Genomic DNA, 144,179 nt, shown 5'->3' on the forward strand with positions numbered 1-144,179 from the left:
TGCATGTTGTTTTTATCTTCTGATTATTAAAAAATATTGCTAGGAACATTTTTGTACATCTGGAGTTTTTAAAAACCTGGTAGTAAATGACCCCTTGGGGTAGAGTCCTGGTAGAGAAATCTCTGCGTCAAAACATCCACATAATTTCTTTAAGTCTTAGTGATTACTAGGGTATACCCTCTCTGACAATATTCTTATTGGACTTTGCCATTACTTTGAATTTGCTCTTATTTGCCATCGTTTCCAACATACATACATATATAGTCTTTTAAAATTCTAGTCACATTAATTTCTTTTGTTACCTCCCTTCTTTCATCTCCATTGGGATCTTTTGTAATTTAATTTTTAGAATTTCATTCTTGATTACTTCACAGACATCTCATCAGGTCAAAGATAGCATCCCACTACCTTTTTCTCTGAATTCCTTTCTTAAAGTCTAGTATATGTGTCAGATTATGCCAGGCATTTCTCTCCTTTATTCCAGTGTTCCTATTGTCTCTCTCTCTCTCTCCAATCTACGCAACACACAATTGACAAATTGATAATCCTAAAATATAGATCTTACCATGTCTTTCCTTCCCTCCCCCCAAAATTCTTTAGTGGCTTTTTATTGCCTCTAGGAGATTAACATATGAATTCCTCAGCTCAGCATTTACAGCTCTTTGAAGCCTGGCTCCCAACTACCTTTCCAGTCTTCTTTCAAATTATTCACCTTTAGATATTCTCCATTCCAGTCAAGCTGAGCACCTAGCTATTCCCAATGCATGCTATTCTATTCCCAGATTTCTATGATCCAGTATTTTCCCCATATCTGGAATGCTTTCTTTAAAGCAAGGGTTTTTAACTAGGGATCTGTGAACTTAAAAGAAAATATTTTGGTAACCATAGTTTAATAAAATTGGTTTCCTTCGTAATCTTATCTATTTTATTTTATGTATACTAAAGCTATCACTTATGTGGTACTTTAAATTTTACAAAGCACTTTACGGATATAATATTTGATACTTACAAAAAAGTTTGAGAGAATTAAAGGGATTGAAGCAGCAAGCAGTGGTGGACATTGAGTTAACCATACTGACTCCATCTTGCGACTCAATTCTGGAGCTAGCTCAGTTCCCCTTCTATTCAATTATGGGTCTAGTTCAATTTCTGTCCTGTGAAAAAATTTATTCAATTGTGGAAATTATGAAAGGACTTTGTTGCTTAGAGACCTTTAACTAGATGATGCTTACCAGAAACTCAATCAGATTTGAAGATTGATGCAAGGAGTTTCCTCACAGTAATACGTCTTAAGCAACCCATATATCTTATTTGAAAACTGACCCTGTTTTTGTTTCTATGTTCCTTTGTATTACAGACATTTGTGGGGAGTGAGATACCTCTTTTTTTTGATTTCAGGGAACTGTATCAGTTTGCTTTCCCACTCCCAACTTGGAAAGTCCCTAATCTTTCCTTCAAGTAGAAATCAGATTATCTAATTATCCTGATTGATTCCTTTTAATTAATTGATATTATTTGATTGTTTTTAATGTATAAAAATCTGTCTCCTCCTGCATTCAGGGTCCAGTGACAAAGTTGAGGAAGGCTACTGTTCTTGATTTTGGGGGCAACTGGCATATAAGGCTCAATAAATTGATATACTTGGAAGCCTGAATCTTTGTTTCCTCAGTCATTTTGTCTTTCACCTGGCACAGGTACAATTATTCCCATTTTTCAGATGAGGAAATGGAGGCTGAGAAAGGTTAAGTGACTTGTCCGTGGGCAAATAGAAAGTATCTGAGGTTGCATTTGAATTCAGATCTGACACCAAATCCTGTGCTCTATCCAGGATGCCACTGAGCTGTCTCATTTAAAAACATTATTCTGAGAAAGATCTATCCATTTCAGCAGACTGCCAAAAAGGAGTCTATCTCACACACACACACACACACACACACACACACACACACACACACACACACACACACACACAGGTTAAGAATCACCCAGATGCAAACTTCTGCTAGAGGCCTTTCCCAGTTCCCCTCCCTATTTCCCCCTGCTTCTAGAAATGACTTTGTATTATGCTATAATAATTTATCTATATGTATATCTAATCTTCCCTGCAAAATGTAAACTCCTGGAGGAGAAACATCATTTCATTTTGTCTTAGCCTCCCCTGTAGCCAGCCGGTTTCTGGATACAGCTATGTTTGGTGAACTCAGTTGACTTTTCCAACCATTTCTTCGTTATTGGTCAGAATCAGACCCAGAACAGTAGTTCAGCCCATTTCTTCCTATCTATGTTGGTGCTACTGGGCTTGAAGTCAGGAAGACCCCTGTTCAAATCCCACCTCAGTTACTAGCTGTGTTACCGTAGTGAAGAGGTCACTTTACCTCAGCTTCCTAACTGTAAAATGGGGATTATAATAGCACTTGCCTCTCAAGGTTGTTGTGAGGATCAAATGAGATGAAGAATTCAAAATGCTTTGGTTTTAATAGAGAATGACCCCCAAAAAATTTGGCTAAAGAGAGAGAATGTGGTAGAAAGGAGAGTCCTGGATCTGGAGTCAGAGTCTGGATCTGAATCTCACCTAAATGTAACTGGGCAAGTCATTTCATCTTTCTGAACCTCAGTTTCCTTATCTGTAAAATGAGGTAATTTACCTTTAAAATGTCTAAGGTTTCATTTAGCTGTAGGTATGTGAAGTCCTTCAGAATACCTTCAGTGTATGGATATTTCATTATGAGGAAATAATATTTAAAATATTTTAAATTTAGTAATGATAAATTATACTTTTAATGTATAGACAATATATGTAGTGATAAAAGAACTGGATAATTATGGGAGAGTCCCAAGTTCTTTTTGCCAAATATATATTTTTTTCAAAGTATAGTAAACTGCTATACTACTTTCATTTTGTTTCTTGTAAAGAAAATTACACACACACACACACACACACACACACACACACACACACACATATACCTATTGCTTCCTGTGTTAGCCATGAACACATCAGGTCAACTTCACTGCCATACTTAACTCTTTTCTCTCCCTTATTCCTCCTGTCCATTCATAAATCATAAGGTCATAAATTTAGAACTTACAGGTATCTGAGGTCATACTGCCCAATTCCCTTAGAGATTAGGAGGAAGCAATTTTCCCAAGGTCACATACAGTCATTAAATCTTATTTTGTTTCCACAAAATCTTCCAAATCTATCCCTTCTTGGCAACCACATAGTCACAATCTCTCACTTGGATTATTACAAAAACCTCCCAATTGGTCTCATGCTTCCAGTCCATCCTCCACATTCCTGCAAAATGATTATTTCAAAAGCATAGGCATGACCAGACTATCTTTTGTTCAGTCGAAAAAGTATTTATTAGGTTCCTACTATTTACCTTTCACTCAAAAAAATTTTCTTGGTTCCCTATTGCCTCTAATGTAAAAACCAAACTCTTCAACCTGATTTCATATTACTTCCTGATACACACTTAATGCTCTAGACAAACTGGTCTTCATTCCATTCCATTTCCTGCCTCCAGTGCTTTTGCCCAAGCTGTCCTGCTTGGTTGGCCTGGACTTTCTACTTACCTCCTCATCTTAGAATCTTTAACTTCATTCAGGACTCTGCTCAGATGCTACCACCTAGCTTAGACCTTTGGTGGTTCCCACCTTACCCCCCACCAGTTATCAGAGTTCTTTCCTTCCTCAAGTTACTTTTTATTTACTTTTTCAGGAATATGTTGTATACTCCAGTGGAATATAAGAGCTTTAAAGGTAGAGATGTTTGTCTTTTGTCTTTTTTTTTTTTTTTAGTGAGGAAATTGGGGTTAAGTGACTTGCCCAGGGTCACATAGCTAGTAAGTGTTGTCTTTTGTCTTTATGTCCTGTTACACCTCTCTAGGAAGAGACACCTGAATTGAGCTTTGATGACAGATGCCAGCACCTAACAGAGGGATGTATATAAAACAGATGTTTAATACTGGAAACATTTGTAGAACTCAAATCAGGTTTCTAACATAATTAGGTGCTGTTTTATGCATAATAGACCCTTGAAGAATAACTGTTGAATTAAAATAAATTTGAACTAAATATCAGGGGACAATTTAATCCCCTCATTATACAGCTGAGGAAACTGAGACCCAGAAAAGTTCAATGACTTACCTAAGGTCACACAGCTGATAAGCATCAGAGGTATATTTTGCAACTAGTTCCTCTGATTCCAGTCAAAACTCTTTCCCCTGTAGCAAGCTACCTTCGATTTACCATGATGTATTTAGATTCTGTAATAACTCAACTTTTTACTCAATATAATTTGTTTTCAATGATTATTCCTTAGATCCTTTATTTGATTATGTGGATCAATTCTTGGGGGATCAATTCTAAACTAAGCTAGATTTATTACTGTAGTATTATTGCCTTTAAGAAGGCTCCCTTCTATCTCTTGGCCATGTGTTATTTTTACTCAAGGTCCCCCAAATTCTTAGTCTGCCTGAATCTGCCTCCTTTGAGAATTAATTGAGGTACAGAATTCCTGCTGACTTCAAAGCAGGTTCCACACTCCAATCAACTCTGTGGGGTATACAGCAAGAGGAGTGCAGCCTTCTTTTCCAAAAGCCAGTTTCCATTCATTCGAATGTCTTTAGTTCTCACATATGATGCTCAGTGATCATATTGCAAGTGACTTCTTTCATTTTCCTTAATGTATTGATAAGCAGAGAAAGGATTTCTGTCCTTATTGAGGATATTTCAGTTCTAAAAAGTTTTTTTTAAATTTTCAGAAAGTCAATTACTATTAAATAAAATTTAACTAATCTGTCATATCATTGAAATTCATACAAAGGAATAGTTATAAAGCATTTATTTTTGCAAAATGTTTCTATATACATTCATGTCTGTTTTATGAGGATTTTGGAATTTTGCTGCTGTGATCATGCATCATTTCACAAAAAAACCAAAATATTTGGACTCCCAGATACACATAAGATTCATTCAATATGATAGTACTATTAGCTGGTGAAAAGAAAAAGGTGGTGAAAGAAAAGTTCTTTGCACAGTCTTCTTTATAACTACATCTAAGAAATATAAATTCAAGTTTCTGTCTTTTCTATATTTTTTAGTCATGTGATTTCATGTATGTAAGGAGAACTTGTGAGGTAACTGACTCTATCAGTGCAGATCATCACTTGCTCTTTAACTTATGGTCTAGACAGTAACCTGGAGCATCTGGAGGTTAAGTGACCTGCCTAAGTCATATAAAAAATGTGTCAGATACAGGCCTTGAATTTAGTGCTTCCTGACTCCAAGGATGTCTATTTATCCACCCTTTTATTCTGTTTCTCATGATTATTACTACTACTACCACCATCACCACATAGTAGTAGTAGTAGTAGTAGTAGTAGTAGTAGTAGTAGTAGTAGTAGTAGTAGTAGTAGTAGTAGTAGTAGTAGTAGTAGTAGTTGCCGTCGTCGTCCATAGTTATAAAGCATTTATAAAAGGCAAAGATAATTAATAGAAAACTCCATTGGTATCCTCATGATATTTTCTCTTTTTATCCTTAGAACAACCCTGAGAGGAAACAAATGCTATTGTTATGGCTATTTTACAATTGAAAAAAATTAAGTTTTAAAAAGTAGGTTTTGGGGGCAGCTAGGTGGCTCAGTGGATAAAGAAAGCACAGCCCTGGATTCAGGAGGACCTGAGTTCAAGTGTGACCTCAGACACTTGATACTTACTAGCTGTGTGACCCTGGACAAGTCACTTAACCCCCATTCACCCGCAAAAAAAACCCCCAAAACAAACAAAAAAGTAGGTATTGATTTGCATTCAGATAACATCATTTCTTTCTCCATAGGTGGATAGTATTTTTCATTGTATTTCAGAATTGTCTTGGATCATAAGCTTGGATCAATAGCTAAGTCATTCATAGTAAATCATTGTGCAATACTGATGTTACTGTCTCTACTGTTCTGGTTCTGCTCACTTCACTTTTGTATCAGTTCATGTAAGTCCAGGTTTTTCTGAAAGTATCATACTTATTTTTTTTTTCCAGAGCAATGAGGGTTAAGTGACTTGTCCAGCTAGTGTCAAGTATTATCATTTCTTATAACACAATCATTTTCTACAACTTGTTTACCCATTCCCAGTTGATGGATATCCCCCCAAATTCTAATTCTTTGCCACCACAAAAAGAGCTTCTACAAATGTTTTTGTATATATTTTAGGTTTTTTAAATCTCTTTGGGATACAGACCTGGTAGTTGTATTACTGAGTCAAAGGGTATACACAATTTTATAGCCTTTTAGGCATAGTTCTAAATTATTCTCCAGAATGGCTGGATCAGTTTACAACCCCACCAACAATGCATTAGTATCCCAATTTTTCTACAGCTTTCCCAACATTTATTATCTTCCTTTTTTGTCACATTAGCCAATTTGATAGGTGTGAGTTGGTACCTCGGAGTTGTTTTAATTTGAATTTTTTAAATCAATAGTGATTTAGAGCATTTTTTTTCATATGGCAATAGCTTCAATTTCTTTGACTCATTAGTTTTTGTTAGCCTAATTCTCTCTTTTTTTTTTTTAGTGAGGCAGTTGGGGTTAAGTGACTTGCCCAGGGTCACACAGCTAGTAAGTGTTAAGTATCTGAGGCCGGATTTGAACTCAGGTACTCCTGACTCCAGGGCCAGTGCTCTATCCACTGTGCCACCTAGCTACCCCCTAATTCTTAAGAAATTATTTTCTTCGGTGAGCTTTTGTACCTCTTTTTCTGTTGACCAATCCAGCTTTCTAAGGAGTTCTTTTGTTCAGTGGATTTTTTGTGCCTCTTTTACCATTTGGCCTATTGTGTTTTTTAAGGTTATTTTCTTCAGTAGTTTTTGTGCCTTCTTTACCAAGCTGATGACTCATTTTTCATGATTTCTTTGCATCCCTGTCATTCCTTTTTCCATTTTTTTCCTCTACCTCTCTGATTTTGAAACTCCTTTTTGAGATCTTCTAGAAATCTTTTTTGGGTCTCAGATCAATTCACATTTTTCTTTGAGGCTTTGGATGTAGCTGTTATTTTGTTATCTTCTGAGTTTGTGTTTTGAATTTTAACCATAGTAACATTTTACAGTCAGGTTCTTTTGTTGTTGTTGTTTGCTCATTTTCCCAGTGTATTTCTTAACTTTTAATTTTACCTCAAAGTTGGACTCTGCTCCCAGGGTAGAGAGGCCACTGTCCCAAGCTTCAGATTTTTTTGCGTTGCTGTTTTCAGAGATAGTTCTGGGGGAGGAGGGTGTCCTTGAGATTTCAGTTCTTCCAAAGTGGGATGATCTAATAAAAAGGTGTGTTCACCATTCTCCTGGCCTGAGCTCTGGTCTGAGAGTGAACACTGCAGTCTTTTAGCTGTGTAACTGTGCAACCCCTGTGCCCACATGTTCTAGTGATCCTCTTCACCCTGAGATTGTGACCTGGAAACACATATGGGCAATGCAATAGAGTCCTGTACCCAGTAATGGGAAAGGGTTTGTTGTAATCTCCTTCTAACCAGTTTTCTGATGTCCCCACCTTGCATCTTTGCGTTGATTTAGTCACCCTCTAGGCCTACTTCTGACTTTCCAGGACATGATCTGTGCTGGACTGCACTCAATTCTCATTCCAGTGAGACATACCTTTCCTGCCAACCTCCTAACCTTGTCTTGGGCTAGAAAATTGTTTCACTGTCCTTTTGTTGGTTCTGTTGCTCCAGAACTTGTTTTGAGGCATTTATTGTAAAACTATTTGGAGGGAAATTTGGGAGAGATGGAGTTAGTCCCTGACTTTACTCAGTCATGTGACAAGGTCTTTTGAAGCCTAGCTCTATTATCCAGGATCTTCTCTATCCCCTTATAGCACAATATCTTCTTCAAATTTGATGAACATGTCATCTATGCTTTTATCAAAGTCAATAAATATATAAACATACATATATGTGGTGATATATATATGATTTATATATGATATATAAATATATGTATATATAAAAGTCTACACACACACACACACACACACACAAATATATAGCAAAGAACCAAGCAGAGATCTCTGTGGGTATTCTACTGGAGATATCCTACTATGCTAACACTGAACTAATAACATGTACTGAGTCCAGGTATTCAACCAGTTCTAAATCCATCTAATTGTATTTAGCCTATGTCTTTCCATTTTCTTCACAAGAATAGTAACTGGTACTTTATCAAAAGCTTTGTTAAAATCTGGGTAAACTATATCCATAGCATTCCCTTCTCCTACAAGTTTATTAATTCTATCAAAAAAGGGAATGAGATTAATTTACCATGACTTATTCTTGAGGAAGTCATGCTGGCTCTTTGTAATCATTGCCTCCCCTTTTAAAGGCTCACCAATCATCTCTTTAATGATACATTTGTGAATTTTCCCAGAAAATGAAGTTCATTGACCTACAGTTTAAAAACTGTTCTCCCCCCTGCCTTTTTTTTTTTTTTGAAAAGCAGAACCACATTAGCCCTTTCCTAATCTTGTGGTATCTCTCTTGTTAAGCAATCACATTTCTTCCAGTTCTTTCAGTATCTGAATATGTAATCTACCTGGACCAGGTGATTGCTTTAATCAAGAACAACCAAATGCTCTTTTAGCATCATATTACTTGGGTATAAACCCATTGTCAGTTATATTTGTTCTGTCATTCCAGTGCAAAGATCATTCTCCTCAGTAAACAGAAGCAAAATAAGATATGAGAAATTTTGTCTTCTCTGTTGTCAGTTATCATTACCCCATCCATTACAAGCAAAAGTCCTGTCTTTTTTTTTAAAGCTCCTTTTCTCCCAATATAGCTTTAAAAACACTTTTTGTTATCCTTAATTTTCCTTATCACATACAGCTGATTTTAAACTTTAGCACTATTTTTGCAAAAGGGATCATATTTTTAAATTCAACATGTTATCTGGCCTTAATTCCATATTTTAGTCCACATGATTCTACCGATCTTTAAATTTTTTAAATTAATTTTAAACTTAAATACAAAACAAGAAAAGAAAAAAATTCCATGTAAGCATAAGAGCATAAGAATCAATATAAAACAATAAATTTCCATTTCAAGAAAACCTATGTGATCAACACTATGCATTGTTTTCAAAGCTACCCAGCTTTTCTGTGCTTCCTTTTAGGTTTTCTTTTGTTTTCTGCAGTGCACTTTTAATTTTTTTCTCCCCCCAGGCTACACTTAAACATAAATATATATATATGCACACATACATACATATCTATAAACATACACATATATGTACAGACATACACAATATACATATATCTAAGATCATACTATGCTTATTTGTCATTTCTTTCTCTGGAGGTGGATCCTTTTGGTTAGAATGTAGAGAGACTTTACATGTTCCTCTCAAGTTCTTTGGGCTTAGTGCTGATGAGATCCAGCATCAGAGGGTTCTTCCTCCTTCATATCTCTAAGTCTATGCTTTTCTAAACCAGCCAGTTTATCATTTCTTATATCATAGTAGTATTCCACCACAATCACATACCATAGCCTGTTTAGCCATTCCCCAGTTAAAGGGCATCTATCATTTCAGCCAATGTGATAGGTGTAAGATGATATCTCCAAGTTGTTTTAATTTGCATTTTTCTAATTAACAATGATTTAGAGCATTTTTCATATTATTATACTTTTGATTTCATTGAAAAGCTGTCTCATATTCCTTGACCCTTTGTCAATTGGGGTATGACTCATATTCTTATAAATTTGACAAAGTTCTTTATATATTTGAGAAATTCGACTTTTATCTGAGGACCCAGCTATCTTTTATCTGAACTTGTAAAAACCTTTCTCCCAATCTAGCTTGTATTTCAGACTATGCCCAGAGTTCTTCTCCATCTCTGTCACAAACTCTAGAAAGGAATGGTCCTCAATAAAAAGTTGATTTGATGTGACTGTTGTATATTCTCTTCTCTAGGGATTTAGGTACTTCCTAAATGGAAATGGCAGATTGTGATTGGCTAGGGCTTCAGAGAGCCCTTGGAGGGCCACCACCCGAAAGCCTCCTTACATTTCCCTAGGGCAGATTTTGCAGTACCACATCATGCATTGGACATTGGGAATAATTTAGGGTAATCAAAACAAGTGAAAACAAAACTTCCGGCAAAGATCCATAGCGTACTAAGATTTTTATGATATAATACTAGCCAAGTTGGTCAAATACTGCCTGATGAACGAGCTGAGGAGGAAGAGGAAGGGAAGGAGGGAGCGGGGAAAGGACGGGGAAGGGGAGGATAAGAGATTACTTTTCTTTTCTTTTCTTTTCTTTTTTAAATAAAAGAGATTACTTTTCAAAGAACGAAGGCAGTGTAGTCGTAGAGGGCAGTGTAGTAGAATGGTGCCAGAAGATCCCTGTTCTAATACCAACTCTAATTTACTCCCTGCTTGAAACTGAACAAGACCCTTCCCCTCTCTGGGCCTCAGTTTCCTCCTGTAAAAAACGAGAGGATGGGATCTGAACTCTGAGGCACCTTCCATCATAAATGCAATGAACCAATGATGATTGTACACTGACCTGTACAGTTGACAGGAGACCCGAACCCCTCCCCGCCCCCGCATTAGGATTGAGCTCCGCCCCTCTAGGCCAACCTAATTTGCTCTTGGAGGTTATTTTATCCCCGCCTCCTTATTTACATACAAGACCCTCCCAGTTTTCACCACGCCCCTTTCTTTTCTCGGTCCCATTTGTCTCAGAGGATGATGGAGCTGGGTGCTCTCCACATCCCTTTGCCCTCCTAGTCTTCCCTCCTCTGAGGGTGGGTTAAATGCCCGTTGGAAGGGAGAGGAATAGTCCCTAAAGGAGCCCCACCCTGTGGCCACATAGTGAATGTGAAGGCGATGATGACCTGGGGAAGGGGCGGAAAGCCAGCGGAGCTGAGGCACACTGGGTGGGGTTTAGAAACATGGGTAATACTTTTGCTGGGATTATTTTCCCTACGCGGCAGGTTACTGTATGTTTAGATAGATCCTGTCCTTCCCTCCTTCCTACCCCCCTCCCCCAGTGAATCTCCCGTAAAAGCGGGCGAGAAGAATCAACCGAAACCGCTGCCTTTCTGACCCCTCCCCCACACCACCTCACGTTCTACGGGGGAGGCGGGACCCATCGGGGAGCGACGTTTCCCGTCCGATTCAGGGAACCCGACGCGCCGCGCACACCCCGACCTCGACAATCTCTGATTCGTGGAGGTAGCTGTCGATCGGGTCGGGTGGGTTAGGAAGGAGTGGCGAAGAGGAAAAAGCGAAGAAGGTGTTAGTCCGCAACTCTCTCTTCCTTGCGCACTTGGGCTCCCTTCCCCCGCTCCCCGCCCCCCCCCCCCCCCCACCGTATCTCCTGAGCGCGCGGAGCGCTCCTCACGGCCGGCGCGTTCCTCACGCCCTAACGGGCGGGCGGGGGCGCCAATCAGCAGGCGGCAGGGTGCCAGCCCCGAAGCTGTACCGACGAATCGCCGGGGCCCGGGGCCCGGGGTAGGAGGCGGGTTTTACCCGCACAGCCGCGGCGGCGGAGGAGCAGCGGCAGCCCCGGCAGCTAGGTAGCAAAGCCAGCGAGAGCCGAGCGAGCGAGCGAGCGAGCAGCCGGGAGGTTGGTTCGCTGCGCGGCAGCGGTAGGTGGCATGGAGGTGGTGGGGGCAGGGAGACCTCGCGGGCCGGTGTGTGTGTGTGCATATATGTGTGTATGCGTGTGCGTGTGTGTGCGTGTGCGTGTGTGTGTGTGTGTGTGTGTGTGTGTGTGTCTGCGGGCTCGCGCGTGAGGGAGGGGAGGAGGGGCGAGCGGCGGGACACGCAAGTCCCCACGCCCTCCCCTATTTTCCCCTCCCCTCCGGTGTGGGCGGACCGGGCGGCGGCTCTTCTTCCCCCTCTCTCCGCGACCCCTCCCCAACCTGCGTTTCCCACAGCCCCCTGCTGCCCGCCTGTCCGGCTCCTCCTTGCCTCGGGACTCTCCCTCCTTTGGGGGAGGGGCGGAGGGGGAGAGTGTTTTCAGTTCCGCCTTAAATCGACCATTTCCACTCCCCCCTCCCCCTCCCCTCCCTCCCTCCCTTCTTCCTCAGACCCCTTCATCCCATTCCGAAGAGGAAGGAACAAAAGGTCCGAGACCCCCCTCCCCCCCACGATCCTGCCTAGGAGGGGCCGCCGCCTCTGATGAGGTAACCCCCCCCCCATTTCCCCAACCCCCACCTCCGATAATTTTTTCGGGGGGAGCTCAGAGATGTGTTTGTGTTTTGCTTTAGTCTGTTCTCGGGTCCTGTACCGGGGGTGAATGGGGGGTGGGGGGTTCTTGTGTGGAGTGTGATTGATACCGGGAAGCGGCCAGGGCAGGCAGAAACTAGTGATTAAAGCGCGATGGGAAGGGAAGGGGCCAAATGCATCTTCTGCAGCTTGGGACGATTGCACCGGCGGGGCTGGGGCCCATTTCTGCCCCTTGTGCCGCTTTATCCGTAACACAGCTAGACCATTTTAAAGCTGGGGAAGGGGTGGGGGGGGGAGGGGGTGTTCTAGTTGTAGTAGTAGTTGTCGTTGTAGTAGCTGTAGTAATAGTGTGGTGGTGGTGGTGGTGGCAAGGACTGCGTTTTAGTTTCCTTTATTTCATTATCTGTTGTAAAACTGGTTGTGTGATGTTTTACTTGGAATTTTTTTGTTCCCTTTCTAGCTAATCTTTGTTAGCCCTACGCATATATTTACCGTAGAAATGATATCTTAGGGTGCACTTTTTAAAGTTACTATTTTTGAAAGTTACTGTACAAAAAGCATGCTGATTTGGGAAGCTTACAGTATGATTCTCTAATTTGCCACTTTAATCGTAATCTCTTCTGGTGAACAGGGTAGTTTATTAAGCCCTGTATGTACCTTTAAATCTTTGATTTAGTAGTTATTCTATTGGTCCCAAACAAAGGGAACCAATTAACTGGTTTTGTTGCTGCTCATGTCTCCCCTTTCTCCTCACTATCTTAAAAAGATCAGTGTCTGGGTTTTGTCTAGAAGAAAATGAAATTGTTTTACGAATTATGGCACGCATAGATTTAGGACGACCCGAAAAGAACCTAAGAGGCCCGTGCAATTCAACCCCCTCATTTTATAAACAAGGAAACTGAGTCCCAGAGAGCTTAAGTGACTTATCCAAGGTCGAAGAGGTGGTAGTAGGCACCAGAAATGGGATTTGAACCTCAGACCGTCTGACTTCAAAAGTCAATCTCGGGGCAGCTAGGTGGTGCAGTGGATAGAGCACCGGCCCTGGATTCAGGAGTACCGGAGTTCAAATCCGGCCTTAGACACTTTACACTTACTAGCTTTGTGACCCTGGGCAAGTCACTTAACCCCAATTGCCTCACTAAAAAAAAAAGTCAGTCTGTTTTCCCTCCCTTGTCTCAAGTTCTGTATCCAGTGTATGTGTGTGTGTGGTATATGTGTGTGTATACGTATACATACATACACATGCAACATGTATGTAGGTGCCAAATACTGCATATGTTAAAATCTTTTATGTATTTTAAAAAGCAGATCTTTTAAAAATTAGTCGAAAAGATAATTGCTACTCAGATTTACCCCTGAACCTTGACTTTAAAAAAAAGTGCAGTGCCAATTTTATTTTAATTTCAAGAATCTCAATTTAACAACAAACTTGGCCTGGAAGTAATTCAGTGTCTCTCCCCTCCCTCTGATTTCAGATAGAAAAGAGGAGAGGAGGGTTTTAGTTACTTAAGCCTATTAAGAGTAAATAGGTTTACCAACTTCATTTTTTGTTCTTTCCCCCACAGTCTGTCTAAAAAAAAAAAGTGTAAAAGGCAGTCCTCAGTTTAGGCCAGGAAGAGACCAGTCTTAGTTAGAGGTAATTGGGTCCAACACTTTCATTGATGAGGAAACTGAGGCCTGGAAACTTGTTATTTGATTGCAGGAGTACTAAGTGGCACTTAGGTTTTTGGGGTTTTTTTTGTTTTGTTTTGTTTTGCGGGGCAGTGGGGGTTAAGTGACTTGCCCAGGGTCACACAGCTAGTAAGTGTCAGGTGTCTGAGGCCGGATTTGAACTCAGGTATTCCTGAATCCAGGGCTGGTGCTTTATCCACTGTGCCACCTAGCTGCCCATGGCACTTAGTATTCTAACTCAGATCCCTTTTCATTGCACCAAGTAGTCGTTCTCTCCTTTACTCTGGAAGTTTTGTGGAACTTTCTGCGGTGGGGTTGGGAAATTAAAAAATCTGGGTTTATGAAATTTTCTTAGTTTTTTCATCTGAATAAGGTGATTGATAACTACAAGTCAAGAGAGAAGGAAGAGTAAGGGAAACATTCTGAATATGAATCATACTTCTTGTGTATTTTAAAAATGAGGATATTTAAGGAGCCCTTTTTTAGTTTATCATATTTTAGCATAGATTTCCATTTTTTTTTATAAAGTGATGTAGGAAACCCCATTTTCCCCCTGCCTGCTAATATCCTGCCAGCTCCTCAAGCCTAACATTTCCATAATTGAACTTCCTCCTGCTTCTCAACTTCTGTATTTCTGTAGATGGCACCAACCATCTTCTTAATAATGTAGGCTTTTAATTTCAGTCACCCATTTTTCTCAGTATAATCACATCCCATTGGTTGCTAAGTCTGTTGATTCTATCTTGGCATGGTGTCTCTTACATCTATCCTCTATAAACTGTTTCCTTTGTACTGCAAGCAGCACCTCTACTTCGAGGTCCCATTAACTAGAGACTTTTCTTACAATCTCTTCACTAGTCTTCCTGCCTTCAGTCTGTTTGTAATCTATCTTTCCCAGTAATTTTCCCAGTGTCCTACTCTGATTTTGGTGTTTTCTGCTCAAAAACCTTCAGTGGATTTTCATTGTCTACTCAATAAAGTATAAAATTCGTGATCCTGACATTGGAAGACCTCTATAAACTGGCTCCAAACTACTTTACCAGTTTTCTCATTCACCTTTTTCCTGTATTCTTTTGCGGACGCTGGAGTGTTCTACATTCCTCTTTTCATTCTACTCCCTTTTTCAAGTTCACCTCCCTCCTTCCTTTAGAGTGAGTGTGTTCACTTGTTCTTAAAGCACATTGTATTCAATTTGAGTGATTTAAAGATTCATAAGATTTAGGACTGGAATCCTTTCATTTTATTAATAAAGAAACTGAGACCGAGAGATGTTTAAATGGCAAAGCTGGGATTTAAACCCATGTCCTTTAACTCCAGAACCCAGCTTCCCCCAAATTTATCAGCCAATAAGCTCCCACTATGCTCCAGACACTATGCTAGATGATGATGGGGAAACAGATACAAAAAAATGAAATTAATCCCTTTCTCAAGAAGCTGACTTCTATCAGGGGTGACATGTAACCACTCTACCCCCCCTTTCCAGAATGAATAAATATATACATACACATATAAAATAAACATATATTTACTAATTGTTAAGTGGCCTGTTTACCTAAACATGATATTTATAAATATTACTTATTAGATGAAATTCAATCTTTTTTATACATTATCTTCAGTATCTGTCATAGTGCCTTGCATATAGTAGGTGTAGGTTGTTGATTGGATTTAATAACCTTGTTTTTAGTTGTTACCCAGACTAATGGAGGAATATGGGGGATTTAGACTTATGTGCAATTGCTGACTTTCATGAAACAAGCTCTTTTTTAAAGAAAAAACTACATTGAATATCTTTGTTTTATTAATAATTTGACAGAAGCCCTGCTTATGCTTTAAACTATAAGTGGAGCGATAGGAGTGGCTTCCTGCTTTCCAAACAGTCCAGCACAAATCTTTAACATGACCAAAGAGTAAAGATGAGATTTTTTTTCATTTTTGTGATGTAAATATGTAAGTTTCAAGGATTTTAAATGCTGAAACTGAATGTAAAAATCATCTTGTTAAAGTCGTTTTTCCTTGAGAGGGGCAAAATAGCTGAAAAGGGATTCAGTTTAGCTTTGAATAATCTACTGAGCTATTAGTACATTTTAAAATCGTATAAATACTTTCAATTTTGCCATTTACTTCCAAAAGGTTTCTTTGTTCTTTTTCAGTGGGAGTGAGTTGAATTTTGATTTTGGCTGTATAACAATCTGGCAGATGGGATTGATCCATACTACTAGAGCATTTTGGTTAGAATGTAGAGAGACTTTGCTTGTTCCTCTCAAGTTCTTTGGGTTTAGTGCTGATGAGAACCAGAGTCAGAGGGTTCTCTTAATTTTTTTGTGAGAAAAAGGTTAAGACTGAGATGTAACAATTTATTTAAACCCTTGAAAGCTGCCTTAAGAAAAACACACTTAATACCATTTATATTTTTGCCACAATGGAATTAGAAAAGCAGAAAATTAATTATATTTGCTGAAGATTACATTAAAGGAATTCTGCCCACCTGCAAATGTCTAACAAAAATATAACAAAAATCTATACCAAATTCATTGCCCTGGTATTTGTCTGTTACTGAGTTCATCACCAAACAGGAGATGTTTGTATCAGGTGTGCATATTTTCTCACAGTATTAGTTAGAATCATTATTGTGTTTTCTGGGGGAATACTTCTCCAGTTTTATAAGGGAAGTTACTTGGAAAACAATATGATAGGCCTAAATTTTTTACAGCCCACCTTTCAGAAATCCACTTGTTTCAAAACAGAGAAATGTTCTTACAGCCAAATTTGATAATTCCTGCCCACAAGTCCTTTCATAGAAGGTTGTCTAAGGAGGGGAAAGGTAATAAAATTTGAGATAGTTTGTACAAGAGTTCTGGTGAAAGGTTCGGAAACTAAATTAAAAAAAAAAAACAACGCACAAACCTTTTGTATAAAATTAGATTTTTGGATTAATTATACATTTCAGTTGTGTGTCCCTTTCAAATCAAATACAATTACACTTCACTTGGTTTCAACACAGCTACTATCACTCTATCCCCACCTAGAACATCTCTATAAGTAAGCAGAAGGACTTTAAACCAATAAAAAGGAGGTGACAAAGTCCATGCATTAACCTTAATGTACTTAAGAGACATCCCTCAAGCCATGACCTAGAGTTAGTTTTCTTTCTTTATACACAGTTCTAAAAAGCTTTGTTGCCTGGTTTCCAAATTAGAAGCTGGCAGATTGTGGTGAGACACGAGAGGGCTGGGTTTGGGGATGGGACCAGGGTTCATATCCTGGCTGGGCCAACCACTTAACTTCTCTGGGCTTCATTTTCATCATCTGTAGAACAAGGGGTTGGAATAGATGACCTTCTTGCTCTGAACATATGAAGCATTGAAATTGAGGATTGCTAAACATAGGGATTAATAAAAAATGACAGTTCATATTCTGTGTGAAAAGGAGGAGACCAAAAAATGGACTTGGCAGACAAAACTGAAGCATTCATTTAATATAGTTCAGGCTCTCAGAGTATCATTGTAGTATAGTTTGGCTTAATTAATGTTTATGATGATGGCAAGGTCATCAAAAAAAGGGCTAATATAGGGTACTTATTTTAAAGAATATAAGGTCTGGGAACAATATAATATACTTGAATAATATTTCCATTCCAAACAGATAAGTTAAGCCTTGGGTCTTAAACCCCAGCCTTCTAGAAAATGCTGTTCTCTACAATAGCTTATTATCTAAGAGTTCTGGACAGCTAAAGTTTTGCTGTATTTATTATTTGTAATCACTAGTAGGTACTTTCTACTCTTGTGCTAGGCACTTCTGCATGCCCATTGTTGCCATAAATAATAAAGTTTGTTATCCTGCCTTGCAATTTGCCATGATAACACCAAGAACTTAGTCTAGTCCCACAGAGAAAAATGCAGTTGACCTATATCATACAGCCTTTATGAGTTAGAATCCTTTCATATTTAAAAAAAAATTCTTGTGTATGTATGATGAAATTGGCTTATACAGTCAGACCTTGGGAGAAGTAGAAGTATATACCTAACAAGTCCAGACCTGAACTTGCATGGACAGGGAATCATTCCTTTCCTTTGAATTCTTCCTACATCTTTTTATCCACTAGATAATTTTTTAAAAAGTTCATTAAGCATTTACTTCAGAGAAGTCACTGTGCTGATTATACAACAGGAAAATCCTTTTATTATAAGATGGTAACTTGTTCTAAAGGAACTTAGATTTTAGTTGTAAAGACAACTACAAAACTTTAATACAAATTAGAAAAGAGAATCTGCATAGATGAGGTACAAAGTGCTTTTAGCTAGAATGCAGAAAGTGAAAGATCTGGGAGGATCTCAGTGGGTGAAGACAGTAATCCAGATAATGTCAGCCGAGGTATACTAGTGGGAAAGGATTGGAGAAATTCTGGAAATGGTGGGTAATCTAGTTTCACCGGAGCCTAGAGTATAGAAGGGGAGATAGTATTTGATAATGTTGGAAAAATAGATTGAAACTTTGTTGTGGAGAGTCAAGCTAAGGAGTTAAGATTCAGTCGACAGCTGAGGAGCCATTAAAGATTTTTGAACAAGGGGTGACATATATAATGTGGTGAATGTTCTGTTTATCCAATGCTGTCTAGCCCGCATCTCCATCTCATCCTTTCTCTTATCACAGTTTCTTCTAAACCAGATGCTCCCAGTATATGGAAACAGAGTTTTTGCAAGTGGTCTTTGAGTACATAAATACGCACCCATACCTTATGAAGACTGGATATCTTCCACATGCATATTACTATTTTTTAGATATTTGTAAATGATCTTTTATGGGAGTAATAAATTACAAATTGGTTTAAAAGTTTTAATGAATTCATTTGTTTTCTTGTTGGCATACTTTGTTTTTTTTTTCATTCAAGGTATCCTAATAGTACATCTAATATAATTTTGGGATCTGTCAAATTATTTGATGTTTTAAAAGGGGTCCTTGTACTCCGAAGGATTCCTTTAAATTACTTGTTCAATTGTTTTTTAGTTTTGTCTGACTCATGATGACCCCATTTAGGCCCATCTTAGCAAAGATACTGGACTGGTTTGCCATTTCTCATTTTACAGATGAGGAAACCTAGGCAAACAAGGTTATGTGACTTTCCTAGGGTCACACAGGTAGTTTAGTGTCTGAGGTCATATTATGAATCTTCCTTACTCCAAGCTTGGCACCTAAGTTGCCTTTTTTTTTGGCGAGGCAATGAGGGTTAAGTGACTTGCCCAAGGTCACATAGCTAGTATGTGTCAAGTGTCTGAGACTATTTGAACTGAGGTCCTCCTGAATCCAGGGCCAGTGCTTTATCCACTTCGCCACCTAGCTGCCCTCCTAAGTTGCCTTTTAAACTACTTAGTCAAATATGAAAGAAAGTTCTGTGTTCCTGAGGCCCTTAACCTGGGCGTACTTGAAGAGAATTTGAAGAGGGCTTTCTATACCCAGTTGCTAGAGAGATTTGGGAGAAGAAATGGTTGAGATGTGGGAGTTTAGTAGTTAAAAACAGAAACTTATATGCCATATGGAGTATTGATTGCTTTATTAATAACACCACATTTTCTAGTGCTTTACAATTTACAAAGTGCTTTCAGTAGTGTTGAGTAGGTCATGCAAGTAGTAGTGTGTCCATTGTACAGAAAAGGAAAAAGGAGACTTGGAAGTGGTGACTTGCTCCTTGTCATAGAACTAGTAAACTCTTGGGTCCTTTCCTTGTCTAAAATCTTATGATTCTAAAGTGTTAAAGCCGAGATTATTTATGCAGATTGGTGCTGGGTTTATATGGACTATTGATAGAATTCCTTTTATCATCCTCGTAATTTTGGGGCAATAGTAGATGTTAATAATAATTCTCATTTAAGCTTTGCAAAGTGCATTTTCACAAGAACCTTGTAAGATTTAGGCTTTGCCAGTGTTCTTTCCATTTTACAGGTGAGGAAATAGTCTCTGAAACATTAAGGCATTTGTCCAGGGTCAATAGAGACAGTAGTTAGTAGAGCCTCAGTTTAAATCCAGTTTTCCTGACTTTAAATTCATATTCTTGCCCATATGTCCTGTTGTCTCTGAAGCATTTGACACTGCAAATATCAGTGATAGAAAGACAACTCTGACTAGGGAAAAAAATGTATCACTGAATTAATACTTTAAAATTAGTCTAAAAAGAAACTAAGATAAGATTCTAACAAGTCATGACTTTTTTTTTGACCAAAGCTTTTGTATTTATTTTTGTTTTACTAAAAAAATTGCCTGTGGTTTTGCATGAGTCCAACTTTGGTTTCCAGTTGATATTCTCCACCCTTCCCCTCCCACTCTTACCTCCCCACCCCTTAGTGAAAAGCCTAGAGTAAGAATTGATAAATCTGCTTATCTAATGCTTTCTACTGACTTAGAGATTATCAACTACAAATACAGCTAATATTTTTTGCAACAGCAAGCTAGAAGCTTTGTATTTCCCCCTGAAAGTAGCACAGTGTTCTACTCACAGTTGGCTCCTACTAAATGTTTATGAATTTGCTGATTGATTGGAAAGGCCTAGTGGGGCCTGGAACAGTGTTGAAGTAAGTACCAGCCCAGTTCTTTTACTCCTCTATTATATCTATTCTTAGTTTTCAGTAGTATTAAACCATTTAATTTTGGTCTGTAAATTTTGAAATTGTCTTCTTAAAACCTGGAGGATACGCTCATAGAAATTATTAGAGTTTTTATTTCTGCATGTGTTTGGACTTCTAGGATAATCTGCTTATTGTTGGCATGAATGTATTTTTAATATGTTTAATATGTACTGAAAATGTGGATATTACTTTTAAATTTGGGAATTTTGAGCTAGAAGAGATAAAGATCCTCCAGTTCACTCCATCCAATCCCGTAATAATACTAGCTAACATTTATATAGTGTTTATTATGTGTTAGAACTGTACTAATTGCTTTTACAATTATTATCTCATTTGATTCTTACCGAAACCCTGGGTCCTGTTAATGGTCTCCATTTTACAGATGAGGTAATTGAGGCAAAAAGAGGGTAACACTGCCGAGGTTACACTGCTAGGAAGACTGTCCACTGCACCTCCTAGTTGCCTCTAAAGCATTTAAGTGCCATTATACTAGAAGCTGAGGTTACAGAGACAAAATGAAAAATAGTCCCTTCTTTCCAGGAGCTTCCTTTCTATTGGAGGGAGTCTAAACAGATAGTTGTATACTGTATATAACAGCATTTACAATCAGAGTAATCAGGAAGAACTTCTTGTTGAGCAAGGTAATTGAGTTGAGCCTTCAGAGAAGTTGGGGATTCCAAGAGGCAAAGGTAAGGAAGAAAGACATTTCTTGGCCTTGGAATAGCCTGGACAAAAGAACAGAAGTGAGTTCAGGTGTGGTGCTGAGTTCAGGAAACAGCAAGTCAGCCAGTTTGGTTGGCACATAGACAACAAATCAACATAAAGGATGTAAAAGAGAATAATTTGAAATAAGCCTGAAAAAAGGTAGGTTGGAATGATAGAATGGAAGAGCATTTAGTAAACTCTCGTTATAAGCACTGAATACAAACACATAGCAGAGTTAATATTTGTGGCAGATGGAAAAACAAGGTAGTACTTATGCAAGGAATATTATTGAATAATATGATTTTTGTTGGGGATATGTAGGGAATGTATGGAAGACCTGGGGTGGTAGTGGCAGGGCAGTTGGTTCTCTACCAAGAAGATAGTTAAGGGTAAGAATGGAGTAGGACTCTTGAGATATTTCCAGCATAGAAACAGACCTGGGAGTCAGCATCTAGGTGACACTGGGCATCCTTTGGTGGAATTGGGCATTGAGGCAGTGCTTTTCTGCTACCTATTGGTGGACTAGGGCTGGGAGAGAACTCTGTACCTGTAGCAGCTAGTTCTAGTGAAGGGCTTTAAATACCATAGTGAAGAGTTTCTATATTTATCTGTTTTGAACCCTATCCAAGTTTTATACATCATTCTAAAAATTGTGGAACCTATTTCTAGAAAGAATCATGTAGTAAATAGTCGCCTTTAGTAGAAAGAAAAAAGTGTTGCATTTTCTATATAATCTCCTATAATGTGGATATTTGTATATTGTTTTTATTTCTTTGCCCTACATATTAAATCCCATTTTTTTTTGTAAACTAGACTTAATGATTCCTCTCTGGTTAAAGGAAACTTTGGAGCATTACAGACACTTCCCATTTTCCCTCTGTTATGATAAAGTTTGGGGCTTTGGGGATGGAAGGAGGAGGGTGGTGAGATAGTGGAGGCTGGTTGCTGTACTTCTAGCCCAATTCACAGTTGTTAGGAGATAAAGCCTACAGTGAAGGAGTACTTTGCCTTTTCCTTCAATAACTAAATCCTGGTCAGAAAAGTTACAAGATTATCTAACTTTACCACCTCTCTTGTTATTGCATTTCTTTTTTCTTGGGGGGGCGGGGGTGTTGGGGAAGAGGCTGGGTCTTATCCAGGCTGAAACTACAGTGATCACTCACTTTACTGGGCCATTTTGCCCCCTTTTAAGCAACTTGGTGGCCTTCCGCTGACTGAAGCAATCTATCTGCCTTAGCCTCCCTTAACAACAGAGGTTGCAGTCTTGGTGACATCACATCTAGCTACTACTGTTTCCTATGGGTACTTGAACCTTTTCATTCTCCCTGAACCTTCCTGTTAAAATGTGAGTTCCTTGAGAATAGGGACTGTCTGAATTACCTATTTGTATCCCTTGTGCTTAGTGCACAATTTATTCATTTGTTATCCCTGAAGAAATAAGGGATCAATGAAGGTTCTTGAGCAGGAGACTGAATGGTTAGACTTGTGTTTCAGGAAGAATAGTTTGGAAATTTTATGAAGATGAATTGGAGAGGAGAAATACTATAAGGAGGCCAATGGAAAAGCAATTAAAATTATCCAGGTAGAAGGTAATGAGGGCTTATAACTGCTGTGTGGGGGAAAAGAAGGGAAGGAATGTGGGAGAGATATTGTAGCATTAGAGTTGACAAGACTTTGTAACTGACTGGCTGTGAGATGGAGAGGGAAAAAGTTAAGGATGGCACTGAGATTGCCTACTTATGGAAGGGGGAAGATAGTGGTACCCTCAATAGAAATAGAGAATTTTGAGGGTAAGATGGGTTTCACAGAAGAAAATGATTTTTGTTGGGGATATGTTTTCAGGGACAGGAATATTCAAGAGGCAGTTAGTGACGCAGGCCTGGAGCGCAGAGGAGAGACTAGGGAACTAGTAGTGCAAAGGAGTCTGAGAGAGAGAGCCATGGTCAGAAAGGAGAAAAATCGGAAGAAGCATTTGCCCTGGAAACCCAAGAGGAGAGAATATTCAGGAAATCAATGATGTTAAAATATTCAGAGAGGTAAAGAAAAATGAGGCTTGAGGAAAAGCTATTGGATTTAGGTAGACAAAAAAGATTTTTGGATTGGTACAAACATTCCTGAAAGCCATTTGGAGTTATGTGATAACTAAAACATCTCTATTATTTGATCCAGAGATTCAAGTGATAGCTATAGAGCTAAGTCCAGGAATGGTCAAATGTATTCATATTTGTACTATTCAAAACTACATGTTAAATATGGTAAGGATAGCACAATGGAAAAAAGCAATATGAATTTAACTGTGACTACTTCACACTAAATACTGACAAGTCATTGACAAAAAAGCTGCATATACACTAAAAGCAAAATAGGGTAACAGATTAGGGAATGGCTAAATAATTTATTACATGAATGTGCTGGAATATTTTTATGTCATAAGAAATGGCAAGCATGATTATAGAGAAGCATGAAAAGACAAACTGATGCAAAGTGGGAAAAAAGACAGTAAAAGAACAGATACTTTACTTTTATTTAGATGTTTAAAATGTACAAACTTAGAGGTAGTATTGTTATATAATAATTCATTTCAGAATTTCCTGTTACATATCTGATAATAGTAAAGCAAGGTAAAATGAGCTATAAAATGAATATATATGGATACATATATACATATCATTCTATACCATTTAAAAACAAACACTTTTGTAGAACAGTTTTCTATAAAGCAAAACTAGTAATTGCTTCTCAATATAACAAAATTACCTTTACCTCGCTAAACTAACTTCAAGGAAACACTTTTCCTCTCACATTTTGTATGTTGCTTCACCTTGGTGAAGTGTCTAACATACACACCCTACTCCATTTAACAGTATCACACCATAAATTTCCTAATGAGATTTGCATAACTGGGACCGTTTTTCAGTTTGGATAATACTGAATCAGCCAATTCTCAGCCTTCCAGAGCCCTGACCATTACTGTTACTATACATCCTATACCCTCTCTGAGCCAGATGTTGACAAATTATTTGCTATTTTTCAATTTTTGTCCACTGTGGTTGATTTGAAGGCAGAATGTGTTTTCAAAAGATATAGTAACACCAATATTAGTGACAGTACAATTCACAGTTACTTTTTTTTTTTTTTTTGGTGGGGCAGTGAGGGTTAAATGACTTGCCCAGGATCACACATCTAGTCAAGTGTCGGAGGCCAGATTTGAACTCAGGTCCTCCTGAATCCAGGGCTGGTGCTTTATCCACTGTGCCACCTAGCTGCCCCCAATACAATTCTTAGACTTGATTTTACTCACTAATTACAACAATGTAAATGGAAAGAACAACCACCACAAACAGTTGCAACTGAATTTTGCAAAATTTAAAGTACAAACTTGGCCCCAAAGAAGAGTTAGGAGAAAATTCCCCCCCCCCCCACTCCTTTGCAGAGATTGGTTTTCACTGATTTGAAACATTGTATATGACATTTTTTTTTCCAATGTGATAAAAGGTTTTGCTGAATTTTTTTCTCCCCTCCCCTTTAAAACAAATTTTAGTTATAAGGAATGGATCTCTGAGAGGGAGGGAGAAGAGTTCAGGGGGAAAACTTAGGTGATGTGAAAACAAAAGATAGCAGAAAACAGTTTTTAAAATTATTGATCATTTTTAGAGATTTGGAAGCCAGATTGTAATGGTTGAGGAGTCAGAGGAGAGGAAATGGATGCAATGATTGCAAATTTCTATTCTAAGAGTTTGGCTGGGAAAGGGGGAGAGATGTAGAATTGTAACTTTGGGGGGTTGTTGAAATGATTGAAGGTTTTTAAGGATTTTGTCAAAACCTAGTATATTTGTGTACAGCAGGAAGGAAGGCATTAAATAGGGAGATGTTAAAGAGAAGGGATCCTTGAATTTGGGATTAGAGGCACAAGTAGAGTGATTGGCCTCGTGCAAAGAGAATGGCCACCTCTTTGTCAGCTACTAGACCAAAGGAGAAGAGAATAGCAGGTGATATCAAGGAGTTTTGAGGTACAGAATAAGAGAAGGAGCTAATTATGAATAGCCTCTTGGTAAAAATAGGAAACAAAGTTGTTCATTGAAAGGGATTCTTCCAAAGTGCTCCCGTTATTGACTGTTTTTGTTTTTTATTATTTTTGCCAAGTTCTGTGTGAGGTGAACTCTTAGGGTTGTTTTGATTTATGTTTCTTTTACTAGCTTTTGGGCTAGTATCCATGTTCACAGTATGCAGGTTTCTTTCTGTGTTTTTTTTTTTGAGAATGATTTCTTTCTATTCTCTGCCCACTTGATCCTTAGATTTATATATTTTTGTTAACCATCTGCCTTATTTATACATATTTATTTATCTATATCTGTATAAGCTTTAAAGCTGAAAACTGCACAAGACTTTTGAGATACTGTCTATTTTGGATAAAAAGACCCTTATTAAAGGTACTGGATGCAAAGTCCTCACCCCCAATCTCCCCCAGTTCACTTTCTCTGCATCACTTTTCTTTGTGCAAAAACGTTACTATTTCATGTTCCTGAGATAATTAGGTAATATTTAAAAAGAAAGAGTAATGGCTTTTATAGGTTAAACAAATTGTCATCAACATCTGAGTTGGGTTTTGAATCCAGCTCTCCTGACTAAGAGGAATGGGCTTCAGAAATCTACCAAGTCAGCCTAGACTCTGCATGGCTGGGACTTTTTATTCCTTTAGATAATCAGGAAGTGGCAGCTAGGTAGGTTAGTGTATAGAGCATTGGGCCTGGAGTCAGGAAGACCCAGGTTCAGATCTGAACAATTCACTTTTGTTTGCTTTAATACATTGGAGAAGGAAATGGCAAACTAGAGTGTCCTTGCCAAGAAAACTCCACGGACAGCATTGATATACTATAGTCCACAGGATTGTGAAAAGTTGGACATAACTGCACAACAACAAAAGATGGTGAGAACGTTGCTTTAGAGAGTCAAAGCCAATCAGGCCCCAGGAGCATCTTTGCTTAGCTCTTCCCCAAGTTGGCTGGTTGGTGGTAGCAAGAGGATGGGGAAGAAAGTTTCATTGGGGGCAGCAGCTCAGTCTTCTTCTTGTTGTTGTTCTTGTTGTTCTCCTTTTTTTGCGGGGGTGGGGTGGGGGGTGGGGCCAAGGCAGTGACTTCCCCAGGGTCATACAGCTTGTAAGTGTCAAGTGTCAAAGGCTGGATTTGAACTTAGGTCCTCCTCAATCCAGGGCCAGTGTTTTACCCACTGTGCCACCTAGTTGCCCCCTCAGTCATCTTTTAGGATAGGCCTGCCTATGTTGTGGGTGGGAGGAAATAGGTTACATCAGAGAAATGCTGGTCTTATCATCCACATGTCTGGGTGCTTGATAATTATGGAGGGCGGAGGTATTGATTTCCAAGTGGTTCTGTGAAACTGGTGGTGTAGGGACTCCGTCTCTAGGTATGCTAACAAGAATTTTCAGATCCTTACAGCACTTGTTAAGAACAGCTACAGTATTTTTGTTTGTTTGTTTTGTTTTGTTTTTGGTGAGGCAATTGGGGTTAAGTGACTTGCCCAGGGTCAGGTCGGATTTGAACTCAGGTCCTCCTGAATCCAGGGCCGGTGCTCTATCCACTGCGCCACGTAGCTACCCCTACAGTATTGTTAATGATGACACAGCAGAGTAAACAGTAGCTTCCTCATGCTTCTGAAACCATAAGACTTCTAAAATTTTCTTGGAGGGGCTGAGTTTAAAACCTTAATCTCCTAAGACCTGTGCTGGAAAAGGTTCTGGGGCAAGAACTTTTTTGTTTTGTGAGACCCCTGATTTTTTCTGTCAAAACAGGGATGGCTTCCAAAATAGGTAGTGTGTTCTGGGGCAGTGGATTCTAGGGAGGCCTCTAAACCTGGACCTTCAGTGAAGTGAAGATAGGATTCCCACCCTACTTTTTGTTGATGGAGAATTGAGAAGAGCAGCAGCAGGTACTAGGGCAAGAGTTTTGATCTTAGTGGAAGCCCTGTACCTGCTCAGGCTTTAAATGAGAATGGAGGGGTTCAGTGTTATTACACTGAGGGCAGAGTGGGTACGGGTACTACCCAAAGCTGTAAAAACCTGAAATTCTTCAACATGGTCACAGTGAGGGAATTCACTTTTACCAGTTGTTAATAATGGTGGCATTACCTCTATTTTCTTCTCTTACTGTTCTCTTCCTGCATATTTCATCTTCTCCAGCCTCTTTTCTTAGATTATTATCCATCTCACATCCTTTAAGCATGGCAGTCCCTCTCTCAGCTTATTCTTTGGCCATCTTCCTTTGCTGAATACACACCTAACTTATCTTGATCTTATCAACTCTGGAATCCATTATCATCAGTAGACAGTTATCTTCCAAATCTGTATATCCTAGTCTAATAATTCCTGCAATTTCAACTTCCTGCTAGGAAGCTTTGAAAATATTAGTTAAATTGAGTTGAAGTGGAAGAGTAATCTAAGGACAAAAATATAATAAGACAAAGAATTCCAGGTATAGAACCTTAGGGAACACTTGTTTAGAAGGTGCGAGAAAATTTTTTAAAAAGTTTGCTCAGAGATAGGAGAGAAGAGAACTAGGATCATAGATTTGGAACTAGAAGAGCCTTTGAGGCTATTTAGTCTACCACCCTCCCTCCTCCAGTCAAATTATTTATTTTGTTTTGTTTTATTCATTCATTCATTTTTACAGGTAAAGAAGTGAGGTCTGAGGAAGTTAGATGACTTCCCCAAGGTTCAAACCCAGGTACTCAGGTACTGTTTAGTGTGGTCACATTGCATAGAAATCAGTGAGAATGAGAACCAAAAAGGCCACATAATTTGGACATTAAGAGGACTTTGGGGAGGTGGGCTTTAAGAACAGTTTCAGTGTGGAGGGTGGCATGTTTAGACACCTGAAAAAGATTTGTGACTTCTAGTGGACTACAAGCTCTACGTGATAAATAAGTCAACAGTGTGATGTTAGTAAAAACTAAAGTAACCTTGGCTACATCAAGAGGCATAAAGGTGAAAGTCCTCTTGCACTATGCACTGGTCAGACCACCTTTGGAATAATATATATTCAGGACATTAAGTGGAGAATGTTCAAGAGGTGACAACCAGAATAGTTGAAGGGCCTTGTGAGGATGGGTTGAAGGGAATTTAGTGTTTAACCTGGAAAAGAGATGAGTTGGAGTAAAGAGATGGTTGCCTTTAAATTATCTGAAGAGCTGTCATGGGAAGAGATTAGACTTGGTGTGTTTGGCTTTAGAATGTTGAAATAGGACCAAAGGGGTGGAAATGCAGAGGCCAATTTAAGTTTGATGTTAGGAAAAACTTCCTAACATTGAGAGCTGTCTCACTTCTTACTCTGGAAGGCAGAGGATTCCATTCCTAATGGGAGGTCTTCAAACAGCTTGTTGAGGATATTGTAGTGGAGATTCTTTTCTGGGTATGGGTTGGATTAGATGGCTGTTCCTCTCCTTTGCAACTCTGAAATTCTGAGATTCTGTGAATAGTGGGGGAGGAAGCCAGATTTCTAGGGGTTGAAGAATGAGTGGGTGGTGAGGAAGTAAAGACAGTGAGTGTAGACTGTTCTTTTGAGAAGTCTGGCAGTAGAAACAATATGGGGGAGAGAGGTGAAGGGAAGGATTTTCTTTTTTTCTTTTTGGTAGCAGGGGTTAAGCATGTTTATAGGCAGAAGATGAAATCAGGGATTCAAGGCTCTGATGATGGAGTTGCTTTTGCTATTCGGGATATCTTATTGATAAGTATTCCCAGTAAACTTGAGTGTTTATCATTTTCTTTAAGTCCTTCGTGAATATTGAACATTGTAGGGAAAATTCCATTATAACTACTCAAGATATGGGGCATATATTGATTTATTGAAGTGAATTAAGGAGTCGTTATTTGAGTTTCTGAATCCTGGCTCTGAAATCTCTCTTTGACATTGGGCAAGTTAGTTTTCTTTGAGTCTCTGCATCATGTAAAATAAGTACATAATTAAAATCCTCATTCCTAGTATTCAGGAATGTGAAAATTTGCAAGTGTGAAAACCTTTACTTATGATGGCAAGAAAGGGCTGTCTTGCACATGCCTCAGTTTCATTTTTTCAAACTTTTGGATATTTAAATATTGCAAGGTTTTTTTCTCAGACAAGGAAGCTTATAATGTTTTAAGTAATGAGAATTGTGAATACATGTCAGAAAACTTAGCATAGTAATATTTCACTTATCCAAAGTTCAAGTTATTTGGTAATATCTCCTATTTTGGATACACCAAAGTATTAGGGAATAAGCAATAAAAGACTCAGAGCAGCTAAAAGAGAACTCTAAAGCTTTTTGTGTACTTACTCAGAGGAGATGGCCTGACTCATAGACTATTTACTTTGCTCTTAGACAGTTCTAACTGACTTGGTTATCCAACAAAGATTAGGAGACAGGGCAGACTGTTAAAGGCAGGGATATACAGATAGCATAACAGCATGACTCCATTAGTATAAAGACAAACACCTATATACCTGAGTACTTCATGAAGCTGTTACAGCATAATAACTGGTTTTTATAATCATCCATAAGTCATTAGATTACAAACTCCTTAGGGAAAAGGTATATATCCTATTTAATACCTCAGAATGGGCCAAACATGGTGCTGGAAACATAGTAGCTTTTTTTTTTCTTGAGTCAGTGACTTGTCCAAGGTCACACAGCTAGTAAATGTCAAGCGTCTGAGGCTGGATTTGAACTCAGGTCTTCCTGAATCCAGGACTGATTCTTTATCCACTGTGCCACCTAGCTGTCCCCTGAACATAGTAGATCTTAAAAGTGGAAGGAACCTTAGAGATTGTTTAGTCCTGTCACCTTATTTTGCAGATGAGAAAACAGGCGCAGAAAGTTTAAATGATTTGCCCCAAGGTCACATGTGAAAGATAAAGAATTTGAACAGAGGGTCCTCTGACTCCAGAGCGGGTGTTCTTTCAGCTGTATGGTACAGGCTATCCTTACCAAACAACAACAAAACATTTATTAAAAAATATTTTGGGGAGTTGTCGGTTGCGCTGTCAATCAATAGGTTAACTGCTATCCCTTTCCTTTTCTACTATCACCTTTCTACCTCATCTGAATTATTACAACAGCTTTCTAACTGATCCACTTGCCTCCAGGTGCTCTTATTTCCACCTTCCTAGTCACCGAATATTTTGAAACAGTTCAAATTTCCTGTGTAGCAAACATTTCCTTATGACAGAATTGCAAAGTGAGATTAAATGTATCTTATTTTGCTATCCTGTATCCTTTGTAGTTTGAATAGTATATTGGTAGAGTTCAGAAGGGAAAGAGGCTGAGGACTAGAATATAGTACCGAGATAAGATGCTGTGGCATTGAGACCTAAGAAGGGGAATAAATTATTAGGGATTGAATATGGACATTCTTTAACCCCAAGAGCTAAGCCAGTCTCTTTAAGAATAAAGAAATTTAGGAGGCTTTGTGTCTGGGGTATAGAGTTAGAAATAAACAAAATTTAGAATTTAGTGAAAGGAAAACCCTTGGGCTAAGAACAGTTTTCTTGTTGGGTTCAGAGGAGGAGCTTGATGCCCAAGAAAGATAAAAGTTGTTGTCCAGGCCTAGGGCCCAAGGCAGAAACTCACCTCTATTTTATGAAATTCTTTCCATCAAAACTCAAGTGCTAAGTGTTCCATAATATCCTTCCCACATTTCCCTTACCAGAATCAGGTCACTATTTGATATCTCATGTACTTCATCATTTTTCTAACTTCGTTTAGGTACTATTCTAACAACATAGCTGTAGTTGAGCTTTCTTAATTAGCAAAAAACCCCAAAAAACCCTTTTAGCTTCCCTTTACCCTTTGATACCTAAACTCTAACACCACCACCAAAACAAACTCATTTTCAGAGTTTTAAGAATTTCCTATAATAGGTCACACCTGGACATTTTTTCTTTTTTTTTTTTTTTTTTTGACCTGATACTTCTACCTCTAAGCAGAATTAAACTGACAGCTGTCTGTTCGTTTGTTTAGTATACTCAGAGAACCAAAACAATGCAGATTGAATTCTGGTTACCTATAGTTAGGCAGAAGAGAAACTCCCACTGATTGGAGTGGTAATAAGTGGCTAGAGATCCTAATGTCTGAATTCTAGATAACCATTCTTTCATCTGTCACTATGCAGTCAAAGACTAGGTTGTCAATATAACTACTATCCCTTCCATTCCTGCTATCACCTTTCTATCTCATCTGGATTATTGCAACTGTTTTCTAATTGGTGCACTTACATTTGGGTGTTCTTCCTTACTGCCACTTAAAATATTTTCTGTGCCTTCCTTCTTTCCTCCCTTCCTCTGTTTCTTCCTCCTTCCTCCTACATTTGTTTATGGCTTTATGCTTGGAATATTTTTCCTAACCACGCCCAGACTTTTTATTTTTATTTTTTAATTTTCTTTTAATTTTTAAATTTTTGGCAGGGCAATGAGGATTAAGTGACTTGCTCAGGGTCACACAGCTAGTAAGTGTCAAGTGTCTGAGGTCAGATTTGAACTTAGGTCCTCCTGAATCCAGGGCCAGTGCTTTATCCACTGTGCCACCTAGCTGCTCCCCACCTCCTGACTTTTGTAACTTACGCTATCCTATAAGATGGATTGCTAAAATATTTTAATATGTCAGCCAGAAATTCCATCTTGATCTCCATTTGGAATTGATATTTGCACCATTGTGATGATTTTATCATACTATATTCTGTATTTTTTCTTCTGTGGTATTGCATATTGTGCCCTATCTTCCTTTATTTAGCAGAAACTTCATGAGGATACAGTATTCCACATTCATGTTCATGAAGATTGAAATTACTTTTTAACTGATCATCATCTGTTGTCATTCCACATTTTACTCTACCTTTCATCCTTTAGCTCTGTTCTTTGTCGTACCCTGACCTTCAATCTTTCAGGCCCTCAGTTCTCTTCCCAGGCTATCACCCCTGTACTGACTACACTATCCACTCTCCATCTTGACACCTTGTTGAATCAGTTCAATTATACATCATCCTCTTTGGTCAAATCATTTGCCCCCTTATCTTATCAAAGATCTCGGGCCTGGCAAGCCTCAGCCCCTATTAGCCCCGATTCCTACTCTTTTTTTTGCTCATGTGCTGCTGAATGAAGCTGAAGAAAATAATAAAACAGTGCCTACTGGGGGGTTGGGAGGGCGGAGGAAAGACAATGACTTACCTGAGCTCTCCCCCAAACACCTTTAAATAATGCCATAATACAATTCCTGGAGTAGCAAAAGGACAAGGTAAAGTAATTTTCCAACTAAAGACAACTTAGGTCAGCAGGAAAGATCTGTTGTATCGACATGAGAGTGGAGCAGCCTAGCACAGACAGCATCAACACAGAGCAAGCCCCAGAAAACAAGGAGCAAACCTTGGGAGCTACTGAATTAGCAATGGCAGTCACTGCTTCAGGTTCTCTCGAGATCACAGATGTTAAGGGGGGTTGAACAACTGGTCAGAAGATTACAGGGGTCTCTTTGCTGGCACTGATGCACTGTTCTGTGTTCTTTGCTCATATTCAGATCCAGGTTGCAGTGTTGGCTGGGGGAGAGTTCCGGGCGGAGGGGTGGGGTGGGGAGTCTCAGGGTTGGGGAAGAACACCAGCACACCAGACCTTACAGCTACAGTGAGGTAGGGACCCTCATCACAGTTTCAGGGCAGAAAAGAGGGCTTGTGGTCACTCATAGGCCAGGAGAGTAGTAAAGACACCTCTTCTTAGATCATACCACCTTGGAAGACTTGCAGGTCCCTAGAAGCATCTCTGAAAACAGCTTTATAAAACCCCAAAAGCCTGGGACAGTGTGCCCTCCATCCTAGAAGCAGAGCTCTAGTTTAACATAGAGTTTAAAAAGTTAAGAAGTTGGCAGGGAAAATGAGCAAACAGAAAAAACTTCTGACCATAGAAAGTTACTATGGTGACGGGGAAGATTAAAACACAGGCTCAGATAAAGATAACAAAGTCCAAGCCTCCAAGAAAAATATGAATTGGTCTCAGGCCATGGAAGGGTCTTTGAAAAATAAAGTAAGAGAGGTAGAGGAAAAAATGGGAAGAGAAACGACAGTGATGGAAGAAAATCATGAAAAACATGTCAACATCTTGGTAAAGGAGATACAAAAAAATACTGAAGAAAATAACATCTTAAAAAACAGACTAGGTCAAATAGTAAAAGAGATACAAAAAGCTAATGAGGCGAAGGATACCTCGAAAAGCAGGATTTGTGAAATGGAAAAAGAACAAAAATTCATTGAAGGAAAAAAAAAAAGCTCTTTAAAGAGTAGAATTGGCCAAACGGAAAAGGAGATACAAAAACTCATTGAAGAAAATAGTTCTTAAAAATTAGAATTGAGCAAATGGAAGCTAATGACATTATGAGAAATCACAAAACAATAAAAACTAAAAGAATGAAAAAAATAGAAGACTGTAAAATATTTCATTGGAAAAACAACTGACATGGAAAATAGATCAAGGAGAGTATAAAAAAAAATTAACTATGGCTAATCTGTAAAATGATAACTGGCCCGTAAGTCCTGCTGTGGTTGACATTCAATGTAAAAATTATTTTAACTGGGCCCTAATCTGTGAATTCCTGGCTGGCTATCTGACTGCTTTTAGCTGGTAAAGCTATAACTGGCTATTAGCTGCCTACCTGCCTGCAGGTTTAAAAGTTCCCCCAGGTTCCTTAAGCCCTGTACGGGGACCCAGCCTGCAAGGGCCTGTCCCTTCCCCCACTGCCTCTAAGACTGATAAGCAAAAGCCTTTTTTTAAATAAACAAAGCAGGGTTTATTTATATGAAAGAAACTTAGAATTAAATACAAAGAGAAATGTGACCTGACTGCGTTTTACTTTCTTTCCTGCTGTTGCCACCACCACTTGTGCTTACAACCCCCAAGCCGCATCTCCTTCCCTGGTCTGGCCCTTTCACTGTCAGCCTCTTAGTCGAAAGCCTCCCTACATGTCCTTTCTCTCTCTAGCTGTCCCGTGCTTCTTCTCCTGACCGACCGACCTTTTCCTCTTTGCTAGCTCTCCTCCCTCTGTCTCTATAGCATCCCTTTCGAGTCCTCCTGACCATCTAACTTCTCCAGTATTTAAAAGGCCTCTCTCATTGGGAGATTTGGGGGGGGGGAGGCAGTGAGGGTTAAGTGACTTGCCCAGGGTCACACAGCTAGTAAGTATCAAGTGTCTGAGCCCAGATTTGAACTCATGTCTTTCTGAATCCAGGGTCACTGCTTTATCCATTGCACCACCTAGCTACCCCACTCTCAGGCATTCTCTCTCTCTCGCTCTTTTTTTTTTTTTGGTGAGGCAATTGGGGTTAAGTGACTTGCCCAGGGTCACACAGCTCGTAAGTGTTAAGTGTCTGAGGTCGGATTTGAACTCAGGTCCTCCTGACTCCCGGCCGGTGCTCTATCCACTGCGCCACCTAGCTGCCCCTCACTCTCAGGCATTCTTGATGAAAATTTGACTTTCAAATACAAGACACGCATAAAAAGGTAAATGGGAAAAGGAAATCACAAGGAATTTTAAAAAGTTAAACAGTTTATATTCCTACATGGGAAGATGATACTTATAACTCATAGGGACTTTCTCATTATTAGGGCAATTGAAAGGAGTATATATAGGCAGAAGACACAGGTGTGAGTTGAATATGAAGGGATAATAACTTAAAAAATTAAGGGGTAGGGGCAGCTAGGTGACGCAGTGGATAAAGCACCGCCCCTGGATTCAAGAGTACCTGAGTTCAAAATCCAGCCTCAGATACTTGACACTTACTAGCTGTGTGACCCTGGGTTAGGGTTAGTCACTGGGCAAGTCACTTAACCCTCATTGCCCTCCCCCCCCCACACACACAAAAGAATTAAGAGGTGAGAGGAATGCACTGGGAGAAGGGGAAAGAGAAGTGGAATGGGGGTAAATTATCTCATATAAAAGAAGCAAGAAAAATGTTATACACTGGAGGGGAAGATGGGGGAGTTGAGGGGGTATGAGTGAATCTTACTCTTATCAGAATTGGCTCAAAGAGGGAATAATATAAACACTCAATTGGGTATAGAAATCTATCTTACCCTGAAGGGAAGTTGGAGGGGAAGGGGTAAAAGGGGGTGGTGTGGGTGATAGAAGGAAAGGCACATTGGGGGAGGAGGCAGTCAGAAGCAAAACACTTTTGAGGAGGGACAGGGTGAAAGGAGAGAGAAAATAGAATAAATGGGGAGGGGGGAATAGGATGAAGGGAAACAGTTACCATGAAAAAAATTTTGAAGCGTTTGTCTGATAAAGGCCTCATTTCTCAAACATAAAGATAACTGAATCAAATTTATAAAAATAAGAATGATTTCCCAATTGATAAGTGATTAAAAGATAGGAAGTTTTCAGTTGAAGTAATCAAAGTTATATATAGCCATATGGAAAAAAAAATGCTTTCACTATAATTGGAGAGATGCAAATCAAAACAATTCTGGAGTACTACCTCATACCTGTTAGATTGGCTAATAGGCCAGATGAGAAAAATGACAAATATTGTAGGGGATGTGGGAAAAATGAGACATTAATGCACTGGTGGAGTTGTAAACTGATTTAACCATTCTATAGAGCAGTTTGGAACTATGCCCAAAGGGCTGTAAAACCGTGCATGAATACCACTATTAGGTCTGTATCCAAAAAGAGATAGGTACAAAAATATTTATAGCAGCTCTTTCCTGGTGGCAAAGAATTGGAAATTGAAGGGATGCCCATCAATTGGGGAATGGTTGAACAAATTGTGGTATGTGATTATGATGGAATGATACTATTGTAGTGTAAGAAATAAGCAGGATGCTCTAAATGACTTAACTATTCTCAGCAATACAGTGATCCAAGACAGCTTTGAAGGACTTATAATGAAAATGCTATCCATCTGTAGTGAAAAAACTGATGATATCTGAATACAGATTGAAGCATACTTTAAAAAAAAAAAACCTTTCTTTTTCTTGAGTTTTTTTGGTCTGTTTTCTTTAATAACATGATTAATAAGGAAATGTTTTACATGACTATACATATATAACCTATATCAAATTGCTTGCCTTCTCAAAGGGGGTGGGGGGAGGAAGGGAGAGAATTTGAAATTTTTTAAATGGATGTTAAAAATTGTTTTTACATATAATTGAGGAAAAATAAAATACTAAGTAAATGCTTTGTTTTTTTTTTAAATCAGTGTCAACTGGAACCACTACAAACTTTTGTTACATAATCTCAACTTGGCCCTCACTGCAACAAGGCAAATCTTTTGCATTGTCCTAATCAGTTCACTCTCCCACTCACCAAAGTAGCTATTCCAGATCTTTTTACCTCCCTTCAAACCTTCCATCACATCCCTCCCCCTGCCTCCACCCTCTCAGCTGAAGACCTTGCCTCATTTTTAAAAAAATTAATTTCTTTTTTTGGTCTCATTTCACTGGAACAAAAAAAGCAATCATACTCTGAGAGCTCCCTCTTTTTCATCTTTTTCTTACCTTTCATCATTCAGATGCCTTCCTCTACTATCTTCTTTACTCTTGTTTCACAGGAAGAGGGGGGACCTTCTTGCCAAGGCAAATCCTTCTACAGGCACAAGGGATCCTATTCCATCCTGACTTATGATCCACACCATGTCACTTCACTTAAATATCTCCATCTGTTGCCTATATCCATGTCTCCTCCATACTCAAAAAACCCTCACTTGATGTATCATTCCCTACTAGTTATCATCCTTTATCTTCCCTTTTGTGGCTAAACATGAAGGCCAGCTACAATCTCTGACTCCCAACTCAGAACTGCAATCTGACTTCTGACCTTACCATTTAACTGAAACTACTTTCTCCAAAATTATCTCTTTAATTGCCAAATCTCAAGGTCTTTTCTCAGTCTTCATCTTTTCTGACCCTGCTGCAGCCTTTGTCACTGTTAATCATCCTCTTCTCCTTGCTACTCTCTTCTCTAGGTTTATGTGACACTACTCTCTTTCCTGGTTCCCCTACCTATCCAGTTATTTCTTCTGTCTCTTGATAAGGGTGATAAGTAGAATTGTTATGGTGTGCAAGAGATAATTGAAATAAGTTTGATTGGATATGGCAGGATTGGGTGAGAGTGAAGAGTCTCGGGTGAGTGAGAACAGTGGTGCCCTCCAGAAATAAAGAAGTTAGGAGGAAGAGTGAATTTAGGGGGAAAGATATCTTACTTTTCGATGTGTTTTAGTTCTAGATGCCTATGGGACATTCAGGTGGTTCAGTAAAGATAGTTGGTGATGTGAAAGACTAGAGCTCAGGAAAGAAAAAGGTGATGTAAATTTGGGAGTTGGCTGCATAGAAATTATAGCCGAATCTACAAGAGTTAAAGAAATCACTTAGAACAAGGCTTCTTGTTTCTTAGCCTTTGTTTTCTCAGGGACTCCTCGTAGTTCAAAGCTTTTAGACTCTTCAGAATCATATTTTTAAATGAATAAAATAACATAGAATTACAAGACATACCAAAGATTCTTAAAAATAAAGATGTAATTGTTTTCTTCATCCACGTTCATGAACCCTTGATTTGGAACTTCTTACCTAGAGCAAAGCTTCTTAAACTGTGGGTCGTAACTTCAGTTAGAATGTGGCAGGCGTGAAAATTTTGGCAACAGTTAAAGGTTATGGATACCTATTTTATATACCTATATGCCCTAACCTAGAAGGAAATAAAAGGAAGGGCCTATACAGAAGCTGGATCTTAATGTTGATCCTATAAAGGTGATGAAGAAAAGGATCATTATAAAACTTTAAGAATTAAAGTCTATAAAACTTAATTGTTTACCAAAATAGACATTTTAATCTAGTTTTTTTTTAATGTCCCATAACAGGTCTTCTGTGTTTTTCATGGGAAAAAAAACCCTATATATTCTACCTTGAAAGAAATTTTCTTAAAAACTGCTCATAAAAGGCAAACGATAATTAATGGATCCTTCCCTGTAGGTCAGTTCCCCATATAGCACATTCATTCTTTCTTTTGCTTTTCTTAGTCTCATCCCTAGGGTACTTACTTTCTGTTAATCCATTTAAAAATTATTTGATGTATTTTGTTTTTATATCACCTTGTGAGAATTGGAATGACACCCCCTGCTGGGAAAGAGATTGCAGGGAAGCTCTGCCATGAGGAGAAAGCATGTGATTTAGAAACCATGTGACTTTAGCATATGGAAGTTACATCTATAGAACCACCTGTGGGACTTGTCAATCAGAGCTACCAGCCAATTAGCTTGGAGGGGTGTGTGTGTGTGTGTGTGTGTGTGTGTACAGTCCCGTTTCCTGTGGGAGAGGAGGCTTCTGGGAGGAGGAAGGAATGATCGAGGTCTTTCGGCTCCGGGACCTTGGCTTGGCTGGAGAGATTCTGGCTCTTTTAGATAGGGGAAGGTGTCTTGGCCTCTTTCTCTCTGATCACTAGCTACTAATGCACTCTAATAAATGGTTGAAAGTCTAAACTCTTGCTAAAGCTTCTAATTTAAAGCAACCACTCATTAGATTTTAGACATCGTAGCTAGAATTTTAGCTTCTTACAACCTTCATATTGGAAAATATCTCTCCCTCCTTCCTATTCCAGGGAGCCAGTCTTTATAACATGGAATAATCACAAAAAATACTGAGTTTGGAGTCAGGAATTCCTCAGTTCATCTCTAGCCTAAGACATTTGTGTGATCCTGGCCAAGTTACTTAACCTCTCATCACAGCACCTACCTTACAAGGTTATTGTGAGAATCCAATGAGAACATATAGTTAGTCTTCAACTTTCACAGGGGTAGTACGAATATCAAAAATGTGAATGTTGATACAGTAAACCTAGGAAAATAAGGGATTGGTTTTCCGTGAAGACCAAATACTAATCTTTTGCTAGAAATTGCTGGAAATATACTTTTCTTCATATGGTTCTTTATAACAACATAAATTCTGATAATATGCAATCATCCTAACAGTAATCATAAAATAACCTATAAAACTCAGTACACAAAATAAAATTGGTTAACATGCAAAATATTTTTCTCACTAGTAATTCCCTAGAATTTTGTGACCTTTTGTGTTAACATCCTAATAAAAACAAAACAAAAACTATTGATTTCAAACATTATGCTGCTGTAAACTTCTACCTTGGCCATCCTCTGAAGAGGTTCCTGGGATTTCCCATGCCTTGTATTCTTCATATTTTTAATTTTTAATTCTCTTATATTCAGTTACCACATTTTGTTTAGCCATTTGACAATCAATGAGAATCTACTTTACTTCCTCTTCAATGCTACTATAAATTTTTGATATAAATTGGACCCTTAACTCTATCTTTGATCTTCCTTAGAGTATATGTCTACCAGTGGGATCTTTGGGTCAGTGGTGATGAACATTTTAGTTACTTTCTTTTCTTTTTTCTTTTTCTTTTTCTTTCTTTTCTTTTCTTTTCCTTTTTTTTTTTTTTTTTGGTGGGGCAATGAGGGTTAAGTGACTTGCCCAGGGTCACACAGCTAGTATGTGTCAAGTGTCTGAGGCTGGATTTGAACTCAGCTTCTCCCGAATCCAGGGCCAGTGTTTTATCCACTGTGCCACCTAGCTGCCCCAGTTACTTTCTTTTCTGCTAATTTATTTTAAAACAGTTTGAATTCATTGGATTGTGTTTTTTAAAAAAAATCTTGTGGAAGATGAAGCTGGCAGAATTCTGATGGCTGGTAAGGAGGCTAGGTTATTTGCAAATTTGTTGCAATTAGCTCTAATCAGTTTTTTGTGTATGTGCCCTTATTTCTGGCGATAGTTGTTATATTTAAACTGTGAAAGTTGTTCAGAAGAGTAGCATTGCTTTCATATTCTAAGAGTTAGGGGACAGATATATGATTTGAAATTTCAAGTCTTCTAAAAGGTTGTTCATTCATAATTAATTACATTATATTCTCCATCCAAATACTCTTATAAATCCATATCTGAAGTGTTTTTTTGAAGATTAGAAATTTTAAAATTCAGTTATGTATTAGAAATAATTTTGTATTAAAGTTAAAAGTCAAGCACTTTTGTCACAATCTTTCCTAAATTCTACCTCTTTTTACATAACCCAACTAAAATTATTATTTGATTTTGGAGTCCTTTCCTAACTTATGCTTTGATTTCTTTTCTAGGTTGGATAAAGAAAGCCACTTTGTTTCTGTGAATTGCTGCTATCTGTGGTAAGAACATGTCATCTATCTTACCATTCACTCCACCAGTTGTGAAGAGGCTGTTGGGATGGAAGAAATCTGCCAGTGGTTCAGGAGGAGCAGGTGGTGGAGAACAGAATGGACAGGAAGAAAAATGGTGTGAGAAAGCGGTTAAAAGTTTGGTGAAGAAGTTAAAGAAAACTGGAAGATTAGATGAACTTGAGAAAGCTATCACCACTCAAAACTGTAATACGAAATGTGTAACGATACCAAGGTAGGTGTTGTGTGGTCTTCAGGTTGATCATCCCAAAGGAATAGCAGACTCAAAATTAATCTACAGACAAAAGTTAGGGAAATTTCTGTGACAGACTTTGAAGTCACTAGCAAACAACATGTTTCAGTCTTATTGTATTAGAGATGTTTTGTATTTTGCAATTAAGAATTGTTTCATTCATTTTATAAAGCCACTTCCTTGAACATTGAGGACGTTAAGTTAAGTAGTAAATAGATCGTTTTAAGTTCTGTCACCTTTAGGATGTCAGTGCAGCAGGGTAACAATTTCTGCAGTTTTGAGTGTACTATATAAATAAGGAGTGATCATGGTCTTTTTTTTTAAACCTCTAGCCCATTTTTTTCCTTGGTCAACACTTCAGTCATCAATGTATAAAGAATATCTTTAATATTAGTTTTGATAAATTCTATATACTAAATTGGTGTTTATCTTGAGCTGTAGCACTTTTCTCAGAAAAGAAAAAAAAAACCTTAAAGTAATTTTTGTTGGTGCCAATGTACAGCAGGACTTACCTAAAACTGATTTTAAAAAAGGAATTTTTGCTTTTTACGATTAAGCTAAGAAAAAAATCATTTCATTGAAATAGCATATGTGCTTAAATTGGTTTCATTATGCAGTCTATGAATTAATCATCGATACATGTTTTTGCATGTAATGCTACTGATAACATAGTTAAATGTACTAATACTAACTACACTATATGCTGAAATAATAGAACTTTGCAAGACAGAAGTTAGCTGTACCCTAATCACAGACTATAAAGAGTAACTTGTGAAGTGCTCCATTTGGCACATTTTCTTTTGTCTGGCATTCTTCTTCCAGGGCAGCCAGCCCCCCAGATTACCTTTACTGCCAGTGAATCTCAGTGATAGCTTCAGTCGTGACTACCGGTGGACCTGTTCTCCACTCCTGTTTCAGAATTATCACTTCACCCTATTGAACTGGCTCATTCATTCCTTTGGCCTCATTATGTCATGTATTCTCTGAGTAGTTTTTCTTTTTTTAAGAATGTAAAATTATAGTTGACAACTAATTGCGTAGATTTAATTTTATATTGGATAGTACTTAGTGGAAGAATAGGGAAAATTAGATTTGTTTGTTTCATGACATTATAAATATAAAGGTTTTCTCTTCATATAGGGAAAATAATGCCCTGTAGTACCAGTAATTTTTATAGCGTCCATTATTTAAATAATTCAAGACTAGTAATGTAGTTGATCATTATAGGCGGCACAAAACTGAGTATGTTCTGATGTGGTATTTTTGGAAGGAAGTGTTTAAATTCTTCATGGAATATTGAAAACAAAATTTAAAGGGCGAGCATTTTCTTTTTCCCTTTTTGTTCATTCTTTTTTTTTTTTAAAGCTTGTTTGGTGATTGCCTAATCAGGAAATTAAAATATTTTTGAAAGTTTACCTGGGGTGCAAGGACCCTGGTTCAAACGGGAGGAATGAAGTAATATTGCTAGAATGGAGTGTGACTACTAATACAGAGGAAGAATGTTACGTGTAGGAAGGAAAAAAACTAGTAGACTCGACAAGTGCATTAGTGACCTCATGACCAAAGAAAATGATAACACTGAGTGATTTCATCTTTTGTTATAAATTCAAGTTATGTCATTTTAAGGTTTAAACCATTTCTGTTTTATGAATATAAGCTTGGTGGAAGTCAATTGTTATTTGCCTTAACATTACTGAAGTGAGTAGGATTCCGAACTATAAAAAATTGAACTATCATTCAGATGTCCCAGAGTGGCACTTTTCCCCCATGGCTTTTAATTTCCCATTATTTTAAAACTTTGAAATAGGGACTAGGTGGGAAGACAGGAATTGTAAGGGGATAATGGAAGGAAAGGATGAATCCTTTTTTTTTTTTTTGCAGGGCAATGGGGTTTAAGTGACTTGCCCAGGGTCACACAGCTAGTAAGTGTCTGAGGCTGGGTTTGAACTCAGGTCCTCCTGAATCCAAGGCTAGTGCCTTATCCATTGCGCCACCTAGCTGCCCCAGGATGAATCCTTTTAAGCAATAGGTGGCTAAAGAACGAATTAGACATACTGCAAGGGAGAAATAGAACTCTTGTGGTATAAATGTAACTATATATGGTTCTTATTGTTCCACTCCTGTCTCATCTCCCTCCATTCCTTCCTCCCTCAAATTTGGGAAAGGTACAGCAGCTCTCTAAGACTTAAGTTACAGAGAAAATACTGACCTGCATTAGTAGAAGGAGCCTTCTCACCCCAGAGTTCCCTTTACAGATGAAATCACAGTTCTCTTCTCTAGTCCTTAACAGCTTTCTTAAAGCACTTTACACTCTCAAGTGACTTTACTACAGTTTTAATTATTGTGCAAATATAAAATTGTATTTTAAAGATGGAAACTGAGGCCCATCAAGGTTGTGAATTTAAGTTGTGGAACCATAACTTTAAACAGTTATTTTTACCATGTCTGCTGTTATTTTCGCTACACTACACTGTCTCTCCAGGTTGCTTATTGAAAATCAGTTTGTTATTTAAGGTATTTATTGCTTTGTATCAAAATAAGGAATTTTTCTCCATTAAAAAATAAATTATTTTAATTGTCCTATTTTTACTTTTGAAATATTCTTGGTATCTGGGCATTTCAGTTTCAAAGGTCAATTCTCCATTTCTCTCTTCTTGCTATTTTGGGGGTTTATTTCAAATTTTACTGAATTAAACTAATTGACATTTATATAATACTATATAATTTATTATATACTACATAACTTAAATATTACTATATAAAGTAATACAACATTTAAGGCTGCCATAAGACTCCAGGAGGGCCAGACTGGGCAAATATGCTTAGCTTATTTATAGTGGGTGCTTAATAAATGTTTATTGACTGATAGCACAAAACTGAGATACTTTAGTTGGCTTCTTGCTACCAATAGTTTGCTTATTGTCTGAATTCATCCCAATACTTTTTATACTCCTAGTTCCAGGGATAATGAATCCATTCTCAAGGCAAAACCATTATTTCACCTCTTCAGCCTCTACCTCAATTCTCTCATCCCCATGTAGTGAAACTCTTTATCTGTCCTGTGTCATGTCCAACTCTCTGCCCTTTCCATTCTTGCTTTTAGAAACACCATTGTATCATTAAAAAATTTCTTTCACTTTATACTTCTTTTCTTTTCATATTCCTTCCATCTTTAATGAAGACCTAGCTCACCACTGCATCCTCTGGCTATCCTTACTGGGACTTTTAGTAGCCTTTTTTTTTTTTTTTTTTTTTTTTAGTGAGGCAGTTGGGGTTAAGTGACTTGCCCAGGGTCACACAGCTAGTAAGTGTTAAGTGTCTGAGGCTGGATTTGAACTCAGGTACTCCTGACTCCAGGGCCGGTGCTCTATCCACTGCGCCATCTAGCTGCCCCAGTAGCATTTCTTGTACCCCCGACACACTTGTGTTGGAGAGGGAGTTGACATAGTCCTTCTTCCCTATTGCCATTTCTCAGTCCTCCTTCTGCTGCCACCATTAAGCATCCTTTCTTGTTTTGAGGATAACTGCCTAAATATGTCATTGATTCTGGGTATCCTGGTTGTAGTTATCTACTGGCCGCTGCTTATTCTCTCTCCTTTTTCAAGGAATTTAGTAAGTGGCTCACAGTTTATCTCCCCTCTCCAACCTAGACCTGCTCTTATACCAGAGAACTTCAACATGGTTTTTTTCCCCCCCTTTAATTTTTTATTGCTTTTTAAATTTTTTTGTTTTTGTTTTTTAGTGAGGCAATTGGGGTTAAGTGACTTGCCCAGGCTCACACAGCTAGTAAGTGTTAAGTGTCTGAGGTCAGATTTGAACTCAGGTCCTCCTGACTCCAGGGCCGGTGCTCTATCCACTGTGCCACCTAGCTGCCCCTTTTTAAAATTTTTTTTAAATTTTGATATTGGTTATTTTTTTTAACATTGCCTCCATTTCCCAGTCAATCAATCAATCAATCAGTCTGTCTGTCTATCTATCTGTCATCTATCTATCTCTTCCCTATTCAGAGATCCATCCCTTATAACAAAAATTAAACAGAAGTGAAGGAAAAAACAAAGTGGACTCTTTTCCCGGTTTATTATCCATATGGCACTCTCCAACTAAGGACATATCCCAAAGTTCTTTCCTGTGTCATCATCTCTATATTATTTCTTGGTGGACTTATCAACGTCACGGGTTTTATTATCATTTGTATTCAGATTTCTCAATTTTACAAATATAGCCAGTTTCTTTTCTGTTATAATAGACCTGTGTCACCAATTGTCTACTGACATTTTGAAATGGATCCCATAGGCATCTCAGACTGAGAAACTGAAAATCATAGATTAGGTGACTTGCCTGTGGTCATACTATTAATTTATATTTTAGGATTAAAACACAAGTCTCTTCTGATTCCAAGTTCCATATTTTGTGTGCTGCTTTAGCTATATGATGATGATGCTGCTGCAAATTTTTACTAATGTGTGAATATTTACTTCCCTAAATACAGTTATTTAAACAGTTGAGTTAATTGTATAGTAAAAGATTAACAGATTTCATCTGTAAAATGGGAATAATAATAGTACCTACTTCCCAGGGTTTAATATAAAATGAGATAATACTTGTAAAGTGCTTTGCAAACCTCAAAGCTCTATTTACATGCTGCTATTATTACTAGTAATAATAATAAATTTTACTTTCTATTGTTGGCCATTTGGATTTGCAAAAATAGCCTGTAGTTTTCCCTCCTTTCTTATTAGATGGCTCCGATATATTCATGAGCAATTGAATGAATAAGGGTCTTGAAAATCAAAATAAAAAATTTAAATTACCATTGTACGCATGGAGCAATAAAAATTTAAAGGCGGAGCTATCTGAATATAAATGTAAAACTTTTGACAGGACAGGGTAACCTTTGCTGTCTGTTTTCTTTTAGAAACAAGAGTCTTCAGGTTATGTAGTATAGATTTATATAGTTGGCTCATTGTAAGACCATATGTATTTTTTTCCCAGCACTCTCACTTATGCTATATTCAGCAAGTCACAACTCCTTTGAGCCTCAGTTTCCTAATATATAAAATGAAAAGGTAGAAGGTTATCTGAGACCTTTTCCTGGTCTGTCCTATGTTTTTATCAATTTTAAGGTTGGTTTCTTCTAACAGAACATAGTGGAGTAGTTCATTTTTAGCATGATCTGAAATTCTGACTTAGTTGAGTCCAGTATAATACTGTTAACGGCACTGTCAATTCTTCAAAGAGTGGCTATGTTTGACTCTGAGATGTGTTTGTACTTACATTTACAGATGGGTGTGACTGACCTAGAAATTTAATTTAAAATAATTCACATTGTGAAGAGTTCCAGAGGAGCTTACTTTTCTTAGAACAGGGAAAATAGTTAAGTACTTAGGTTATAAAGAGTTTTTTTCTTATAAAATTATATTTGAGATTAGATGCCAGTTATCTAGCTTGAAAGCAAGATTTATTTCAGATCATTTATTAGGGAATAACCTAGTTTAGCATTTCCAAATTGGGTTAGATTTACACTTGTAGGAACTCCAGTATATGTTGAATTTCTTGTTGAATTAATATAAATTACTAATGTTAATTGAATTGTGAACTTAAGTTTTTAAAATGCTTTCCATTAGTTGTATAAGTGATCAGAAAAGTAGGAGGAAAAGCAGAAGAGTGCAGCCCTAGAAGTCAGGGGAATTAACAAGTATCATTAAGAGTCAACAATGTCATATATACTGCAGAAAGGTCAAAGAGAATGATGGCTGAGAAAAGGCTATTGTGTTTGGCAATTAGGAGAATGTTGACCTTTGAGAAAGTAATTCAGTAGAGCAAGGATATAGAGACAAGAATTATAACTCTAATCTTTTTTTTATGAATCAGCCTAAGATTGGATTCTAAAAATCATCCTTGGAAATAACATCAAGGTTAACTTATTTTACTTGTGTTAGAAGGCAATTTCTGGCCATGTTCTTTCTCTTCATTTTTTCCGTTTTCTTTCTCTTTCATTGGTTATTTTTTTTTTCCTTTTTCCCACCTACAATTGGCACAAACAGTGCTTAAACTAGTAAGACTTGCTTTTAAAGAGGTTGTTTACATTCTAAATTAGACTTTGAACAAATGTTCAACTAAGAACAATGAGACAAAGAACTACTTAGAAATACTACTGCTGTACAACTTAGTGTTTCTTATAAAATTTGTATAATGTCCTGCATAACTAGCATGGACATGAATAAATGATGCATTAGTCTTAATGTACTAGCCTTCATTAATTTTGCAGAAAGTTAATTTTTTTAAAAAAGGATACCACTGCTGTGGTGATTAAATGATAAATGTGATTAGGACAAACCTAGCAAGTATTTCAGATATATATATATCTGAAACATATTTTTTTTTTGGTAAAGCATTTGGGTTTTAAGTGACTTGCCCAGAGTCACACAGCTCGTAAGTGTTAAGTGTCTGAGAACGGATTTGAACTCAGGTCTTCCTGAATCCAGGGCCAGTGCTCTATTCACTGCGCTACCTAGCTGCCCCTATTTTTGAAGTGAGTGGTCTAAACATCAAGTTTTTATAAGACTTTAAAAGTTTTTTTTCTGGAACTTCTTAGGGAATATTAGAATATAAGTATCTACTTTTAGATTGTTACTTGGAGTGGCTGTGTGTTCTTTAGTGATGGTGACTGTATTTTGTCCACTTAAGTTAGATAGAAACATGTGACAGGACCTTAAATACAGTTTTTCAGTTTGATGATTAAGACGTTTTAAGAGATCACCTAGCCTATCTCTCCCCTTCCAGGAAGCTAAGCCAAACAAAATGGGTGTCAATTCTATTCTTAAAACATTCTGACTAGGGAATTTCCACTACTGCCCTCTGTTCTAATTTGGGATAGCTCTAATATTTCAGCTGTGTTTAAAGGTATGGATAACTTTTTAGGTAATGACAATTTTTATGAAGTTCTTAGTTTTTGAAGTGGGTACTGGCCCTAAACATTTTAAATACTTAAGTCATTTCAATAGTGTACTATTTTATATTTAATTTTTTTTGCATTTTATTCTAATTTCTTTCTACTCAACTATTTAGGGTTAAGGATGGTCTATTGCCTACATGGTCTATGCTCAAAGTTTATATCAGTTTTTTATCCTTACTAATTGAAAAGGTTTGATTTTGGAAGATATAATCTTAAGAACTAGGAGTATAAGCAGGTGCCTTAGCAAAACATTTACTCAGCACTTATTCTATATAGAGAGATATAAAACATGAACCCTGCTCTTCGAAATTTGTACCTTGGAAGGGGAGTTTAGGACTAATCTTAAAAGGTTTTAGTTCAGCCTGTCATCTATTACAGATAGCTTCTTATGACATCCAGTGACATCCAGGGTGGGTCATTCTGCTTCTCCTTGAACACTTGAAGCAGAAATTGATATTTGAACTTGGATAAAGCTCTAATATTAGTTCTTTACTTATAATGAACTTAGGTCTGCTGCCTCAAAACTATAGAATCAAAGATTTTTAGGTTTGGAATGGACTTCATGACTTCGTCTAATTTAACCCATGCTCACAAAAAAATCCCCACAAGTCATCATCCAGCCTCAGCTTGAAAACCTCTAATAAGAGGGAGCCCACCACCTCCTTAGACACCCCATTCCACTTTTGGGTAGCTCTCATTGTTAAGATATTTTTCCTGACATTGTTTTTCCTAAAATAACTTCCTTTCATTCGGTTTTGTTCCTAATTCTTTCTATTAGACCAAAAAGAAATTCTTAAAGGTAACTATTATATCTCCTTGAGCATTTTCTTCTTTCTTTTCTCCTTCAACCCATCTTCATATGTGACATGGACTCAGGGCTTCACCATTCCATTTTCACTTTGGATGATCTCTGGCTTATCACTATCCTTAAATTGTGAACCCCAGAACTGAACACAGTACTTCAGATGTGGTATGACTAGGGTGGAGTACAGAGAGACGACTAATAACCTCCCTATTCCTGGAAGCTATGCCATTCTTAATGCAGGCCAAGATGGTATAAGTATTTTCAGCTGTTCTGTCACACTGCTGACTAATATATGCGCTTGCAGTTCACTAAAGAACCCCAGGTCAAACATTCCTGACCATTTTTTTCTCATTCTATATTTGCGATGTTCATTTTTTTTTAACCCAAGTGTAAGACTTTACATTTATTTTTATTGAAGTCTGTCTATTAAGACAGATTCAGCCTAATGATGGCATTTTTGGATCCTTATTTTGTCATCAATGGTTGGGAGCAACTAAAAGGCAGATATTTGGTTGGGGGGGTAGTTAAGGGATGTCACTTGACGTCACAGAAAACTCTTTAGCTACACCAAGAGCTATCCAAAAGTGGAATAGACTGCTTAGTGAGGTGGTTGGTACCCCCTTATTGGCAGTCTTCAAACAGATGGCTGGAAGACCTCACCAATTTGTCAGATAAATTGTGGTGGGGATTCTTCTTTATGTGTTGGACCAGATGGCCAGTGAAGTCCCTTCCATCTTTATTGGTTGTCCTTCCCAGCTTGTTGTCAGTTACAAATCAGATGAGCTTGCCATCTGACTTTATTCAAATCACTGATAAAAAATGTTAAACAGCACAGAACCACACATGAATCCCAGTAGCAAGACATTGGAGACCTCTTGCCAAATTAACATTAAATCCTTAATGACTCCTGAGTCCTGCCATTCAACTTGTTGTGAATCCATCTGATTGTATTATGGTATTTTACTGCATATTTCATATTATGAGATGCTCTATTAAATGGTTTCCTAAAACCTAGTTCAAATTATAGCTCCAAAATTCCCCTGATCCACTACTTTATTAACTCTGTCACAAAGGAAGTAAAATTAGTCTGGTATGACCTATTCTTGACTAGCTCTTAGTAATCATTGCTTTCTTTTCTAGCTTTTCACTAACCACTGTCACATTAATGATCCATTCTAGAATTTTCTTGGAAATCAAAGTCAAGCCTTTTGTTTGCACACTCTTTTCCTTTTTTTTTTTTTTTTAACACTCAGAACATTTGCCTGTTGCTAATCAGTCAGTAAACATTTATTAAGTGCCTGCTGTGGGCACAGCACTGTGTTAAGTACTGGGGATACAGAGATCAGTAAAAGACCATAATCCCTGCCCTGGAGGACCTCATATTCTAATGTGGGTGAGGGGTTGGGTGCAAATAACTTTGTACAGTTAACATACAGGATAGATAGGAAAGAATCACTACAGAGAGCACACTAGAATTAAGCCTAATCAGGAAAAGCTTCCTGTAGAAGGCTCAAGGAAAAGAGGGTGACCAACAGTATTAAGGGCTTTAGAAAGGTCAAGAAAGATGAGGATTGAGGAAAGGCTATTAGATTTGGCAATTAAGAGATAGTTACTAAATGCTGATAGAGCAGTTTTCATTTGAATGATGAGATCAGAGAAGCCAGGGTGTAGAGAGTTAGGAGAATGAGAGGAGAGGAAGTGTAGGTACCTACTTGAGAAGTTTGTCCACAAAAGGTAGGAGAGATGGGATGATAATTAGTGAAAATGGATCAAATGAGGGTTTTTTGTTTTTTGGAGAATAGAGGAGACATAGGAATGTTTATAGGCATTTGCAAAATATCCTCTAGATAGGGAGAAATTGAAGATAAATGAGAGTATGGGAATGATAGAGGCTTCAACCTGCTGGAGAAGATGGGATCACTTAAACATGTAGAGGGTTTAGCTTTGGCCAAGAAAGGTTCATTTCTTCATGTTTAACTGGGGTGGAGGAAATAGTGGCAGTCGGCACCTGGGTGATGTGAGATGAAGTGGAAAAGAGACCTGAGAGCTCTCAGTGAATGTCCACAATTCTTTTCAGTGAAATGTGACGGAAGGTTCTTAGGAGAGAGTTGGGGAGTGAAAAGGTTTATAGGAGACACTGTGGTGAATGGGCTAGTGAGTTATATCAGGAGGGTATAAAAGGATTGTCTTACAGTAGTGAAGGTCCATTTGAGATTATATAAAATAAATTTATAGTGGATCCACTCAGCACAGTTTTGGGATATTTTTCCCATCTTTATTCAGCAGCACATGTATAATATCCAAGGCCTGAGGCTTGACAGGGCAAGATTAGAGAATAAGGGACTCTCATCTCTCTTCTTTTCCATGCTCATTCAGATATTGTTGGCACTGGGGCAGCTAGGTGGCACAGTGGATAGAGCACCGGCCCTGGATTCAGGAGGACCTGAGTTCAAATACGGCCTCAGACACTTAATAATAACTAGCTGTGTGACCCTGGGCAAGTCACTTAACCCCAATTGCCTCAAAAAAAACAAACAAAAAACCCCCCAAACAAACAGATATTGTTGGCACTAACTTGGCAGTCATTTTTACTGGTTCTTTCAATATCTAAGGATGCATTTCTTCTGAGCTAGGTAATGTGAAGGGTGACCAGGTGTGTTCTCATATTCTTTCTTTGATTGCTAGGCTTTTCTACTTTTTTCTCTCTTGGTTCAATTAGAATTCGAGAATTTAGGAATTTTACATTTTTAAAGAAAAACACTTATCTATCTATCTATCTATCTACTTATTATTTTTTAATTTATTCTTTCTTTCTTTACTTATTTATTTATGTATGTATGTATGCATGTGTGCATCCATGCATGCAGGGTCACACAGCTAGTGTCAAGTGTCTGAGGCCGGATTTGAACTCAGGTCCTCTTGAATACAGAGCAGGTGCTTTACCCACTGTGCCACCTAGCTGCCTGCTGGAATTTTACATTTATTAATTCATTTAATCCTTTATAATATTCCATAACGAGAATATCAAGTCCCTATTGGCCATTTCCCCCCCTGTCATTTCTAGTGCAGAGGCCATTCTCCTTGACAGAGCAAAGAGAAAAGTACACTGAGAACTCAGCAGCTCCAATTCTCTTTGTTGTTACTTATCATTGTCTTGTCCATACCAGGCTGTGGTCCTCACCATTCTTTGATTATCCTTTCACCCATTATAGCTGCAAAACTCTTTTTGTTGTCCTTAGCCTTCTTCATCAGCCTTGCTTCATCTGAGCTTTAGCATTTCCTAATGTTATTTTTACAGAATCATTCCACATTCTTGTGTCCATCCTCTGTACCTTCCCTTTTCTGTCTGTATGTCTATCTCCCCTAGATTTAATAATGCATTTGATAAAGTATCTCTTATTAGTCTTGTTTGTGAGTTCCTTGTGCATGACTTGTTGAATGTGGTTCTGCCTTCTGGAGCTCCTTAAGAATAAGTTGAGGGTCAGCTAGGTGGTGCAGTGGATAAAGCACCAGCCCTGGATTCAGGAGGACATGAGTTCAAATTTGGCCTCAGACACTTGACACTTACTAGCTGTGTGACCCTGGGCAAGTCACTTAACCCCAATTGCCTCCCCCAAAAAACAAAAAGAAAAAAAAAAAGAATGTTTAGTACTTTTATCTCTTTCCCAGACTAAACCAACAGCCTCATTCCTTTTAATTATGCCTAGTAATATGTTTACATATATTTATGTTTCTTTTCTCCCCATAAACCTTCACTTATTCCAACTGCTTCTCTTAGTAATTATTGATAGTATAAAGTACTTCATTTTGTCAGTGTTCTTCCCCTCCTCCCCCTTTATTTTAAAAGGAAGGAGGCCCAAATTTGAAAATTGTAATCTCATGTGGTCAGGCCAGTACAGTGTGGCTTGACTCTTACATTAATGCACCTGAAGAGTGCCTTACTTATTTTAGTAGCTGATTTATACTACTGATTTATTTATCATAGACTTCTCTTCATCTGAGTGGTCTCTATTCTGTATATAGTTGGTCTTTTGGCTTTAAATGGAAGCCCAAATGTGTCAAGATCTTTTGAATCTTACTTCCTGTAACCAGATTTGTCTTTGTAAGACAGTTATGGGGGCAGCTAGGTGGTACAGTGGATAAAGCACTGGCTCTGGATTCAGGAGGACCTGAGTTCAAATATGACCTCTGACACTTGACACTTACTAGCTGTGTGACCCTGGGCAAGTCACTTAACCCTCATTGCCGCCACCCCACCCCCCACCCCCAAAGACAGTTATATCTTTAAAGCAGTTATCTGTCAGTCATAAAATAGCAACATAGAAGGATTGAGAGAGGCTTTTATGGAGGATATGGTTCTTAAAATGAGCCTTGAAGGAAGATAATGATTTTGGGAGGTGGAAGTGAGGAAGAGGGGATTACACTTATGAAGGAAAGATCTTCCCCCCTTTTGAAGACATGAAGGAGAGGAGATGGTTGTTGGATTTTGAAATTACCTAGTGGTCTGTTTTTTTGGTTCATAGAGTGTGTGAAGAGAAATAATATGATTTGGGGGGGGCAGGGCAATGGGGGTTAAGTGACTTGCCCAGGGTCACATAGCTAGTAAGTATCAAGTGTCTGAGGCCAGATTTGAACTCAGGTACTCCTGAATCCAGAGCCAGTGCTTTATCCACTGCGCCACCTAGCTGCCCCTGAGAAATAATATGAAATAAATCTTGAAAGGTAGTTTGGAAACAAATTGTAGAGAGTTTTAGGTGTCAGACCAAGGAATTTCTGTTCTATTAAGAGGTAAAAGGAGCAAGGTTACCTGTTTAGACTTGTTCCTTGAGAAGGTTATTTTGGCAGGTATGGAAAATGGATTTGGTAGAAACTGAAATTCTGAAGTAAAATTGGGGGGAATAATAATAACTGCCATTTACATAGTGCTTTAAGTTTTGTAAATCTTTTTTTTTTAACCCATTTGATCCTTTACAATATTCCATTCAAGAATTTATGAGGGCCAGAACTAGGGAGACTGATTAAGACTATAATGTAGTAGTAGTAGTCCATTTGAAAGAAATTGTTGGACTGAACTAGAGTAATGACCATGTGAATAAAGAGGAGACACAGATAGGAAAGAGGTTATGAAAGCAAAAAAAAAAACCAAAACAAAACCCTAAGTAATTGATTAGATATGTGGAAGAGTTAAGTATAACTCCTAGTTTGTGAACTTGGGTGTGACATGATAGGAAAGATGGGTTATATACTTGGTATATAAGAAGTTCAGAAGTGGTGTGAGTGTGGGAAGAAAGATAATGAGTTCTGTTTTGGAATCATTAATATAACTACTGTTAGAATGGGGATTTGAACCCAGGTCTTACTTTCTCTAAGTCTAGAAAATTATCTTGCCTCTTAGCATTTTTTATGCTGCATTGTTTTGTTTGGACTTGGCTTTTTTTATATGCTTTTAAATAAAAGTTCAGTCAACATCTATTTCACATTCATTTTCCAGATATACTCCCCCACACTTAACCCTCTTGAGCCTTCCCTTGTAACAAAGAAAGATGGCCAAGTAGAACCAATTGGGGAAAATGTCTGCATCTGTCTGCATATGCAACAATAAAACACATAACTCATTTTTAAGTGCACTTGAATCAAAAGATTCCCGGTTAAAAGAGCATAATCATACAACAATCATTGAGGTGAACAAGCAATCTATTTGTCTGAATCTAGCTCAGTGATGCCAAAAGGGGTGATTTTTCTTAGCCTATTTGCTATATTTGCTTTATATCTTCTCATTTACTGGGGACATAGCTGAAGATATTTCTCGTGTGTGTACTCACAATGTCTCAATTTAATACTATTTTTTGTTTGCTAGACTTGTGTTTTTCCTTCCTGGTTAAACTGGACAGATAACTATAGAAGAAATTTCTGTGACTAAAACTCTCTTCATTCTGATCCTAAGAGAATGTTTTGCGCCCCTTGCAAAATATAGGTGCCTTCAAATGATATGATGCAGGTTTTCTTCCTTTGTTTTTGGTGTAGACAGTAGCATAACTCATTTGGCAGCACTTCAGAATTGGCTTTAATGTTGAATAGTAATTGCATATACCCTTTTAAAACACTAAAATAGTTTATTAGGCATTAGTTGGTAGTATGAAGTAATAATGGCAATAAAAATGGAAGAGCTTGGTTGGCTACTTTCCTAATCTGTCACTCGTATAGAATAAATCAATTTTAGTGAAATGTCCTTGGTTAATTTTTCTCCATACAAAGTGAGGAAAAGAGCAATCACAAAGAAAAAAATAGTGACAAAACATTTTCATCTTAGTATTTGCTTCACATGAATTTCGACCTCTCCCTTAAGTTTTAGTGCCAACAGAGGAGGATAGGAAAGTTGAATATAATTTAGGAAGTCAAGTAATCCTTTATTCCCCCAAAATGGGCTTTTTGGGGGAGGCGGGGGGGGGGAATACTGGTAGAAGAACGAAATCTGAGGAAGGAAAGGAAGAACCTCCAAATATTATTCCTTGACTTTTAGCATTTTTATTTCTTGGTTGACTGTTATAATTCTATATCCTCTACCATTTCCCCAACTTACTGATAGTAAAAGTGACAGAACAGAAGCATAATCTTCACCTAGGACGCCCTCTAGAACAAAGCTTCTTAAACTGTGGGTCGTGATCTCATATGGAGGTTGCATAACTGAATGTGGGGGTTGTGAAAAGTTTGGCAACAGTAAAAGCTGTACCTATTTTATATACTTATATACCCAGGGTCACAATTGGTAAAAGTTTAAAAAGCCTTGCTCTAGAAGGATATAGACAGATCTTTGTTCTTAATAAGGTATGATGATAGAGTTGTTAGGTTTAAACTGGACTGGTTTTGAAAATTAGGTGAGCTTAATATTCTCCTACATGTATATTTGGTTCTTTGTTGTTCACCAGGGTTAGTGACTCTTTGACTTCTAAGGACTTCTCTCCACCACTTTAATATTTTTATCTGTAGTCTTTCACATTTGATGACATTACAAGAAAATAGTGAAATAGTTTGAGTATTTCAGATAAGCTGCAATATATCCAGTTATATCTTAATGGGGTCTCAATCAAGATACTTTTGAAACTATTGATCAGTTCATGTAATGGATTGTAACATGGAGAAACAACAAACAGCTTGTATCTTTGAAAGGAAAAGAAGCAACTCTGAAAAGCTTTTCTCTGTTTTCATCAATCTTTTGTCATATTTATGAGCATCTCAACCAGGACTCATTGCTTTGGGAAATGAGATGGAGGATAGCATATGGCAATAAAATAATGGAATAGGAAGAATTAGTGGAAGGTGTATATAAAAGTAGTATGCTTATCAGAACTTTATATAATGAGAATCTAAGGAATAATCCCCCAAAGGGTTTTTACATTTCAACATTTTGAACTAGAACATTTTCTGTTGAACTAGGTTTTTTCTTTTGTTTTCCTACTCTTGTTTTCCCATTGAGTATGATCTTTAATAAATTACTTTGTCTTCTTGACATCTTTAATTAGTACAGTAATATTTTTCCATCCTAAAGGGTTAGTATTAAATGGCTTCTTTATAATGGACTATCATTATGCATTAGAATATGGTTTAAAGTATCTTTGATATTTTATTTACCTTTGATGACAATTCTTTATGTTTGAAAACCTTTACAGTTTGGGGCAGCTAGGTGGTACAGTGGTTAGAGTACCTGACCTGCAGTTAGGAAGACCTGAATTCAAATATGGCCTTAGACACGTATTAGCTGTGTGACCCTAGGCAAGTCACTTAATTCTGTTGGCCTCAGTTTTCTTATTTGTAAAATGAGTTGGAGAAGGAAATAGCAAACCATTCCACTGTCTTTGCCAAGAAAACCCCAAATAGGTTCATGAACAATTGGACATGATTGAAATGACTAAACAGCAACAGTTATTTAAAAACAAAACAGCTAAGACTCCCTAGTGAGTCTAAACAGTTGTATCAATCTTTAAAAAGTAAGTGCTCCAAATTAAGTTTTATCTTAATCATGTTCAAGCTTGTTGGTGTTTTTTTTAAATAGTATTTTCTTCTGTAATCAGTCAACAATCATCTTTCAGTCACTTAATATGTGCTGAGCACATGCTAAAGCAAAAAAAAAGGTAACAATTTTTGCTCTCAAGGAGCTTATTCCATATCTAGAGAAAATATGTACATTCATAAGTACATATAAATATGTGAAGAGTAAGTACCTGATTGTAAGGGTAGGAAGGTACTACAGGAAAAAACTTCTTGTAGAATGCGGTTCTTGAATTTCATCTTGAAAACAGTGGGGAATTCTGTAAAATGGAGGTGAGAAGGAAGTGCTTTCCAGGATGAGGTCAAGGGGTGTAGAGGGCAGCAAGTATAAAGACATGAAGATGAGAGATGGGTTGTCATGTGTGAGTAACACAGAGAAGGCCAACTTGGTTGGACCATCAAGTGCAGGAAAAGGAATAATGTATAATGAAGCTAGAAAGATTGGTTGGGACCAGGTTCTGAAAATCTTTAAATGGCAGCCAGAATTTGTATTTTATTCAAGAATCAAAAGGAGCCACAAGGTAATGACATAGCCACACTTATCCTTTGGGAACGTCACTTAGGCAACCACATGGATTAGTGTGGGGAGAGACTTCAGGCAGGGAGATAAATTAGGATGCTATTACAATAGTAAAAGCAGGAAGTGAAGTTGTAAATAGGTTGGTAACTTCATGTATAGCAAGAAAAAGGGACTTATGAGAGATGTTGTGGAAGTGGGAAATATGGCCTGATATATCAGATGAGAAAGAAAGATGAGTTGAGGAAAATGTTATGGTTACAAATCTAGGAGACTGGAGGAATGGTAATGCCCTTGACAGAAATGGGGAAATTCAATGAAGGGTGAGGTGGTTTTTTTGTTTGTTTGTTTTTTTGGTAAGGCACTTGGGGTTAAGTGACTTGCCCAGGGTCACACAGCTAGTAAGTGTTAAGTGTCTGAGGCTGGATTTGAACTCAGGTACTCCTGACTCCAAGGCTGGTGCTCTATCCACTGCGCCACCTAGCTGCCCCAGATAAATTCTTTAAAAGACAGTCTGTTGTATACAGACCTCTATTCTGTTCTGGCATTTCTCTGGAGCTCTTGAGCAGCAAGCACCATATCGACCATTCCCCAGCCCTTTCTGAAGGCACATTTGCTCTTGGGTAGATGACCATCTTCTAGGTGAAGGATTAACATATTAAGGAGAACTCTGGCAAAGATTTTGGTGGCAGTGACTGAGAGAGACCTCCCTGTGATTGTCACAGGACAACCTGTTTCCTTTTTCTTTGTAGAGATGGACAGTGAAGGCATCCTTGAACTCCTAAAGGGTAACCTCTTTTTGCTGTATAACCCAGAAAATTTAGGTCAGCTTTTATATGAGCAGTGGGCTTCCTGCCTTGTAAATCTCAGCTGGAATAAAATCAGTACCAGACATTTTGCCACACGAGAGGAGCCCAATTGCTTTCTAAATCTCGTCTTCAGTTGGAGTTTTGGCTAGAGAAGTATATGGTCAGTGGCTTCAGCACTGGTTGATGATGGTCTATTAAGAACACTGGAAATGTTCACCTATCTCTCCAGGATCATGTCCTTACTACTAATCATTGTAGCACCTTACTTTTGATGGAATTAAATGCTACTTTCTTAGAAATGGACAAATTATTTTGCTGGTAAACTCTATGGAGTTCTTGTTTTCCGTTTAAAAAAGTAAGTGCTCCAAATTAAGTTTTATCTTAATCATGTTCAAGCTTGTTGGTGTTTTTTTTAAATAGTATTTTCTTCTGTAACCAGTCAACAATCATCTTTCAGTCACTTAATATGTGCTGAGCACATATTCTGAATTTCCCCATCATTTTCATCAAACCAATCTTGCTCCATGTTAGCAATGAACTGTTCACACTGGGAGAAGCAATCTATTCTTTGGACATTAAGTCTTCTGATAGTCGTCTTGCCTTGGGGCTACCAGTTTTGTTGAATGCAAATCTTTAGCTTGGAGAGAATAAGTCTGTGATCTGTCCAGTACTCTGTGCCCCACATTTTCTTCATCACTTTCACATTCTGTTTGTCTTTTCTCCTTACAATGACAGCCCATTAAATGTCAATGTTTGCTGTCTTCATCCATGAAGTTTTACTGCCTTTAGATAAATTGAGGACAATGTTGATGATGAGATGGTGATGAGATGCACAAGACTTCAGGAGTAAGTGACTGTTGCTGTTTCTGACTTCATTCCTCTCAAGGATTCCTTGCCGTATCTGATAGTTTTTGCCTACTCTGGAATTATAGGCTTGTCTTCTTTTGGCACATTGGTGGTGAAGGATTTCAGTTCTTCATAAAATTTTCTTTGACCTCATCATGATATGATGGGAACATATGCAGTGATGATGGTGGTGTGGCGCTTTCCTGCAAGTGGCAATTGCATTGTCATGAGCCTGTTGTTCACTCCTTTTGGGAGGCATACAAGCTTGTTGCTTAGATTAGTTTTGATCACAAAACCTACACCAGCCTCACAGCACTCCCCATCACTGCAGCAACTCTAGAAAATATGTCCAGCTACGACTTCAGTAAGCTAGCCTTCATTTGCCAGCCTTGATTCACTCAGGGCTGCTATTTGGATATGATACCTGCTGAGTTCTCTCGCAGCAAGAGCTGTTCGTCTTTCAGGTCTACTGGATTTCATCTTTCAGGTCTACTGCATTTCGTGTTGTCCATAAGCGTGTGCACATTCCATGTACTGATGGTGAGTGGAATCATCTTTACAAAAGTTTTTCTACATTTTTTTGTGTTTTGGCTGCAGGGTGGGATCCCTGCCTGCCACCATAAGCAGGCCAGGGTTGGGTAAAGCATACAATTTTTAGGGCACCTTTTCTAGACCTTTCCTAATGGCAGGAGATGAGCAGCATAGTCCTTTAAAAAAAATCTGCTCAAATACTCAAGGGGCTGCCAATTCCCACTGCTCCTTCAGTTCAGTGAGAAGACAACCCTTTGGCCTGGGCCACCTGTATGCAGGGTTGTGACTACAGCTCCCAGTGTATCTGCACCCGCTGCTTCATCACTTGCTTGTTGCCACAAGACTTTGAGGTAGGTAAAAAATGGTAAAATGGTATGGGTGATAACTCACATATTGGTATTTAAGTGATGCAGAATTGTGTGGCGACGTTGGACTCTCTCTTCCAGCGTCAAGTCCAGTGGCAAGACAAAAGTCAAGAAGATTGGCAATAGCTCAGGATGCAGTGAATGACCATGATATCTTCAGTGTCTAACAAAGCTTTAAGTGTTCCACAGTGCCTACTTCAGCCACCTTTGTGGCGATTGGAATAAATTATTCTCATTCTCCCATTCCACTGGTTGAAGTCTTCACATGCTTGGGGCAGATACCCCCTTAAATCAGCGAGGGGTTTGAGATCTCTTGCTTACCCTCAACCTGGTTTAGCACATCTGCCAAAACAGCTTGCCAGGGTGTGGCCATAATACATGCTACAACTTTTTAGAGGCACAGGTGAAAGTTGGGAGAGTCAGGTGGAAATTAAAGGTGCAAAGCATCCCAGAAAAGGGCTTGGCAGACCTCACACCAGAGGTATGAGTCTCCTCTGAATACCCCATGCACTGATGCAATGAGGCAATGAGAGGGAGTAGTTTGGAGTGTTTGAGAAAGAAAGGGATGAGAGATCAGAAACTAGTTTAGGGGAATAATGGGGTCTCCTGAAATGTTTTGTTTGATTAGAGAGACTTGGCATGTTCAAAGGCATTAGCAAAGGAACCAAGAAAAGCGATAATTGGAGAGGATGGGGAATGGGATCAAGGACATCTTCTATCCAAAGCTAGGCAATTATTCAAGATTGTCAGTTTTCACCTTGACTTTTATTTCTGGAGTCCCATTCTGGTTTCCATTTATATGATGGAAACTTTAGAGATGGAAGAAACCTTGCAGGTCATCTGGTCCAACCCTCTCCTCCCACCCCCCCATTTTAAAGATGAGGAACTGAGGCCCAGGAAGAGTAAGTGACTTGTAGGTAGTAATCAGTGCAACTCATGTCTTTTGACTCCAGATCTTGTGTCCTTTCAGCTCTGTTATGCTGCTTACACATTTTATTTATCAATATACTTACTTTGGCACATTTTTCAAACTTGTTTTTTATCCCTTTGGTATTAGTCTTTTTAAAAATTGGAAAACATGGATCATTTTTAAATTCAAGGAATGATTTGACTGGCATTACCCTAAACTACAGTTTGTTTATATGATCATAAAATTAAAAACTTGAAGGACCTTGGAGATAAAATCTAGTCCAACTACTTCACTTTATATATTAAGAAATTGAGGCCCAAGGAGGTAGTAAATGACAGGGCCAGCTAGGATTATCAGTATCTCCCATGTATTTCTCCCCCCCCCCCCTTTTTGGGGCAATGGGGGTTAAGTGACTTGCCCAGGGTCACACAACTAGTAACTGTCAAGTATCTGAGGCCGGATTTTTAGTCATGACCTCCTGAATCCAGGGCTGGTACTTTATCCACTGTGCCACCTAGCTGCCCCCTCTCCCATATATTCTTTTTTTTTTTTTGTGAGGCAATTGGGGTTAAGTGACTTGCCCAGGGTCACACAGCTGGTAAGTGTTAAATGTCTGAGGCCGGATTTGAACTCAGGTACTCCTGAATCCAGGGCCAGTGCTCTATCCACTGCACCACCTAGCTGCCCCTCTCCCATATATTCTTACAAAAACCAAGGATACCATTGTCAGATGTTTGTTTTTTAAGTTTCAGATTTAAATACATGGTCTTAGAATTCAGTTGTTCAAGTTAGGATTTAAATTACACAATACTTTGTGTACACTTTAGTGATGATTATTTAGAAGACAGTTCTTAGAATTCTTTTTTCTCCAGTCTGCTGGCTGTTTGGCAGTGAAATGAAAAATCTTTTGGATGTAATGGGTAGCTAATTGGTGCACTGGACAGAGAATGGGCCTAGAATCAGGAAGACTTATCTTCCCTAATTCAAATCTGACCCCAGAGACTATCTGTGTGACCCTGGGCAAGTCACTTAACCTTGTTTGCCTCAGTTTTCCTCATCTGTTAAATGAGCTGGAGAAGGAAATGGCAAATCACTCCAGTATCTTTGCCAAGAAGACCCCAGATAGGGTCACAAAGACCTGGACTTGATTGAAATGAGAAAATGACAACATCAGCAACTGTGAAATCTCTTTAAGCAGGAACAGTGAGAAACAAACAATACAGAAGCAACAAACTATCAGTAAGCAGCACGAGGTGTAAGATGACTTTTCTTTTCCTTTGGTAGGTTACTATTTTTGTAGCTCCTAAAGCAGGGAGAATTCCTCAGCAACTAGAAAAGAAAAGCAAAAAGGTATACTCTAGTACTTATATAATAACATAGACCATAGAATGTATGTTCTTTAGTATTCAACTTAGAAATTTAACTTTTAGGTTACCTGGCTAATAGAATCAGCTACTTATTAAAAATCAGCCTGGGAAAATAGAAGCCATTGTGAAAAGCAGTGGATAGTGGAGTATATTTGGAGTCATGAAGACCTAGGTTCAAGTCCTACCTTAGACATAAATCGACTTTATGATCCTGGGCAACTCACTCCATTTCTAAGGGCCCCCAGACAACTCTTAAGATTCTTAAGTTTGGAACAATTATTAATTAGTAGGAGTTTTCTCAGTGGAGGTTTCCTACACCAATGAAATCACAAGTTCACACTAGTCCATAGAGATATTTTATTTTTTCCATCATATATAAATTTTATTTCTAGAATCAAAATTCACTCAGCATAAGTGTGAATTTGTTCAGCCATTCTGGAAAGCAATTTGAAACTGTGTCCCAAAAGTTGACTAAAATGATTGTACCCATTGACCCATCTATGCCACCACTAGATTTATGCCCCAAAAAGATCAAAGAGGAAAAGGAGCCATATCTACAAAAATATTTACCTAGCAGCTCTTTTTCTGTCATCCCAAAACTGTAAACTAAGGCAGTGCTTATATTTTGGGGAATGAGTGAACTAATTATGGTATATAGATGTTCTGAGCTATTATTGAGCCACAAGAAATGATAAAATAGACAATTTAGGAGGAAATTAGAAAGACCTTTATGAATGATGAGGGCTGAAAGTGATCATAACTAGGAAATTTTATACAGTGACAATAAAAGAGAAAACCTTGAAATACTTTAGAACTTTGATCAGTGCAGTGGTAAACCACGAATCTGGAGGACTGAAGATAAACACACCACCCACCTTCTTCCAGGGATGTGATGGATTTAAAATGCAGAAATGAGACATATATTTTTGGACATGGCCAATGTGGGAATTTATTTTTACTGGACTATGCATATTTATTAGGAGAGTTTAAAAAAAATGTTCGTAGTGACATGGGGAGCAGTAGGAAGGAGGAATAATAAATGTAAAAGCAACATTTTTTTAAAAATCAAAAATATTTGGAGACATTCTACATGTCAGTTGTGATTAGTTAGTACTTATAAGGGTTTATCTTTATCTGTTTGCTAGTCTATTGTGTTGTGATTTTTTAAAAGTACAGTCTGGGCTTTCAGGTATTTATTGAGGCTCCTTTGGAACCATTGTAATCCTGATAATTCCCCCCCTCCCCAAATCAGAATTAAAAGTTATCAGCATTCATTAGGGTTTTTTTGACTGGTTTGCTGACCATATTTCTGAAGGATTGCTTGGGCTTTTAAGGTTCTACTGAATCCCTAGAGGGCTACATTTACATACTAGCATCAGTCTTACTCAAGGAACTCAGCAAGTTTGTCAAAGAATGTATACTAAAAAATTATGTCTCTAAATACCCAGTTATTTTAACATACAGTTCACAGTGATGAAAAAGTTCTCTAGAGTTCCTTCTGCAGTTGTTCTAATCAAATCACCATTTCCCAAAGTGATTTAAATAAAGAATCCATTATTGTTTTCCATCAGTCATATCTTAGATATACTGAAATTCATGGAAGGCTGGGATTTTGTGATTATTTCTTGTTTTATATCTTTCTTTAGGCAAAACTACATTTAGATAATCTTGAACAGATGAGTCTCTCCTACTTTTAAATATTTAGTGTCTGATTTAGATGGACCAGCCAAGATGGTAGAGTGGTGGCAAATACAGTTAAGCCTTCCCCTTCAGCTTCTGAAGAAAAATCTAGAAAATGTACTGAGTGTTAATCAGTAAATTCCAAGGGAAAAAAAATTAATACGTCCCTGTTCAACATTGGGAAATGGAAAGGTTTTTGGACACTGGGGTTAGGATTAGTCAGGAACAACTACATGGAGCCTTCCAGCATGGGTACCGAAAGAGAGTTGTATGCACCTGGGCTCTAAGAGGTGGTTCCAGCTCCACATAGAGGACCTTACCTTTTCTAGAAACAGATGGTGTCTCTAGTACTGGTCTCTTACTGGTGGCTCTGTACTTCATCACCCAGCCCCTTATGAGGGATCTGCACCTAGAGGGGATGTGGCTCTGAACCCAGGAACAATGTGGTGTCAGTTCTAGGTGCTGTCAGCCCTTCCACCCCCCCACCCCCACCCCCAACACACACACACTTCACTCCCACCTCTGGGGATCCTGCAATTCAGTCACTGAGCTAGAAGACCTTTCCAGGTGGCTGATAGTTATACTTTAGCTGAAGTGAAAAATATTCTGGTAGCAATCTTGATCTTAGATAAGACAGCATAAAAATAAGTTTAATTGAGATAAAGAGGGAAAGATCATTTTGAAAGACAATGAATCAGTATCAGTACTAAACACACAGGCAAATGCATAGCATCTAAATACCTAAAGAAAATGAAAAATGAGTTACAGGGAGAAATAGATAGTAAAACTATAATAACGTAACACCCCTCTCAGACATAGATGAATCTAGTAAAATTTTAAAAATATACATAAATAATACAGGACCTAAGGACCTGAATGGAATTTTTATATGATAGGCCAGGCAGTTATCAAATGGCAATTATTGAATGAGAGAGAGAGAGAGAGATTGATTGAGATCGAGATTGAGATTAATTTGTTGAGGGAGGGATTGTACATGGTACCTTTACTGAAATTGACCATCCACTAATAGTCACAAAAATCTGACAGACAACTGCAAGAAAAGTAGAAATATTTAGCACATCTTTTGCAGTCTATAATGGGTGGTTAAACTGTAACTTTTTTCATGATAATGACAACACTGAGACACCTTATCAGAATTTCTTGAATGCAGCCAAAGCAGTTCTCATATCTTTTCTATTCTCAACCTTCACTTGATTTATCTATTTCTGCCAAGAATCATTCTTTATCTCTTCTCCCCTTTGTGGCTAAATTCCTTAGGAAGGTCTTCTACAATAGGTACCTCTTCTTCATTTCCTCTTGCTATCTTATATTTAAGTCTTCTTCAATCTGGTTTCCCACTTCATCTTTTAACTGAAACTGCTCTCTCCAAAGTTACCAATGATCTTTTGATTGCTGAATCTAATGGCCTTTTCTGCAATCCTTATCCTTCTTGACCTCTCTGCAGCCTTTGATACTGTTGACACCTGCTTTTTGATAATCTTTTCTCTCTTGATTTTTGTTACACTATTCTCTTCTGGTTCTCTTTTACTTATCTTATTGTTCTGACTATTTACTTAACTGGATCTTCATCCTGATCATATCCAATAACTATGGGAATTCTACAGACCTCCGCCTTGTTCCTTTATTCTTTTTCATTTGCTGATCTCGTCAGTTCCTATGGATTCAATTATCTATCTCTGCTGCAGCAGATTTTGAAATCTATTTATCTAGCTCTACCCTTTATGCTGATTTCCATTCTGGCATCTTCTCCTGCTTATTGTACATCTGAACTCAACATGTCCAAAACTGAACACATTTTCTTTCCTGCCCAAACTCTCTTCTCTTCCTCACTCCTGTTTACTGTCATGTATACTGTTACTCCCCATATCCAAACTGTTGCCAAGTCCTGCTGTTTCTACCTTGATTAACATCTCTTGTATAAGTCTCTTTCTCCACTGATACTAACAGCTTCCTGGTAAAATCCCTCATCACCTCCACCTGGAATATCATAATAGCTTGATGTTTGATCTCCCTGCCTCAAGGTTCTTCTCATTTCATATTATCCTCTATTCATCTTTCAAATTGATCTAAAAGCATCAGTTTAACCATCTCTCCCTTCCCCCTCTTTCTCGTGTCTTTCTGCTGCCTTCATTTTCTATTCTTTTTTTTTTTTTTGAGGCAGTGGGGGCTAAGTGACTTGCCCAGGGTCACACAGCTATTGTGTCAAGTGTCTGAGGCCGGATTTAAACTCAGGTCCTCCTGAATCCAGGGCTGGTGCTCTATCCACTGTGCCACCTAGCTGCCCCTGCCTTCATTTTAAAATAGAAAATCCTCTGTTTGGCAATTTGGACCTTATCAACACCCTCTCTGCTCACCCCTACTCTATTTGCTGTTCTTAGAACAAAACACATTGCTGACTGAGGACCTTTCATAGGTTATCCCTTATGCCTGGAATTCTTTCCCTTTTATCTATACCTCCTAGCTTCCCTGACTTCCTTCAAGTCTCAGCTCAAGTCTCACTTTCTGAAAGAAGCCTTTTCAAGCCCTCCTGTTGTTAGTGCCTTCTAAGAGTATCTCCAGTGCTGTATATATCCTATTGATGGATAGCTCTTTTACATGTTTTTCCCATTAGTTGTGAGCTCGTTATTAAGGGCAAGGGCTATTTTTTGCCTTTCTTAATATTAATAGCACAATACCTGGCACATAATAGGAGTTAGTGTGATCTGACATCAGTCACCAAGATGCCAGATACTAGGTGCCAGAAATCTAAAGAAATTTCATTTTCTTTATATTGTTAGTGTTTAGCTCAGTGTCTGGCACCTAGTAGGTGTTTTGTTAAATGCTTTGTGCTTAATTAAATGCTTGTTAATGATTTTATTTGACATAAAATAGTCCTTGCCCTTAGGGAACTTAGAGTGTATAGGAGTAAACATCATGAACAGAAACATATACAAAATAAATAAAAGGTAATGGGCAGGGCAGGCATTAACAGTTGGAGGAATGAGGAACGTGATTGTGTACAAAGTACTGTATGAGCTTTGAAGGAAACTAGAAACTCTAAGAGGCAGAAATGAGGAAGGCATATATTTCACATATGCAGACCAGCCTTATGTGAAGGCATGGATACAAGAATTGGAATTTTATGTGTGAGGAATAAGGGAGTACATTCCACATATGGGAGACAGTTTATGCAAGGGCATGGAGACAAGAGATGGAATTTCCTGTGTGTGAGGTGGCCAGTTTTCATGAACCTACAAAAGTAGGATGGAGATAGGTCATAAGGGTATTAAATGCCAAACAGGAATTTGTATTTGATTCTATAAGGAACAAGGAGCCACTAGATTTTAGTAAGCAAGGGAATCACATGGTCAGACCTCCATGTTAGGAGTATTACTTTGGAACTTAATGTAAGGTTTTAATGCTCTTTAAAGTCCACATTTGTAAGAAATCCCATACATTCACAATTTACTCAAAGAAGATAGTAATAGGTAATCTTTATATAATGCTTTACGGTTTACAAAATGCTTTATTAGTATCATCTCTATTTTATATACGAGGAATACACTTTAGAGAGGTTGTGGCTTGACCACGGTCCATGTTATTAAATATCAGAGTTGGAATTTGAACCTATGTTTTTGCTGACTTGAAGTGCAGTGCTCCTTCCATTATACCACACTGTCTCTAAGATGATTTTAGATCCTCTGGAATAACAAATCATCGCTTGTGAGTGAGGTCAACATCCCTGGAGGATATCTGCTTATGGGAAGTAGTTGAGCTTATACACTGCTGCTATAGTTGTTGCAAGAGACTTGGAAAGGGTAAAAGCACATAAGGATTCTTAGAAGGTTATACACACACACACACACCTTAGATATTAGGGAATATCAGTTGGCACCTATCAGGTTGATAAACAGCATTCCTCATAGAATAAACTAGATTCTTGATGAGGAAGAATAATTGGGCTTTGAAAAAATGTTTAATAAAAGAGCTCATGTATTAATTTTGGCACAGTGTCAGAAGCAAGATCTCAGACTGTCTTTGAATTCTTTCATGCATATCAAGAATGTCATGGCAGGGTTGGGATACCCTTGTGTGGTTCTTTTGCAAGTGAAGTGTTAAATAATAACTAAATTAGTCAAGCTTCCAGGATATCTTAACAAGTCACTTTTCCAGGTGCATTCCTCTTGCTGCCCTTCTATTAACTCACAATTGGTGATAAGATTTCCCATAATTGTTCTGCTATTTGAAAATTGGATTTTATCACTTATTTTCTGAGTAATAATTTTGGTAGTTTTCTGAGTTAAAGTTTTGGTTGGTTGTTTTCCATCTTGAGAAGTAAACTTATTCTTGAAACTGGAAAGTTTTGATTTAGAAATAGCCTTAGTAGATAGACCACCTTATGAAAGTTATTCTCTGTGCTATACTTTAGTATATTTATGAAAATATCTTAAGGTCTTATTGGTGTTTGGTTTTTAGGTGTAGTGGTGATTAACAAGCTAGTGATAAAAATAGTTGGTGGTGTTTTTATTTTTCAAAGTAGACTGTTCTTCATTGGAATTTTTTGAAAAGTTGCTTCCTTTGCTACTCTAGTGGATAGAGCATCAGCATACTTGAGAAAAATTAATATCACTGACATTAGGGTACATTGAAATCCTTCCCTGCAGAAATCTAAGCTTTTTAGATTTAAGTTGACATAAGTTGACATCTGCTTGGAAATGAGAAATGTTCTTAACAATTGAATAGTAAAATGAAGTTCTTATATTAGGTCTGTTAACATAGCTATTATTCCATAGATGGAGATTTTTCCTTTTCTAATGGACATTATGGCATTAACCTTAAGATTAACTTTGGTATTCACATTTTTAAAACATAATCATAATTTACCTTGAGTCACATGTTCCATTTTATTGGCTGCCTTCATGCAGAAAATATACTAAAGTAGTATTAATATCAGTAAAGACAGTAAAGCACTGTATATTTTCTCTGTGAAGGGAGCATTCTGTACATTTTTTTCATGTTTTACATCATGGTATTTTGAATAACCATGCTTCCATGTTCACATCAATTTTTTGTTTTTCAATTTATGCACAGCACTTGCTCTGAAATTTGGGGACTGAGTACACCAAATACGATAGATCAGTGGGATACAACAGGCCTTTACAGCTTCTCTGAACAAACCAGGTGAATATTCTGCCCTCTGTCGAATCATAGAGATCTTGTGGGTGGGGGGTGGGTTTGGAGGCTCTATTCATAGTGGGATGCTTTGCATAATTTTACTAGGATGTTTCCTTTTATGTCAATTAAATGGCATAGCATTTAAAACAATTGCTTGCCTGTAATTAAAGTACATTAAATGTTTCAGCTGATGTTTTGACCAATGAAATTCTAGTTCTGAAATATTCTTTAAAAGGAATGGGAAATTTGATAAATGCACACTCTTTAGTTTGAGGTTAGGTTATTAAATAACTCTAATATTCTACAGTAGGCCTGATCCTTATGAAGCATTTTTTAAAAAACTGGTAAATGGCCAGTTTCTCTAAATTTAACTTAGTATTATTTCATATACTAATAGTGGGTAAACTAATTTATAAGACCCCTTATGCTACAGTTAATTCTAGGGGAACTAATTTTTATTTTTATCTTCTTTTCATCACCGTACCAGCTTTTTCCAGCACATTGATGTTTGTCTTTTTTCATCTCATCACTATCATCATCTGCATTTATGTGTGAAATTATGCAGTATATGTTAATTTTCAAAAGAATCACAACTGTTAATTTACATTAGTTTAGGCTGCATTCACATTAATGTAGATATTTAACAAACTCACTACTGTAAAAACGTGCCTTCACAGTTCATTTTTGTGTTGATTCTCGGTTTTTGTTTTTTGTTTTTGTTTTTGTTTTACCACCTGCAGCACTTGCAGATTGGATTGCTGTCAGGTTTGTTGACTAATAGCAGTAATATTTCCTAAATGTCCTTAAACAAAAGCATTCATGATAGCAGCATAATCTTCTGAAGGCAGAAGTTGAGGACGAGTGTCAAGTACAGATATGTATAATGTTCTTTAATGAAACTTCATATTTTGTCTAAAGCATTCATTAACATCTGTGTCATTTTATAAGACACATCTATTTCTACTAACTTAATTGCTTTTAACTAGTTCATTAAATAGGACACATCTTTCAACTTTGTGCTATACTACTTAGTGGAATTGAACTGTTTCTTTGTCATTCTTTTTCATATTATTATATGAATATAACCTACACTGAGTGAGCTTTTTAAAAAAATTTTCCTCCTTTTCTCCCTCCCTTCCATGATTTCCCCTCTCCCTCTCCACAGGTCCCTTGATGGTCGTCTACAGGTATCTCATCGAAAAGGATTGCCACATGTTATTTACTGCCGCTTGTGGCGCTGGCCAGATCTTCACAGTCATCATGAACTTAAAGCAATTGAAAACTGTGAATATGCTTTTAATCTTAAAAAGGATGAAGTGTGTGTAAACCCATACCATTACCAGAGAGTGGAGACTCCAGGTAGGAAGATTACTAGTTGCTTTTTAATTCTTTTTGTATTAGAACTAAAAACATAAGATCTTAAGTCAACAAATATTTATCTACTCATTATTTGAAGTAATTTTTATGTTAAATGGAGACCGTGTAAATGAACTAAAATTCTAATTTGAAAATAAAGCTGTCTGATTTTTTATATTAAGTTTTCTTTCATGGTAGCCTGAATATGCTAATTTAAAAATTTTAGAATTTGTGTAAGAAAAATATATATAGCTCGTACTTTCAAGAGAAGCCTTGAAGCCTTTAAAGGAAAATTGTCTTAGGATAATACTCTGACCCCATTCAGACCCCATAAATTTGGTCTTTGGTTTTAGCTCAACTGGTTTACTTTTGCATTAGAGGATTTATATTACCGAAGAAATAGATTGTTTCTAAGCACTGGTAAAGAACTCTTGAAAACCAATTAATGTCACACTCTGTATATAAGAAAGTTTTAAATTATGAATTACTTTTACCTAGTATTAAAGTTGTTGGCAGAATTTTTACTCTGCAGTGCTATATTTCTTCATATGTTAAATGGCATATTTTACAAGTTTAAACTGGACTATTTAGTATTAACAAAATGATATTTAAGTTTTTCATACTTTATTATTGACATTTTATATTTAACATTAATGTGAATTTCTTGAAACTTTTCAGTTTTGCCTCCTGTGCTAGTGCCACGGCATACTGAGATTCTAACAGAACTACCCCCACTGGATGACTATACTCATTCCATTCCAGAAAACACTAATTTCCCAGCAGGAATTGAGCCCCAAAGTAATTACATACCAGGTATTGTTGTTGTTGTTGTTTTAATTCCCCTGAAACTCTTAAGAAGGTGATATTTAATTCTTAATCATTGGAAGTTTTATGTAAACTATAGTTTGATTTTATACATATAGACATTTATATTACTTGATTTTAGATTAACTGGTTCCAAAGTAATGTGGATATGATGTTTGTGATGTATAAGATTGGTGTTAAAATTTTTAAAAATATATGAAGGAAAATTTTAGCCTTGATTTTTTTTTTCCTCCCCTCTTTGATAATAGGGGACAATAAACCAGAGGGAAACGTCTTTGTCCTCATTTTCAAGCTCTGGGTGCTACTAATAAAGTGAATAGATAGTATAGGAACAATGATGATAACTTTTATATGATGTTTTAAGCATTCCCTGCTATTTGGGGGTGGGGGGGGGATGAGGGTTAGCTCTGAATTTCATATGTGACCTAGTATAGATAGAAGGCAAAATTAAGAATTGGGATGCCCTTGAGGTCAAATTATACCTCTGATAGATACTGATTAACATCTGTGTCATTTTATAAGACACATCTACTTCTACTAACTTAATTGCTTTTAACTAGTTCATTAAATAGGACACATCTTTCAACTTTGTGCTATACCACTTAGTGGATACTGATAGATACTGATTATATGACCCTGGGTAAATCTTTTAACCTCATAGTATCCCCAGACAACTCTCTGAGATTAAGTTACAGACTGTTGCAGATCTGTACTGATAGAGTATTTCCTTTTCAAAGGGAAAGTTATAAGTTTTTATATTAGTGGGAAAAATTCTCACTTGGCCCTGGTCACACAGCTAGTGAAAGGCATAGTTAGAACTTGAACACATCCTCTGCTTTCAGTCAGCCATTTTGGACATTACTGGGATTGAAATGATTAAAAACTGGAAAGTGTTATTTTGGAATGAAGAATCAGGGGACCTAGATTCTTGAAACTTCAGTTCCTTATCCTCTCCATTTCCATTTACCCTCAGAAAGCCAAAAGAATGACTAACATTCAAAGGATTAACAAAGTAGAATATTTATTCTCAGTTTTTTTCTTTCTTACCTGATATTTCTCTATCCTACTTATTTTTTTTCTCTTTTGGGAAGCTGATACCAAGTAAGGACCCTAAGAGTTCCAAGTTCAGTTCTCTTCTTAAATAAAGGATGTAACAAAGCAGTATTAATAAATTAGCAGTTTTGAAAGGGTGTTCCAAGATCAGTTTTTGAGACCTTTTCTTTCTTATTTCATCCTGACCTTCCTTAAAAGTGAGGAGAATGTTGAATTGGCACCTTGGAAGCAAGGGAGAAGGGCAATTTAAGAATAATTCTAGGCTTGTGAATCTACATGATCAGAAGGAAAATGACCTCAGCATGGGTTTGGTGGGAGAAATGGTTTAAAGAGAAGCTTAATTCTGTTTTGAATATGTCAGATTTAAACTTATGACAGGATATCCCATCTGTGGAGATAGCTTGCCAGTTGTTGGCCACATGGAACTAGAATTCAGAAGAGAAATAAGGTTTGATATATACATTTGAGGAATGTACCCCAAAATACTTTGAATCAATGAGAGCTGATAAGAAACTGAGAAAATGTAGAAAGAAAAAAGGCTTAAGACAGAACCTTAAAAGATAACCCACACTTATAGTGGGTAGGAAATGAATAATGATCTAGAGGAGCAGTTACATAGGGAAGAGAAGAAACAAAACAGATCAGCATTATAGAAGCCAAGAGAAGAAAAAAAATTTCTGTAGCAGGAGTTAATGTCAAAGATGCTGACAGGTTAGGTAGAGTGAGGACTGAAAAGGACATTAGATGTAGCATCTAAGAAACGGCTTGTAACTTTAGGAAATGGTTCCAGTAGAGTAATGAATCCAGAAACCAGATTTCAAGGAATTGAAAAACGAATGGAAGGTGAGGAAATAAAATAGAGCATAGGGGCAGCTAGGTGGCACAGTGGATAGAGCACCGGCCCTGGAGTCAGGAATACCTGAGTTCAAATCCAGCCTCAAACACTTAACACTTACTAGTTGTGTGACATTGGGCAAGTCACTTAACCCCAATTGCCTCACTAAAAAAAAAATTTTTTAATTAAATAAAATAGAGCATAGATGACCAGGAAATTAGCTATGAAAGAGGGGTCTAAGTAGCTTGAGGGAATGACCAGGTCAAGTAAAGGGTTTGTTTTTTTTTTTTAAGGATAGGGAGACCTGAGAATGCTAATAGGATGCCAAGAAGTGTCTGGTGGACAAGGAAAAAGATGGTGGGGAGAGGTGGGAAAATTAATGGAGTGAAATCCCAGATGAGACAGAAGGGGATAAAAGCACAAGTAGAGGTATTGGCTTTGTCCAGGAAAAAGGCCATCAAAGCTTTTCAGATATGGACTCTTCCTCAGGAAAAGTGAGGGACGGGAGGTGTATAAGAGGCTTGAGAAAGGAAAGGAAGATTTGAATTAACTACTATAGAATGTGTGGTAGTGTTGAGAGAGAAAGGATTGCTTATGCAGCAAGCAGTAAAAGGTCAGAGTGAGATTAGATAAATTTGTAGTAGACCCCGATAGCATACATGGTTGGGTGACTTTCAGAAGGTGCATTAATAGCATATAAGTAAAATTAGTGATAGTAGATGGTAGGGATAACCCATGTTTGGGGATAGGCAAGGTATGGCTGCTTGTATGATAGCAAAGAGGAGATAATTGATTTAGAGCTGGGAAGGACCTTGGAGGTCATCTAGTCAGAGCCACAGAGATGTTAGTGTAAACAGTAGGGTTTTACTATAGGTCTTCTGATTCCAATCCAGTGCTCTTTCCCTTGAATCATGCTGCATTCAAGTATAGAAAAGAGTCTATAGTTGAACTGATGAACCATGGGGTCAGAATATGAGGTGAGGGCAGAAATGATAGTGTGGGAGAGAATAGGAAAAAGTAGATGCATTGGAGGTTTCAGTGAGGGTGAAGAATAGCTTAAGAAGAAATGGTGAAAGTAGAAAAGCTTACAGCAGTCAATCATTTGATTTCATAATGAAAACTTTTGTTTGGTTGGGTTTTTTAAGCTTAACTATTTAAATGAACTTTGGGGCATAAAATGTGCTTCACACTTTGGTATCATCTTAAGATAAAATTTTTTTTAGATACTAACATCACAATTTTATGAAAGGGTTTAAGTCTATTACCAAAAAGAAGTACAAGGCTTAAGGATTAGAAAATTCAAAACACTTTTTTTTTTTTTGCTGGTCATAATTTTTTTTTCTTTGCTACTATTTGGGGTTTAGATTTCTTTAGGAAATTTCCATTTTATGTCCATGCTCTCTTGAATTATAGCCCTTGAAAAACTTGACTTTAACTATTGTTGATTATCACATAAAATTGAAATAGGTATTGCTATATTGGCTAGGATTTTTTCCATGGAAAACATTTTGGCTCCTGGTCACAAAGAAAATGATGTTGTGTTCACCTAATCTGTCATTTTGCCTCTATCTTATGTATTCTATGTGTATTTAATTCTCTTCTAAATATTCAGATGCCATTAAAGAATTTCACAAAATCTCAGCGGTCGTTTACTTTACTCATTTTTTTCCCCCAAAGGCAATGAGGGTTAAATGACTTGCCCAGGATCACACAGCTAATAAGTGTCAAGTGTCTGAGGCCGGATTTGTACTCAGGTCCTCCTGAATCCAGGGCCAGTGCTCTATCCACTGCGCCACCTAGGTGCCCCGGTCGTTTACTTTAACCAAATATCTGAAAAAGAATTCCCCCCACAGTCATTGCTGGATAATGAAGATTCAGGCAGAAATGAAGGTCTCTGATGTCAAGGAACTATCAGGGGAGACACTGTGCACATAATTAAGTGTTTACAAATCTATATGAAATTAGGTAATTTTGGGAGAAAGCTGGGGAAATCATAATAGACTTAACCTAGAAGATGGTTCTTGAGCTAAGTGTTGACAGAAATAAAGAGTTGTAAAAGACAGAAGTGAGGGAACAATAAGAAAATGAAGGTGGGAGGTAGAGTACTGTGTGTTAGGAGCATTAGGTTGTGCCAGTTTGGCCCCTGGAATGGTGCTCTTCCAGCCACTGTTTGAAGACTTCTGGTCAGAGGGAATGAACATAGCCCATTTCCCTTTTGGATGACTTGGCTTGTTAGGAAGTGTTTGTTTATGTGAGTCCTAAACCTGCCTCTCTCTATTTGCCATTAGTTTGAAAGAGTACCAGAGAGATGTCTTTTCAGATTGAACCCTGAGCACACCACTTTACTGATACTTGTATTCATTTGTGAAAGAACTCAGCCTAGCCTTTAAGGATTAATTCCCTTTTAAATAAAGCAGATATTTTAAAAAGTAAATCCTGGTTCTGGGTTCCCTTTATTTTTATTTATTTATTTGTTTTTACTTTTTTTTTTCTTCAAGGCAATGAGGGTCACACAGTAAGTGTCAAGTGTCTGAGGCCAGATTTGAACTCGGGTCCTCCTGAATCCAGGGCCAGTGCTTTATCCACCGTGCCACCTAGCAGCCCCCCCCCCCATATTTTTATTTTAATCACCTTGTAAGAAAATAAGTTAGCTTTCAGTTTTCCATTAGTAAGAAAAGCATTGTTAGGGGCTGAAATACAAAGTCAATTCTAGGGCTGCTTTGAAGTTATCTTTTGGCTGTTGACGCAGAAAATGTACCTCTAGTAATTATCCAAATATGTAGGATGGTAACTTAGTGAATATAGCCATGAATTTGATCTTTAGTGGAAACAAATTTAGTAATTCACTGACAGGGTTTGGACAAGAACCTATTTTTGTCCTATTACATGAATACTTGGTATCTCAGTTACTGTTTGAGGGGTCAGTTATCTAATAGGGGAGAATAGGTACAATACATTTCAAATGATATGTCTGATTTGTTTAAATTTTTTTTAGAAACACCACCCCCTGGATATATCAGTGAAGATGGAGAAACAAGTGATCAGCAATTAAACCAAAGTATGGACACAGGTATTTAAAAATAATTTTTCTTTTGAAACCTTTCCAAAATTGGTTTTATGATGATATGATGTGTGTATGTGTACATACACACATTTATAAAAATTACTCTTCTGTATGTCAAAACAGCTTGAAACTTATATAAAGTTAATTCTTGCCAGATATAGTGGTGCAAACTTGCTACTACAGAAGCTGGAGAGGTTTGTAGATCTCTTGAGCTCAGGAATTGTGATATACACTAGGCTAAGCCAGTTGGGTGTTTGCACTAAGGTTGGCATTAATATAGAAAATGGCAAGCTTCTAGGAGCAGGAGTCTACCATATTACCTAAAGAAGGAGGAACCAATACAAGTCTGTAACAGAGCAGGCTAAAATTCTCATGCCAGTCAGAGTGGGATCATGACTGTGATTAGCCCTTGTACTACCAACCTGAGCAAGATAGGGATGCCTAGCCTGAAAGAATAAAGTTAGCTTTTTATAAAGGGGTGTGTGTGTGTGTGTGTGTGTGTGTGTGTGTGTTAAAACTGTTGCCAAACTTTGTTGGAAAGTTATAGGTTAAAATAGCCCGTGATAAACTTAGGTGTTTATCATGCAAGTTCTAGGTTCAGTCATGTAAATTGTAACCTCTTAAAGCTTTCTAATCCTCTTTGATTCTTCGTCTTTTTACCCTGATAGAGTCTCCACATAAGACTCAAGGCCTTTTAATATTTTGGAGATATCATTAGAGCATTTGCACTATACTATGAATCTTTGACCAAAAAAATGTCATTTCATTTTTCTTTGAAAATTTTTTAAGCCATTCCACACATGCCATAGTTCATAACATGGTACAGCATATTTATACGTACTGCATAGCATTCTACTACTTTTTGTGTTACTCTTTCTTTTGGGATGTTGGCATTCCATAATTTTCAGTCACATAACTGAGAGAATATTTTGTTGGCTCTATAATGTCATCGCTTTGTTGGTTGGTATTTGTCCTTTGTTCTTCAAGAGGAACAAAATGACATCACTGTGTTAGAGACAAGTTACAGTATGTCCAACCAATATGAGCTTAGAATGCTCTACCACTATTTTGGGCACAAAACGTCCATTGAACATTTGGGTTGGATTGATTCATGCCAATGAAGACCACAACCAATCTACTCTTTTATTCTTTATGGTTGGGGGCAGCTAGGTGGCATAGTGGATAAAGCACTGGCCCTGGATTCAGGAGGATCTGAGTTCAAATCCAGCCTCAGACACTTGACACTTACTAGCTGTATGACCCTGGGCAAGTCACTTAACCCTCGTTGCCCTACCCAAAAAAAAAAAAAAGTGTCCTGTATGGTTTTTGTCCATGTCTTTTCAGAAGTCTTTCTTAAACACACTAGAGTTATTCAGATGATAATTTTAATATTTTGTGCTGGCCACCTTGATTCCTTCAATATATGACTGACCCATCTCCTTTGCTAGTCATGTCTCTTTGATGATGTCTTTTGTAACAGTTCTTGCTTTCAACTCATATCTGGTAATATCTTGCAGCCTTATGCATTCATGCATCTTTCGACTGCTCTTTTTTTCCTTATTGAGGGAAATTTTTTTTTCTGAGATCTTGTCTTTCCACTATTTTGCAATCATATACATTTTTGGAAGAATAAGGAGAAGGATAAAGAATAAACCTTTGATTTCATCATTGTAGGGAAACTCCTAGGTAAGAAAACACTCTCTATCAATACAGATTGGTACGTTCTTTGCCACTTATAATCTTAGCCAGGCAGCTAGGTAGTGTAGTGGAAAGAATACTGACCCTGAAGTTTGGAGGACCTGTATTCAAATCTCACCTCAGACACTTACTAGCTGTGTGACCCTGGGCAAGTCACTTAACCCAGTTGCCTTAAAAATATGGGGTCATCTCCACTTACTGATGTATATCTTGCCACCAGATCCAGATGGTTCTGGAGGAGAGAGTGATATTAGTGACCTTGCACAGCCCTTCCTTACTTAAATTCAGTGCAAGTCATGACATCACCCCAATGTCATGGTCCTCTTAAAAAACAAAGGACAAGCAACACAATCTTAGGAAGTTATCTAGAATAAGAGGTTAATTTATTTGCCCAGAGTCATACAACCAATAAGGGTCAGTGATGGGACTTGAACCCAGGTCTTCCTGGCCTTGAGCAACACAGGTCTTAATCAGCCCTCTACCACAGGAAGAATATTAATGTTAAAAAGATGAGTTTTTGTATCACTAAGCACTTCGAGCATCATTGAAAGCACATTATGATTTCCCAAATGTGATGCTGTCTCTACTGTTCATTTCTGGGTCTAATGCCTGTTTAAGAACATACATAGTGAGAGATTTATTCATTGCACTGCCCATCAAATTGTACAGTGTAATCTGGGCTAGAGTATATTTCATTTTGTTTTTTTTCCTTTGGGTTGTTAAACTAGTCTTCAGGGGCTCAGTGCATATTCAGCACTGTGTCATTCACAAACAGGAGTACCTAGAGTACCTCAGAATCTATCTATATAGCAAGTTTCTTTTTTATTTGAACTTAGGGCTGACACCATGACACTTAACAGACATTTTTGGGAGAGCCCCAGGTCTCCTTGGTGTCATACTTGATACCGCTCCTCAGAATTATTGAAGAGTGTTATCACTGATTGTATCTATCATACAGTCTTGTATAACCTTTCTATATTCATGGGAGATAGCTTATTAATGGAGAAGCTTTAAGAGTTCATTTTACTATACTAGAAGAATTCTAATGTTGGGGGGGGGAAAAGATGGGCTTTTGTTAACAGCAAAGTTGGAGATCATGTAGAGCCCTGGGGAGCTTTTCCAGTGGAATCTAGCTTAATCTTTTTCAACTCAGTCCTGGATCTAAATCATTTCATAAGCAGAACCAGTCTAAGAAAATAAGGTGGTCCAGCTAAGATAACCTCAGAGGTTCCTTCTACCTCTTAGATTTCTGATGTGCATGAAATAATATAACAAATTACCTCTTCAGCTTTCATGTTGTAGTCTGGACAGTTTTCATCCTTTTTGTTTTTTCTAATATGTACAATTAGGCCAGTTTCTTTGATATATTTATATAGCGAATAGCAGTGTTCCCTCCAAACCAAAGTTACCATCAATTGGCTTACTTTAAGCCAGGCCACAAGCTTTCCTTAATGAATTCCTCAAGGAAAGGCAACATGGTATATAGAAAAAGCATTGCAGTTGACTGACTGCTTTTTGTAAGCCACTTCAGGTAAGACTAGGGAAATTTAACTCAGAATTATCATCTTTGGAAACCAAATTCTTATTTTTTTCCCTATGTGTATAGCCTTCACATAGTGCTTGGCATATAAATAAGTGCTTAATAAACACTTTCATTCATTTAGTTATTCACCCCTGCACTGAAATGAGATTAAAATTTTGTTTTGTCTTTTTTTTTTTTAACATTCATTGGAGGTAGAGTAAATAAAAATAAAACTTTTAACAGAGTCTAATAGAACTCAAATCTCATGACTTTATACAGTATCATATCACCTCTGTATATCACTGTGCTATATTTTTTTCAGTAAATAGATACTATTTAGTGAAATAAGGGGTAGGTGGAAAATAAAATGAATTTGTTAATGAGTGCTCATTGGGGGTTTAAAAACAGGTTTCAAAAATCTTTATGCTATTCTGTCATAAACCTGTGAAATCTATCTCTAATCACAAGTTAAAAAAACACACAGTAAAGTTGCCTACCAAAAAAAAAGAGTAAGCTTTCACAAATCAAAAATTGCCTAATGCAAATAAACTTAAGATAGAATGTTATAATAGTTTATATGTAAACTGAGAGAGGAAGGTAAAGTCTAAGCCATCATTAAATATTATTTTATTTCCATGTTGATAAAGCTAAAATTATCTTTTTGAAATTGTTAAAAAACAAACTGTAATTTGGATTTATAAGTAAATAATTCCATATCCATGGGTATTGAAGATGACACCTAGTCTGTTTTTTTTTTCTCATTAAAATATTTTGTGGTGTTAGTATAACTATATTTTTAATGTATTGAGTTAGAAGTGGTTCCACCTCTTAGACTCTTATGTATTTCATTTTGGGCACATAACCAAGATACCATTTACTTTTCTACAATATTATATTGGGTGAAATAAATGAAAACAATTTTGCTTTAAAATGTAAAAGCTTTGCTTATATTAGTTTCCATTACGAAGAGTGTATTTTTGTGGAAAAATGTGAAGTGTTTTCCTGATGAATGATTTAAATAAACTGTCTAATTGGAGTAGGTTATAAGGTCATAGATTTAGAGCTCAAAGGAAGGGATCATTTACTCCCAGCTGCCTAGAATTTATCTGAGACCGTTGGAAGTCTAGAAGGACCCCTCTCCCCATCCCTCCCCAGGGGAATTCCCTTTCTCCCTGGTATTTCCTCTTCAGTCTCTTTTCTAAAACTGTTCCAGGTTGTTTGACTGCTTAAATGAGTTGGAAGTCACCAGGTCAGTTCCTTCCAATGAAATAGCAGACCACCAGGTCTTACTTACCATTTGCCCTGCTATTGCCTCCTGTTCTCCTTACCATCTGCCTTGTCTCTAATTCCATACCCCTGGCACTCATTTGACACGTTAATGTAATCTAAGGATCCTTGGGCCTTTCCATCCTTCCTGCAGCTAAACTTGATCTATTGTATTCCCTAATTAGAAGGCGAGCTCTCCCCCCCCCCCCATATGTATATCCCCAGCACAGTGCTTGGCATATAAGTGCTTAATAAATGCTTTCATTCATTTAGTCAACTCATGTTTTACAGAAAAGAAAACTGAAACTCAAGAAGAGTCATTTTATCAAGGGTACATAGGGTAGTAAGTAGAACTTAACTCCAGATTCATTATTAATTCCACTATATCAGAGATTTAGTTTAATATCTCAATTGTCCCAAAGAAGATCAAGAGTTAAAAAGTTTACATTAATAGTTATTAACACTATAATCACTATTAGTTATTAACTTATACAAATCCATTTTGTAGCATGCTATGTCTTAATTAAATAAGTGAATTCCTCTTAACTCTACAAGTTATACACCTGGAAGGCACTCCATCTTCCTCTCCCTCTCTCTCTCTCTCTCCCTCTTTCCCTCTCTCTCCCTCTCTCCCCCTTCAAGGCTCCACTTAGGTGCTGCCTCCTTTGTAAATACTTTGTTCTTTTCCCCTGCTTAGTTGTTAATGTTTCCTCTCCCTCCTGTAATTCTATTACCCTCTAGAATGTAAGCCTCCTGAAGGGGAGAAAAATTTTTGGTTTTCTCTTTTTGAAGTTTTGTGTCCTGTACCTCTCTTTTGGTTTTGGTTTGGGATTATGATTAATTGGTGTAGGAAATCAACGGGATTAACATCTCTTCTGCTACTTATATTTTTAATGAATTGCCTGAGCCACTGAACACTTGAGTGACTTAGCCAGGAGGTGTGCCACATCCAGTGTGATGTGATTTCCTGTATCTTGAAAGCTTTTAACATGGAGTTATGGTTACTTTTTAGGGTTTTAGGAAATGTCTTAATCATTTCTCTTCATCTTGCAAGACTATAAAATTGTTTAAGTAGTTATTTTCCTTATTTTCTGGATAGTAGAATATTCAGTAAATACTGAAGTATTTTAAGAAGACGTTTACATCTTGTTAATTTTGATACTCCTGAGTAACCAAACAGTTTGAACATAGGGTATGTTCCCACAGTCCTTGAAAACCTGACATAACAGGAATTTCTATGTGGGCTGAGTTTAGGGCAAAAATAAATTTAACATGTCAAATTCTTTTTAAATTTTTTTTTTGATTATTTAGGTTTTATTCTTCAACATTCATTTTTGAGTTCCAAATTTTTCTTCCTTCTTCACCTCCCTTCCCCATGACAGCAAGCAATCAGATATAAGTTATACATGTACAATCACATTAAATGTATTTCCACATTAATCATGTTGTGATAGAAGAATCGGAGAGGGCAGCTAGGTGACACAGTGGATAAAGCACTGGAGTTAGGAGGACTTAAGTTCAAATGTGACCTTAGACACTTAGTGACCCTAGGCAAGTCACTCAACCCCAGTTGCCATCTCCAGTTGTCCTGATGTATATCTTGCCATTGGACCCAGATGGCTCTAGAGGAGAGAGTAAGGTTGATAACCTTGCACAGTCCTCCTTCACTTAAATCCAATTCAGTGCAAGTCATGACATCACCCTGATGTCATGATCCTCTTTGAGAGTGAAGGACAAATAACAGAAGAATCAGAACAAAAGGAAAAACCATGAGAAAGGGACCCCCCTCCCCCCCCCCAAAAAAAAAATACCAGTGAAAATAGTATGCTTTGATCTACATTCAGACTCCACAGTTCTTTCTTTGGACATGGATAGCATTTTCCATCATGAGTCTTTTGGAATTGTATTGGATCATTGTATTGCTGAGAAAAGCTAAGTCAATCATAATGATTACACAGTGTTGCTATTACTGTGTACCATGTTCTTCTGGTTCTTCTCACTTCTCTCAGCATTAGTTTATGTCAGTCCTTCCAGGTTTTTCTGAAATGTGCCTACTCAACAATACTTACAGCACACTAGTTAATTGTCACGTATTTGAATTTGTTTATTTAAAGTGCCTATATTTGACCATTTTTTAGGAAATTATATATTACAAAGGCTAATTACTACTTTCATGACCTGATAACTTAATAAATTCGAAATTATTTTGTCAAAAAAGTAATTTTAATGATATATTATAATTTTATGTACTTTGTGTACTTGTTTTATTTTACTTAATTTATGTAATTATGGGTACTTTTATCCTCACATTCAGATAGAGCTGTATCTTGTCTATTTCATATCCAAGAATGGAAGTTATAGCCCATATTTGCTTGTCCTCTCTAGGCAAGTTTTGTCCATATCCTACAGAAAGTTGCCACAGAGTGTACATATAACATACTATGGTCTTTCTTTTCTTTTTCCTGACATCATGACAATATACCAGTGTATAACATTTGTTATCTTTCTCTATCACCAGCACCAGCCCATCTATTTCATTTACACATTTTCCTGATGGTAGCCTTTACTCTGGTTATTGAGTAGTTTAGTTGTCTGACTTTGTAAAGTCTAGGCATCTATGTCTTTTCTTGGCATAGATACTGGAGTAGTTATCATTTCCTTCTCCAGTGTTGTCCCCATTTTACAGACGAGGAACTGAGGCAAATAGGGGCTAAGTGACTTGCCCAGGGTCACACAGCTAGCAAGTATCTGAGGCTGAATTTTTTTTTTTTGTGGGGGGTGGAGCAGTGGGGGTTAAGTGTCACAGCTAGTAAGCGTCAAGTGTCTGAGGCCGGATTTGAACTCAAGTCCTGAATCCAGAGCCAGCCAATGCTTTATCCACTGCACCACCCAGCTGCCCCCTGAGGCTGAATTTGAATTCAGATCTTCCTTACTCAGACCGAGTACTCTATCCAGTGTACTGCCTAGCTGCCCCATACATTATGCTACTTATCCTTTAAAGTCCTTATTTATTATATGCTTCAGTTTTTTCATACTCACTGTGTACTTTTTCATTGCCCTCTCTATAATATTTATTTTTAATTCTTCAAAGGATGTGGTTTTCTTATGACACAGCTATACAATAACCAGTGGAATATTGGTAGTCAAAAGATGAGTCTTTGTTTCTAGTAGGATTTGTCATTAAAAGAATTTAAAATTTACTGAAGGCAGTTCAGCCCATTCTTTTGTTTAATTCAGGGCCCATCTCATCTATATGTACTCCATTTCCCTTTATGTGAATGTTTGTCTGTATGTATGTGTATGTGCATACACATAACTCATAGAAGAATGTTTTAGATTGTTCATCTAATTGTGAGTCATAATGTGATCTATATTTGAACTATTTTCAACTGCTTGGTCTTTTCTGTGTAGATGTTTAGGCCAAACTCTTTGGAGCACCCCATCCCTCCCCAACACATAAATCCTTCATGAATATTAATGGTAATACCTTAAATTTATATAGTACTTTCAAGATTTACAAAGTACTTTGTTTAAAACATTGTGGTGGGATAGGTAGTGTGAATATTATCATCACCATTTACATTTGAGAAACTTAAGACTCAGAAAGGTTGAATGAATTACTGGACCTTTTCCCACATTTGTTAAAGGAAGAAAGTTGCAATACAGTTCAAGAGGCTTGGGATTTGGAGTGAAAAGGACCTAGGTTCAACCCTAACTCTTCTACTTACTGCTTCTTTGGCTCGAGTGAAAAGGACCTAGGTTCAATCGCAACTCTTCTACTTACTACTTTTTTGGCTTAGGGCAAGGCACTTTTCTCTCTCTGAGTCTCTTATTTCCTTCTCTTTAAAGTAAGGTGGTTAGACTAGATGACCTGACCTCTAAGGTATATCTTCTAGTTTTAAATCTGAGTATGTTATTTCTACAAGGTGCTTTCTACTTGTAAATAAGACAAGTTTATTTGTAAATCTTCCCCCCCCCTCCCCCATGTTAATAGTATTTATTTGCAAATCTTGAAACACTAGTCTCTAGAGAATACAGGTTGCAGGGGACCTAAAAATCATCAGAGCATCACATTGTGAATATAGTCTTTTCACTCTGTTTTGGTTGATTCTGTTAAATTTCCTTGGATAGCTTATATCTTTGGGACTTCCATCCTACCCTCCTATATAGAGACCAGTTTCATCTATCTCTTTCTTCTCCCTTCCTCTGCATCTCAATCCACTGATATCCCTCCCCACTGCCCTTTTCTCTCTCTCTCTCTCTCTCTCTCTCTCTCTCTCTCTCTCTCTCTCTCTCTCTCTCTCTCTCAGTCTCTTCAGTCTCTTATCTCCTGACTCCTCTGCTTCTTGTAGACATGCTCTGGTTTTCCTCTCTTCTTTATTTTTTTAATCTTATGACCGTTTGAGTCTGTCAAGCTCTTACCCCTGTGTCTCTCTCACACAATCACAGCCAAATCTTTAGAACAAGTTGCCACATTGTCTTTACTTCCTCTCTTCCCACTTATTAACTATTTGGAGTTTGGCTCTGGTCTTAATCATTTAATTAAATTTTCTTTCTCCAGAGCTACCAATGTTCTCTTAAATACCAAATCTAACAGTCTTTCTCTGTTATCTTTTTTTTTTAAGCCTTCCTAAAATATTTAACACTTGACCAACTATCTAGATAATCTCTATTTTCTGAGTTTTCATAATACTTCACTCTCCTACCTGTTTGCTCCTTTTCAGCCTTTTATTGAAATGTCATCTAAGTCCTGCCCTGTAACTATGGGTATAACCTGAGGTTTAGTACTGGGCTCTTTTTACGTTTCCCCCTTGGCGAGGTACCTAGTTAACCAAAACAGTAAAAAGGAACACAAAAGCTGACCTCATCAGTCACCATGATTTAAAATGTTTTTTTTTTTACCAGATGACTCCCAGACCTTAACATAAGCTCTCTCCTGAAGCTTCTGTCCGTTATCACCAACTGCTTGTTAGACATTTTAAACTGGATATCCCATATGCATTTCATACTCAGCGTTCTTAAACAAGTCATCCTTTTCTTAAAACCCATTCCTGGAGTCCACTATTTCATCACATCCACATCCCTGGCTACTTTCAAAGTTTGGTTTAAGTACTACTTCCTATATGAAGCCTTTTCTGATTCCATAGCTGCTAATCTCACCTCTCAAAATAAAAATATTTCCTTGTACTTTGGAGGCATATTTTTTAATATATTCTTACATGTATATTTATTTCCTCCTGTAGAATATAAACTGTCAGAGAAGAGACTGTAATTTTTGTCTTTGTAGCCTAGTATAGCATGGTGTCTGACACATTCATTAAATGCTTATTGATTTATCGCAAGTAAAAGTGTATTTCCATTAATGACTTTTGTGTAAGAAGTGGCTTAAGAGAAACCTAAAAATAATATTATTTGTAAAAAGCTATGTTGCTCATACAACAAGAATTGAGTAATAGATGTATAGCCTGAGTATTATACTGATATACATAAATGGGAAAAGACCTTGAAGATCTCCCAGCATTTGGGACTATGTAGTAGAACATGGACAAAATTCACTGGATGAGAAGGCCTGCGTGGATTTCAATTAAGCTTGATAGAATAGCTACATTGATTAGGACAGAAATGTTTTGAAGTACTGAAGGAAAGTAAATTATATGTATGTATTATAGTTTTCTTTAAACATTTTGTAAATTTTATTTACAGTCATTCCCAGGCCATTGTCCTGATATAAGCCTCCAGTAACAGGCTCAGTAGGTGACTTATTTATTAATCTTCTCTACCTGGCATACAAAATTAACTGCATCATCTATTAGCTATTACATAGGATCAGTCTGATTTTTTTTTTATTTATTTAAGATTTTCTTTAGATCTTGTCATGGAAACATCTTTATCTACTAGAAGTAGCACTTCCTTTATATAAAATTGAATGTGCAGCATGTATTTCAACTTTGTTGCCTCAACTTTTTTGTAAAATATGCAATTACCTACCTTTTTAATCTTTTCATTAGTCTTGTGTGCTAAAACTTTGAGGTTGTTGATCATTCCTTTAAAGAAAAATGTGACATTTAAATGTATAAGAAATGATAGATAATAAATATTGACTAAAAAGCTAGTTGCATTATTTAAAATAAGTGGCATTTAAGCCCTTGGGAAATTTTGTGTGGAATTTTCCAAATTGTTAATAGTAATTACAACTCATTTAATCATCTTCTTGGTATTAGTAGTGACAACAGCTCTAGGGGGAAAATCTGGACTATCTAATGTTCTCTTATCATTCTAGGATCTCCAGCAGAACTCTCTCCTAGCACTCTTTCCCCAGTTAATCATAGCTTGGGTAAGCTGCTAATCTTCATCAATTTTTTTTTTAAGTTTAAGTTATGAGCAGTTATGTGCCTTGCAAGTAAATTCCACCATAATAAAAATTATAATGTGGAATTCATAATATGAAATTGAACCTGTACATAGCCATTAATTGTTCTTATGATCCTAGATACCCCTTGAAGTTTGTATAACCTTTGGTTTCAGATTCTATTTTAACTGGCAAATTTAAAGTGTTTTGAGGTGCTGAATTACTTTGCCAGTCCAGTCCCTATCTTTGTCCCTAGCTTTTGTGTTCCTTTTTACTGTTTTGGTTAACTAGGTAACTCGCCAAGCACTGAGTAATGTTAAATTAGGGAAACTGTCTGAGCGCTGAGAGGTGGGTGTTTTATTTTCTTTTAAACTATTACTGATATAAAATAGTTTTGAGCTAATTTTCTAAATAGATTTTCTGTTCTTTGCCTTCTCCAACCCTTCCACCAAAAATTATCTCTATTTTACTTTTGTTACCTATAATAAAGGCACAAACAGTTAAAGTGAAAATTCAGGAATACAAAATTGAGGTACATGTCCAGTTAATTGACTCATTTGACCAACAGTTATAGAAATCACAGAATCTTAGTTCTGTAAAGGGCCTTAGTGATTATCTTAAGCTTATATATGAGAATAAATGCACAAGTAAGTGAACTTGCCCAAAGTCATATAGCTAGTTAGTGGCAAAATTGTAACCAGAATCTTGTCACAAAACTAGTATTTTTTTCTGTTACAGCTTCCCTTGCTTTTTTGGTACTTGCTAGTGGACACCTAGCCTGACAATATAAAAAATTTCAACAATTATAAAAGTGAAAAAGTTTAAGCAGTATTTAGCTTAAACTATCAATAGAAAAATGATCCAAAATGAAGAAATGGTGCTTTAAGATTGGATGACTGGATAAAATGAGACAGGTCTAAAAAGGAAATTCTGGTATGATTTATGGAAAATAGAACCACATTGTAGATAAATGTTCATCACATGGTACTAGTACTGGTATGTTTGCATTGGTAAAGATAATTATTCTTGTTGTCCAATGTTGTTTTACATTGTAATTTTAGGAATTAGTTTTATCTCTCCCTTTCTTTTTTTCTTTTTTTGCAGATTTGCAGCCAGTTACTTATTCAGAGCCTGCATTTTGGTGTTCAATAGCATATTATGAGCTAAATCAGAGGGTTGGGGAAACCTTCCATGCATCACAACCTTCACTGACTGTAGATGGATTTACAGATCCGTCAAATTCAGAAAGATTTTGCTTAGGTTTACTCTCCAATGTTAACCGAAATGCCACAGTGGAAATGACAAGGCGGCATATAGGTATTTATTTTCTTCTTTTATTCTTTAGAAAGTAATGTTTACTTAACTGGGTATTTGTGATTAGAGTCAGTCACCATGTTGTTACTGATTATAACCTGTGCTACTCTGGCTACAATAGCAGAGAATTCTGTGACGCTTTCTAAAGCTAGTCCTAGCATCGATAATGGAAATATGTTAAGAGTATGCCACTAGGGGCAGCTGGGTGGTGCAGTGGATAAAGCACTGGCCCTGGATTCAGGAGGACCTGAGTTCAGGTCCGGTCTCAGACACTTGACACTCACTAGCTGTGTGACCCTGGGCAGGTCACTTGGCCCTCATTGCCCCACAAAAAAAAAAAAAGAAAAAGTATGTCACTACAAAAAGAGTATATGCATGGGGGCAGCTAAGTGGTGCAGTGGATAGGTCACTGGCCCTGGATTCAGGAGTACCTGAGTTCAAATCTGGCCTCAGACACTTAACACTTACTAGCTGTGTGACTCTGGGCAAGTCACTTAACCCCAATTGCCTCACCAAAATATATATATATATATATATATATATATATATGCAAGCAGTGAATTAATTTTCTTGTTTCTGTGTTTACTAGGCATAACTTAACCCTCTGGAGATCTCATTTTTTTTAAAAAAATCACCATTTTCAGCCAACTTTTGTCCCTCCTTTGTGGATGACTTAGGCTAAGTCCTAATTCTCTAAGTACCTTAAAGATTTGTTGATAATCCCTTGTTCACATTTGCTCTCTACAAGTGTTTCAACTCTGTTTAGTTCTGCAACTATATTATGATTCTGCTCTGTGCTAGGTACCTACAGAGACAAAAACATAACAATTCCTGACCTTAAGGAACTTACTGAGATGAAACTACACATGTATAGAGAAAGAAATATAAAATCTCTATAAAGGAAAAGAAATTATAGGGAAGTGGGGAGGTCACAAAAGGCCTCTTTTAAGAAGTGCCACTTGAGCTGAGTTGAGCATTCCAGCCAGAGGAGGCAGGTAGGGAAAACATTCCAGACATCAAGGACAGCCCATCAGCCTCTGCAAAGGCATGGGTTCGGGAGCTGGCATGGCAAATATGGGCTTTAAGTGACAGAGGAGTTCGTATTTTGTCCTAGATGTTCTAGGGAACCACTGAAACTTCTTGGTATGAGGTAATGACATAGACAGAGAGTTGAAGAAGCAGGGGGAGGCTGGATTAAAAAAACACAATTAGGAAGTTATTCTGTCTAAACCTTGTTTGGGTGAGGGAGATGGGGGGGTTGTGGAACTCAATTTTTTAAACAGATGAATGTTGAAAACAAATAAGCTTATTTATTTTTTATTTTCTAGAAGGGGGTATGTAGGTATCATATCCCAGAGGAGAGAATATTCAGAAGAGAGGTCAGTCAAAGTGCTACAGACTTGTCAAGAAGGATGAGGATTGAGAAAAGGCCATTAGATTTGAAAAGAGGAGGGAGGAGAACAAGCCGTTATTAAGTGCCTACTATTTGTCAGGAGTTGTGTTGAGTGCTTTATAAATACTATATCATTTTATCTTCACAACAAGCCTGAGGAGGGGGTATGTGCTTTTATTATTCCCATTTTACAGTTGAGGAAACTGAGGCAGACAGGTTAAGCAACTTATCTTGGGTTACACAGCTAGTAACTAGTCGTTTAAGGCAGGTCTTAAACTTTTTCCACTCATACCACCTTTTCACTCAAGAAATTTTTACGTGACCCCAGGTACATAGGTGTATAAAATAGGCATGCAGATCAAATGTTTACTGCCAGATTTTTTGTGATCTCATATGGGGTCACAACCCACAGTTGAAGAAACTTTGGTTTAAGAAATCATTGGTAGAGAAAGCAAGTTTCAGTTCATTGATGAGGTCAGAAGCCAGATTGCAAAGAAGCGAGAAGAGAATAAAACGTGGTAGAGAAAATGAGGTTAGACAACTTTTTCTAGCAGCTTGCCTTAGAAAGGGAGGAGAAAGATATAGAAAGTAAGATTGCTTGAGGTACAACAAGAATTTATTAACTGCTTATGTTCTAGGAACTGTACTAAGCAATGAGGATACAAATAAAAGCAAAGAGAAAGACAGTCTCTGCCCTTAAGGAGCTTACTTTCTAATAGAAAAAGACAACACACCAAAAGGATCTTAAAAAGATTGGTGTGGGAGAATGGGGGAGTTACCTATAGGGTGTATAGTGTCAAATTCTTGAGTCAGAAGGAGAACCCAGAAGGTAATGAAAAATAGCCAGCCTAGACCCTTCCCCAAAATGGAGGTGGAACTCACCAATGAGAGAAGAAGGCCAAAGAAGTGGAGGACTGTTCCAAGGTCAGGACTCTGTAAGTACTAATGGAATGTATAGGATGAGAGGGAAGTTGAGACATAGTATTGGAATCCTGAAAGTCATAAGCAAGGCTTAGAGAAGATAGAGGAGTGAGGGAGGAGCCAGGATAGGTCTTCTCTTAGAAGGTGGGATTTGAGCAGAATCTTTGAAAGAATCCTAGGAGGCAGAGGTAAGGAAGGAGAAATGTTAGGGATGCAAGGACAGCCAGTGAAAGGGCACATAGGAGATAAAGTAGCATGTGTGGCTCGATCATAGAGTTGGCATGCAAGGGAATAAAGTGTAAGAAGATTAGAAAGGTTGGAAGGGGCTAGTTTGTAAAGGTTTCCGATGCTAAGCAGAGGATATTATATTTGATCCTAGAAGTAATAGGGAACCAGCCCCTGCAGTTTATTGAATAGGAATATCTGCATTTCAGGGAAAATCACTTTGGCAGTTGAATGAAGCATATTTTGGGATATGGAGAGACAGTAGTCCTGACATGAGGTACTATTTGAGAAAGGAAGAAGGATGACCTGGTGGCTAGTAGATACTGGCCTGGATACCAGGAACTGGATTTGGTGATAAATTTGAATATACAGTGAACCTGGAGTTTGCTGAATAATAGCTGTAGAGGAATAATCTGGAATTGGTAATGGGGAGTAAGCAGTATTCTCTGATCTCTGGCCAGGGATACCATGTCTTGGTGTATGGAGGGGTAGTTTCTGTGAATACACCAAGATGGGATGAGCATATGAAAAAGATCTAAAATGAAAAAAATTTTGTTAACTATGAGACTGGAGTTCCAGAGAGCACAGTTGAAGGGGTAGACAGAGCCAAGTGGGAAGTTGGAGGGGTAGAGTTGAAGTAGATGGTTGATGGTTATGAGACTGAACAGCAGTGGTTGGAAGATGGCATGGTTTACTCTCAAGTATGCTGGAATTATCAGCATCGGGAGAATGTGGGAAAATTTCCTAATAAGAGAAAAGTCAGGAGATGGAAAGAGCTCCACTGCTGATGGCAAGTAAGTAGATTGTTCTCAGACTTGGTGCCATCCTGCCGTTTCAGTGCCACCTTGATGGTCACCTCCATCATGGTCATAAGAGCATGAGCTAGGTGACTTTCTCCTCTTTCTCTGGATTGTGCTGTGGGGCACAGTGGATGGAAACTGCAAAGAAGTAAATTTAGTCTGGATATAATTCAGCAAGCAATTATTAAGCCAGTACTGTGTGTCAGACACCGTGTTAAGCACTGTGGTTGAGGTGAGATAGCATGTAAGGGTTATCCAGTAGTGGAATACACTGACCTAGGAAGAAATAGATTCTTCACTAAAAGTCTTAAAAACAAAGGGGAAATGTATTTATTAGGTATGTTGTAGAGAGGATTATTAATTCATCTAGAGGTTGTACCTGCTGATCTTAGAGGTTTATCCAACTCAGAGATTCTGTGATTTGGTTGCTTCTCTGATCAGTCTTCAGTGTCTCCTTCTTCTAGGATAAAACATAAATTCCCCAGCTTGTCATTTCAGGGCCTCCACTATCTGGTTGTCATCTACCTTTCCAGCCTCAGTTCACATTATTGTTGCTTTACGTAGGCCATATTCCAGCTACATTTGTCTACTACTGTGAATTTGTCATTCCCTCTCCTACCTTTCTCTGTTTTTATAAGCTGTCCCCGCTGGATGGGTGGGTGAATAAAAAGGCATTAAGTGCTTACTGTGTGACAAACACTTGGGGATACAAATAGAAAGCAAGACATTTCCTACTCGAGGAGCCGCCATTTGAGGAGACAGCTCCACTGCAGGACAGATGAAAAGACTTCATGTTCCTTTGGATATAGGGGCATGGCTGTGGTCTTGAGAGTGTAAGACACCTAGGTCTGTAAAAAAGGGAAGTCTTTGTCTCATCAAGTTGCTGCAACAGAATGCATGGCAATACCTGCAGTAGAGGTTTGGAGAGCACAAGGATAGAGCAGATAATAAGTGTCAGTGGATTTGCATCTTTTTGGAAGAGTTACAGTTGCCGGCTTTCTGTGTGTCACAGAGGTCTGGGCAGCTAGGGAGCTGGGGCTGGTTCTTAACTCTTGCTTTTCTTTTGTTTTTGTTTTTGTTTTTGTTTTTGCGGGGCAATGGGGGTTAAGTGACCTGCCCAGGGTCACACAGCTAGTAAGTGTCAAGTGTCTGAGGCCGGATTTGAACTCAGGTACTCCTGAATCCAGGGCCGGTGCTTTATCCACTGTGCCACCTAGCCGCCCCAACTCTTGCTTTTCTAAATCTTCATTGTCCTTTAAGATACAGCTCAGGTCCTACCTGCTTCCAGGAGCTTTGATGATCACCCCTGGTTCTCCATCTTCAAATTTTCTTTAATTTACTTATTTATGTATCTTTTATCTTTCTCTTTCCTTAGTAGAATATAAGCTCATTGAGGGTAAGATGTTTTTATTTTTTGTCTTTGACAATGTGTTCAATATTTTTTTGGGGGGTGGATCTATGCCCCTGATTTCACCCCTTTAATCAATGCAGATTGGTTCTTGTTCTGTAACTTAAAGAGTTTGCAATAGTTGCCTGAGGCATTGAGAAATCTAGTGACTTGATCAGGATCATAGAGCTTGTTTGTGTCAAAAATAGGCCTTGAACCCAAGTCTTACTGACTCTTATATATCACCCCATGCTGCTTCTCATTATTTAGCATATTGCGTATGATAGATCCTTAATAAATAGTGTTTGAGTTATATCTTAAAACATTATAGAAATGTGAGTTCAGGACTCAGCAATTGTGGCTCTTTTCACATACTACCTCTCATACCAATTCCCTAAATTACATACCTTACTTCCTTACTTTTTAGTGTTAGCCGATTAAAATGGATGGTTGGTTAACTGCCTTTCTGTAACTAAAAGAAACATTGAACTATAGTGTATCCCTCTTACTCTCAGAAATAGTATGAAAATATCTTCATACAGTAAGCTTTACCAGGTTCACAGCAGGCTATGAACAAGTATAACTAATCTTAAATTTTGTTTTAGGAAGAGGAGTCCGCTTGTATTATATTGGTGGAGAAGTTTTTGCTGAGTGCCTAAGTGATAGTGCAATCTTTGTTCAGAGTCCAAATTGTAATCAGAGATATGGCTGGCATCCTGCAACAGTGTGTAAAATTCCTCCAGGTAAGATTATATACCCTCCAATATTATAATGCAGGTTAATCTCTTAAGTCAAATCTTAGGTTTTGCTCTTATTCCTAACAAACAGAAAATTAGATTATTTTTGTATTATGGTTATTCTGAAATCCTAGATTGCATTTGAATTTCTTTTAACAGAATTGTTTTTGAGGATTTTTAAAAGTATTTTACTATTTTCCAGTTACATATAAGGATAGTTTTCAACATTTGTTTTCACAGGATTTTTAGTTTCAAATTTTTTCTCCCACTCTTCCTTCCCTCCCTCCTCCCAAAGATGGAAAGCAGTCTGATATAGGTTGTATATGTACAATCAATCACATTAAACATATTTCTACATTAGTCATCTGGTGAAAGAAGAGTCAGAGCACAAGGGAAAAACCTCAGAAAAGAAGTAAAAAAACCAGTCCAAAAGTAGAAACAGTATGGTTCAATCTGCATTCTTAATTCAAAGTTCTTTTTTCTGGATGTTGAGAACATTGTCTATCATGAGTTCTTTGAAACTGTTTTGGATTGTTGCACTGATAAGAAGAGCCAAGTCTCACCATTGTTTGTCATACAATGTTGCTGTTACTATGTACAATGTTCTCCTGGTTTTTCTCTTTTCAGTCAGCATCAGTTCATGTGAGTCCTTTCAGGTTTCTCTAACAGAATTTATTTAAATATTTTTCATGATAGGTTGTAATCTAAAGATCTTCAATAACCAGGAATTTGCTGCTCTTTTGGCTCAATCTGTGAATCAGGGTTTTGAAGCCGTATACCAGCTAACTAGAATGTGCACCATAAGAATGAGTTTTGTCAAAGGTTGGGGAGCAGAATACAGGTATGAAATAGTAATTTTCTTTGTTAGTCTCAGTGTTAAAATGATTTCTTCTTCTTTTACTTCCTCCTCTGAGTTGAGGTTTCTTTTGTATTTGTTTAACCTGAAAAGGCTGTTCTGTCAACATTTTTTAGAATTGTGGAATCTTTCATTATGAGGACAAAATTATAAGTCAAATGCTATTTCATAGAAGCAGCTGGTGACACTGGATTGAGCTCTAGGCCTAGAGTCAGGAATGCTTGAGTTCAAATTCAGCCTCAGAAACTTACTAGCAATTCACATAGCCTCTGTTTGCCTCCGTTTCCTCAACTGTCAAATGGGAATAATAAGTGAGGATCAAATCAGATAATATTTGTCAGAAGTACTTAGCACAGTTCCTGGCACATAGCAGGAACTATATAAATATGTATTCTCATTCCTGTTCCTTCCCTTCTCCTTCATTAAAGGGCTTAAAATACCTGGCCTACAGCAGAGTTCAAAAAGAATTGATTCAGTAGACTTCTAGTACAAGAAAAGAATTGGAATTATCCTTTTTTTCCCTATGCTGAATAAACATTAGTAATTATGGTGGTGAGACTTTTTTGTATATCATTACTTTTAGTTTGGTACTTTTGAATGAACTATCTCTGATGGTTTGTTGAATCCTTGGAATGTGAAAATAGTTGTGAGGGCTTTTAATTGTGTTCCAGTTTTACATACCTTCTGTTGAAAAGCCAGAGTGCTTGTTCTGATGCCTTATGGTATAGAAGTTAAGTTGGGGGTTTGTTCTCCAAGGCTGTACAAGGAGAACACAACTTCAGGCATATCCTACAAAGCTGGAGAGGCTACGAGTACAGACTCAGCAGTGGCACTTTATATGTCTTTCATCCAAGGACAGACCTGAGTTAGGAGAGGCTTGTAAGGCACTGGTTGTTTCAGACACACCTGCTTCTACACACTTATCTACCGAGCAGAAAGGGGTTGGAGGTCTGTGCCAAAAGAAGTATCAACACTGGCAAAAATCATGGTTCCTTGAATTAATAAAGTAATTTGTTTTATTTCTACTTCCTTATAATTGTTTTCTTTGTGAAATTTGTAGCTGTGAATAATTTAACATTTCTTATTTTACAGTTGAATTGAGCAGTGTAAACCTTAAAATGAAATTAAAATGATGGTACCTACAATTGTTCTCCAAAAAGTCAGGGCATTTTTTTCCCAGCATTGTTAAGAAGTCTGAATTAAGAAGCTGGAAGATGCAAATATTGTGGATGAAATAGTTTATTACGCATGATGGAAAAAAGCTATGTTTTGCACTATCTACTTTAGTTTGTATATGTAGTAAAAATTGCTAAGTGCTTCTAAGGAAGGGGAAAAATCTGACATCTTTCTACTGTAGAATATTCAATTATTTGGTTCTAAAAGTAAATTCAAATGTATAATTATAAGCTAAGTATGATAAACATGGTATATGTTATGAATACTTCCAGTAGATTTGATATATCAGCATAGAGATGATAATTAAGTTCATGGGAACTGAGTCACTAAGCAACATAAATACAGAAAGAGGAGAGATGAGGGCCCAGGAGAGAACGCTTTGGGTCATTCACAGTTAGCTGGCATGACTATGTCCACTGGGAAGAAGTGGTCAGAAAGATAGTAAGAGTAGTGTTGCAAAGTCCTAGAGAGAAGAGATTATCAAGGGGAAGATGACAGTGTCACAAGCTGCAGAGGTCAAGAAGAATGAGGGCTGAGAAAAGGCTAATAGATTTGTCAGTTCAGAGATTGTTAGTATTAATTTCTATAGAATGATGAAGTCAAAGACTAGGTTACAGAAAGTTGAGAGTGAAAGGAAAGGAAGTGGAAGGCCTATAAAGGAGCTTAGCCTTAAAAGAGAAATATGAGACCAATAGTTAGCAGACAGGAATGGATCAAGAGAGAATTTTTTTGAGGATAGAAAGATATGAGTGCGTTTGTGGGCAGTAAGAAAATAGCTGGAATATAAGTGTTGTTTCATACTGTGTTTTATTTCATAAATTAAAAATAAAATAACTTAAAAAAATAAATATGCCTATGTAACCTCAAATTTTTACTTATAAAAATTTACATCAAACTAGTTAAAATGTCTATCTTAATTTTATCTACAATAGCAGAACCAGCCATTAATAAAGTATAGCTCTAACTAAAAAAAAAGAAAATATGCAGAAGATAAGTGAGAGAATAGGGATGACAGAGGGACAGTCTGTTGGAGAAGACTACGTGGAATGGGTTACAAGTAGGAGGGGGTTAGCCTTGGCAAGAAGAGCCATTTCATCATACAAGATGAGGTGAAAGGCAGACAGTGGCAGAAAGCATCTGGGTGGTATGAGGTAAAGCAGAATGAAGAAGAGGAAACTTGACAAAATGGCATCAATTTTTCAATGACACGTGAAAAGGTTCTCAACTAATTGTGGGGTGGAGGAGGAACTATAGGAGGTTTGAGAAGGGATGAAAAGGCTTGAAAGAGCTGTTGTGTGTCACTTAGGGAGAGGAAATAGCCTTGCCTAACAGTTGTGAGGGTCCTATTGAGATTATAGAACATAAATTTGTAGTGAATCCAAATCAGCAGGTTTTTGTTTTTATTTTTATTTTCTTCAGCTTCATTCAGCATCACATAAAGGAGCAAAGGCATCAGTTGGTGGGAGAAAACCAAGGCTGAGCTTTGATAAAGCAAGATTGGCAGTATGATATGGGAGCAAGGAAACAAGAGGACAGTGTAGAGTTGAACTGTTTCTTCAAGGGCTCGAGATGAGGGTAGCCTGTGCAAGGGTGATGGCCTGGGAAAGAACTAAACATTTAAGAGGTTGCAGGTCATAGCAAGGATGAAGAACAGGATTTGGAGTTGTAAGGCAGAGGGAGAGGTAACATGTTGTGAAATAGAGTTTGAGAGTTCATAAACATGGAGGTGGATGGGGCAGCTAGGTGGCTCAGTAGATAAAGCACCGGCCCTGGATTCAGGAGGACTTGAGTTCAAATCCAACCTCAGACACTTGACACTTACTAGCAGGTGACCCTGGGCAAATCACTTAACACTGTTTGCCTTAATTTCTTCATCTGTAGGGGTAGTTAGGTAGTGCAGTAGATAAAGCACTGGCCCTGGATTCAGGAGGACCTGAGTTCAAACCTGACCTGAGACACTTGACTCTTGCTAGCTCTGTGACCCTGGGCAAGTCACTTAACCCTCATTGCCCCACCAAAAAAACAAAACAAAACATGGAAGTGGAATGCCTGTGGGTGATAGCAAGATCAAGGGTATGTCCTCTGTGTAGCTGGGATGGGATGGAGGATGAGGTCATTGGAAATGATTAAGGAATTGAGAGCTTAGGATGTTTGTTGGAATATCAGTTTGTATGTTAGGGTCCCTTAGTATGAGAAAAAGCATTTAAAAGGAGAGAAAAGCTGTGAGCCAGGTACTGAAGTCATGGAGAAAAGAAGGGAAGAAATTTGAAATGAATTGCATCCAAAGTGGGTTGCTCTTAAAACTTAGAAATAAAAACAACAAAGATATCCCCACATCTGTTAATAACCTTGTGTGACATTTGATATTTAGCGTAGTTACCCTAAAAAGCAGTAATAATTAATGTTAATTTTCAAAGACTACTTTTCAATTATCTTATACCAATTTAAAATTTTAAGAGTATCTAAAGCATTCAAAACCTAAAACAAAAATAGCAATGAAACCAAGAAATACAGATGTGAAGAGGGTTGTTCCATTCATAACAATTGTGGAATATCTGAAATTGAATAGATCTAGAGCTTTGAAAGAGAGAAGAAAATGAGATGGGCTGGTTCCATAGGCACAGTTCTTTTAAACAAGAATTTTCCTGTCCTTTTTAAAAAGCATCAGTGCAGTTCATCTCATTCCTCTCACACCCTTCTAAAACTGAGTGATTAAGAATTATGAAAGTCCTATGTTGACATTTTAAAAATCACTTGTCAGCTATAGGGGAGGAAAGCTTTGCCTCAATAGCAGTTCCCCAAAAGCTCGATGAGGGAGCACCACAGGCTCCGTAGTGTACTGGAAAGAATGAATTCCTTATTTGGAATCCAAATTCTGTTTCTTTGACCTTACACATGTTAACTTCTAGGGCTTAATTTTCCCTTCTGTAAAAGGAAGGGAATTAGATCTTCTAAGTTCCCTTCCGACTTTTTGATCTTACTAATACTTTCATATACCCAAGTATTTCTGGTTTTTTGTTTGGACAATGAGACAGATTTAGCAGCCCCTCTACAACTTAACCTATAGTTTTGGAGAGTTCATGTCATTCTATCATCTTCTCTCTCCCCTTTCTTCCCCCCCTCCCCACCCCCTACCCCAGTCAAGAGAAATAAAAGCATCTCCTACAGGCAACCTAGTACTGAATTTCTCCAAATCTAACTGGCTGGTTCACAGGTGAAAAGCATTGGGTTTATGTTTGAAGCTTTTCCAGGTTAGGGATGACCTCCCAGACTTGGTGCTATGTTAGCCTAGCTTTTGAGAAGATTTTTTTGTTTTTGTTTTTGTTGGCTTGTTTAAAGGAAAAAAAAAAAACTAAATGCAGTATTAAACTTTATTTAGGAAGCAGTGTCTTGTTCAGTGAAAACAGTCTTCCATTTGAACTTATCTGACTATATCTGGAAGATTTTGTTTAATTCTCGGTACCACATTTTAAGAAGAATATTGACAGATGAGAGTATTCAGCAGGAATGTGGCTAGGATTTTGAGGAATCTCTATCATCATTTCATAAAAAGCAATTGATGGGGGGCAGCTAGATGGTGCAGTGGATAGAGCACCGGTCCTGGAGTCAGGAGTACCTGAGTTCAAATCCGGCCTCAGACATTTAACACTTACTAGCTGTGTGACCCTGGGCAAGTCACTTAACCCCAATTGCCTCACTAAAAAAAAACAAAAAACAAAAAAAGCAATTGATGGGACTTGAAAGAAAAGGTGCAGGTGGGAAATGATTTCTGTCTTCAAATAAGTAAAAGGCTGGCCTCTGGAGGGCAGGACTAGGACAAATAGGGAGAAGTTACAGAAAAAACTTTTTTTTTTTAATTCACTATGAAGAATTTTTAAAGTTAAAGCTGTCAATGAAAGGAGCTGTTGAGCTCTTTATTATTGGAATTGTTCAAGCATAAGTTGAATGGCTATTTGTCAGTGGTATTGTAAGGGTGATTCTTTCCTTCTCTGGGTTGGAGGAAGGAGATGACCTCAGAGGTGGTTGTTCAGTCATTCGATTGGGTCTGATGCTTTGTGTCCCTGTGGACTGTACCACACCAATACTGTCTATGGGATTTTCTTGACAAAGATAACTGGAGTGGTTTGCCATTTCTGTCTCCAGTGGATTGAGGCAAACAGAGGTTAAGTGACTTTCCCAGGGCACACAGTTTGGGAGTATCTGAGGCCAGATTTGAACTTAGGTGTTTATGACTCTAAGCCCAGCTCAGCACTTTTTAACTACTGAGCCTACCTGACTCTGTGACTTCAAAAGTCACATGTGCACATAACATTTATGGGGGCAATGTTTTTCTACAAGATAGAGTTAGAATTGGAACATCTACTTAATTTTACTCTCTTAATATTTGAGACATAAATTTTGGAGCATTTTATTCATTTTGGTTGGGGACACTAAGGTATCAACAATACAGAAAATTTGCATGTAATATCAGATTATGATTTGATGTGTTGGGCTTTTTATTCATATTTACTGCTAATATTCTCCCTTCCTTACTAACATTTTATTAGTAGGATCTAGTAAGGGAGCTAATCTTGGTTAGCGATAGTGTATCAAACTGGTCTTAATAATATTAGAAGACTCTTATATGTTCGATAGAAAGATTTGAGCTTTGTTTTTGTTAAGAATAGAAGGCTTACAACATAAATCCTGATCCTAGGTAAAATGAAGTAGTGCAGTAGAAAGAGTGCTAGAATTGATATCAGGGAACTTGAGCTTGAATCATGGCTCTATTACTTAACTGTGTGAGCCTCTGTTTTTCCATGTATAAATTCCCTTCAGCTCTAAATCCTATACATTTTATTTTTAGACCTTGAAATTCCATCTGGGGGGGGGGAGGGCAATGAGGGTTAAGTGACTTGCTCAGGGTCACACAGCTAGTAAGTGTCAAGTGTCTGAGGCCAAATTTGAACTCAGGTCCTCTGAATCCAGGGCCTGTGCTTTATCTACTGCACCACCTAGCTGCCCCAAAGGTATGTCCATCTTAATGGAACTTAGTTGGTAGTGTTTGTTGTTTTAGTTTCTCATGCTTTTTGTAACCTCTCCCTCTTTTTTTTTTTTTCCTAACAGAAGGCAGACAGTAACAAGCACCCCTTGCTGGATTGAACTTCATCTGAATGGACCCCTACAGTGGTTGGACAAAGTATTAACTCAGATGGGATCCCCTTCAGTGCGTTGCTCAAGCATGTCATAAGACCTTCACATCCTAGTTCCAGTGGACTAAATATTTAGTCCTGTCAACAGACTTAAGATAACGACTTGTCTGTCGTAGTATTTTTGTGTGGTCTCCATGAACTGTTTACTATCCAAAAATTCAAGAGAGAAAAAACAGCACTTGAGGTCTCATCATTTAAAGCACCTTGTGGATTCTGTTTCCTATTATTCTATTAGATGGAAAAATTAGTGTATAGAAATACCTTCTTCTGAAAGGAGGAAGGGGAGGTTTTAAAGACTTAATGGTGTCTTATTGGGCATAAAACTGAGTGTCCCAAAGGTTTAATAATTACATAAATAGTTATGTACAGGTAATGTATCATGATCTCTAATATCACAGTATTGTTGTGCTATTCATCCATTTTTAGTTTCCATAAATAGGTGTGTGTGTGCGCACTGCTTCTTGATTTAGGCAAACCTTCTGTAAAATTGCAAGTACTTAAGCTGTTATCCCCACTTTTCCATTATTTTTGTTTTTTTAATATATGCACACATATATAAATATATATATATGTACTTATATAATCAGATCTTCATTTTGTCATGAAGCAGATTTTCCTTCTCAAAAACTGATTTTTCTGCCTTTTACCAAAAATAAACTAGTGGGGGAACAAAAGTGGGTTAACCTTTTAAAATTTTAGACCTTTGGTGTATTCAGTGGGGCTTAAATATCCATTTTTGTTGATTTACTGTTAATCCCATTGTTTTAGAAATCATTGATGTGGTGGTGTTGTTTTCTTAAAACTCCTTCTTACCTTCCCTCCTTTCTCCCACTATCATTCTTATACCAAAACAGCGTAGCATGACATCTGTTGCCAGTAATGGTTGCACTGATACTGCTGGCACAAGTTAATTCTGGGGTATAATTAAAATTCATATTTAGTGAATCCCCTTGTCCTACAAATTTTGACAAATAGTAATTGACTTGTGCAAACTTAGCAGTTTATGGATTTATCCTTTGCACCTCATATGTACAGGTGGCAGTATGATTTTTTTCAGGGATAAGCTAGATTTATTTCAGTATATTTATCTTTTTTAAAAAAGTCAACGTGTAAGTTTAAATACACTGATTTTTTTTAAGTATTTCAAAATATTTCAGTAACAAACCATATTCTTTGATTTGAGTGGTTTCATATTGATTAGTTACCAGATTGTATTATGTACATTATGAAATACAGGCCTTGTATAAATGTAATCAGTTCAGAAAATGACTAGAAAAGCGGGACTGAGGAACACTCAGCAGAGAAGGATTGTTTGTTTTTATGATATGCTGTACTCAAAGATTTACAATCTCCATCATATTCTAAAATTACGGAACTCCAGAATTAAATGGTTGGAAAGGGCCTCAAATTTTCTTGTTTACATGTTGCCTGCAGTCAGGACTGAACTTAACCCTGAATTTTAGAAGGTTGTCTATCTTAATCTTATTTAAAAGTCTCAAGGGAAGGAGATTCCAGAAGCTCCTTTGGTACTCCTTTATGTCATAATATAATTCTTCCTTAACTTTAATTTCTCTTACCATAGTTTAGGCGTTTGCTTCCATTCCATCCTTGATGGAAATGGAAAGGTGTTCTTCCTCATTTCCCAAGAGATCTCATCTTCTAACTCAACTCTTTAGTCACTTTTGGTTGTTTTTGCTCCCCTGGTTTCCATATACCTTTTTGTTTATAACTTCACATTTGGCGTGGTACTTATTAAGTACCTCATTTGAGATTCAGATTTTTGTTTTAAATAAAGATTTGCTCTACAAAGATACAGATTGAAGAATCTGAGAAAATGAGTTCCTGATTCATTTTGCTTGACAAGTGTCCTCACTGCTTCAGCTATCATGCTGTTCAGTTTTTCCTCTACTTGAAGTCCTTGCTGCTGAAGTCTGCTGCCATCGCTTCCAAAGCTGTCACCACCACTGTTTTAAAGCTGCCATCACTGCAGTAATGACACTGAAGTCTCCACTGCCTCTGCCAGACCTCCTGCCAACAGTGGGGTTCCAGCTTGGAACTACTCAACTTATTTTAGCAATTGCTTATCTTTGAAGCTGGTACCAGCATCTAAAGTGATCAGTGCCAGAGCTGTTGTGCTGCTCTCAGGAGCTGTTGTTAATGCCAGTGGAACTCAAGCCACCTGATTGACAGCTTTCTTTGGAGTGGTAGAAGGGACTGGTAGTTGAGGCAGGAGCATTAGCAAATGTCATTGATACCAGGTGAGACAGTAACATCTGGCATTGTCAACATATTAAACAGGGGAGCATATTTCTACAGAGTAATGGAAATTAATGGGAGTGAATTATTTTCATGTATAAAATGAAGCTTTACACAGAACTTTCTATAAACACCTCTGTTGCACAAAGCAACCATACCTGTAACATCAGAATTACTTCATAGTGATGGTTAGTTACACTTCTGTGAACAACATATCCCAGTGTCATGTTAACTTTTTAATGAAAATACATTGCTGTCTCATTTTATTTGTTTATATGTCACAGTTTTTGCTATTCTTGAGCCTATAGCCAGTGATTAGTTACTATTTTGTAGTCGTGGCCTTTTTATTTACCTTTTAAGTGCACTATTTCTACTTAAAATAGATTTCCCTCTCTACTGAATTATATCTTTTTACATGTCAAGATCGTTTAGAATTTTATCCTCCAAGGTGCTAGCATTTTCCCCCCAACTTATTAGCATCATTGAATGAACTGAATAATCAATTTCCCTATTTCATAATATCAGCCATTAGTTAAAAGTACAAATTCATACTGGACCTAAGTCAACCATTTGGAACTGTTACTTTTTGCCCTTACCTTTCTTGCCCATAACTAACCTTCAGTGGTTAGCTTTGGTTATTTCCAAGTATGACATTCCAGCTACTTGTATACTTATTGTTGTTGGTCATATTTTTATATCATGTAGGAAAAGAAAAGCCCTTAAAGTACAAGCATATTATTCCTTCTGTTCCCTCTATTTTGGAGGCCTTCCTATCATTCTATAGAGAGGAATATAACAGTTTTCCTTACATAGACCTGTGTTATAACTGTGCCTATATTTGTCCATGTTTGTGTTTTTGAGATATTATTTAATATTTTCTCTTCCTTTGAGATACTTTCTCTGAACAATATACAGTTCTTTACTAATCCAACTTTCCATAAAATTCCTTATTTCCATGAATATGTTGCTTTTTTTCTTATGAATTATTTTGAATTATACCATTTATTGATCAGTTTCACTGAGGTGAAAAGCAGTTAATGTTTCCATTGAGATAAAATAAAACATTATGCTTAATCTAATATATTTCTCTTCCTCTGCCAAAAGTTGCCCTGACATACTTTAGGAATTTGGGAGATTTTTTTTTAAATCCTTCTAAAATTAAATTGAGTGCCTGCTATCTGTAAGATATTGTACTAGGCTATGGCAGGGAGGGGTAGGGGTCTTGGATAGAAACACAGCTTCTGGCTTTTTGAAGCTTACAATCTCATCAACATTTCTGTACAATCTGTTTCTTTTGTTAAACATGCTAATCTTTAAGGCTCTTCCTTGCCTTTTCTGCCCAATTATATCTCAATCTTGCCAATTGTCATCTGTATTTTTAGGGGAAAAGTTAAGTGTTTGATTTATTCCCAGTTCTTGCTGTGTTGGCATTTTTATATATCAGATATTTTTTCTTACAGTTTCTCCTTGCTTTTCTTAATCTTCCATATAGCTCACTGAACCTAATGTAAAACTCTTTTTACTAGAGTAGCTAAATTTTTGTTTATGATATACTTCTCCAAAATTAATATATTCTAATGTAAGTGTTCTCGATGAAGTCCCTTCATTCATGAGTTGTATATGAGAGTACCTTCTTTCTTCTTTGTTAATACCTGAGAATTGGAATTTATTCATGACCTTATGGATAAGCAGCATAGGATGGCATTGACCAGTGTCTACTGATATAAAAGACAGCCCAAGTCCTGGTACTACATTTTAGTCAACAAATTGATGGCTATATTCTTACCAAGTAGTAGGACATGCTTTCTGGAAGTTGTAGTCATTGATTTACCATTACTTTTGGTCTTTTAGGTTATTGTACTTAATGTAGATCAAGACTGAGATGAAACTGTCAGTTTCCAGAGGAAGCTTTGTATTTCTGTCCAAAATGCCAGCTAGAAAACACCAACAGTATCCTTGTTCATATGATAGCAACTCATATCATTTCATTTCAAGAGCAGAAGCTGAGACATTGTTCAAGGTCAAAGTAACTCCATAATTAATAGAATTAATACATGTAGTCATCCAAACATTGAGAAGTTGTTTAGGTCTTAGCAAAAAACAAATCTACCCTGCTCCACCTTTTATTTTTACTGAAAGCCTTTATTCCTTTACAATTTACTTTTATATATCAGACTTATAGCCAGCTTTAGGATCATGGCCTGGAATTAAAAAGGATCCTAGGGGTCACCTATTCCACCTTCTTCATTTACAGATAGAGAAATTGAAGTTCTCTGCACTCAGCATTTATTAGTTCATTTTTGTAGACAATTTATAAGAGGATAAGCCTCGTTTGTGTTATACAAAGCTTAGTGCATTGACTTAAGTAAGAGCTCATGTGACTTAATGAGTATTGCCTTCCTTCTCTGTGTTTAGATCACCTTGGGAGTGCCAGGACTAACCATAACTTACCTTGAGCGCTTGGGATGGGCCAGATAATTAGTTTATTTCCAGCCCTGCCTGTATATCCCAGAACAATGGATTTTCAAGTGTTCTTCAGATTTACTAAGTAAAACCCAAAGGATATGGCTAGATTTATATTAACTGTATAAATGCAAGTCCAATGGCTGTTTCAGTTAGCAATAATGGGTTTTCATGACAGTCACTGGTAGAAATCTCAGAACTCTGACAGGGGAAAGGGATGGAGAAGGGGGTTGTTTTCTTTCTCCCTCCATTTCTCCAACTTCCTTTTCCCTATGCATCCCTTTCCCCAACCCACCTCTCTAAATAGGGTGGGGATGGGTGAGCAAGTAACAGTTTCTAAAAGAAATTTTCCCTTTTTAAAATCCTTTAAACATAACATATATATGTATATGTATATGTATGCCCCCCCCCCAAGTAACTCTGTCATCTACCCTGTTTGCTCCGGCTGTTTGGTTGCTTTTACTGAATGGTAGGGGGTGGGGGGAGAAACCTCCCTGAGGGAAGAACAAGCCCTATTTTAGTAAATGTATATATTCTTGCCTCTATAATCCAATAGTAATTTGTGTTAGTCATAGCCCCATACCTTATCTTAGATATATGCTACATTCATGAATCTTGTTTTTTAGTCTGATAGTAAAAGTAAAACACAAAGTAACTTTATCTTTACCATATACATACCACTTTTTTTAACCACAACTTTTATAGCATAAACATCCATAATGTAATTAGTGATGAAAAAGTTATAATACTATCAATTTTTTATTTTAAAAAGTAAACATTTTAACACTTAATTGTGCTTGCAGTATTAGGCTATAACAAGCAGTTCTGCATTTGTCTAGCTAGATCACAGAATTTAAGACAAAATAAAGATGTTTTAATGAAAGAATATTCCTTTTGCAATCTATTCCTTAGGTTCGATATATTTGTACACTAAGATTAGAACATACCTTGATAATTCTGGGCCTAAGGAGTCAACCTTTGAGGAAAATCATTCCTTGTTGTCATGTTCTCTTTCCAACTATTTGAAGCAAGATAATGGGAATTAGTCGGCATAGGGTATTTTCATTTTTAAAAAGAAAAAAAAACTGGATTATATATTTTCTCTCAGATAATCTCAAAATTGTATACTAAAATACTATAACTGGATAAAACTAATAGTACCTCTTGAAAATTATTCAGACCAGTTCAATTGCACTTTAGGGGATTTGACTGAAATACAGGTTTTACATACTTCGATATGTTTTGGACTCTTAGTACATTTATCACTTAGGCTTTCCTCTTAAGCTATAATTTACCTAAGTATTCTTGACTACATGTAAAATAGGCACCTTTGAATATAGTATTTCTGGAGTCCCCAGCCTTTTATGCAAGACTCATATGGAGAAGCCAGCCATTGGCAAATATCCTGAAAATATATTTGGGCTGATAGCCTTAAAGGCAGCCTTATGCTGCTGAAAATGTTTGAAAAACAAATCCTAATGTGTTCTGCAGCAACTCTGGGAGAAGTTGAGTAAAGGTGAGTAGTGTTTGTCTTTTTTCTAGTTTTCCATCATTCCATGCCTACTTGAGTCCTTTCCTTTCTTAACAGAGCATCTACTAGTAATATCCCTACTGGGTGTCGGCAAAGTATTTGGCTTTTGAAAGAGCACCATGTTGGTGTGTGCAAAGTTGTAGGAAATGATGACTAAAGACACCAGAATGAAATGAGTTGAATTGTAATGAGATTTTGGTAACACAGATATGGGTAGGTAGTTTGATGGAACAAAGGAAGTGGCAACATATTTGTTGTGTTCTCCAGAAACTATGTATGTATATGTATGTATAAATCATGTGTTCTTATTCGGGTAAATTAAACCTCGAGTTTGAATCATTCATAGTAAAAAAAACTAAGGAATGATTTATGAGTTCCTTATCTGCTGAAGAACATTTCAGCATTAGTGCTGTCTCTCACTGTATTTCCTAAAATGCCCTGTCCTAAGTGTACACAGCCAGAATGTGATGTTATATTCAGTTTCAATGAATGTTCTATGGGAATTTTTGACAATGCACCAGCTAGTCAGGAGAAGGAATTGGGTGTTCAGATGAATATTTTACAGCTACTCCATCCTTACGGCCTCACACACCTAAGGTGCTTACCAGCTAGAACACTGACCATGTGGAGTGAAATTTTCTGGAGTGGCATTAATTTTGTAATGCAATATGAAGGATGTAGAGTCAGCTATAATTTTCCTACATGGTTTTAAATGACTGCATCCTCTGTGCACTGTGATAGATGTGTTCTTTGTAAGCTTTAATGTTATGGTAGTCAAAAGTCCTTTGTGTTGTTTTTTTTAAGCTGAAGCTTTATTGCAGCTGGTTTTCAAGTTAAAATATTGTGAAATACTGATTTCCTTCACTCCACCCACACCAAATATTTTAGTCTATTTAAAGTACAAAAATAGTTCTGCTTAAGAAAACATTGCTTAAATGTACTGTAATTCCTGGTCACTTTATATATACATATATATATGTGCTTTAACTTTTTACTTTGTTTGCTCTTTACCTGTGTTAACAGTACTTTCACAACTAAAAAGGTGAATTTTTTTCCCCTAGCATTAAAAAGAGCCATTTGAGATGTTTACCATCTTACTATGGAAGCTGTTTGTTTTCTTTTTTTAAATTAAGAAATTTAATTATTTTCTTGATCAATGGAGGGCATGACATGTTTCTTTCAGAGTGTTCATCAGTATTTTTTCCTTAGCATACACTGAAATGAAAAATATACTTCACCTAGGTGAGTACTTCATTCTAAGGTATCCCAGTGATTTCAAAGGAATAAATTATCTTCAGTACTGGATGTAGCTGACCCATACACTTGACTCATAAAAGGGAATAACTGACCTTTGTAACTGCTAGTAATTTGGTTTTGTCTTATTTTATAACCTGCATATCCTAAGTTGATGATCAGGTTCATAAGAAACATGTTGAAAACAAGCACATTCTAAAAGATTATTTATATTTTTAATGAACTCTTTGAGAATGCATTTTTTAAAAAAATATATACTGTAATGGAAATATGTGCTTTTCAGAAAAAGGAAACTTTTAAAAGGGCCTACCTGAATGCAGGTTAGTTATGGAATCACATTATCATCTGGTGACTTTAAAGTTGAAAGAGCTCTAATTAGGTCTGAGCTTTTCAGCTACTAAATACAGAGTTTAACATTTTTCCTATGTAGGAAGCTATGTTTTATTTAAATTGTTTTTATATAGACATGCTAGAAAGGATTCTGAATACATGGAACTGAATATACTTAGAGCTCTCTGGAAAACTTCAGTTATCTACTATTGTCAGCAGAAACTCTTGAAATAGTCATCCAGAAGCTTCTGTAGCTCTCTTGAATTAAGCTTGTCTTCCATTTCCTTTTCCTACTTCCTATTACATAGGCATGAAGGATTTTGATTACAGTCTGCTTTTTTGAGGCAGCTGTCTTGAGCTGATGATGAATCTGAAGATTATAAATGTGTACTAGTGTGCATTTAGGGACCCTGCACACAACAAATTATATTTTATCAGTGCAAGAATGAAGGGATTCAATTGTCAGACCTAGGCAGAAAATCGAGGTCAGTGTGCCCTTGAAAAAGAGGGTAATGGAGAAAGTATAGCAGCAGACTAGACTAAAATACTAGACACTGGTAGTTTATGGTAACCTTATGACTATGAAATACATATCATGTATAAATGTTACATTTTAAAAAATAATTTGGCCAGTCACAAATAACTTTACTTCCTCTACCCAAATCAAGTCTCAAAAAACTATAAGCCAGGGGGCAGCTAGATGGCACAGTGGATAAACCACTGGCCCTGGATTCAGGAGGACCTCATTTCAAATCTGGCCTCAGACATTTACTAGCTGTGTGACCCTGGGCAAGTCACTTAACCCTCATTGCCCTGCAAAGCAAAACTATAAGCCTGCCATATGCAAAGCACTAACTAGGTGCTAAGAGTATCCTTAAGTTTAGAATCAAGTTGTATATGTTTCATAAATACTCAAAAGAACAAAATTTAAAAGTTGGAGACAGTAATAATTACAAAATGTTGACAATCTGCTGAATGGTTTGTATAGAAAATAATTCGTCTATTTTGGAGGCAGGAGAAATCACTTCAGACTGTCAGGTGGCTTCGTGGAGGCTGTGGGATTTGAGCTGGGTTTTGAAAGAAATGCTGAAAGCATTTCCTTCAGGTTGTGGCACAGCATGAACAGAGGTCTTGGAATGCAGCTGCTATATTTTAGAACTAGATATGTGAAAGCAAAGTGGAAGTCAACAGATACTAGGAAAACTGCTCTGCTAAGCAGACACAGGACAACCACAAACAGGGTAGACATTTTAGAACATCTTGATGCATGCATCTAGCAACCTGGAGCAGAAACTGTTATCTGTCTAGAAGTAAAAAACAATTGGATCCAGTGGTGCTTAGTAATGAGGAATGGTGATGAGTGGAGGTATGAGAAAATGTCCCAAAGCAAAATTGTACAGCTGAAAATGTCTTCATTTGAGAGGATAATTTTTATATGTGTACAGTATTGAAAAGTGAGTCTCTGTGTTCATACTTAATAGTGTCAATAGTCAAATACAAAGTGCTCCAAAAATCTTGGTACAGTTTTAAATGATTAAAGCAAGTTACAGAGTTATTGATAGGTTAATAAAGCGTAAAACTGCAGTAAGAATTTTGGGACACTTTGTTAAGATTGTAGATTGGTAATTGCTTTAGTTGAAATATTAAAGCCTTGCATAGAAAGGTGCTCCCTGCCCACTGATCTTCACAGGGCTACTGGCAGGAAAAAATTAGTTTTCTCAGCTCAGTTTTTTCACTTTAATGAGCTCTGCCTATCTACATATTTTTAATAGTAATAGTTACTAGTGAAAGGCAATAACTAGTTACAATTTTGAGCAAGCCCCATATTGCATAAAAATAAAATTATAAACCTCAGAAAGGTTGACCCACTTTCTTAAGAATGAAGCTTGGGAGTACTTTTGCGGTAAAATGACTACCTCATCATAGTTTAACATCTGGAATAAAAGTGTCATTTAGGAATGTCTACCCCTTTTACATAGAAAAATCAGTTCAGTAACATTTTACCCAAGAACCACAAGCTACTTCGTTCCAGCTTTTAAAACCAAGATATTAAATAACGTGGTGTCACTGCATTTTAAAATCTACTTATTCACACACACACACACACACACACACACACACACACACACACACACACACACACACACACACACCCCTTTTTGAGGAATTGAATTTTTCAGACATAATTGAATGCTTTCATCTGTAACAGAATTAGTAGCCTGCAAACCACTGTGGTTTCTTGCTGTGCTGTGAAGTTGTTAAGAGTATATTTTCTGTTACATGATAGATAAAGGAAGTGTGAGGTAAAGGAAAGGATTTATAATTTTTTACCCTAAAATGAAGGCCATTGACAAAATGTACCAAAATAGATTAAACTAGTTTATAGCTAAAGCATCAATCTTTTTGTGTCTTCTTTCACGGTTTTTATGTGCCCATCTAATTTAACATCATTGTAAAGTCAAACCTCGATTCGTAAGGTTAGAAACTAACCTTTCAATAAAAGTTTTGTGAAATGAAATTTCTAAAGGCAAATGTATAATGTATATTTTCTCACTGGGTAAAAATGTTTCATCTGCCAACACACTAGTCTTATCTTTCCCACCATGAATACAACCTGTACCTAGAAAAAATTTAAAAGCTCATAGTAATTTGTGGCATATCCAGGTTATTTAACAGATAGCTGATATTTGCTGAAATTGGAGAAGTAGTCTAAGGATATGCCTTGTTCCCTTTCTGACATTTAATGTTCAGCATTTACCCAAAAATCATCTTTGAAGATGTTAATGTTTTTCATGTATTTATGGTTAATTGCTTTGAGCCTGACAGGATTTAGAATCAATGATGTGTAATAATTGGATAAAAGATATATTCAAAGTACAAGCAATTTCAAAACTCTGAACTGTTAAAAAAAAATCCAGCTACTGTATGATTGGATTGGGACAGGCAATTGTAACATCCCCAAATGGGAAGGAAATGCAATCATTACTCCTGTAGAATTATTTAGGTACTTGGCAGCTAAAAGAGGAATACCTTTAAAAACTGCTCCAATTAGAGGTATCTCTTTTTATTTTGTCTTAATCACTTATAGTTTATATGGGGAGATTTACCTTTATTTTTGCTATTATGGACACTCCTCCCAAAGACAGAGATTACAACCTTCTTAGACTTTGAGATCTCCTAGGTCTTTGAGAAATTCTTTGGCCGAAAAAGTAACCCCACCCCCAGCCCCTTTCCAACTACAAGCTTCCCCAAATTTAGGTAGGCTTGAATCTTGAGTCCTACAGAGTATCCCAGAGATTGTGCTATACTTGGTATAGTCTTCAAGGATGCACAGTGTCAACAACACTACATGGGACAATGAAAATGGGATTTTAATGAAGAATGGTGAAAAGCAAAAATCCTACATTAATTTAGGCAAGATACCTTAATTCTTTTGGATGAGGGAACAAGAAAGTCAGTTCAGCCATACTTTGCCAAATCTGTTTCCAAGAAAGTCACAATAACTCAAAACCCCTCTTCCCTTTAGCTCTTGACCCAGTAGCTTCTTACTCCTCCCCCTCCCCACCCCTGACTGTCTACATGATCTCAGAAACCAGAAATGGAGGTTTGAAACCTCTTGTTGTGGTACCTTGAAAAACTGTGCAAAGTAGCTTAGCACTCCTCCCTGCCTCTCTCCTTTCTCCATGAAGATTGTTGCTTTACCTTTGTGTGAAAGGTGATACCTCTCATCCCCCATAGGGACTGAAGAAAAGGAAGAAGTTGAAGACAAACTGCTGCTTGCCTATATGCTATTATATTTGAACTATTGTGATTCATGAGGAAATAGACACAAACAAGTTCAAGTGTACCCACTAAGTTGTAATTCAACACTACTTACTGTTGTCCACTGCTTTGGATTCTCTGTGCTACTTCATTACCTTTGAACAACTAATAATACCATATGAAAGTCTTGAATGGTTGCAAATAAAGCACAAATCATTAGAAAGGGGTGACCTTGGGTTGTCACATTCTCATCCATTTATGCCCATTCTAAAAATTAAGAGAATAAGTACAAGATGCACCTGTTCTATTTTGTACTGAGTATTTTGAGGTTCAGAAAGGACTTTTTTGGAAAAAGCTTTAACAGTAAATATTGGGGAAATGAAATCTAGACCTGACACTAACGCATGATTGAGAATGGACTATATTATTTTGCTTCTAACACAAGTCCCTGAACAGTTCATTAATCATATCTTTTCTAGGTTAATACTGCTTCATGTGACTAGTTTTTATTATAATGTCTTTGTAAATTAAAAAAAAAACATGTTGACGTTCTTTACTAGAGACTTGAAAAAATTATATAAATTTCTCTTTATATGTTTTTTTCTCCCACTATCTTCACCACTGAAAGAATGAAGAAAAGGAATAAAGAAATTTGTGTTGCAAATATTTATGGTCAAGCAAAACAATTTCACACATTGGCCAAGTCCAAAAAATGTCATTCTGCACCTAGTCCATCACCTCTCTGTCAGGAGAGGTGATGCTTCATTGTTGGTCCTCTGGAATTATGGTTAGTCATTACATTGGATTATAGGAATTTATTGATGTTTCAGTGATCACAAACATAATTAGAGGAAGTTATACTAATATACAGATTTTCCAGAAATAGTTCAGCAATCCATCTGAAACACATAAAACAGTAATGAAGCTATCACCACGCAGAGAGGTAACCTTACTCTTTACCATGGTTCACCTCCACCTGCAGAAGGAATCCTATCCTTGCTTATTTCCTCCCCCAGATTGTCCCCTCTGTCATCCTTATTCTATAGGTTTAATCTCTCCCTGTCTCTTGGCTTCTTTCCTACTGCCTACAAATGCCCATGTCTACTCCATCCTGGAAAAAATATCACTTGATCCTTCTATCCCACTAATGTCCTATATCTTTGCTCTCCTTTGTGGCTAAACCCTTTGAAAAGGCCTTCCAGAATAGGTGCCTCCACTTTCTTCAAACTTCTTAATTCTTTCTTTTTCTTTTTTTTTTGGGGGGGGGGGCAGGGCTTGCCCAAGGTCACACAGCTAGTAAGTGTCAAGTGTATGAGGCTAAATTTGAACTCAGTTCCTCCTGAATCCAGGGTCAGTGCTTTATCCACTGCACCACCTAGCTGCCCCTGAAACGTCTTAATTCTTAAAATCCATACTCTTGACCTCATTGTTTTACTGAAACTGCTCTCCAAAGTTACTAATACCTCAGTTGCCAAATCTAGTGGCCTTTACTCAATCTTCATTCTTGACCTGTCTGCAGCCTTGGGCATTGTTGATCACCCTATTCTCCTTGATACTCTTTTTTTCAGGATACCAGTCACTTCTGATTCTCCTCCTATCTGCTCTTCAGTCTCCTTTGCTGCACACTCATCCCAATCAAGTCCTCTAACCATAGCGATCCCCCAGGGGTCTGTCCTGGGCCCTGGTCTTTTTTCCCTCTACTACTTCACTTGGTGATCTCATTAAGTCCTATGGATTTAATTACTATCTCTATGCTGATGACTCAAATCTACCTATCCTGCCCTAACCTCCAATTTCACATGTCCAAGTTGCCTTTCAGTCATTTCAAACAATGCCCAGTAGATATTAAACTGACCATGTCCAAAACTCAACCCAACCTACCTGTTAGTGTCGACAGCAACGCCATCTTCCCAATCTCTCAGGCCTGCAGCTTAGGTGTCATTCATGACTATTTCTCAACTCCCTATCCATGCTGTTTCCATATCCCCTTGATTTCATCTTTGCACCATCTCTCAAATATACTGTCCTCTCTAACAATGCCCTGACCCTGGTTCAGGCCCTCCAGCCCATGCTTTGACTATTGCAATAGTCTGGTGGTTCTGCCTGCCTCAAATCTTCCCCCACTCCAATCCACTCTTCATTTAGTGATTTTCCCAAGTCCACAGATTGGGCTGTTTCTCACACATACACACATTCTGAAATACCAGTGGCGTTCTATTGCCTCCAAGATCAAATACAAAACCCTCTGTTTGATGTTCAAGGACCTTCATAACCTACCTCCCCCAGCCCCAAGTTTGCAGTCTTTACAACTCACTCCTTGCAAGCTATTCTTTGATTCATGGATACTGACCTCCTTGCTGCTTGATGAAAAAAGTCACTGTGGGCTATCCTGAATTTTTCTCTGGCTTCCTTCAAGTCCCAACTAAGATCTGATCATCTATAGAAAGCCTTTCCTAACCCTTCTGAATTCTAATGCCCTCCTCGATACTTTTCTATTTTTCCTGCATATAGCTTATTTGTACTAATTGGCTTGATTGTTTTCTCCTCCTTTAGACTGAGCTCCGGAGACTTTGTTGCTTCTTGATTGACTGAAATAACTTCTTGGCCCTTGATTTTACATTACTCTTGTTTTTCTCATACATTAAATTTGGTATTTAGGATAAAGAGACTAATATTTACACTTATATTTTGCTTCAAAAAGATTTTTATGAACCCCAAATTGGAGTGGAATTGTTCTTGGTATAGAGCCAGAGTCCAACTTTAGCAAGTGTTTTCCCAGTATTTTAGGACTGCAGTAGGTCAGTGGGTTAAGGGCTTGAAGTTAATCGATATGTTCAACTAAAATTAGGTTTTAAAAGTACACAAAACATTCTACTGTATCATAACCCACTGATAATACTATTAATAAATATGGTTTGTGACTTCCTCACTGTAAAATTGTTACTTTATTTTCTTAAGCTGCTGCCCCTTAATCATTGACTCATTCTTTCAGTTATTGCATCAGTCTGTTGATTTTCCTTTAATTGTTGTAGAATTAATATTCTTTTCCTTTACTTCTCATCTCAAGGCACTCAAAAACACAGGCAAGATACCTTAGTTTTGAAAGAGAAACAATTTTTAGAGTATTCAATAAATATTTAAAAGCTCCTCCGGTGCAGGAAGCCTCCTGCTAAAGGTAAGGGTAAATACAATGGTAAAATAATAGTTCTCATCCTCAAGGATTTTACACCCTACTAGCTTACAAGTGACGCTAAAGACCAGTATTTGTTAATGGCTGTTTTCCATTATCTGCTTTAATGGGTTCTGTTAAGAAGTATAAATTACTTCCAAATATATATTCTAATCTCTCTTCTGAATTCCAGTTACACATGACCAACTGTGTGTCCATCTGGATATTTACCCTTAGGCATCTCACTCAGTATGTCCAAAAGTAAATTGTTTGATAACGCCTCACCTCCTCACCCCCAATTGCTCCTCCCTCCAAAATCCCCTAATTCTGTTAAGGTCACTATTATTTTCCTAGTCACCTAGGTTTACTCTCCAAAAATCATCTGTGTGCGTGTGTCTGTCTGTCTGTCTATACAATATATTGTGTGTCTATCCAGGAGTTATTTTACAGGAAATAAATGAAACCATGTGAGCTCCTCCTCTCTCATCTCTTGTTTCTCAAATGTCTTATGGTACCATCTCCTTCACCCCTGTCTCATGTGATGAATTGGCTTTAGTCTTTTACAAAGACTAACCACTCTACCTGTTCAAGAGATCCCATTCTATCCCACCCCCAACAGTTTGCCGCATCTGTCATCCCCTCTCTTTCACTTATTTTTAATACCTCCCTGTCTATTGGTTTATTCCCTACTTCCTATAAACATGTCAGTCCATTTCTCCACTATCTTGAAAAAACCCTTATTTGATCCATCTCTGCTATTATCCTTTATCTCTTTTTTTTGTTTTGTTTTTGTTTGTTTTTTGCGGGGCAATGAGGGTTAAGTGACTTGCCCAGGGTCACACAGCTAGTTAGTTGTCAAATGTCCGAGGTCGTATTTGAACTCAGGTACTCCTGAATCCAGGGCTGGTGCTTTATCCACTACGCCACCTAGCTGCCCCCTGTCCTTTATATCTTATGCCCTTTGTAGTTAAACTGGGAAAAGCTGTCTACGATAGGTGCCTCCACTTTCCCAGTCTCTTCTAACTTTTTCATTCCACTGAAACTGCTCTCTCCAAAGTTACCAATGTTCTCTTAGTTGCCAAATCCAGTGGTCTTTTCTCAATCTTTATTCTCCTCGACCTCACTGCAGCCTTTGCCACTGATGATCAGCCTCTCCTTGATACTTATGTCTCCAGGTTTTCTGGACACCACTGTTCTGGTTCTCCTGCCTATTTGCTCCTTCTCAGTCTCCTTTTCTAGATTCTCATCTAGATCATACCTTCTAACTTTAGGTGTGCCTCTGTTCTGGCCTGGGCCACCTTTTCTTCTCCCTCTGCACTATTTAGCTTGGTTAGCTCTCATGGATTTCATGCCATCTCTATTCTTATGATTCTCAAATCTATCTATATTGCCTCATCCTCTACTGACCTCCGATCTTGCATTTCTAACTGCCTTTCAGACATCTAGAACTGGATTATGCAATAGACATCTTAAACTTAGTATGTCTAAAATAGAACTCATTATCTTTTCCCCTAAACCCTCCCCCTACCTTCCCTATTACTTTAGAAGACAACACCATCTTCCCAATTCCTCAGGCTCACTGACTAGGAGTCATTCTGGATTCCTCACTAACTCTCACTCCTCCCCATATCCAAGCTGTTGCCAAGGCCTGTCAATTTCACCCTCTGTAACAGCTGCCCTATATTACCTCCTTCTTTCCTTTGACACTGCCACAACTCTCATCACTGCATGCCTGGGCTCTTGTAGTAATTTGCTGATGGGTTGGACTGCCTCACATCTCTTCTACTCCAATCCATCCAGCCACTAACGTAAGTTTCCTAAAGCACAGGCCCAACTGTGTCACATCCCTCCTCAATACTCCAATGGCTCCCTATCCCTTCCAGGATAAAATACAAAATTCTCTGTTTGCCATTCAAAAACCCTTCATAACCTAGCCCCTCCTCCAATTTTCCAGGCATCTTACACTTTATTCCCCATGTAATGATTGGAATGACACCACCTGCTGGAGACTTATGTAGGAAAGCTCTGCCATGAGGAGAAGGCCTCTGAGGGCAAGCTCTGACGTTTGCTTGTGGGAGGAAGAGGGGGTTCTCTTGCTTTTTTTTTTCTTTTTCGATCAGGACTCTCATGGAGAGTGGAGCAGAACTGTAGCTCCCCGAGATAGAAAGCTGAATCTAGTTCTCTTTCTCTCTCTCTCCACCAAATTCTTATTCTCCTTAATAAATGCTTAAAAGTCCAACTCTTGCTAAAGCTTATAATTTATTGGTGACCACTCATTAGGTATTTTAGACAGACCAGCTAGAATTTTAGCCCCTTACACCCACCATGTAGTCTTTGATCCAAAAACACTGACCTCCAGACTGTTCCACACACCACTCCATCTCTCGGGCTGGCTTCCTTTAAGTCCCAGCTAAAACCCCATCTTTTCTAGGAAGCCTTCCTTAAGACTTCTTAATTCTAGTGCCTTTCTTCTGTTAGTTATTTCCTGCATAGCCTGTATATAGCTTATCTGTATATATTTGTTTGCATATTTTCTCTCATTAGATTGTGAGTTCCTCCAGGGCAGAAACGGTTGTCTCTGTTTTAGCACAGGGCCTGGCATCATGTAATAGGCCCTTGGTAAATGTTTATTGATTGATGTGTGTGTGTGTGTGTGTGTGTGTGTGTGTGTTGGTTACCTTTGGCACTCTTGTAAAGCCTATGAACCTTTCCTCATGATAATCTTTTTTTAAATGAATAAAATGAAGTGCTTAGGATTACAAAAGAAACTAATTATATCGAAAATAGTTATCTAAGATCATCAACCTCAGATTAAGATCCCCTGCTTTATAGAGGGAGAACATACCTGCATCTTCAGTAGAATAGAAGCTCTTCAGTGACTGCCAACTGTTCATTTACACATCGTATGTGCTTCATAAGTGAGTTGAATCCCATTGACCTTCATCCAAATTTAGTTGGGACAGTGAATAGAAGGCCAGACTTGGAGTCAGGAAGAAATTGGTTCAAGTCCTACTTCTCCCCCATACTAATTGTATGACTCTATGCAAATCATTTAACTTCTCAGTGGTCCTCAACTCTACAGCTATATATAAATTGTGGAGCAGGTACTATTAGGTTTTATTGGTTTGTTTGGGTTTGGGTGGGGGTTGGCAGGAAAATGAGGGTTAAGTGACTTGCCCAGGGTCACACAGCTAATAAGTGTCAAGTGTCTGAGGCCAGATTTGAACTCAGGTCCTCCTGAATCCAAGGCTGGTGCTTTATTCACCACACCACCTAGTTTCCCCTACTATTAGGTTTTAGAAGAAGAAATTTTTTCAGTCCCAATTCCTATCCTCAACAAGAAAAAAAAAAAGGCAAGGCCTGATGCTGGGGAAACAGGTAAAACCTAGTTCCCTCAAAGTACTCATATTCTTGGGGTGGGAAAGCTAATTGTTATAAAAATAAGAATATGACATTTGGCAAACTATGAGAGAAAGAAAGTTCAACTTGGGAGATCAGGGAGCATTCCATGTGTGGAAGGAAGAAAAAGATTATCAGAAGCTAAGATAAGCATATGCCAGAGTCAAATTCAGGGAACAGCTAACTTACATGTAATGTTTGGGAAAAGGAATAGTACAAAGTATGTTTGGAAGGAAGATGAGATCCAGTTGCAAAAAGAATAATAATAATAATTTAAAATTTAAAAGCCTTAAATGATAGGCCAAGATGTATGTGATTCTAAGAGTCAGACGTGTGCTTTAGGAAGATTTTTTCCATTTTTTTTTTTTTTGTTTTGATGAATTGGAGTGGAGAGCCTGGAAACAGAAGGACCCACTAGTAGGTATAATACTCAAGATCTACTCTTTGTAAGTGCAACATACTTATCCCTAAAGATCTGATCATTTCATCAGATAAAAAAAAAATTGACACCTGGGGAAGCATCAGTTAATGTCCTAAATCCATAAAAGCCAACATATTACGAAACATGAGTACTCGGGGGGGTTCAGAATGGGAGCCAGATGTGGGTAATATCAACTAAAAGCAAAAGGATTTCATTACATGGTAAGACATCCCGACATCCCTTGTGCCCTGAAAATAATGAATGGGAAAGGGAACTCATCTTGTAGTAAGGAGAACAATATTTGAATCCAGGACCTACCATTTCCTAGGGGAAGCTACCTCTGAACAAGCCATGATATGTCCCCAAGCTTTCTTTCCTCTTCTGCTGATTACGAATAAAACTTATGTCATTTACCTCAGGGGCACTGTGAGGCCAAACAATTGATTACTCTATAAATTGTCATACATAGGAATGCTAGGTTTTAGAGATGGGAGGAACCTTAGAGAGGGCCTAATCTAACTCCTCTGTTTCATAGCTGAGAAAACTTAGGCCAGAAGAAGGGAAATGATTTGCCCATGACCCTACAAGAAAGAAGTAGATCTTTGAATCCAGGGGCTCTTTTCACTATACTATCTTTGAGTGAACCATTTTTCTCATTTACTACTTGGCAGTCTAAGGAACAAAGGCCATTTTAAAGCTAAATTGTTAGCTCTTCCACTCACTCATCAGAAATGGTATTGACAAGGGGCAAATGATTCAATTTATAGGAATGTTTCAGAAAGTTATTTTGTAAAACAAGGTGAGCATCCTTAGTCAATTCAACCACACATTTACTAAGCATCTATATGTAAGTCGGCATTCTTTAAGTGCCCATCTACAAAGAAGGCACTCTTAGATGCTGGGGATACAAGGGCAAGGATTAGCAGTCTCAAATTTATAGGGTTGCGGTAGAGAGGTCACAGCAGAGATAAAACATAGGGTTGTGGTAGAGAAATTACAGCAGAGATCTACATGGAAATGTTAAGGATGGAACAGTAATGATTGGATGAGGTATTAAGGAAAACTTCTTGGAGCTTCCTGTGTGAACCTGTTTTGTTTAACTGCTTTTATTTTCTTTCTTTCTCTTGGTTACTCCAAGAGAACCCAATGCCTTCCTTTATAAAGGGCAGAAACTGGTCCTTTGGGCTCACTCTGCTTTGTGTCTCCTGCTCATCCTGGTTTCAACTCCATGAAATAAGATGCTTCTCCTAAATTAAGCTCATCATCTCTAAACTCACCACCGTGCTGCTGGAGTGTATACAGTTTTCAGGAGGGTCAGCACCTTTGGACTGAGGACTTGCCAAGCAAGCTCTTTTCAGGGCTGCTTTCCACTTTGGGTGTCCACCAGAGTCACCCACTTCTCACGTGTGGCTCCAGGGAGCTGTGGCATACAAAACAGCCACACCCCAGTACCCCATATCTGCAGAAGGACTAAACCAGGTTGAGGAAAACCAACAGACCTCAAACCCATCAATGAGTTAGTGGGGTGTCTACTCCAAGCGTGTTAAGACTCCCCGCAGTGGAACGAGAGGATAAGAACAATCTGTTCTAACTGCCGTGAAGGCAGCTGAAGCAGGATCTGTGGAACACTTAGAGCTTGGTAAGACATCAAAGCCACAAAGGTCATCCACTGCATCCTGGGATATCGCCACTTCATCTGGGCTTTTGTCTCGCCACTGGGCTCTGGTGGACTCCGGAAGAGACAGTCAGGCTAATGACTTTGTGCAGCTCTGCCTCACTTAAATCCAATTCATCCGTGAGTCAAGATGTCTCCCGTGATGTCATTGGTCCTCTACAATGGGAGGAACAAACATCACCACCATGCTGGTAACTCAAGCCTTGACTGATGCCCCCTCCCTCAGCCCCCTCTCCCCTCTGATTGAAGGGCTGGAGGGTAGAACCAAACTCCTCCCAATGCCTTCCTTTGTAGAATGCAAAAACTGGACTTAGTACTTAACTCCACTTGCATCTGTTGTTGTACCTGGCTTTGAGTCCACAGAACAAGATGCCCCTGTGCTGGTGACCCCGCTTTTCCTGTCTCCTTTTGTGTGTTGTCTCCTCCCCCATCCCTTAGACTGTAAGCTCCTTGAGGGTAGGGACTGTCTTTCTTTTTTATTAATTGTATCCCCTGGGTTTAACACAGTGCCTAGGATTTAGTAGGTGCTTAATAAATGTTTATTGGGCTGGATTAGATTGGTTAATTGGAGAGGGGGAAGAGACAAGTAGGAGTAGCAGCAATGATTAGGAAAAAACAGAGGGCCATTAAAACATTTTTTTAATGCACATAAAACAAGTTCAGAAAGAAGTACAAAAAGGACAGTTTTGAAAGTAATATATAGAATTTATTATATACTTTTTAGGGTTTTTTTGTTTTGTTTTGTTTAGTGAGGCAATTGGGGTTAATTGACTTGCCCAGGGTCACACAGCTAGTAAGTGTCAAGTGTCTGAGGTCAGATTTGAACTCAGGTCCTCTTGAATCCAGGGCCAGTGCTCTATCCACTGTGCCATGTAGCTGCCCCCTTTATTATATACTTTTTGTTGTTTTTTTTTTTTTCAGGGCAGTGAGGGTTAAGTGACTTGCCCATGGTCACACAGCTAGTGTCAAGTGTCTTAGGCCGGCTTTGGACTCAGGTCCTCCTGAATCCAGGGCCGGTGCTTTATCCACTGTGCCACCTAGCTTCCCCTATTATATACTTTTTTTAAAAAATTAAGTGGTGTGAAATAGAGATTCATGATTTCCTATAAAATCCTCTTTGTGTTCTCGTATGTGTATGGAAATGATCTTTTCTGAAGCCATATGTCACGCTGCTCTTGCCCTCATAGTGTCTCCCCAAATAACGCATAGACATTCCCAAAGCCTGAGGCTGACAACATTTACCCTCATCTAGTTACCCTCTAGCTGTTTGGGAGGTTTATGTATGCTGTTCGGTTACCTAGGTGACCAGTGCTCCTAGCTCTGTAGCTAGCAGAAAACAACACAGCTATTAGGAGGAAGATTAGGGTGGTCATTTTCTATGTAATTTTTTTAAAAGTCCATTAGAGACTTGTTCCTTGCACCAATATGCACAAACTATAACCTTAAAATCTTCACAGTGGATACAGTGCAGGACCTGGAGTCAGGAAGATAAGTTCAGATTCTTCCTAGTTGTGTGACTCTGGATAAATTACTTAACCTTTATTTGCATCAGTTTCCTTATCTGTAAAGTGGAAATAATAATCATACCTACCTCCAAGGGCTTTGAGAATCAAAAGAACTAACATTTGCAAAATATCATTTAAGTGCTTATTAGTACTAGTATTATCTCCAATATAATATTACCAAGAACCAACCTTATAAGAATGTTTGCCAAAGCCCTAGGTACCACTAGTCCAGAAAGTAGATAAATCTTCAAAAGATTCTAGAAAGACTTTAATATCTGAAATACACAAAGAACGTCGCACAATCTTGGAGTTTGGGGTATCTGTTCTCAATGAATGGATGGAAGGTGGGAGGTGAGACTGTTCAGAATAAAACTTTCAAGCCTTTGAAGATAAGGTAGATAAAAGTAACACTGACAGGGCCTCTGGGTGGAGCAGCGGATAGAGTGCCAGGTTTGAATTCAAGAAGACTCATCTTCCTGAGTTCAAGTCTGGCCTCAGACACTTACTAGCTGTGGGACCCTGGGCAAGTCACTTCACCCTGTTTGCCTCAGTTTCTTCATCTGCAAAATGAGCTGGAGAAAGAAATGGTAAAACCCACTCCAGTATCTTTGCTAAGAAAACCCAAACGAGGTCACAAAAAGTGACAGGACTGAACAACAGCAACAACAACAACAGTATAAAGATAATGAGCCAACCACACCTAGAAACTGATTTTTAGGAAATGTTGGTCTTTCATCTCCAGGAAACTAGCAATGAAGAGATTATCCTTGAAAAATAAAAAAAGGTCGAAGGTCAAAGTCAGATACACAATATTTCTTCACAAGGTCCCATAGCAACAGATGACTGAGGCCTTGGAAGTAGCAATAGCTATTTTTTTTTTTAAAGAAGAGGAAACTAAAACAGATCCCTAGTTCAGTTTCCAAAAATACTGCCAGGTTACCTTAAACTTTGCTCCGAATCACCTCAAAATTCATTCAAAGGAAGAATGGAAGAATCTCCACCAGGACATTTTCCTGACATCCATAAATTTTTTTTTTTTTTTTTTTTTTTTTTAGTGAGGCAGTTGGGGTTAAGTGACTTGCCCAGGGTCACACAGCTAGTAAGTGTTAAGTGTCTGAGGCTGGATTTGAACTCAGGTACTCCTGACTCCAGGGCCAGTGCTCTATCCACTGCGCCACCTAGCTGCCCCGACATCCATAATTTTGGTGAAGTTGTTTCTTCAATTCCTCTCTTGTTGCAGTGAAAATAAAGCAAGAATTGTGGGGTGGGGAGGACTATAAGAATTTTGTCTTCTACATACCACATTAGTATAGCAGCAACTCTACAGAGTAAAGTGCTTTGGATTTGGAGTCACAAGACCAGGGTTCACATCCTGGTTCTTCCCACCTATTATCTGTGTGACTGCTTGTGCAAATTAATTTCCTGAGCCTCAGTTTCCTCCTATGTGAAGTGGAGATATCAATACCCATACATATTGTTGTAAAGACTAAAGAGTGGATAATGAGGACTTTTTTTGGCCTTGACCTGTGACTTCATTGATGTAGGAAGTTCCCTCTATTGATGCAGATCTACATTGCTAAGTGATTGGTCTAGGGTCACAGGGTAAATGTGTGCCAGAGTCAGGATGTGAATACAGGTCTTCCTGATTCTGAGGCTGGCTCTCTCTCCACTAAATCTATTAAATCGTACTTAACCATATATTAAAATGGATTCAGACTTTGATGAACTGATGCAGAGTGAAGTCCACAGAAGTAGGAGAACTATTTATACAAGTTGTACAATATTGTAAAAGATACCAACTGTGAAAGACTTTGGAACTCCACCTAATGCAATAACAAGTCAGGACCCCGGAAGACTGATAAAGAATCATGCTTCTCACATCTTGGAATAGATTCACTGTATTAGAGATAGAGAATGAAACATACATGGCCACATGTAGATATGTTTTGCATGATTATATTTGTAACAAGAGGGAGGTTTTTTTAGGGGGTGGAAGAGTAAAGATGGAGGGAAGGGAGTTGTGATAATGGAGAAACAAAAAAAAGTGTGTCAATGGAGCATTTTAATAATATTCAATAATAAAAGAGCAGTCCCCACTTAGTATAACTGATGAGATGGATTTTGCCCTGATACCTTCTACCTTTATCAAATGAATACACTTATTTGAATTTAGAATTAATCAATTTGAACAAAGAATCAATTGATCAAAAGTAGACTAGGTATGGATAATTCCTAGATACTTTTATTAAATCAGTAATCCAAGGGGTAAGCTTGATATGAATTGAATGAAAGCAAATTACTCCACATAAGAAATGTTTTGAGGTTAGTTGAAAAGAATGAGTTGATCTGAGATGCCACCTCTCATTTATCAGAAATGACAGATGCTGGAGGGGATGAGGGAAAATAAGCATATTAACAAACTATTGGTGGAGTAGTGAACTGGTCCAACCATTCCAACAATGCATACCTTTTGACCCAGCAATAACACTATTCATCTGTACCCCCAAAGAGATGAAAGAAAAGGAAAAGGACTTATATGTACAGAAATATTTATAGCAGCTCTTTTTGTGGTGGTAAAGAATTGGAAATTGAGGGGATGCTCATTAACTGGGAAATGGTTGAACAAATTGAGGCATATGATTATGATGGAGGATTACTGTGTTGTGGGAAATGATGAGGGGGGTGGTTTCAAAGGAAAAAAAAAACATGGCAAGGACCATATGAAAGGATGCAAAGTGAAGTGAGAAGAACCAGAAGATCATTGTGCATAGTAACAGCAATATTGTAATAATGATGATCATCTGTGAAAGACTTGACTACTCTGATCAATTCAGTGATCCAAAACAGTTCCAAAGCACTCATGATGAAAATATGCTAACCACCTCCAGATAACTGATGAACTCTGAATGCACACTGATGCATACTTTTCTCTTTCCCCCCTCCCTCTCTTCTTTCCTTCCTTCCTTCCTTCCTCCCTTCCTCCCTCCTTCCCTCCCTCCCTCTCTTCCTTCCTTCCTTCCTTCCTTCCTTCCTTCCTTCCTTCCTTCCTTCCTTCCTTCCTTCCTTCCTTCCTTCCTTCCTTCCTTCCTTCCTTCCTTCCTTCCTTCCTTCCTTCCTTCCTTCCTTCCTCCCTCCCTTTCTTTCTTTTGCAATATGACTAAATATGGAAATATGTTTTGCTTAATTTCACATATATAATTGACATCCACTTGCTTGCCTTCTCAGTGAGTAATGGAGGAATAGGAGGACGGGAGAGAATTTGGAACTCAAAATTTAAAAAGAAAAGAACATTAAAATAATAAATAATGAATTTTAGAATGGATTTTTTTAAAAAGGAGAGAACCCTATAAGGCTTGTATAAATAGTCAGCCACTTTAGGACTTGGCATTGGGATAAATGACCAGTGTTGTTGTGGAATAGCTCCAGTTAAGACCCTAAGAGGGAATTGCTTGGGGGAAAGAGTGGGGAGAAAGTTGATATCTTTTCCTCTACCCCAACCTCTTTGGCCAAAGGATGACCTTATGAACTTTCAAAGGCCTGAAAATTAGAATTCTCCCTCAACATCAGTCACAGTGTTCCTGGAACAGCAGTAGGTCATCAAAGCGTCTACATCAGGAACCAAGAATGAATAATTTCCAGTGCAGAGCCATGTACACTGAAAGAAAACTTCCTGAAGACTCTAAAAGGGGAGAAAAGGACTTCTAATAATCAAGAGCCCCGAGATACTTTGCCTCACGTACTGTCTAAACTTGAGACCAATTTCTACTAGACTTTGTGTCTACTTGTGGGAGAGTGCGTCTCAGGCTTCTGGAGGATTGGTTTTGTCAAACTGTTCTTAATATACCTCCTTAGTAAATACTCCTAACTACAAGCTAATTAATTCTTGTTGGCTAATTAATAATCATCTTGGGGAATGGAGATCATTCCATTAGGGACTCATGAGAGATAATATTAGAAATACCAGCCTTTGAAGTTACTGCTTGAATTCTGAGAGCTGAAGTAGTCAGTTGGTCTCTAGGGAATCAACTTGCCAGAGAGAGTGGAATTTGGGAAAAGTAGCCCTAGATGGAGTAATATACACAGAAGAGAGCAGAAGTTCAGAAGGGGACACAAATAGAGAAGGGCAATGTTGGTACTATTCCATTAAATTACATATTCATCTGTATACTTATAATAATAACTGTTAATATTTATATAGTGCTTACTATGTGTGAGGCACTGTACTAAATACTTTATAATTATTATCTCATTTGATCCTCACAACAACCCTGGGAGGGAGGTGTTATTGTTATTCTCATTATATAGATTAGGGCTTCTTAAATTTTTTCTACTCATGACCCTTTTTCACCTGAGAAATTTTTATGTGACCTTGGATATATAGGTATATAAAACAGGTATACATAACCTTTTACTGTTAGGCCCACATTCAGTTACATGACCCCATTTGGGGTTGCGACCTACATTTTAAGAAGCTTTGATATAGGGGGCAGCTAGTTGGCACAGTGGATAAAGCACTGACCCTGGATTCAGGAGGACCTGAGTTCAAATCCAGCCTCTTGACAATTACTAGTTTTGTGACCCTGGGCAAGTCACTTAATCTTCATTGCCCCACAAAAGAAGAGAAACTTTGATATAGATAAGGAAACTGAGGCAAATAGGGGTTTTGTGACTTGCCCATGGTCAAACAACTAGTGTCTGAGATTTGAACTTAGGTCTTCCTGATTCCAGGTCTATCACTCTATCCACTGTGTTACCTAGCTGTCCTATAAGCAAATAGGACATACATACATGTGATACATACTACAAAGTTACAATTTTATATAATCTTTTTCTGTTTGTGGTTGTATATGGAACTAAGTTTCTTGGTTTTTATAATATTCAATAAAAAATAATTTATATACTAAGGCATAGAGGGGTTGGGATCTGCATAGGTCAAGGGAATATCAAAAGTGATATAAGCTAATTCTTCAAGTATTGAAGCATAAGTAATCTTTATTATAAAAAACTCACCATTAAGTATTCAATCTCTTATTCTGATACTGGAAAAATCAGAACGTGGCTCAATTTTGATCAACAGAATCCTGTCCGGCAACTTAACTTGTTATGTGAAAGGACTATCTGGATAGACATTCAATTTTAATTCCTCATGTAATTGATATTGGGGAGATGTTAACTGGTTAAATGATACTGGGAAACACACTAGCAGGATCTCGTGAATGATACTATCGTATTAGAAACCTCAATCCCTCAGTTTTGGCCCTAGAACCTTGAGAGGAAAGGTAATCAGCTGCCCCCTGAGCTTCCAACCTGGTGGTCCAGCTTGAATTGGTAGGATGAGTCAAGAAGGGGGTGAAGGAATGATAAATGAAAAGAAGAATGTTGGCAGGAGTTCAAGGTCTCTGAGTGGAAATGATGCAAGCTAACATTGAAAAGGTAGATTGAAATCACCTTGTGCTAAACTGAGCATAACTTTATTCAGTTGGGCAGTGGGGAGCTACTTAAGATTTTTGAGCACGAGAATGAAATGCTTGGAACTGTACATTTGGAAAATTACATTGACAGTTCTATGGAGGACTTTGTTACAGGTGATTTCAGTATCTTTGGGCACTGTCTATGACACTTCATTTGGAGTCCAGGCTACCTTTGTAGCTATTAAGACCACATGTTAGTGTGTCTAATAAATCTTATTTTTTAAAATAAATTTTTAGTTTAAAATAGGAATGAGTATTTTCCTCTTTCCCACCTCCCTTCCCCCCTACACTGAAAAAAGAAAAAAAAGAAAATTCTTGTAACAAATATGAATAGTCAAGTCAAACAAATTCTTATATTGACCATGTTTTTCAAATGTGTGCCTCATTCTACTTATTTAGTCTATTTTTAAAAAAAATTAGAAGTCGAGGAGCAGCTAGGTGGCACAGTGGATAAAGCGCCGGCCCTGGATTCAGGAGTACCTGAGTTCAAATCCGGCCTCAGACACTTGACACTTACTAGCTGTGTGACCCTGGGCAAGTCACTTAACCCCCATTGCCCCGCATAAACAAAAAAACAACAACAACAAAAAATTAGAAGTCGAGTTAGAAACATGCCAGAGAGGATATTTTCTTTCTTTCTTTGTGAGTATGTTCTAGGTAAGTCTTAGGATCTCTCATACTACACACAAGTTCAAATGAGTTTGTCTTACGTTGACTTGAGGTTCCATTTCATGTTACTTGCCCTGGGCATGTTTTGTGAAGTTGGCCCAGGACACCAAAACTGCTCATTAGAACTCAATAAATAGCTTAGCTGGGATACAAACCTCAATCTTCTAACCCTCAAGTACAATGTCATTTCAACTACATCTATTTATCTTGGGAAAGTCACTTCCCTCAGTCATGTTATTGACATGTTAGTGAGTCACACTAGATATTCCCAAGGCCCCTTCCAACCCTAATGTTTTATAGTCCTGTGATCAGCTATTAATCCACAGTCAATCAATCAGCAATTATTTATTGAGCTTCTACCACGTGTGACACACTCTCTGAGATGCTTTGGAAGTATACAAAAGACTCTCTTAACCAATGCAAAGCTTGTTGGCAACGGACTTGTCTAGATGAAGAGATAGAAGATGAAACAATGAACAAATGAACTCAACACAAAGGCAAATTGTCAGGCCCTTTTATTCCATTCAGATAAAACAATGGAAGGGCTTGACTTCATGATTTGGTGCTCAGAACACTCAGAGAAGGGAGAAGTCAGAGGGGGCCCAATGATTAAGGAAGGTTTGATGTTACAGGTGGGGTTTGAGCACAAAATAGGGAATGTCACTGAATGGCTTGTATGGAGAGCTACAGACCAGTACTGGGGTTCCTTGTGGTTGTGCACTGATGCCAACCTTATATGAGGTCAAACATTCCTTTATTTCTTTCTGGGCTCTCCTGACTTCTTTCCCCACGATGATCCCACAGCCTTCCCACCATGGAAGATTATCACACCCATGTGGTCCCTTTGATTGGTTGGCTCATCCCAGAATTTCCATTTTATGGAAAAGTCCCTAGACTGGCCATATTCATACCTTAATTTCTCTTTCTGGGTTCTCTCCTAACTCTTCAAAACTAGACACATAATAAAATACTGAATAAATTCTGGTTGACTTGACTTTAGTCAAACACATGAGAGAGAGAGGGACAGGCATGGGTTTCCAATACACTTGGAGTTTTTGGTCCCCCGGCAAATGTGAAGTTAGGCTAGGGAATAACTAACACAATGGCGTTTTTTTGTTTTTAACCCTTCCTATAATAGTATATATTTGAGACAGAAAGGTTAAAATTTTATTTCAGTCTAAAGAGTCTACATTGGGGGTAAAAATAGAAAAGAATTTACCTCTAAAAAGTACCATTTGTACAGAAATATAATAATGTGGCTTCTTTTTTACATATGGTTGGGAATGCATTTGACTGAGTTCCCTTTCAACCTCATCAGTTTTCTGATTCTGTGAGATCCCTGGAAAGGTGCAATAATTCATTCAATCCTATCTAAAATCCAGATTTCTAATCCAAAATCTAGGATCTCAATGGAGCATTATATAAGAAAATCAATTGCTCAAAAAAAAAATTAAATACCTGGTGTATTCAAAAGGCACTGAACCAATGAGGAATTCAGACAAGATATGGTCCCTTTTCTGAAGGATTTTTGTCTGGTAGGATGATGAGGTTGTATCAGGGAAGACTGGTACACAATTATACATAGACAAACAGGGTGAAGTGACTTGTCCAGGGTCATACAGCTAGTAAGTGTCTGAGGCTGAATTTGACCTCAGGAAGTCTCATCTGGTGCTCTATTCATTGTACTATCTAGCTGCCAAGCTCCCTATCCTTACTTTTTAATTTCATCCAGAAATAAAAAGAGGGTAACAAAAGTGGAAGGATGGAATGGCTTACTACAGGTGGCCTTACAAACATATGATCCCCCTTTATGGTATGATTTTCCAGGGTTCATTTTCACCGCCTCCCCAAACCCACACCATTTGTCAGTGTCTAAAGTACCAACAGAAACAGATTCATTCCTATGGATCTCCCCTTCCTCCACTAATATTATTTCTTTGAGATATATTTTGCTTTGACACATTAATAATAGTTGCTACCATTTATGTAGCACCTTAAAATTTGCAAATCACTTTACTAATATTATCTCATTTGATCCTTATAAATGCTGTAAGGTTGGTGTGGATATCATTGATTGAAGATTGAAAAGCTTTGGTATTCTAGAATCATCTCTGAAGCCATAGATATTTCTTTGGGGGGAGGAGGACTTGTGAGAGGGAGGAGCATCTTAAGCAGTTAGTAGGAATTAATTTCCTATAAGTGGGGCAGCTAGTTGCTGCAGTAGATAGAGTACCTAGGCTGGAGTCAGGAAGACTTCTCTTTCTGAGTTCAAATCCTGCCTGAGACACTTACTAGCTGTGTGACCCTGGGGAAGTCACTTAGCTCTGTTTGCCTCAGTTCTTCATCTTTAAAATGAGCTGGAGAAGGAAATGGCAAATAACTCCAGTATCTTTGCCAAGAAAACCCCGAAGTGGGGTCACAAAGAGTTGCATGTGACTGAACAACAACAACAAATTCCCTGTTCCCCAATAGATGGACTAGTCTTTAGTTTCCAATTTTTTTGCTACTACCAAAAGAGCTGCTATAGATATTTTATGAAAATGGATCCCTTTTCTATTTCTTTGATTGGTTCAGAGCATAGGTCTCATAGTGGCATTGCTGAATCAAAGGCCATATGCAGATTAGAACAATTCCAAATTGTTTTTAGACGTGTCTTTTTTCCTATGTTACACTCATTTCTGAATATATCCATTCTCCCCACCACTCACTGAGTCATCCCTTGTAACAAAGATTAATAAGGAAAAAGGGAGGAAAAAAAGCAGCTCATAAAACCAAATGACGGGGCAGTTAGGTGGCACAGTGGATAGAGCACCGGCCCTGGAGTCAGGAGTAACTGAGTTCAAAACCGGCCTCAGACACTTAACACTTACTAGCTGTATAACCCTGGGCAAGTCATTTAACCCCAATTGCCTCATTAAAAAAAAAAAACCAAAAAACCCAAAACAAAAAACCAAATGACACCTCAATCATGTCTGACTGTACATATCTTTATCCATAATTCCCCCATCTATGCAACAAAGTGAGAGAAGTGAATTATCCCAACTTTTCTCTGGGGACAAAGCTTGGTCATTATACTTTTGCAGTAGTCACAGTTTTTCACCCCATATACTTTGCGGTAGTCATTGTAGATCTTGTTTCCTGGTTCTGCTTAATTAATTCATGCTGCATCAGTTCATATAAGTCTTCCAGTTTCTCTGAATTCATCACATTTGTTGTTTCTTATAGTGCTATAGTATTTCATTATAGTAATATGTCATCATGTGTTTAGCTATTTCCCAGTTAAAATATGGATACTATGGATCCAATTTTTTATTAAAACATTTCTTTACAAAAAATTAAGTGAATATTTTGGTGTATATGGGACCTTTTTGTCTCTTCCACCTTCAGGTATTTTATTAGCAGTGGGATGGATCTCTGTGTCAAAGTATATAAGCATTTGCATTACTTTCTGTAAGCAAAATTCCAAATTGATTTACAGAATGAATGGACAAATTCACATCTCCACCATCAGTCTATTAGTGTCTTTGGCAAACATAAGTCTTAAAAATTTTTTTTTCAAAGATAAGTCTTGATGGCAAAAGAAATGGTATGCCATCCAAGTTAGCCGAGGCACTAAAGTGGCGGTGGTGATGGTGGTGTTGAAATTGGATTCCTTGGGTAGAAGGAAGAAAATATTGGTTGGAGGTAATAGTGAGATGGAAATAAGAGGTGAAGTGGTACCAAAGACAAGCCTTTCTCCTTCGATGTTTTTGAGGTTCATCTTTGATTATATCCCAGATATTTCTCCCCATACCCTAAAACTAACAGTGTGAAGAACTATCTGTCTGGAGTAAGCACTTCCCTACAATTAAGTTCCTCTGAAAACCTTGAAGCCTCAGCAGATTAAGCAGATTTTTAGGTCTTAAGCATATAAATATTTTATAGTAAGAACCAGCTGATTATCACTGTCTATAGTAAACCACATAGTAGGACTGTGCTTGTAGATACTAAGGGTTCAAACGAACCCTAGTCTTTCTGACTTCATCTCTAGCATTCTATTTACTATGTTATGTTGCCTCTGCTCTGGTCAGAGCCATCAGTTTGTCAGTTACTCAGTCAACCAATATTTACTAAGCAATTAATGTTTGCTAGGCGCTGTGCGAAGTGCAAGGGATACAAAGAAAGGCAAAAAACACTGCCTGCTCTCCAGGAACTCACATTCTAATGGAGGAGACAATATATACATTTCTAGGCATAATCGAAGATTTTATTTTTATATATCTATAAATATACATAATTATAATATAGCTATACATTATATAATCTGCATATATTATACAAATAAAATCTGCTAATGCCTTCCCCCCTTTTCAGTTACCTTCTAGTGCAATGTGTGTATGTACATATATATGCATGTGTGCATTATATACAGATTATATATAATTATATGTTATATTTATGTGTATTATTGTTTTTAAATTAATACATAATTTAAAAATTATTTGTTTTAAAATATAATATAGTAACTATTGATAGATATAACCCACATAAACAAAGCTTTTTGAGGTCCTCAATCATTTTTAAGAGTATAAGGGGGAGGGGGGCAGTTAGGTGGCACAGTGGACAAAGCACTGGCTCTGGATTCAGGAGGACCTGAGTTCAAATTCGGCTTCAGACACTTGACACTTACTAGCTGTGTGACCCTGGGCAAGTCACTTAACCCTTATTGCTGCCCCCCAAAAGAGTATAAGGGGGAGACCAAATTGAGAACTGCTACCTTAAGATATGCCAACTCAGGTTCTGACTTTAGTGGGAATTTTATTTAATATCCCTATCCCTATCATTTCATTTACAAGTTCAGAGTCCATGTGTTGCTTATGTAGCTTATTTTGGGGGGGGGCAGGACAATAAGGGTTAAGTGACTTGCCTAGCATCACATAGCTAATAAGTGTCAAGTGTCTGAGACTGGATTTGAACTCAGGTCCTCCTAAATCCAGGGCCAGTGCTTTATCCACTGTGCCACCTAGCTGTCTTTTTAAAAAAAGTATATGTGCTGCCTAAGCGAGCACGGCTTATGTAGCTTATTAATGTCTACATGAGTTTGTCTAAATGTGACTCAAATGGATGTGGGAATCTCTGGCATCTTGACCAGCTCTCTCGAAGGAAGAATTTGATACCTGCTTGGAGAATAGGTGCCTGGCAAAAAGTGTCTCAAACTATATCCAAAGGCTTAACACTATCATCATTAAATGGTAGTTACACAAAGACCATCACAACTATTGAGTAATAGATAAACCCCTTTATCCAAACTGATAGCAAACAGAAATCGGAGAAATGAGTACAGATGAGAATATACCAAGCAATGCGCAGCATGAATGACCTCTCCTTCTGGGAGCAAGATATCTCAGATCAACAGAGAGGGGGTCCTCAATCTCAGCCAAGGGGACAGTCCCTAAAATCTCTAGTGTGGCAAGTAGGAAATGAGGATTGTGCTTGAGATACCAGACCTCTTCATTTCAATCTTTTTTTGAAATTTTTCTTCCCCACTGTGGGACTTTCCCTGAAGACAGCCTGGGACAGGGTATGTACTCTCTTAAAGTCAGAAACCAAAAGAAATTCTCTCCCAAGCTCTCAACAACTCTGCCCCTCATGCAAACACAGAACTGTTGAGTAAACATTTTCTCCACCAACAAAGAGTCTTATGCAAGAGCCCAGCTTCAACCCTGGGTTACACAATTTCCATTTTATGTACCTTCTGAGTAGTTAATACAAAAGGAGAGCTAATTTGGTGCTATCTTCATACTAATATAGTTGGCGTGATTTGTGTTAAATTATCCTTTCAGTACTCAGGATTTGCTAACTATTTTTTAAGCAGCCCTGCTCTCCCCACTCTTTTCTGTCAGGTTCTCCCACCCTGATTTTAAAAATTAAAAACAAACTTTGTAATAAATATGCAGAACCAGGGCTTGCTTTATGTGTGTCCGGATCACCTAACTTGGAGGCACCCTGCTTCTGGGAAAAGACATCTTGCATTCTCCTATCATATAGATGAGAGTAGCATTCTTCAATTGGCTTCATGGCCATAACAGGTTGCATCTTTAAATTTGCCAGACTGCAAATAGAACAAAAACAGAAAATATTGGATGGTGGAGAGGATGAAGAACTGTGAATGTCTTGACTATTCTCAACAATACAATGATCCAAGACAGTCCCAAAGGACTAATGATGAAACATACTATCCACCTCCAAAGAAAGAACTGATATTGATTGAACACAGACTGAAGCATGCTATTTCACTTTCTTTCATTTTTTCCCTTTTAATCAAGTTTTCTTGTACAAAATGACAAATATGGTAATGTTTTACATAATCAAACATGTATAACCTATATCTAATCGTTTGCCACCTCAGGGAGGGCGAGGGGAGGGAGGGAAAGGGATAAAAATTAGAACCCAAAACTATAAATAAAAATGTTTATTATTTAAAATAAATAAATCTGCCAGACTGGAACAGTCTCACTCACTCTGCTGTTCATTCTTTCCAGTAGTATCCAGAGAAGGTGAAGGTTCACCAACAATAAAGGTGCCATGAACTGAACAGGTGAGAGGGAAAAGCTGCCTTCCCCTCTCCTCTCCTTTTAGATCCGTGGCCCCTGAGAAACATGCCTAGGGTTTCTGTTGGTTCTATTCATTTGTCCTTCTTAGTTTCAGTTGTAGGTGATCATCTCTACTGGATCCAAGATCACTGAGTCATAGTGACTTCAGAGCCAGGATTCCAGGGTGAATGTTGCAGGGAGCCAACCTGATGCAGAAACACAGGGAAATCAGAGTGTCTTAGACTCAAGCCTAAGGGGGCTTTGGACTTGGACCTTAGGCGTATACTATATAGGAACTTAGATAATCTGTGAACATAATCTCTTTCTCCCCTCCAGAGTTCGAGGTGATATGTCCCATTTGTTGGAGGTAATGTTTGTATATTTGCGTAACCACCAAAGTCAAGGGATGGGTTGGCCACAAAGCCAAATCCCTGTGGGATTTGTTGTTCTTTGTATTTTGGAGAGAGAAGAAACTAACATGAAATCATATCTCAAAGGAGGTGGGGGCAGAGTTTTGCTGGTTGGCAATGGGGACATAAGGAGAGAGGAAGACAAATGGGAAAATGATGACAGAAGTGTGACAGTGGAAGCCAGAGACTAGGACACCTGTAATTCCCGCCCCCCCCCAACCACCACCACCTTTTTCTTCTTTCTTTCTTTTTCTTTCTTTCTTTCTTTTTCTTTCTTTCTTTCTTTCTTTCTTTCTTTCTTTCTTTCTTTCTTTCTTTCTTTCTTTCTTTCTTTTTTGACAGGGCAATGAAGATTAAGTGACTTGCCCAGGGTCACACAGCTAGTAAGTGTCAAGTGTCTGAGGTCTGATTTGAACTCAGGTCCTCCTGAATCCAGGGCTGGTGCTTTATCCACTGCATCACTTAGCTGCCCTCCCTCCTTTTTCTACTCCTTCGAGATGCTCAGCTGCTCAGGAGGTTCATAAAATGCAAATTGCTCCTTGTGTAACCCAGTTTTGGAACTGATTTATTTTCTTATATTATCCACTACCTAAGCATTTATGAATAATGATGCTTGTTTGGTGCCACCAATGAGAATGCCACTTGTTTTGTGATTACTTTTAGTATTATAGTTGTTACTAAGCTGTTGTTTGTTCATGTCCAAATTTAACATTTGTTAAAGTGATTTGTGAGGGCTTACAAATCCCTTTTCAGGGCTGCTCGTGCACCTTTGGTATCTGTCTTTGCCCAACTCTCACCTGTGGCTCCAAGAATCTGTATCATATGCAATGGCCACATCCTGGTAAACAGCAGATGGACTAAACCAGGTTGAGGAACCAACAGGCCTCAAACCTGTCAGTGAGTTAAGGGTATGTCTACCCAAAGCATGCAAAGACTTTTTCTAGTATAAATGGGCAGATTAGAACAATTTGTTCCAATTGCCATGAAGGTGGCCAAAGTAGGCATTATGGAGCATGTAGAGATTGGTCAGGCATCTAAAACAGCACTAGGTCATTCTCTGCATCCTGGGCCATCTCCAGTCATCTTGACTTTTGTCTTGGTACTAATGACCCTGGAAGAGAAAGTGAGGCTGACAACTTTGTGCAACTCTGCCTCACTTAAATTTAATTCATGTGCAATTCAAGACATCACCAATGATGTCATGGGTCCCCTTTGAAAAAAAAAACAAAGGCATACCACCACCAACTTTTAATGTTTGTTATTATTGCTGCTTAGCAATAATATTTGACTAAGTCTCTTGGTCAACTGTGTACTGTTCTTTGGTGACTGGCGAAACATTGGGACAAGTCTCTCTCTCCACTCTAGTCACTTACCTCTGCTTGTCACACAAAGGTCACCTCTTGGGGCTCTGTTAAAAAAAAAAAGCAACAGCAAGTGTCCTGGCCATCAGCTTTCACAATCACATTGCTGTGACCATTTGCCCTTCCCTCCTCCTCTCTCTTCACGTCCCCCACTGTCATCTTTTCTTTATCCCTGCTCCTTTATCTCTACAAAGGAGAAGACAGTGCTGAAAGGAGAGAGACTGATGCTAATAAACTAAAATTGGCATGATCAGCTTCTATTTCACTTCACCTCTTTGTTCCCCTTGCCCAGACCTTAATCGTTGGTTCTTACCCCTTCTTTTTGCCTGCTTTTAATCTATCCCTTTGAAATCCACTCTCTGAAGTTGAAATTGGTTTCTCTTGTCACTGTTACTTCCTCAATATTACTCCCCTTCTTACAGTCCCTCCTCTCCTTTCTCTATCCCTCCCTATTTCGCTATTATTTCAATGTATTTCTATACCAGACTGTATATGGTTTCAACCATCCTTTGCCTAGTTTAGATAAGAATGAAGTTCAGGTGTTACTTATCCATCCCCCCCCCACCATGTTTATATACTCTTTGTTTTGTGCACCTGATTATGAGAAATAGTAAATTCCCTCCTTTTTCTTTCTTCTCTAATATCCTTTACTGGGTAGAAGAACTTAATGAAGTTTCTCCCTAGATATTTTGGTTACTGTTAAATTTTATGCTCTTTTGAGATCATTGTTAGAGTAAAAGTGATAGAGTTGAGAATTCTGTTAACCTGTTATTCTGTTAACCTTAAGTGAAAGTCCAATTCAATCTAGTCTTCAAAGCCCAACTCAGTTAATACCCTTCTATGAAGCCTACCTCAATCAACTCACTTACAAGTCATCTCTTATTCCTCTAAAGCAAGAGTTCTTAACCTAGGTCCATGAGATTGTTTATAAAACATATTTTGATAACTACATTTCAATAAAATTGGTTTACTCTGCATTTTGTTTTGTTTTAAGAACATTATTCAAATAAGGGGTTCATAGATTTCACTAGTTTGTCAAAAGGATCTGTGACATAAAAATAACAGTAAGAATCTCTGCTCTGACCTCTTATACAACATACTGTTGGTACAACTCATTTAAAACCATTTGTTGCTTGGCTTTTTAGTTATTGTACAAAGTCCTATTCTGATGCCTCATTGTGGTTAAAAAAAGGTTCTAGTAGTTTTCTACAAAGCTGGAAAGGTTTTGAGTGACAGATTGACTCTACCTTTCAAGGACCAGCTCCTCACCCATAGTCTGGCCACATAGTGATGATGGCCTGTGGCAATCCATGAAATGAAGGGAAAAAAATGCAAACTGACCCTCAGTTCTCTGACTCCCTTCTGAATCTATAATGATGGTAGCACAATAGTAGGGAAGGAGGGAGAAGTAGCTCAGATTAATATGTTTTTTAAGATCTGACAGGTTTAAATTTTAATTTGACTATTGTTTGCCTATATGTGAGATGCTTTTCCAATAATTAGCAAGTGGGTGTGTTACTGAAAATGAATTATATCAATCTTAGTACTCTCACAAAAAATGAAACCAGAAGAAATAAATTGTAGCTTCATGGGGAAAAATGGTTTATAGGTTCTCACTGAGGAAAACACAGGAATCGGTGGAATTGTTTTGTCATATGTAAAAGAAACATTTTATCATGGGACATTTGGTCATCTCACATTGCAGTGCCCATATTTTCACAAAGAATACAATTAAAATAATATGTTATGCACCATCTGTTGCAGAGAATGAAGATGAAGAAAATTTCTACGAACAATGTGACAAGACCCTCTAAAATAAATTAATATACATTTCAGTACTCAGTGACTTAAGGACAAAATACTGACAGACAATGCAGATACTGACAAAAAATCTTGGAAAACATGGAGTAGGAAAGAATGAGAGAGGCAGGCTACACGTATGCTTCACACTGATATATCATGACTACTTTCTTCAAGAAAAGAACTGGTAGACAGTGGACATAGATTCTGAATAACATCACAAAAAGTGAAACTTCTTATAGTTTAATAGAAAGGAAACAGCACACTGCTGATGTGGAAGTCCTGTGTGTGTGTGTGTGTGTGTGTGTGTGTGTGTGTGTGTGTGTGTGTGTGTGTAATAAAGACAGACCACCAACTAGTTAGAGAAAAATTCAATTAGTTCAAAGCTAGAATGATAATACACAAGAAAAAAGCAGTATGGAATCAAGGCAACAATCTTGAACTATTCAAACAAAGTGGGTGGAAGAAAGGGCATAAACAGAGAGTATAATAATTTCATACAGAAGTTTAACTGATATAAATTAATTGCTGCTACAAGGAGACCAAAGAGCCTAAAAGTGTGTTAGCAAGCACTTGACTGACTTGTTAAGCAGAGAGAGAGATGGCACCAAGGACAATACCAGTTAAGAATATAAATGTATTCATAAAATCTTGCAGTGAAAGGTAATGTAAGATTATGATGATATTACTTCATAGAATAGAGAGAAGTGGAAAGTTAAATCAGTTTAAAGACAACTTGGTGAGAGATCTAATTAAACCAAGTCATCAGAAGGACTTTTAAGGATGTCAGTGAAAAGACAACAAATAGAAGGAAAATGGAAAATATTTGCATAGATTTTTACAACAAACTTATTTTACAATCAAGGACAGTAGAGCCATCATGCTTGTACTCTAACATCACCATCTCAGACGTCTTTACAGAAGAGGCAGAAATAGCATTAAAGAGCCTACAGACAGAGCAGGCAGCTGAATGGGACCAAATGTCTATAGGGGTGATTTGAGGTGGAGGTGACACTACTGGGAGGGCACTGGGGGATAAATTCACAAGGTAATTGGAGAAGAGGTAGACTTCTGCAAGCAATATTACTCAGTAGACTATATCTCTCCTATCACAAAAGTGACTGAAAAGTGTAGAGACTGCATATATAAATGCTTATAGTTTGTTGAATATTTAAAAGAAAAACAAATTGATCTAGTAAACCAAAATGTCATCTTAAAGACTCCCCATGAACAAGATGTCTCCCAACCATACATCAAAATTATTCAATATTTCTTGAAATCTACAACAACAAAGGTGTGTTTGATGATCCTCTGCTCAAAAATGTCAGGTAAGACATAAAACAGGGATCACCAAGGGTGTTTAACATGGTAACAAAGGAGCTCCAACACAGAATCCAAGTTGAAAGGGATTTCCTATGTTTGATAAGATCTACTAGTTAGTCCTGCTTACAGATGATATCCTGCTGGTTATACAAAACCCTTGAATATTGCAGAGCCTCCTGGAAGAGAACTGTAACCCAAAGAGAAATTTTGTCTAACCATCCACACAGGAAAAATCACATGGATGAAGAATGTCTATAACCCAAAGATGTGCAAGAAAATAAGCAACCTATACAGCTTGTCTATCACTATGTATGTAGTAGATCTCAGAAAGACAGTATAGGGGCAGTTAGGTGGCACAGTGGATAAAACACCAGCCCTGGATTCAGGAGGACCTGAGTTCAAAACCGGCCTCAGACACTTGACACTTATTAGCTGTGTGACCCTGGGCAAGTCACTTAACCCTCATTGCCCCAAATGAAACAGGATGAGGACAGTGGGTTAGATTACCTTCAGGAAACTGTAAATTTCCTTTAGTTGTCTAAACATTTCTCAGAAACAATGACCCAAATTTTAATATCAATAGTCTATGGCCTATAAATTGGGTGGGTGGGTGGGTGGGAGCAGAGACAAGATGGCAGATTAAAGGCAACCCAGGTGAGCTTTTATTCCCCTCCAAACAATTTTAAAATAATTCCTCAAATCAAATTTTTGAGTGGCAGAGCCACAAAAGAGCAGTGTAACATTTTTCTAAGAAATAGAAATCTTAGAAGAAGAAGAAAACTTAGGAGGTCAGCATGAAAAGTTTATGACACTGACATGAAAGCCTATCTAGAGCCCACACAACATTCACCAGTGGGCACAGCAGCAACAGCAACAAAAGCAGCAACTTTGAGAGGTATCAGCCCAGAGATAATAAGGGGGTCAGACAAATGGTCAGAAAGAGATCACAAGGGACCTGTTGCTGGCACTGGGTAAAGCTGGCACTGATTGATAATTCTATTGCCCATACATAGTTCTAGGTCACAGTTGTAGCATGGAGAGGAGCACTGGTGGTCAGTCACAAGGGAGCATGATCCCTGGTCACAATTTCAAGGCAAAGAGAGTACTAGTGCTTGTGGTTGCAGGGAACCTGGGTTTCTTTGATCTAGCAATTTCACCACTAGGTCTGTATCACAGAGAGATCATGAAAAGGGGGGAAAGACCCACATGTACAAAAAAATAGTTTTAGTAGCACTTTTTGTGGTGGTAAAGAATTGGAAATTGAGGGGGATGCTCTTCGATTGGAGAATGGCTAAACAAGTTGTGGTATATGAATATAATGGAATACTATTGTGCTGTAAGAAATAATGAGTAGGCGAATTTCAGAAAAAAATGGGAAAACTTACATGAACTAATGCAGAGTGAAGTGAGAAGAAGCAGGAGAACATTGTACACAGTAACAGCAACATTGTATGATAATCAACTATGATAGACTTAGCTTTTCTCAGCAATACAATGATCTAAGACAATTTCAAAAGGCTCATGATAGAAAATGCTGCCCACACCCAGAGAAAGAACTATGGAGTCTGAATGCAGATCAAAGTGCACTATTTTCATTTTTTTTTTTAAAGTTTCTTGGGACAGCTATGTAGCACAGTGGATAAAGTACCAGTCCTGGATTCAGGAATACCTGAGTTCAAATTTGGCCTCAGACACTTGATACTTACTAGCTGTGTGACCCTGGGCAAGTCACTTAACCCTCATTGGCCTGCAAAAAAAAAGTTTCTTATGGTTTTTTCCTTTTGTTCTGATTATTTTCTCACAACATGACTAATGTGGAAATGTTTAATATAATTGCACATGTAAAACATATAAAATTGCTTGCTATCTTGGGAAAGTGGAAGGGGAAGGAGGGAGAGAGAAAAATTTGGAACTCAAAATCTTATAAAAATGAATGTTGGAAACTCTCTTTATATGTAATTGGAAAAATTAAATACTATTAAGTGGGGGAGGAGAAATATAAATACTAATTAGACTCAAGCCCAGCAAGAATTCCTGGAAGAGTTAAAGAAAGAAATGAGTAGTAGTAGAGGAAAAATTGGGTAAAGAAATGAGAGTGATGCAAGAAATTTGTGAAAAGAGAATTAATTTCTTGGTAAAAGAGGCAAAAAAGATGCTGAAGAAACTTAAAAAACAGAATTGGTCTAATAGTAAAAGAGGCATGAAAATGCACCAAAGAAAGGAACTCCTTAAAAAACAGGATGGCCAAATGGAGAAAGAGATAGAAAATATCACTAAGGAAAATGATTCTTTAAAAATTAGAATTGGGTGAGTAGAAGCTAATGACTCCACGAGACGTCAAGAAACAATAAAACAAAGTCAAAATAATGAAAAATAGAAGCAAATATGAACTATTTTATTTGAAAAAAAAACAAAAGACCTGGAAAATAGGTCAAGGAGAGATAATTTAAGAATTGGAATGCCTGAAAGTCATGATCAAAGAAAGATCATAGACATCATATTTCAAGAAATTATCAAGGAAAATTGGCCTGCTAGCTTAGATCCAGAGGGTAAAAGAGAAATGGAAAGAATTCATTGATCAACTCCTGACAGAGATCCCAAAATGAAAACTACCAGGAATATTATAGCCAAATTCCAGAGCCTCTAGGCCAAAGAGAAGATGCTTCAAGTAGTCAGAAAGAAACAATTCAAATATTGTGCAGCTATAGTCAGGATCACACAAGATTTAATGGTTTCCACTTTAAAGGAGTAGAGGGCTTGGAATATGATATTCTGGAAGGTAAAGGAGCTAGGATTACAACCAAGAGTAACCTATTCAAGAAAACTGAGTATAATCCTTCAGGAGAAGAAAAATGGATATTTAATGCAATAGAAGACTTGAAGTTTCTGATAAAAAGACGAGAGCTGAATAGAAAACTTGACATTCAAACACAAGACTCAAGAGAAGCATAAAAAGGCAAACATCAAAGAGCAATTATAAGGAATTCAATAAAGTTAAACTATTTACATTCCCATTTATGAGGATAGTACATCTGATTCTTAAGAACAGTATCATTATCCTTATTGGGACTGATAAAAGGAGTTTAAATAGAGGGAATGAATTTGAATCTATTATGCTGGAATGCTCTCTAAAAAAATTGAAAAGGTAAGAAATAGGGATGCACTGACAGAAGGGGGAGGGGAGAGGTAGAATAGGGAATTTTTCTTGCATAAAAGAGGCATGCAAAAAATAGCTTTTTAAAAAAATTAAACATTTTCATTTAAATATTTGACTTCCAAATTTTATCCCTCCTTCCCTCCCTCTCCTTCCCCTTCCCCCTCCCTGAGGTGGTAAGATATCAGATTATAGATTATATATGTGCAATTATGTAAAACATTACCATATAAGTCATTCTGTATAAGAGAACTTGACTAAAATAAAAAATGAAAGAAAATGAAAAATAGCAGTTTCAGTCTGTGTTCAATCAATATCAGTTCTTTGGAGGTGGATAGTATTCATTATTAATCCTTTGGTATTGTCTTGGATCACTGTATTTCTGAGAATAATTAAATAATTTACAGTTCTTCATTAAACAATATTGCTGTTGGGGCAGCTAGGTGGCACAGTGGATAAAGCACTGGCCTTGGATTCAGGAGGACCTGAGTTCAAATCCAGCCTCAGATACTTGACACTTAACTAGCTGTGTGACCCTGGGCAAGTCACTTAACCCTCATTGCCTTGCAAAAACAAAACAAAACAAAAACAAAAACAAAAAACAATATTGCTGTTTCTGTGTACAGCATTCTCTTGGTTCTGTTCACTTGACTATATATCAGTTCATACAAGTCTTTCCAGGCCTTTCTGAAATCATCCTGCTTATTTCTTATAGCACAATAATATTCCATCACCATCATATACCACAGCTTGTTTAGCTATTCCCCAATTGATGGGTATTTCTTTGATTTCCAATTCTTAGCCATCACAAAAAGAGCTGCTATAAATATTTTTGTATAAATAGGTGTGTTTTTTTAATTTTGGGGACATCTTTGGCATATAAACCTAGCAGTGGTATTGCTGAATCAAATGATATGTACAGTTTTATAGCCCTTTGGGCATAGTTCCAAATTGCTCTCCAGAGTGGTTGGATCTTTTCACAACTCCATCAA

The 144,179-nt window shown here is 37.7% G+C and overlaps 1 protein-coding gene across 3 annotated transcripts; it reads left to right on the forward strand.

Annotated features, from left to right (window-relative positions):
- Nucleotides 1-11,407: 11,407 nt before the first annotated feature.
- Nucleotides 11,408-112,848, forward strand: SMAD2 (SMAD family member 2). Of its 3 annotated transcripts, none has more exons than XM_043962681.1 (11): nt 11,408-11,636; nt 40,378-40,669; nt 68,610-68,699; nt 69,859-70,052; nt 70,728-70,862; nt 75,758-75,832; nt 86,593-86,646; nt 87,766-87,978; nt 93,307-93,444; nt 94,135-94,279; nt 100,577-112,848. In XM_043962681.1, the coding sequence occupies exons 2-11, from the start codon at nt 40,434-40,436 to the stop codon at nt 100,698-100,700; spliced, it is 1,404 nt and encodes a 467-aa protein (XP_043818616.1). In that variant the 5' UTR covers nt 11,408-11,636; nt 40,378-40,433; the 3' UTR covers nt 100,701-112,848. The 3 variants fall into 3 exon arrangements, with proteins under 3 accessions (XP_043818616.1, XP_043818632.1, XP_043818623.1); XM_043962688.1 differs by lacking the exon at nt 11,408-11,636 and adding an exon at nt 11,881-12,176; XM_043962697.1 differs by lacking the exon at nt 68,610-68,699.
- Nucleotides 112,849-144,179: the final 31,331 nt, after the last annotated feature.

The sequence above is a fragment of the Dromiciops gliroides genome, chromosome 1, assembly GCF_019393635.1.
Source record: "Dromiciops gliroides isolate mDroGli1 chromosome 1, mDroGli1.pri, whole genome shotgun sequence".
NCBI lineage: Eukaryota > Metazoa > Chordata > Mammalia > Microbiotheria > Microbiotheriidae > Dromiciops > Dromiciops gliroides.

Bases quoted from the DNA above. Each gene is read 5' to 3' on its own strand.
- SMAD2 (XM_043962681.1), top strand. From the start codon at position 40,434: ATGTCATCTATCTTACCATTCACTCCACCAGTTGTGAAGAGGCTGTTG. The intron at 40,670-68,609 runs GTAGGTGTTGTG...ATTTATGCACAG, and splicing joins AAATGTGTAACGATACCAAG to CACTTGCTCTGAAATTTGGG. The intron at 70,053-70,727 runs GTAGGAAGATTA...GAAACTTTTCAG, and splicing joins CCAGAGAGTGGAGACTCCAG to TTTTGCCTCCTGTGCTAGTG.